The 142,512-nt window shown below is 42.7% G+C and overlaps 5 protein-coding genes and 2 long non-coding RNA genes across 16 annotated transcripts; 3 read left to right on the forward strand and 4 right to left on the reverse strand.

Annotated features, from left to right (window-relative positions):
• Positions 1-273: 273 nt before the first annotated feature.
• Positions 274-1,652, reverse strand: MRPL50 (mitochondrial ribosomal protein L50). Its single transcript, XM_008923697.2, has 2 exons — positions 1,552-1,652; positions 274-764 (listed from the first exon to the last, which is right to left on the reverse strand). Exons 1-2 carry the CDS (start codon positions 1,638-1,640, stop codon positions 368-370), a joined length of 486 nt encoding a protein of 161 aa, XP_008921945.1. The 5' UTR covers positions 1,641-1,652; the 3' UTR covers positions 274-367.
• Positions 1,653-3,190: 1,538 nt separating this feature from the next.
• On the reverse strand, positions 3,191-13,082 carry ALDOB (aldolase, fructose-bisphosphate B). Of its 2 annotated transcripts, XM_018072860.1 has the most exons (10): positions 12,955-13,066; positions 6,980-6,988; positions 6,632-6,753; positions 6,137-6,348; positions 5,568-5,622; positions 5,225-5,385; positions 4,942-5,025; positions 4,298-4,472; positions 3,960-4,159; positions 3,191-3,705 (listed from the first exon to the last, which is right to left on the reverse strand). In XM_018072860.1, exons 3-10 carry the CDS (start codon positions 6,741-6,743, stop codon positions 3,610-3,612), a joined length of 1,095 nt encoding a protein of 364 aa, XP_017928349.1. In that variant the 5' UTR covers positions 6,744-6,753; positions 6,980-6,988; positions 12,955-13,066; the 3' UTR covers positions 3,191-3,609. The 2 variants fall into 2 exon arrangements, with proteins under 2 accessions (XP_017928349.1, XP_017928348.1); XM_018072859.1 differs by lacking the exon at positions 6,980-6,988 and having other exon boundaries at positions 12,955-13,082.
• A 1,116-nt stretch (positions 13,083-14,198) lies between these two features.
• Positions 14,199-18,937, forward strand: LOC108639723. The gene is made up of 4 exons (XR_001920695.2): positions 14,199-14,818; positions 15,315-15,499; positions 16,238-16,341; positions 17,950-18,937. It is a non-coding gene; the product is annotated as an uncharacterized LOC108639723 (long non-coding RNA).
• Positions 18,938-18,953: 16 nt separating this feature from the next.
• LOC115307490 lies at positions 18,954-30,267 on the forward strand. The gene is made up of 3 exons (XR_003915808.1): positions 18,954-19,377; positions 20,824-20,945; positions 29,423-30,267. It is a non-coding gene; the product is annotated as an uncharacterized LOC115307490 (long non-coding RNA).
• TMEM246 (transmembrane protein 246) lies at positions 21,692-33,573 on the reverse strand. Of its 8 annotated transcripts, none has more exons than XM_018072905.1 (3): positions 31,980-32,011; positions 26,173-26,317; positions 21,692-23,144 (listed from the first exon to the last, which is right to left on the reverse strand). In XM_018072905.1, the coding sequence occupies exon 3, from the start codon at positions 23,013-23,015 to the stop codon at positions 21,828-21,830; it is 1,188 nt and encodes a 395-aa protein (XP_017928394.1). In that variant the 5' UTR covers positions 23,016-23,144; positions 26,173-26,317; positions 31,980-32,011; the 3' UTR covers positions 21,692-21,827. The 8 variants fall into 8 exon arrangements, with proteins under 8 accessions (XP_017928394.1, XP_017928395.1, XP_017928393.1 ...); XM_018072906.2 differs by lacking the exon at positions 31,980-32,011 and adding an exon at positions 29,995-30,043; XM_018072904.2 differs by lacking the exons at positions 26,173-26,317; positions 31,980-32,011 and adding an exon at positions 33,515-33,573.
• Positions 33,574-44,826: 11,253 nt separating this feature from the next.
• RNF20 (ring finger protein 20) lies at positions 44,827-62,475 on the forward strand. 2 transcript variants are annotated; one of them, XM_029959940.1, is made up of 20 exons: positions 44,827-44,960; positions 45,478-45,648; positions 45,751-45,918; positions 46,018-46,165; positions 46,334-46,516; positions 47,519-47,637; positions 48,450-48,596; positions 48,788-48,865; positions 49,188-49,307; positions 50,566-50,745; positions 50,905-51,040; positions 51,672-51,793; positions 52,118-52,515; positions 53,106-53,223; positions 55,193-55,342; positions 56,308-56,520; positions 58,379-58,504; positions 59,545-59,685; positions 60,002-60,103; positions 60,314-60,490. In XM_029959940.1, exons 2-20 carry the CDS (start codon positions 45,520-45,522, stop codon positions 60,488-60,490), a joined length of 2,955 nt encoding a protein of 984 aa, XP_029815800.1. In that variant the 5' UTR covers positions 44,827-44,960; positions 45,478-45,519. The 2 variants fall into 2 exon arrangements, with proteins under 2 accessions (XP_029815800.1, XP_017928364.1); XM_018072875.1 differs by lacking the exon at positions 44,827-44,960 and having other exon boundaries at positions 45,485-45,648; positions 60,314-62,475.
• Positions 62,476-63,931: 1,456 nt separating this feature from the next.
• On the reverse strand, positions 63,932-103,288 carry GRIN3A (glutamate ionotropic receptor NMDA type subunit 3A). The gene is made up of 8 exons (XM_025895117.1): positions 102,696-103,288; positions 96,050-97,097; positions 81,742-81,887; positions 80,462-80,577; positions 78,717-78,868; positions 69,405-69,569; positions 68,541-68,614; positions 63,932-65,357 (listed from the first exon to the last, which is right to left on the reverse strand). Exons 1-8 carry the CDS (start codon positions 103,280-103,282, stop codon positions 65,021-65,023), a joined length of 2,625 nt encoding a protein of 874 aa, XP_025750902.1. The 5' UTR covers positions 103,283-103,288; the 3' UTR covers positions 63,932-65,020.
• Positions 103,289-142,512: the final 39,224 nt, after the last annotated feature.

Below are 142,512 nucleotides of genomic sequence, written 5' to 3' on the forward strand. Positions count from 1 at the left end.
CCCAGCCTCTTCCCCAGTGTGGAAAACAAAACATCTCTATATTATCAACCCTGTGTTCTGCATCAGGATGAATCCAAAACACAGCCCCACACCAGCCACTGGGAAGAAAGTTACCTCTACCCCAGCCAAGACCAGGTGCAGGGCAGGAACTGGGAGTTGGTCCCCCCTGTTTATCCCCATTGGAGCCAGAGATGCAAGGGAGCAGCTGTCAGTGCCCACACTCCTGGTCTGCAGGGAAAAAAGGGCAGAACAGACAACAGTGAAAAACCCGAGCACGACTCAGAGAACTTTTATTAGTGAAATTCACACGTTTCACTGCGAGGAGGTGGCTCTGCCGCTGCTCTGCAGGAAAGGTCCATGGTGGGACTCACTGCTTCCAGATGATCTTCAGGTTCGGCGGCAGCTCTGCGGCCGCGAGTTCATCGAACTTGGTTGCATCCTTCATGGGGGTGCGGTAAAAACTCAGCACATCCCGGGCGCAGCGCATCAGGTGGAGCTGGGAGTTGGGCACAGCGTGTCCCAGCTCCACCGCCAGCCGTGCCAGCAGCCGGAACTTCAGCCTGTTGTCCTGCAGGGGCGTCTGCTCCCAGTCTTGGGGGAGGGAGGACCCAAAAACCTCCCTTACGTGGGACTCAAGGCGGCCCTGGAGGTCCTGCGGGGGGAGGTAACTCCGGCTGCGCGCCGGGGGGCACAGCAGGCTGGGCTTGCTCCTCTCCTCCTTCTCAGAGAGCCCCGCTTCCACTTCCACTTCTTTCTCCTCCTTCCTGTTGGCACCAGAAAAGAAGCATTTTCAACCTCTGGGCTGGCTCAGAGTGCTATTCTGTTCAAGGTGTTTTAAAGCAGGCTCAAGCCAGACAGTGTCCTTATCCACGAGGGACAAAACCAGACAGGGTTTGGCGGTTTTCCCCAAAGGCTGCTCACCACACAGGCTCCCTCTGCAGAGCCACCACCCGCCCACTCGCCTTATCTCACTGGGCTGTGTGGAAACACTTTAATCAGAGTAATTACTTGTCTTCCCAGTTACCACTGCGTTTTCTAATCTGATGTGAATAAAAAAAATTAATTAAACAAAAGGGATAACAGAAAATAACCACTACTACAGAAAAAAAAAAAATCAGTGCCCAGGTACCAAAAAAAAAAAAAAAATTTTAAAAAAAATTCATCACTAGTTTTAACTACAAAACTTGACTTGCTCATATGCCACACTCTAGTCAACAATCCACGCATGGTCTCACCTAAAACGCTGCACAGGAACTACCATTTTACATTCCCGTGAAATCCCTCCTTTCCCACCCCTAACAAAAAGCAGGTGACAGCACTAGACTCCAACCCTGCACCACCACCATCACGTCCGCCCGCCAGCAGTGCGCCTCGATGGGCGCTTAATTCCCATAGAACCTGCTGGATCTCCTTCCCCAAAAACATCCAGGAGCTGCCTGGACACAACCCCGAGGGACGCGCTCGGTGGGGGGGAGTGTAAGACCGAGGCCCCTCCAGCACCTCCACGGCCCGCGAGAGGTTGCGATGCCACCCCCTGGTGCCCTGCGGTACCTGCGGACACCCCAGAAGGCTCTGAGCCCCGCGGGGCCCAGCCCGGGCCGCCCCGGCCCCGCTGCCCTCAGCGCCCGCACCGCCGCCATGCTCCTTCTCGCCGCCGCAGTGACGACCAGCCGCCGCGCCCCGCAAAGCCTCACGGGAAATGTAGTCCCATGGCCGCCCCCTCAGCGCGGGGGTGTCTCGGAGGTCTCGACTCCCACCGGGAGAAAGCTCCGGGGAGACCTTTCTGCGGCCTCCCAGTGCTTCATATGGGCTTGTAACAGAGAGGGAGAGGGGATTTTTACACTAGCAGATCGTGACAGAAAAAGTGGGGACAGCTTTAAATTAAAAGAGGGGAGATTAGGAAGGAATTCTTCCCTGTGAGAGTGGTGAGCCGCTGGCACAGGATGCCCAGAGGAGCTGTGGATGCCCCACCACTGGAAGTGTCCACGGACTAGTTGGAGCAACCTGGACTAGTGAAAGATGTCCCTGCCCACAGCAGAGGGGTTTTATCTGTATCTGGTTGGAAAAATAGAATCTTTAAGGTCATTTCCAGTGCAAACCGTTCCGTGGTTGATCCCGTGATGCACGGATCAAAGGATCAGCAGGATGCTGCTTGTGGGGAGCAGAGGTTTCACTGAGCTTGTGTGTGTGAAGGCACAACCACAGCCAAGTCAGGAAAGGGGTGTCATTCCTGATGCTGGTGTTGGCCTTCGGGGAGTTTTTTTGGCAAGTTTTGCTCTTCATTCACCATCAGGACAGTCTAAATCAAGCATTAATTACTCAGTGGTTGGATCCACGTGAAGGAGTTTGGCTGCTTATTGCCCCTGTGACAGGTTACTGACACAGAGGACAGCAGGAAGTGTTTACAGGACAGTGATTTTTACATGTTTTCCCAGTTGTAGGCAGGAACAGGGAGTGCCTGTGGCCAGGAGGAGCAGCCAGCAGAGTGGGATGACCCTAGAGGGTCAGGAGCTCCTCTGGGAAGCCTGGCCCTGGATGTTTGGGGGGCTGCTCCAAGGCCTCAGTGTTGATTGGTGTAGTGTGCATCCAGGAGAATGCTCTTCTATAACCTTGGTCTGCTGTTTTTGCCACTTATGCCCTTTTTTTTTTCTTTTTTTTTTTTTTTCATGACAATCATCTAACTGTACTTTAGTTCACAAATCTTGTATCTTTAACAGGGACATAGCAACAGGCCTAGGGTCAAACAGTGAGCCTGCAACATCAGCCTGATTATCCAAGCTACACCAACAGAGCAGGCCAAGATGCCTTCCTGCATGTTTGATGTTAATTATTGTGACAAATGCCACTGGAAAAACAGTCTTTTTACAGCCTTGACCCAACCTGTGCAACCCTGGTGCAGCCTCATCCCAACAACCATGACTCTCCAGGGACACGAGAAGCTTCTGAAGGAAGAGTTGTTTGTCTGTGACCAGAGTCCCTTGTACACCTCTCAAGTTTTTTTGTGCCTTTGTTCAGCGGGATTAACCTCTGCAGCTGTGTCACTATTGGATTATTCCCCTTTGATATCCTCTGGGTTTCCCAAACTCACCAGCTGTAACACTTTTTTTTTAATCTTTGCAAAGACACAATATGCGTGACAAACACTATAAAGTTTATTTAAAAAAAAAAAAAGAGAATTGTGAGGTAGAGATTAGTTTTCCAATTACTGTTTTATTGCCATGATTGAATACAGAGTCAGGTTTTATAATTCAAGATTTTGGCTGCAAAATGTGGTAATAGGCAAGGGCGTGTGTTTGAATTGCCAGGGAACTACTTAATCTGCCTATTATTCCAGGGATTGAGTGTCAGACTGGGGAGGAGAGTGGGTTCATGACTCATTGGCAGCTGTTGTTTGCTGTTTGGAAAGAATTCTCTTTCCTTGAAATGTGCAAACGAAACAAGAATATCCCCTTGGTAAATTGTGGGAGTGAAGGGTGGAGAGAAATCTTATCCATTTTATCTCCAGCTTGATGTAGGGTAAAGGGAAATTAGATTTCTACGTTTTTCTTTCATTTCTGAACACCTTCCACCTTGTGAGAAGGGACAGGAGGAAGGAAGGCTCCTGCACTTTCAGTAGGTGTAGCCGGCAGTGAAAAGTGACTGCGTGGCAGCTGTGTCAGTCTTCCCAGACAGGACATACTGTCCCCTGCAAGCCAAACTGTTAATCTGAAAAAGAAAGCAAAAGGAGGGAGAAAACAGTCAGTGTGGCATAAGAACAGCAGGTATGCAAAGAGTAACCAGTGGGAGCAACCAAGTAAGAAATAATCAAGCAATTAACCAAGGCAGAAACAATAGAGTAACACCCCTGGTGAATGTGAAGCACCAGGAGGAGAGGGATCAAAGTAGCCTTTGGAAGGTGACAGCAGGTCTCCCTTCATGGGGAGCAGCTCTTCCCGCTACCGGAGGGGGGAGCCTTATACCTGCGCCCGCTTGCGGAAGGCCTCCTGGGCTGCCTTCTTGTTCTCGGTTTTGCCTAGCCATGCAGCCAGGGCAGAGGCCTGCAGGGCCCTCCCGTAGGAAAAGGTCAGTTTCCAAGGCTTAGGCAGAGAGGACTGGTTCATGGCGTTCAGGTTGACAGAAGCCTCCTCTTCGCTCTGGCCTCCAGACAGGAAGCAGATCCCTGCAAGAAGGAGGTTTGGAGGCTTAGAAATGGACTGCTCCAGCCATCTCAACCCCTGAGCTTTGCACACCAGAGGTAGGAGCAGGGCCGGCAAGAGTGACAGTGGGAATGGAAACATAGGAATGAGTCAGGAATCACCGGGAACAGCGGCAGGAACAGTACGGAGGAGGGTAGTGACAGTTGCCATGGCAATATCCTGAGGGGTGTACTTCTTGGAGCAGGAATGCCCAGCCATGACCATGTTGGGTTTCAGCAGAGTCCCTTCCAGGTACACGTGGTGATCATTCAGGGCCTTGTAGACAGCAGCCAGAACCTGGAAAACAGGGGGATTGCATACAGACCTCTGCTCAAACCTTTACCTCAGCCAGCTGCAGGACAGTTTATTCTTTGGGAATGTAACAAAATCAAATGGGATTCTGCTTTCTGATGTGTAATTTATCTCAGGGGTTGCAGTTGTGGAGATACCACTGCTTTTGAGATGACCAGGATACCACTCTTCATATTTACTAGATTTGTCCCTGCAAACTGAGGTACTGAAAGTGCAGTACTTGGTTTTGCTCCTGATCCATCTTTTTTGAGGTTGAGGATGCTTATATCATCAGTCCAGTGGAAGTCCAAAAGCATGGATTATACTCTTGCATGTGCTATTAACTCATTAGTTGTCTGTAAGCAGCTCATATTTGTGGTGCAGCTATGAAGTCCCTTTTTGGTCCAATCTCTTTCAGCTCTGTGAGCACAAACTGCACAAAGTTTATCTTTGTGAGGGGGAAGGAATCCCTTACCTTTTCTGTGACATACTGGCAGCGCTGGAGATCATGGTCTCCATCAGGCAAGATTTCTGGCTCCACGATGGGCACCAAGCCATGCTAAGAAAAGGAACACAGGGAAATCTTTAGGGCTATGGAAGAAAAACTGTTCTTGTTGTCTGGTGCTATTTCTTCCTCCCGTGCTGTCCTTTCTCCTCATCCTTCCCCAAACCCTCACAGAGATCCTCCTTTCTAGTGTGTCATCACAGAGAACAGTGAGAAGGGGCAGCAGCATCTCAGGTTGCTGGAGGGCAGGTACCTGCTGGCAGATGCTGGCATAGCGTGCCAAGGTGTTAGCATTCTCCTGGATGGCAAGCTGGGAGGGTGTTGTGCTGGTGATCTTGAGCACTGCACGCCACTTGGCAAAGTCAGCGCCGTCCTTCTTGTACTGAGCACAGCGCTCAGCCAGCCCATCCAGCCCTGCAGGGGGGAACAGAGCTCCTCTGAGAGCTGTTCTTCAGCTCAGAGCTCCTCTGAGAGCTGTTCTTCAGCTCAGAGCTCTGACTAGTGCCTTGACACCAGCCAAGGCTGCGCCTCAGTGGAGTCACCCCATGGCTTTTGCTGCACAGGTTGTAGCTTAGGCTCCTTAGATCTCTCCTTACCTTGGATGGTGGTTTCTCCATTTGTTCCTGCTAGAGGTGCTGTGCCTTTATCCAGCTGTGGAGATCAGAAAAAGAGGAAGGGTTACAGAGAAGTGGGAATAAGTCTCCTCCTTATCTTCTTACCCATGGCTAGTTTGCCTTTGCAGGCTGACTGTGAGTAAAGTGTGGGGCTGAACATCCTCAGGATGCAAAGGAGGGAAATGCTGGAGCAAAGGTGAAGAAAAGGAGTGAGCTGGATCAGAGGAAGGGGCAGTGTGTAGATGGCAGAAGACAATAGCTTGAAAGCTCTGTTAGATGCAGAAAGAACTGGATTTGGGTTACTGCATGGAGGGACTTATTTGTAGTGAATGGTGAGTAAATGGGAGCTGGTGCATGAAAAGTTCCTGTGTCTAATGCAAATGTGCACAAAAGCAATGCAGAGAATGGTGGTCGAGATCTTCTAGTCATTTTAAAACAAACTACACACCAAAAAAAAGTGTTTTTCAGGAGAAAGTGCAGATCCATATATAAATTTTCTCTTCAAACAGGGTTTGGGTTATGATGCCAGTCAGGCCAATACAGGTACTCACCTTTATTCCCACCACAATGCCTTTTTCCTTGATGAGTGCTGGGAATGGCTTTCCACTGCTGTCTTTCTGGTAGAAAGTCTCGTGGAAGAGGATGACTCCCCCAATGCTCTGGTTGATGGAAGTGTCTGAAGAGAAGAGGATCTCTCTAAAAGCTCGGCGGTTCTCCTCTGTGTTCTCCACATTGATCCTCTGCAGCCTGTTCCCCATGGTACCTAGTGAGGTGGACAATGGCCAGACCAAGAGGATTCAGGCTTGGCTGGCCTCCTCTTGGTCCCAGTGTGTAGTAAGGAACTGCATCTTGATTTAGAGCTTCCCTTCCCAACCCACAGTTTGTAAGCTTTTGTTGTCACAGCTGCAGCCCAGACTGGCTATTTCTGCTCAGACAACTGCTCAGTTTTTAAGGGTCTTTCATTTACTTCACTGGTTTCAAACATGCAGCAAAATTAAAAGAAAAAATTCTTGGATGCTGCTAACTGATTGATAAGCAGAACTAACCCACTGATTCATCTGCAGCTAGGATCCCCTTTCCTGAAGCCACAATCCGCTGAGCAATGTCTGAAAGAGCTTTCTTCTGCTCTGGAGTCAGCGCTGGGAACTGGTGGGTCATGTTGACTTATCTGTGGAAGAGAATTACTGTTACCAGCTGGGGGAGACTGTGAATCAGAGACCCCACTGGAGGGCTCTTGGTGCTTGTCTGGTCCATGTTATCTTAAGCATATGCCCAGAAATCCATTTCAGTTCTTCTTGGCTTGGTGTGTCTGGCAAAACCAGAAGAGAGGAGTGTGGGAGCCACATCCTGCCACATCCTTCCATAGCCAAAGTGGGAAAGACTCTGTGTTTTACCTGGATTTGCTGAGAGAATAAAGGAAGGTCAGTCTGTAATAAAAACATGCACCAAGTAACAAGTATGCAAACTGCTGACTCTGGACACTTCTTGGTTCCCATAAGTAGAATGCCAATTATTCCATTGCTTACTTTACACATTTCCTAACATTGTCCCTCTCCCATTTTCTGTCCTGTGTTGTCAGTAGTTGATTTTCCATCATCACCCTCCTGCTTTGCTCTGTGTTTCTCCTCCCCACGGCTGCTTTCAGAATTGCAGTTAATTGCTTCCTCTATAGAAGATCTAGGGGCTTAGAAGGATTCACTCCTCTTTTCTATCTTTTCAGCTGTGGCAGAGGCTTACCAGCTGCAGATACCCAGCATATGAAATCCCAGATTCTGTCTTGATATGACAAAATTCTTGGCCTTATTAAAGTTTTGATTATATGCCATTAAATTACAGTTTCTAGTATCATCTAAATTGTCCAAGTTACTTTTCTGTGTGTATAAGCCTGTGAGCTCAAACCAGAAAGACTCTCTTCCTTCAATTTATTAGATGTGATAGCTAAAGCAACACTCATGTTTTTGTCAGTGGGTGCTAAATCCACAAGGTGAATAATTAAAAACAAAAAGATCCCCAATAGTACAAAAGATCACCAATATCAAGTTTTCCTCCAAAAGGGCTGGGCTCTGGACACTGTCTGCATTTTCTACTCCCAAAGTCAGACGAGAGATGAGTGAGAACATGCCATTTCCCATTTCAACAGAGATGGCCAGCACATATTTCTCCCTATATAAGCATTAGGCAGCCAAGTCCTGCTTCCTCTTTCCCTGCACACAGATGCTATGTCACCAGGGAATCCTTGCCTTGTTCTTCCTGCTGAAAGGCAGAATGGGGAGAAACGATAAACAATCTGTCTGCTACTCATGATAGGGTACAGAGTTCTGTACAGCATGTCAAATGGTGCCAACATTTTCTGGCAACCATGCCATCACAAGTCAGGTGGCAGCTACAAATCCATGTCTCTGATTCATAGCTGAAGATACTTTGGAAATGTAATCATGCAAGATTCAAATGGCATTGTCTGCCAGTACAGACCAGCCAGATGCAGTGTACAGATGTCTTTACCTTTTTGTGAGCTGAGACCAGAATTTTTCCTATGCAGATTATCAAAGGTGAGTCATTCCAGGTTTAGAGGGGAGTTGAAGGAGGGCGTGATGAAGACTGAGTCAAATGAGGGAAAGTTCTCTCCCTCCCCAAGGGCTGAAATGCCTTCTTGCTGTGTTCCTGCAGAAGGAAGCTCATCTGAGCCTCTCTCTTTGTGTATCTGGCTGTGCCCAGAGCTCTGGGAAACATCCTTCTACTGTGCTGACCGCTGCTCCATCACTCCCAGCTCTCAGCCTGTTCAGCCCCCTCAGAAGAACTTGAAAAGTTATGGTTTATGCTGCATAGCTACTTCAGTTCACCTATAACCCTCCTTATCATTCACCTGCTGTCTGTGTCAGATATATCTCAAAGAGGAAATTGGCTTGTTGTTATGATTACTGTAATAGTTGGGTGGTGAGCACTTCAGGTAAAACCACTGTACTGTTAAATAAGTGGTTTTGCAAAATGATGAGGAATCACTCCAGTGGTTCACAGTATCTGTGGAAAAGACTGGAAAAATGTGACCTGGCAAAAGTATGATCTTGTCCAAGGTCAAAGTTAATGAATCTCTAAAGAAGGGGTGGGATTTTAGAGTTGCAGTTTGGAGCTGTGCTGCAGCACCAGGGGGTGTATCCAGGTAATCTTTAATCCCTGTACCTGAACTGGAAGACCACCAGTTGCTCTAGTCATGTTATTATGGGCACATTTTCTTTCCAGCAATGCAATAAACAGTGAGACTAATGTCTGCTCTTTCTTACTTATTTCCAGTGTTTCCCTAAAGATAACAAAGAGACAGTTATCACTCGAAGCCAGCCTGCAAAGCACAGAAGCACAGAAATACAAGCTTTCAGCAAATAATGCTGCTCCAAGTGAGTACTCTGAGAAGCTGAAACCATACAGTGTAGTTCCACAAGGATGAATTGGAAGACAGCAGATTAGTTCCAGTTTCTATGCGAGGATCTCATTGAGTGTGAAGGAGTAGGTGGAATTTTGCCAAAAGTCTCCCCAAAATTATCTTTAAGGCTTTGGTGAGTGGTTTCCAGCTACCCTGCTGAGCTACAAGGATGAATAAAAGGCACAATGTTTCTAGCTGAAATGATGGAGAAATGAGAGCAAAAGAGCAATTGTAAACCTAATAATAGCTCAAAGGTGCAGAATGTTCAAGTCTCCTTGATTTAGGATTTTGTTTTGCTGTGATTCTTTCATGAGGAGCATAATTTCTGAGGATCTTCATGGTTGGATTCAAAAAGGGTGTCTCTGCTGTAAGGTCCTGCTCTGAGCATTTAAAGGGGAGTGGAGAAGCCTTACACTTCAGTAATGTTTCATACAGCTACCCTGTAAAGAGCAAGCTCCTAGCACATCCACAGAAACATTAACGTCTCCCCTTAAAGAGCTGGATATGTCACCTCACAGGTCCTGAGGAAAAACAGTTGTGCTCAGGCTGCCAGAGCTGCACAGCTCATTTCAGTCTTCTAAGAACAAATTTGTCTGTTTGCCTTATTTATCTGTTTAATTTGTCAACTTTTCCAGGAAGAAAAATGCTCAAATGAGCTGTGATATCAGTAACAATACATGGGAGTTGTCCCACCACTAAAGTTTTTCAAGAATTTTTGTTTTTATTTACCCATTTTAGGCTGTGGGCTAAGTGTCAGAAGCTCAAGTGATTTCATGTTGATTTTACATTGCATTAATACAATGCTTTCTCTTTGTAGTAACTGCTTACATAGCTTTTTCTAAAATTAGAAGAAAAAAACCCACAAAACAGTAAAACTACGCAGAATGCAAAACAAAACCAAACCACAAAACCAAATAAAAAACAAACCAGTTTTGTGGCTATCTGGAGTGTTTGTCAGGTTCCAGCAGCTCATTAAGCAATCAAAGTTTTGTTCAGTCCCCAGCTGGTGGCCAGCAGGAGGTGAGGGTAGGGGAAAGGGGATAGAACAGTTGTAAAAGTAAATATTTACTCATGAAATCTCATGCTTTAATCAGCTACCATAAAGGAGGAGGGGAAGTATCTTCATGGATATCAGCACAAGCACTGTATCCTGATAATATTGAGACCCAAAGAGCAGTCAAGACAAAAAGCAGAAGGAACAATGTTACATTTTACCTCCTGGTCATCTTAGAAACATTAATACTCCATTGGTGTCTTTTCTTTCCAAACAGTTCAAGTGACATCTTCTAATCTTACAAAAAACCTCACCTGAGTCCTGGTTTGCAGATGGGAAAGGTTGGATCAGAATCTGTAAATTTTTTTCTTGGGTCTCTTCATTGCCATCTCTTATAAAATTGGTTCCAAAAGTGCAGGACCAAACTCTCAAACTACAGTTTGTATCTCATGCATGTAGCTTTTCCTGATCAATTACTAATAAAGAGAGAGGCTGTGGTGTCTCCATCTCTGACAGTCAGCAATACAAACTCTGCACACAAAAGACTCTGCTTCCAAGGAGCAGGGTTTGAAGAAGCAGATGTGGAACATATAAATGGATAAATACAGTTGATAGGGAGAATGAAGAGTATTCAAAAGTTTAGCCTGTTTCATGTAGGCTCAGTGTTGACCTGACTGGATTTACTCCTCTTTTACACTTGTATGCTTGGGAGAGACAGACATGTAATGGGTTAGGCACCTTGTATTCTCACTGCAGTGGATAAATCAAGTTACTGGCCTCACTTCTCTGTGGACCTCCATTAAAGAGCTGTTCCTCAGTAAGTCTGGTTACTCGGGCACTGTGAAAACAGGTGGGTATGAGTTGCTGGGCAAGCCTGACCCCGTCCTGCTGAGAGAGCGCATCCTTATCCAACCTGCCGATGACACCAAGCTGGCAGGACTCATGGATACACTTGTTTGATGGGTAGCCATCCAGAGGAACCTGGATGGGGGAAGGAAGAGGCCAACAGGAGCTTCATGAAGTCCAGTCAGGACAAATGCCCAGTCACTGCCTGGGGCACAGAGCCCTGGCAGCAATCCCTCCAGGACTAGTGGGATGGGGGAACAGCTCTTTGGGGATGGCCCAGGGCCGTGTCAGTCACTGAGCTGAACAGGAGGCCAGCAATAAGGGCCCAAGCATCCTGTGTGAGCAGGAGTCCAGCCTAGAGGAGGACAGGGGTTATTCCCCTTGACTCAGCACTCTTTAGATTACACTTGGGTACTGCCTCCAGTGTTGGGTCCCTGCAGCACAGGAAAGACATGACAAACTGAAGCAAGTCAGTTCTACACGTGCTACCAAGAGGGTTGGGGGCTGCAGCACTTGCTCTGTGAGGAGAAGTCTGCAGAGATGGGTCCAGTTCAGCCTCAGACAGCGATGGCTTTGGGGGGACCTCTCAGCAGTCCCCAGCACCTACAGAGTGATGATTGCACAGGCAGAGACAGGCTCTTCACAGTGGCATGTGCAGGGACAGTGAGAGACAACAGGCGTAAGCTGAAACTAGAGAGATTTGGACTGGATATGAAGAAAAAATTTTCACTGTTAGGACAGCAATGGAGCAGATTGAAAAGGAGGCTGTGGTGTCTCCATCCTTGAAGGTTGCCAAGGCAATCTGAATAAAGCCCTGAACACCTTGGTCTCATCTCATGTCTAACCCTACTTTGGGCAGGAGGTGGTGGGATTGCAGACCTTCTGATGTCCCTTTCATCCTGAATTACCCTGTGACTCTCTGTGAGTATCTGCTTCAGGAGTCGAAGTAGAAGCAGTGCCTCCTGTTTGTAGGAAGGAGCTCTGAGGAAAGAACAGGATGTTTCCCCCATCATCTTTGCATTGACAGTGATGGTTTTAGTATAGCAAAATTTCATTTCTGGGTTCTAAAAAGTTTCAAGAGTAAGGGATGAAAAGAGATACTTAGAATTCTGTCACCTAGAAAAAGGGACAAATGTTTTTGATTGACATACTTATTTCACCATCTCGATAGGTCCTTTAGGGCATATTTGATGGTAAACTGCCTGGTTGTTTTTCACTCTCTTCAGTGAATTCTTTTTTACTATCTTCAAGTTCTGTCTAGGGACCTTGGTTCAACATCCTATCTCCTGTCCTGACTCCCATGTTAGCCTCAGAGCCACACTCAAGTTCTGAGCAAATGTACCCCCATTTCAGGGCTGGGCTGTTCTCAGAGAAGGTAATAAAATGATGTCAGACTTGCATGAGAACTGCAGTCTTGGCTGGGGAAGTGGTGAGGGTCTCAAGTGGGCTAAAAATAGTTTTGGGTTCTAGGAACATGTTGAGAATGTGATGGAGGATCACAGACTCAGTGAGGATTTTTATTGGTTGAGCAATTTCCTGAAGCTGTCTCTTCACAGCTGGAGAGGTTACAGCCTAATGCAAAAGCAGGTTTTGTTTTCCTGCACTGCAGACCATCCTACACCCCCCTGCCAAACGATCTTATCCACACTACTGCACTAATGCTTCAGAAGAAGCTGAAAAATGAACACAACATAATTACAGTTCTGTCAGCACTGGTGCCTGTCAGGACCAGCTGCCTTCTGCAGTCATTCTCTATTCTCCTTGCAAAACATAAATTTGGGTACGCCACAAGCATTAACCAAATACAAAACAAAGCAACAGAAAGCAATGAAGGTATAATATTGCTCTAGTCCCCTTAGACTAAGGATTCACTTATTCCAGGAGTTCTGAGTGACTAAGCTAAGTCAGAAAGCCAGTGTTAGCAACAAATAGGTCACTTTGGAAGACCACTGCAGAATGGCTGAGTGCTAAATTCTTACAAGCTGTTCCTGGAACAAAAAAATAAAAACACCATCAGAACAACTTTCCAAGCCCAGTGTAGATAAACATGCCAGGTCTCAGCTGCTGATATACATACCACCTTTACAGTTTAGAAACTAAATTATTATACTTACTTTTTTGTAGGCAGTGCCTCTGCTGCTACAAGCTTCTGGTGAGGTGTTTGCAGGCAAAGATACCCAGTCCTTCTAATCACTAACTTTTATAAAATTCTTGACAGCTTCCCACCCCCTCTCCTTCATTGTCCCTCCTCCCTCCCCAGGCCGACTGTCTGTCGTTGGCTATCAGACCACCACCGCACACCTCCAATGGGACCGGGTCATTCTCCTGCTGTTCCTTCCCTTTTCCCTCCCCTGTGTATATATAAGGCCATTTACCATGCACTGAAATGGAGGTGTTTTCCAGTTATTTCAAATTATTCCTCCTCCTCCTAAAACAGACCGAAAAGAAGTGCAAGAGGAACTGTGGAAATTGTTAACAGGGATCTTGGGCATAGCTTTGTGTTTAGGTTTAGATCTTTTGAAAGCTTATACTTAGGAAACTACTCAGTGCAGGGAGGAAGAGTAGAAAACAAAATACAGAAACAATGCAACAGATCTTTAATTGGCATGAGCTGGTATCATTTCTGTGGCTTCATAAGTGTTACACTGCTCTTCCTCACTGGAAAATTTAGCATGGAAACATATTTTCCCTTTCCAGTTAGTATGTGGAAAGGCAAAATGTGATGCTACAGCATCAGGGTTAATAAAACAGCAAGCTCTGATGTTCTGTAACCCAGTGTATGCGTGAGAATGATGGTCATCACACAAAATATGCCCACATTGAGGTGCACAACTGCAAGCCAAATTTTCCACCAAAATCCCATTGAAACATCCACCCACATGGCAATGACATACAAACTTCTCAGTTGCTTAGCAAAATTTTTCTGTGAAAAATACTGATGCTGTATAAATAGTGTATTAGCACTCCAGTTTACATGAAACCATGCTCCAGCTATTCCCCAGACCCAGGGAGGTTGATTATTTGTTTTATTCTCTCCCCCCATATTCCATATTGCAGGTCAGTTTTCCTGGAGGGAAGAGCAGCGCAGGGACTGTTAGGCAAACATCATACCCTCAGCAACAACACAGCAACCTTGGACATTGGCACATTTTTACCACAAAGACCCAGTGTTTGCCTGGGGAATGACGTAGTTTCTCAGTTTGTTTGGCTCATGCAGTGACACCTTTAGCCTTTACTGGACTTGTAGGCAATCTCAGCAACTTGCATGCTGCCAGCAGTAGCACTTTATGACAGTCAGCATAAAGTGAAAAAGCTGAGAATGCAGTCCAGCTGAAGGCCTTGTGCTTGCGTTCCTTTGTTTTCTTTAATGTTGTCCTTCCTGATCCATACTTTTTTGCTGAAGAATGCTGTGCCACATAACATGCACATAAAGCCTTCCCTGCTTTACAGTGTTCACTTTACATTCCATTTCTCCCATCCTAGCAGAAAGACAAACCCCATGATGTACTAAAGCTTCTCCACCACAACAGAGGCATCCAATATAGATTAAAATATTTTTAATTAAATACAGTATCTAAGACCCTCTTGAGACCACGAAGGTGTCATACTGGGCCACAGAAAAAAAATCAGAATTTCAGTCCTGTCGCTCCTGGTTTGGTAGAAACTGTCACAGGACGAAAGTACTTGGAAGTGTTTCTTTCCCAGTGTCATCTGTGATATGGTCTGATAGCCTATTAGAGAAAATCTGTGGGAGTCTTCTTGAAAAAAAAATCAAGTGTCTGACATTTAGAAACCACTTTAGATAATCTTCTGCAGCCCACTTTGCATTCTTATTTCTTTCAGAAGTATATATATCTTTTTTCCAGGCGGATAATTACTGATATGTGCCTTTCTAGACCTTCTGAGCCAACACTTAGCACTCCAAGCACTAGGATTACAGGTCCTAGCAGAGATTTTGAGGAGTGAGGAGATAAAAAGGTGAGTGGACATGATGGTTAACTTTTCCACTTAGTTTAGGAATGGGAGCCTTTTCAGGCAAGAACATGGAATGAGGAATTATGCTGGATGATGTCACTGTAAGGTTTGGTCCTGTTAGCATGCAGACTCATGACAGTGACCAGAAATTGCAGTGATATTAAAATGGAAAAGAGTACATACTTTCATCATAAGTAATCATACAATATTTGTAGCTCTAAAAATTAGGTTATAGTGGTATTGTGTATCCTTAAATGATAAGAGGAATAAGCTTGCGTCGTGAGGGGAATGCAGCGTACTTGCATTTAACCAAACAACTAACCTGGTCCATAAAAAGTACAAATCATTGCCTGCAATAATCATTCTGTGAAAAAAATTGGTGTATTATCCAAGGCGCAAGCCTGTGTCATGGAGTTCATGATTAATCTCAGTATTGCCAGTTCACTCACCTTTCCAGTGACTCAACGGATTTTTTTAATGGCTTCTTTTTCTGCTTAAGCCTTTTTCAGACTAAGGTGGTGCAGCCCTAGGGCTGTAGCTGGACAGAGGCTGTCTGCTGGTGTGAGTAGAGGGGGCTATACCCAGACATTATGGGAACAGAGACTGGATTTGTGGCCATGAACACCAAGAAAACAAGAGGCAAAGAGAGGCAGATGCCATGCAGACAAATGTTGAGGGGTCCAGGTAACCACTTTGTGACAAAGTGGCTCCTTAATAGTGTGAAACAAACACATTTTGTAGCATTCATTGCTGTTTATGTTGCCACCCATTGTGGTGGTACCTTGGGTTTGTCTTTTGCAGTTTGCAGGGTTGCCAGTGGGAGTTCAGTTTCAGAGGAAGGACCACGTCTTCTATGCATCCCTGGGGTTCCTCATCCCCAAATACACGTACCTAACCAAATACGGCGATTGAGGAGTTTCTGCACAGATTATAGCTTTTTTATGTGTTCATGAGAAAGCTGATATAAACTGTCTTGCAATATAAAAAACCTTACAGCTTGTTCAAATCCGTGTTTGAAACATCACTGCAAACAAGATGCATAACTAGTAAGAGCTTAAATGTTCATTGCTGTGCCTTTTATAGCATGAAACAGAAAATAGTAGTTAGGTATAAAAGAGACTGCTAAAGTTAAAACACAAATGTCTGGCATTTTCTCTCACAACTATGGCACAACATAAGTGTATTTTCTGTTTGAATGGCTTGGAAATTTTGCTGGTGTTGACTTTTCCATATGAAATCACCATACGAAAGTTGACAGAAGTATGCATTTAAAATGTTAAAGAATACCAAAAACTGTATTCACAGATGGCTTGGGTTGTTACTTAGGTCTTAATTTGTTGGTTTGCTTTCTGGAGTTTGACAGTGCAAGTACCAGGTTTTCATAGTAGAAGTTAATTTAATTGCCGTCCTTTTTACATCCAGCCTTGCTGTCAAAGGATCTGCCAGTTCTGCACTGAAATTTTGAGTGAAGTCTTGCTGGATAAAGTACATTAAAATCAATGGAAAGTCTGGTTTAAAGGCAACAGGTAAAAAGTTTTGAATTGCTTATATTCTTCCAGGTTGGAGATTGTGTTTTTTTCTGTCTGGTTCTACCAGAATAGTTCTGATACTGTTTTTGCGTTTAATTACTCAAACTAACTAGCATTTTAAAAACAAATAATAGGCAAATGTGAAGAGAGGCAAACTGTAGTACATCTGAGAAAGAACAATGAAAGAAATGGATGAAGCAATTTCAGAGATGACACGGTCACCAAGAGAAAAATTAAAAGCTTAAAGCTTCCCTCTGTAAATGAAATACTGTTTAACCTTATCAACACTTTTGGACGTGGTCAGACCTGTACAGGGTATTGAAACGGAATGGAAAAAAACAGTGGGAGTTGGAAGCATGTCCAAGAATCATATGCATCCACATGAAAAACACCTGGCTCTGTGGCCCTGAGAGGCTGCTGCCTGCGTGATGGGGTTAAAGTCTAATCCAAGCTGAGTCTGTCTCCTGCCCACCTCTCCACACTGTGCTGGATGTTTCCTGTTTTCTGTACTCTGCAGTCTTGCTCAACTATCTCAAAGTCCAGCTTGTTCATCCCTATCTAATCAGAGGTATTGTTTATTAAGTAGTTTGTTTTCCCCACTCGCCTACAGCCTTCACCCCCAATGTGGAGAGCCTGGCTTAACCCCTCCGAAAGAAATTCCCCTGTATTTTTGGCTCCACAGACACGAACATCATGGGCAAATGGGGTTGTTGGGCAGAACAGAATCATGCCCACAGAGCCCACCAAGGGGATTGAACAAGGGAGGGTTTGCTTTGCTCTTCGTTCTGTGCGACTTAAAGCTGGGCTGCAATGAACACCATGACTTGGAATGAAAAATAGGCAAGCACACAACATCACTGTTATCAGAACCCAAATCTTTGTAATAATTTCAATAGTGAGCATAGCAAACCATGATACGACTTTAAATTGGGCTGCCTGAGGCAACATTTCAGGGCTCTGCAAACCACCTGTAACAGGACATGAAGGTAAGTGCTGTGATGACACTGGTCTCTGTGCTTTTCTGTTGACTTTTGTTTCTGAAAAAGTAAGTAGGCAAACAACTAGCTTCTGTAGAAGGAGACACTTAACTGTTTATTACCTGTTTCTCTAGTCAGCACACAGTCCCCCCAAAAAAGCACAATCAGGTGCTGCATGTTAATATTCGCATACAGTTTGTAAAACACAAACCCCAACAGATGTCTGGAATGAATCAGCCTGCTGAAAAGACCATGGTAGGTGTGGTTTCTGCACCACTACAGGAACACTGGATACCATGGCAGAAATTCAAAGAGAAGGTAGGCACACCTGTCCAGAGGTTTATGTAACAGGGCAATAAAATATGTCTTATTTTTCATCATCAACATTTAAAAATCACTGTTGTTATACAGCTGCGAAAGTGGCATTCATAGCTTGCCATGAAGAACAAAGTTGTGGAAAGGCACATTGATGTTGCTTGGCCTGTAAGTGCATGGATAAAGTGGCTGATGGCGTGGATTCTCCTAGAGGACAGATACTCTGAGAGAATGAAGTTTCTTCAGCACAGAAACACATGTAGTGAGAAAGCACAGACCACAGAGTACCTAATTCTCTCTACATTTTTCACAGATGTGTTTTACTGAAGATTATTCAGAACCACAGGTTGGGCCCTGCCATCTGCTGAATTTGGATACGATGTCTGCAAAGCTGGTGTGGAAATAACATAAAACAAAACTCTGCCTTTGGGAGAGAAACTGCCAATGCCTTTGTAGCTACAACTGTCTCCCACAGAAAATTACCTTTCTTATTTTGTGAAATATGTACCCTCTCCATACAAATGTAAGCTAAGGTTAAATTCCAGCTCTCAGAGCTTGATTTTATCTCAAGTCCCTGCTAAAATGCCTCAGTACTTGATTGGAGAAGAGCAAGAGGACTCTGCTCTAATGAGACCTGCTTTGAGTGTGGAATTGGACCATGGACCTTCATAGGTCCTTTTCAACCTGTGTGGCTGTAGAATCAAAATTATTACATCTGTGCAGACGCATGAACATGGAATTATCTTTTTTTATCAAATTCGGTAAGGAAAGATGGATCTGTCAGTCAGGAATACAAACAGAAAGACCAGACAACAGAGTTTTACTAGAAAGGTTGTTTATTTTCTTGAAAGTTTGCTTGTAAATAACTATTAAAAAAAAAAAAAAAGAAAAAAAATTAGCCTGCATCCAGACAAATTGCTGTTGAAATACCCAATCTAGTGATTCACAGCTCCTCACCTCTGGAAGGAAGGCTTTTCCCTTCTCTTTTCAAATGCAGTGTCTTCTCACTAAGACATTGATTCTCAATGCAGCTAGAAAATCCTCTTGAGCTTCAAATCTAATAACCTGTTATTTTATGTCCTGTGTTCTGCCAGAATCATGCTTATGTTGGACATGTCTTGGAAACAAATGCAGTTTTGGTCTAATTTAATAACTTGTCTTGGACAATAAAGCCTTGAGTCCTGCTGCTGGCCCATTAAGAAAGAATCCTCCTGTGCAAGCAGTAGTAGTTGTGTTCAGAAATAGTCTCCAAACTATTGGGAATAAACCAACACCCAAGAAAAATGACAGTTTGTTTAAAAAACAGTCACTAAGTCTGTTTTAAAGTGAATGAAACCAAAATCTTAGGGCCACATTTCAAAAAGCTAATGCTATGCCTTGAACTTATATAGCCTGTGATACTGCAACTCAGCTCCACTCTCCCCTGGTAGAAAAGAGAGGGAAAAGGCTTTTGTGTGTTTGAAACTGCATTTTTTGCCTGAACTGCAGAACAAAATCCAACAGGAATTAAGAATTCACAGTAACCTCCCATTTTCTGTTCTGAGGGTGATGTACACTTCTCTGACTTGAGGCACAGAAAAGAGGAACAAAAATCACTGTACCTGTGATGGGTCAAAGGCAGCAGCACCAGATGGAGCCCTTGCCTGAGATGCCCCACTGGCAGGGTGGGCACTGCCCAAGTACCAGTAACTCAGAAACAGCTCCCAGCAGGCTCAGTAAAAGCAGCGCCTCTGTTGTGAAGGTGAGTTGTGCACTTAAGAAAATCATTCCAGAAGGCTATAAAGAATTAACCTGCTTCTTGCGCAAAGGAGTTTGTTCTCAACTGGTTTATCTGAAACTCTCACACTTGCAAGTTCAAGCCCCAGGCCCTCTGCATATTGTTTGGTCTCCCAGTCAACTTCTCTCATCTCTTATGACCTGAAAATTGTCTTCTTGTTTAGAAGGGATGCCTCAAATTCGTGTTCTCAATTTTCAGCTCTGAGGCTCAGTGAAATTATTGACCTCCCCTGGACTTTTGGGCTGACAAAGTACTACCGGACAAACAAGGAAAATAACTTTTGAGACAAATGGATAAATAATTTCTCCATATGACAACATTTAGTAACGGTATATAGTTAATTGGTTTCTTTTCCCTCCTCCTTTTTTCATTCCCTGACCCATTTTTTGTACATTACTGTGAGATCTTTGCAAGAATGAATATGAATGGGCCCTCATGAAAAAAACAGGGCACTGTCCTGGATTTGTATAGCACAAAGATATAAAAGAGTGAAGAGAAAAAGAGTGTCAGCAGTGAAACATTCAAAGCTGAAGATGCAGAAACAAGTTGCATATGCAGGCACTTAGTGAAATAAATACATGACAACACTCAAATCCTGTCATCCTGACCCTGTGTAAAGCCTAAGGTTTGCCCATCTGCCTTGGTATCCTCCGGGTTTTCAGCAGATGGGAATTTTGCCTGTGCCATTTTTCCAGCGTCCTCTGGCAGGAGAGGTGTTTTGCCTTTGGAATGACATGAAATCCACCAGCAGTTTTTACTTACCTCTGATTTCCAAACCTGTCCCAAAAGTATTCCATCTGATTATTGGGAGAGCAAAGCACTGCTCTGATGCCATTTCTGTGCTAACCTGCAGTATGTGTTTGTGTTGTGTAACTGGTACCCACAGTGTCCTGATAGATATTTTCTTTGGTTTCATTTCTCAGGAGTTTTAAGTCTTTCACACCTATAAGCAGACCTGTTAAGGCATAAATCACCTAGGAGAGACCTGCGGGAAGAAAATTCAAAGCAGAGCTCTTCCATAACCAAAATAAAAAAACCCAAACAACTAAACTCAACAAAAATATTGTCTGTGGTTCACTCTAAAGCTAGGAATGAGGTTTTAAAAGCAGTTCAACCAAATTCCACATATAAGTGGAATTTGATTCAAATCCCACTATAGCCAAGGTGGGCTTTTCATTAGATATACACAGTTTTTGCCTGTTTTCAATCTGTATGAGATCTTTTGTCACTTACATGGTTTTATATTTAACCGTACCCACCTCCCTGGTACAAAGTACCTATCCAAATGCCTAACAACCAGGGCACACAAAGTTAATGGGTCACTATTAGAGTGGCCTCTTGATGTACTGTGCTATTGGTGCCTGTCTTTGTGAAGAGATAACAGATAACAGGTGTTTTGCTTCCTGCCAGGAGCAGTGAATGCACCACTCAGGTCGAGATGGGAATTACAGCTCCAAAATGAACAAGGATCCTGCACAACAGCAGCACCTGATCTAATCTTTCCTTTGCCTCTGTGCTGGTAGGAAGGCAAGGTAAATTAATCTTGAATACCTAAGTTCAATTGGTGACTGATAAGACCTCCTTTAATGAGCTAGATTCACTACAACTAGTGATGAAACCAACCAGCACAGGAATCAATCCTGTGATGTGTATTAACATCTGTCGCGTATCAACGAAAATGTGCATTTGTGACCCGTCTGTGCAACACCAATGGATGTGATTCTGTTTTCCTATTCCTACCCTCAGAGTTCACAATTAATGGAGCAGCAGAAGCTTTATTTTTAAGAGCCTCTGGTCTGAACAAAAAGAATGGGAAGGGTGGAGGTGCAGATAGGATCTGCAGGGGGAAACAGTAACTAATAGAGGCTTCATAAAATTTTAAGCATCCAGACAGAATTTGCGGGGAAGTTCCCGTAAACCACCTCTGCTTTTGAAGGGTCTGCTCAAAACCACAGCTTTGAAACAGACAGAGGTCAGAGATCAGACCTTAGTAAGGATGAGGAAATAAGGCCTGCCCTTCCTCATTAGCTTAAATTTAAAACATTCATTTTGTCCCACATTTCTGTTGCCCTAAGGCAAATTTTGTAATCAGTGTACAGAAGAGTAGGCAGGATAGCTGTGCATGTTGGTGTGAGAGCTTTTCTTTAAGAACAGTGGGCAACCCACACCTTCTGCTGGGATCATCCACTCCCCTCCCAGGTGATGCATGGTAAATATTAAATAGGGTCTATATGTATATAAGTTGATTTTCTTAAGGACCTTTGTGTTTTGGTTTTTTTTAAAGAGAGTTATTCTTTGTCCATTTGGAGGCACAGGAAGCCCGGTGCAAGCAGCACAATATCCCAGTTTGCACACTTCCCCTTCCGCCCGGTGGCAAGTTCCCTGGCTTTTGTGTCTGGAAAGGCATGCACAGATCACAGTAGCTTCGGGCTGCTGTTCAGCCGGAGGCTGGAATACATTCCCACATGCCGGACCAGATTGGGTTCCACCACATAGGCGTTCTCCCCCTTGGCCCACAGCAGGGAGTAGAGGGCAGTGTCCTTAGCAAATCCCTGCCGGCAGTGCAGCCCCTGCAGGTAACCTAAGGCACGCCGGGCAGAGGGAGCCGGGAAGAGCATAGCTGGGGTGCAGCACTCGGTGACTGGCACCACGTTGTAGAGCGCGGGGTGCAGGCGGCGCAGCTCCAGCAGGTAGTGCCGCCCCACCAGCTCCGACAGGGCCATGCTGTACAGAGCAAAGAACAGCACGAGCAGCCAGCTGGGGCTGGGCCGCCCCAGTGCCCATGAGTACACACAGCTCAGCACCGGCCCCAGCAACATGCCCAGGCCCAACCACTCCAGGATCCTCATGGGCTCCGGGTTGAAGTAGTGCTGGAGCCGCTCAGGATGGTAGAGCTTGAAATAAAGAGCATCTCTGAGATATGGTTTGGAGAACCGGGCCAAGAAGAGGTGCTGCAGGACAGAGAATATCTCCTTCTCTGGCACAGCATCATCTTCCACTACAAGGATGTACTGTGGGTTGTATGATAACAGGGACTGCTCAAGGCAGAAGACATAGTCCTGCTTCTCCTTCTCAAACTGGTTCACTCTGGGGTCAGGGTTCTCTCCAGTTCTGTCACGACTGACCATAGGAAAGAAGCTGCTCAGCAATCTGACATCCTGATGGCTACTGGGGTCTGACTCCACGTTGCAGAGGAGCACGCGGTGGCTCCGGCAGCGTGCACCACATTCCTGGAGGAGGCGGTGGAAGCGGGAGGCCACTTGCAGGACATAGTGGAAATCATACCGCCTCTGCACAGTGATAATGGTGATCAGCAGCAAGGGCTGGAAGGCATCACTGCCAGAGGCCTCAGAGGCATTTGGTATCTGCATCTTCTCAAAGTAATGGAGGGCATCCTGTCCCTCCTGCTGGTTGTGCTCCAGGAACTCGTGGCTCATGGGGTTCAGGTGCCAGCGCCGCAAATAGAAATAGGAGTGGAGGAGCCGGTGGCAAATCAAAGGGGCAACCACCCCGAACGTCATCACAGTCAGCATGATAAGATGGACAACAGAGCTGGACCAGCGGCACCACCTCCCACAGAGCTGCCAGGCTTGGTGTAACATAACTGCTGCAGAAGGAGGGCACTCCTGTGCTGTTCATCCCTCAGTCCTTCAGTTCCAGTGCATGCTCCTCCCTGGATAGCAAGATATCACTGGGGCAGTGGCTTCCAAACCTGCACAAGTTGTCCAAGCCTAGAAAGGAAGAAAAATGATGGTTACTGAAATAGGAACTGACAGAGAAAACGGAAAGCAGGGGGTTAGTCACTGAGTAAGCCAAAATACATAGCCCTTTAGGAGTCCCTTGTGGTGGGGGCATCACAGAATAGTCCTGGAAGGTTTAGGACAGATGAGCCAAACTCAGTTTCCAGCAAAGTGCCCCTAAGCCCTTTTTATCATGTAGGAGCTCTGATCCAACTTAGCTCGATAGGACTTCGTTGTGTTTGTTACTGTGCTTCAAACACGTAACAACAGACAATGTGAATGGAGGATGTGTGGAAATCCTTTCCTGTTAAAGACAGAGAACTTAGATACCACTTTCTGGTCACAGTGACACAGTAAGATTTGTGTTACAGCCAAGAACCACAGCCAAACCCCTTGTGTCTTAGCCTAGCATGTATTTGAGAGACAAACTTTTACATCTCTGGAATGACACATGCTTCCCTTCTGTTGCTCACACACTTACAAGCGCCTGCTTTTTCACTTTCCTCCCTGGAGCGTGAAGCCAGATAACAAAGAGACCAATTTACTTCACCAAGGGCCCATGTACATGCTAAGTGTAATGTGTGTGCCTGTGTGCCTGTCTGTCTCTTTCAGATGTCTCCTCCTTGCTACACCCTGTGAAATACACAGGCACAGCAAAATGTTGCAACTGAGCCACTGACTCATATTTCTTATTTAAAAGTTTTCTATTTAAAAGTATATGCCTCTTATTTAAAACTGAAACATTCATATAAATATATAAATTTTTTGTACAGATACACACTTAAATAAACATCCACCTTTGCAAAAGTTAGAGTTTGCCACATTTGGCTTTTCTGTTCTACTTCTCTGGCTGCCATGAACACCTCACGGCCTGGCTGTCAGAAGCTTACACAAAATCAGGGTAATTAAGCTGTTCAGATAAATTCTGTTGTGCCACTAATCTCCCTTTTTAATCTGCTGTTTCATTCTCCCTTTAATTTCCTATTCCCTCTCCTTCTGAACTGAGTTATCCATACCCCCCACTGAGCTGACGGGTCTTCAGTGGAGAGCTTCTCTGACTTTTACCTTCTGCCTTCAGCAAGTTCTGATCATCAAGTGGTGCTCCTAGACCAAAATGTTACTCTTTGTTCTCCTCTGCACTGTCATCTGAAGGAGCTTAAGCAATGTTGGGTGGGTAGAAAGAAATGATGGCTTTTCTCTTCTGTCTCAGAAAAACGGATCTTGTACAAGAAATGACCTGGAGGAGACAGATCAGGATCTGACTGGGGGAACTTCAAAACCGCCTTCATTACTGTAGTCACAGATTTGCTGGTTTTATGATTCAGAGAACCTTTTTCTATTGCCATATGGGAAGGTGACAACATTCTATGAAAGGCCTTTTAACAAGATTAATGGAAAATATTTGATAGAGAACAGGCATCCTTAAATAGACTGTGGTGTCAGTGTTGTGCTCTCTTATGATTCAAGAAAAGATTTAGAGTAATTAAATAGGAATAACAAATTTATATGTTGATGCATGAGAATCTGCACCCATATAGCTTTTTTTTTCTTTTTGAAACAATTGTGAAATGATCCTGTTTCACAGACACTGCATTGCATTGTACCAGTGGACCTCGTAAAGGCCTTAAAGGTGATGGCTGCCTTTCAGCTGTGAAATCCAAGTCATGAGGATTCAGGACATGAAGACCTTTGCATCTATCAGATGTAAAGACCTGGCATTTAAATCCATTTATTCATCCAAAGTCCTGGGCTTTCCAGCTAACCTGTCACAAGCATTAAGGAAACACACAAATGCAGAATCATATTCTACAACTCACACTGGCGTACTGCTAAGTCTCCTCTTGATATGAGCATCACTGTGGGCACTGTATCTGAGACAGACTCCAAATGTGAAAGTGAGGACCACAGTGGGAAAAGGAGATGAAGAAAAGATAGAAGGCAGTTTAGTTCTCGGAAGTAAAGAAGTTTACTTTCCACCTGCCAGCTATGCCAAATATCTGAGATAAAAAAACTGTGAGACAGCAGTGAGCTCTTGGGATATACACTGAATATATGAATATACATTAATAATTCTTTGAGCATGTTTTAATTAATAATTCTCCAAGCAACCTGGTCTAGTGAGTGGCATCCCTCACTGGAGGGCTTAGAACTAGCTGGTCTTTAAGGTTCCTTCTAAGTGAAATCACTCAAGGAGGCCTCCTTCCCTCATACCATCTTCTACTGAAGAAGGGGTGTCCTGTCTTCCCTGGTGGCCAGCAGAACTGGAGGAGTTGAGATGAGATGAATCAAACAGATTCATCTCATGAGATGAACCAAACAGATTTTCACCTGAGGTCCTGCTCTTCTGCAGCCCGTGTTTTTTAAGGGTGAGGCTCACCTGAAGGTGAGTCCCAGGCCCCCGCAGGGGGACTCACACAGAGTCTGAAGTCCAACAGTCCCTTCTCCACCCACCCTTCCTGTTGGGAAAGTGGTGCTGGGACTCCATCTGCTGGTGTCCCAGCTCCTGGCTCAGGACAGGGTGGGTGAGGTGGTGTGAAGCAGGTATCTCCTGCTTCACACAAGGAAGTAGCTGCCCCTGGAAAAGGGGACTGGAAGCCAGCCACAGTCACAAGAATTTATGATTTAACCCTGGCTTCACCTCATCAGTAACTGAACTCAGGATCTCAGAACTCTTATCCTAGTTCTGCAACTCAGAGAGCCTCAAGGAAAAGAACAAACACACACACACACACACACTTCTGGAACTCTTTCAGTCTTCCTCTGCTGCCTGGGCTGTTTGCAGTCACACTGCCACACTCTTAGTGTATTTGTAGAGGAAAAGGCTGTTTTCCCTGGGCAGTGAAATAACCACAGAGGTTAAAAATGGTCAGGAGCATATTAAATCCGGTCAAATTTTTGCAATTCATGCAAAAACCAAGCTGAAGGATCTCGAAAAGAGGGAAGACACTGACCTCCTTCCCACGTTCTGTCTGCGAGACTGGGAACTTGAGAATTCCCATATAGATAAAAAATGTCTTACTTCTGCAGAGGTGAAGTTTGATCTTATCCACAGGATTTGAATCAGAGTTCAGGCTGTTTTCTATCCTTTAGGATGGTTCTGACTTCACAGAAGCCACTCTGTTTTCAGAAACTGTTGGTACAGTCATTTTCATCTTCTTCCCTTTCTAGGGGGAAAAAAAAATCTTATTTTTCTTTAAGGCATTTCAGACAGAAAAAAAATGAAGTTTGAGGGAAAAATCAAGAATCAGAATTGGATTTTATAGTGCTTTAAGAAATCCCACTATGTTAAACCTGAGTAGCAATTACTTTGCAAACATATAAATACTTGCAGTGGAGATCAGCTTTATACACGTTCTGTGTAGAGCTGAGCCATTGCTTAAACATATCTAGAAGTTGTGGTGATATAAAGCTACAGAAGTTGCCTGTTCCTTTTCTTAGATCCTGATGATGAAGATTCCTTCCACAAACACCTGATTCCAAATCTATGTTCCTAGCTTCACTAGTCCCTTAAATCCTTGGCTGAATTACACTGTTCAGGAACAAGTCACTTCTGTACAAACGAGGGAGAGTAGAAAAATGAGTAATATCCTCTTTGGGGTGCAGAACACCGTCTGCTGTGTTTGTGCTTTGAGAGAACGCTGATTTTCTGTCTGGTCCAAATTCCTCTCCACAGAGGTATTCCCACAGGCAGGAAAAAAGTTTCCTACATGTTTCAAAGCATCAAAAATTTTAGGTTCCTGATTAGCTAATGTAAGAGAGGGCATCTGCCTTCTACTCCCTGCTCCATGAGACAAGGACACAACTATTCCTTTACAATTACAATATTAAATGATTCCTTTTTGCCTATCTACACTTCTCAGTGTCAATGGGAAAAGATGTTCCTTTCCTACCACAGAAACAGCTGAATGAAGTTGTGGGGTCAGAAGCTACGGGGTTGTCTCTGTGAGAAACAAAGGCATGGAAAATATAACAGAAAGTTTGGCAGTCGCAGTCCCCACCTGAGCCACAGCAGTGGCAGAAGTAAAGGTGTTCATACGAGTTGTAGTTTTCAATTGTGTATTGATCCTATAGCAGCATCTCAAGTTGAAACCTTTGTGTGGAAAACACTTCTGTGCCCCAGCCTAAGATCACACGGACCAGCTGCAAGCTCAGGACCCAGATCTCTACTCATTAACTCCCTCTGGCAGAGACAGGGCCTTTGTCTTGCTGTGACAATCTTGCTTGAATCTGAGGAAACTGATGCAGTCTTCACAAAGAGCCCCACAGACCTCCTCCTGTTCCCTATATGCATGCTGACAGCTGAATGTGGTGCACAGATATCCTCGAATTCTGAAACCTGAAGTCCCTACCATGAGCTGATCCCTATTATTTGGCCAGATGGCCAGCTTTTCTCATCTGCAATTCCCCTTGTTTTCTGACAGCTTTTAGTAGGTCAGGTGCCAGACAATATTTCTGCAATGTGTCAGGCCTGCCTTGACGACAGCAGTGTCCAGTAGAAGCCAAGCACCTACAGATCTGACCATTACATTCAGATGCCAAACTGGGAGTTGGGCTCCCTAGAAAACAAAGGAGCTGTGCTTTAAAAACAATCAGCAGGACCTTAGTGGTAAGAGATCAGTTGTTGTTTTTTGATTCTATTTTACTGGCTACTGAACTAAGAAACGAGGATGTGGCAGCTGGATGATACTTTCTCCATTTCATTTGAACTAACAGGATAAAACTATGCCACCAGTGAAAGAGGCTATGAACTGGATATATATTAATTACAATTATTTCCCCAATTTCCATCGCGCTTCTCATGTATATTAATTTTCCTCTGCCATATAAACCTTAAGGGAGCCCATTCTCAACAGCTGCTGACTTTTACCTGGCAGCCTGCCTGCAGTGCAATGTTCTTCTGTGTTGCTACCAGTCAGTAAAGCAGATCAGATCAAGTGGGAATGGAAAGCAGCCTGGTGAAGAGAGTTCTGCAAGATAATAGCTAAACAGATAGACTTAAGGTTTGTGAGGAGCTGTCTTTTAGAAGATGACGCAAAGGTTTATGTGGTTTTAAAATTAATTACGCAATCCATATCTGTCTGGAGTTATATTTTTCTTTTGTGCCAGAGGTAAAAAAAAGGGTATGTTAGGGAATTTGATAAAAGATGTCTAAAAACTGCTGTGTTTTTTCATGAAGGTCTACAAAATTTTAAATGTTTGCTGTAGTATAAAATGTAAGACTCTATTAAAAAAACAAAAACAAAACAAAAATTATCTTAAACAATATTGCTGCTAATAATGGTATCAGCTTTCTACCTTTTGCTGTCTGCTCTTAGAATCTCAGAGCTAAATGTGCATTGACTCATCAGAGATGATATAGGTAATTTGCATTTAACTCCTTGTGTCATAGCCTTTTGCTAGAATAAAACTAGGGCCCCTGCATGCTGCAGGGCATACTGCAGGGCATACTGCACACAAACACAAGAGGCAATTGCTGCCTTAGTGGATCCTCAGCTGAAGAATATAAAAGATAGGAGGGAATCTGTTTTTCTCATGTAGCATATCAGCCTGGTTTTCCTGTCATGAAAAATTGGCATTCTATAGTCTACAGAGGGCCTTGTCCACTCCGTCTTCCTGGTAGGGTGGCCTGGAACAGAACCTAATAAATTCACCCGTCCCTGCTCTCCCCTTATTTCTAATTCATCACCTTTGGTCAGCTCCTCATCCATCCCCAGGCACAGCTGGTCATTGACACAGGGCATGACCCCCCACTCCTCATTTTCCCACCTCCCCTTCCTAAAGAGCCTGTGTCCTTCCATTCCAACACTGCAGTGTCACGAGCCATCCCGCCACTTTGCCAGTAAGATCACAGCCCTGCAGGTGAGTGAAAGTCTCTAACTCCCCTTGTCCGTTGCCCATATCTTTGCACAGAGGCACTTGAGTTGGGCTCTGATGAAGGCCAAGGATTGGCTGGAGTGCCTGGAATTCCTTTGTGCTGCCACTCAGGGGCTTTCCTGCTTACCTGTGATCCCATTCTGGGCATCTCTTGCAAGCTTGGCTTTAAACTGATAGGATTGGGATGGGTTGAGGTTCTCCTCCCCCAGCAACTTTAAATTAAAGCCCTCACCAACTTGGCAAGCCTGTTGCCAAAGATGCTCTTCCCCTCCCTGCTGGAGACCCCAGCAGACCTCAGCAGACTGGGTTTCTCAAAGCGAGTCCTACAGTCGAAGCTGAACCCCTGGCTGTGGCACCAGTCCTGTAACCATTTAATGATTTTCCAAATTCAACAGGTTGGCGTTTTCAAACCCCCTTCCCGTTGACTGGAAAGACTAGTGAAAAAACTACCTGTGCTCCAGAAGATGATTGAGAGACTGGAGCATTTCTCTTATGAGGAAAGGCTGAGGGAGCTGGGCCTGCTCACTGTTGAGAAGAGATGGCTGAGAGGGGACCTCATCAATGTCTGTCAGTGTCTGCAGGGAGGGGTCAGAGGATGGACCAGGCTCTGCTCCGGGGTGCCCAGCAAGGGGACAAGAGGCAACAGGTAGAAACTGATGCCCAGAAGATCCATCAAAATCTAAGGAAGAACTTCTTGTAAGTGACAGTGCACTGGAACAGGTTTCCCGGAGAGACTGGAGAGTCTCCCTCACTGGAGATATTTCAGAACTGTCTGGACACAATCCTGTGCAATGTTCTCTGGGATGACCCTGCAACAGTGAGTTTGGACTGGATGACCCACTGTGGGCCCTTCCAAAGTTACTTGCTCTGTGACTGTGCTAGGCCCTGTTCTCTCAGGAATTCATGTCTTATCAAGAGCAAACAGTACCAGCCTGAGTAGGGACTAGACAAAACTAAAACTGCTTACAGCTGCACTCCTGCATGAACACCAAACTGGGGTGACTGCAAGTCAGTCGCTGCAGGCTGTAGATACCTGTAGCCACTGTGAGTCCAGGGAGCTCTCCTGTATGGCATGGTGGTGATCTCCCTGTGAGCAGGGACATAGCTCAAGGTTACTTCCTGAAGACCAGAGACCCCCTTACCTGGCATCTGATATCTATAATGGGGTAAGAACATTTTGCATTAAGCCTAAAAGTGTATTGTATGTTAGTGACATTTATATGTCCGGTTATAGCTTTAGAAGTGGAATACGTAGCAAAGTATAATCATTATTTAAATAATTGTTGAAATCATCAACTACATGGCTCTAATTAGAGGTTTTTATTATTGTTAAATCATTGTTAAACTGTGATTAAATTATCATTCAATTACTGCTTAATCATTTATCATTTCATTATCATTAAATAATTGATTAATTACCATTTGACTATCATCTAATCATTAATAAAACCCTTTTATTATCCCCATAAGGATGACTTCCCTTAAAAATTCACCTACAACAGTAGAGCTGTGAGTGTATAAATGGGGGAAAGGGGAAGACGAAATAGATGTGGTGATGGCTGCTAACACAAAAGATGTGGCACCTTTACTGTTGTTCATTTATGACTGTAAAGAACACAGCACAGTAATAAGGAAATGCTTTGTGAGCAAAGGCCTTTGATAATAAGGCTGTAAGTTTCCACTTGGGACAGGTCCCTGTAACAATCAAAATGCAAAACTGTACCAGGCAACAACCAGAATATTGACTCTAACCTTTGTCTGAAAGAAAAAATGTTTAGTCATATTGACAAAAAACATTCCTCTTTTAAGAGACACTCTCCGCTAAATGTTAATCTACCGACTTTTCCTCTGTATTCACCACCTATGCCTGATGAATACACAGTCTTCCTCCCCTCCCCCTGCAATGTATACATAAGGCTTGGTAAATGGGATACCCTGGTTCTCTGGGATACTGGTGATCTGCTTGAGTCCCAAGGGGGGAAGATGTGATAAATGCAGTAGCTGATAAATAATCTGTGGTATAATTAGTGTTGCCCTTGTTGGACAGACAAGCAAGCAGCAGATTTCCCATGTACAGGAGGGTGTTTATCCTGGCTTTTGTGCTTGCAATTGCTTGCTAAACCTGATGTACCTCTATGAAATGATTTTCTCAGTGACTGTATGAGAGCAAGCCAGCCTATGAATCTGCAGTGTACATGGGGATAGTTTCATGTCTTGCTACACTATCAGCACTTGCAAATTTCCTAAACAGCCTTTGATTTTAAATGTCAGTGACTTCCACCATCAGGTTTCTTAGGTGCTCCTCATTTCCATCGGGAGAGCTGCCAGGTAGCACAAGGTGACCCTTAAAGCACTGGGATTAATAGCAGTTACCTCAGTGGTGATGGTCAAAGAGGAGAGGGCGGTAGATAAGAAAAGCTGATCCCACCTCCACTCTCTGCCCTCCTTGCCAGGCAGGACACGCACATGGCACTTCAGTGTGCCCGTCTTCAGCCCCCTTGCCCAGGCTTTTGACCAGGGAAATTCTGGCCACGCTTCTATCTCGGCTGAGGGTTTGAGTGGCACCAAGCAGGGGGCAGGAGCCGGCTGGGTTTATTCCTCTTTCCTTAAGAGTTCTACCAACCTTCCCTAACGGAAGGGCCGTTTATTTAGGCCCAGCCAGGCTCTGACCACCAGCCCTCCTGCTCATCACCATATACAGTCACATCCCCGGAGCAATCACAAACAGATCTCGATCACTGGACACTTTTCCCTGCCCTGCTGGCTCCGGTGCCGCAGGCACTGCAGCCCAGCCCCGCCGGTTCCCGCAGATCACGCCCTTCCCCACTGCTCGTAAGCCGGCAACTTCGTGCCCCCCCCCCTTTCCCTGCTCCCCCCAGCCTCGGTGCGGCCGCCCCTTTACCCCTGAAAGCCAAACCCCCAGGACAGCCCGATCCTGCCGGGGAGATTTACCCGATCCGCAGGGCAGCCCCGCATCGCCACTCCCGCCGCTATCTTGGCACTGGGCTTGTGGCTCACTGCTTTTCCGCGAATTTCTCTCCTCCCTCTCGCGCCGTGAGGGTGGGATTAAAGGCATCAAAGACCAAACATGTGACTCCGCCGGCACAGGGACGCTTAAAGGAGGGGAAGGGGAGATGGCCGCAGGGGGTTACCGAAAACCGGGGACGGGACTGGCCCAGTGAATGCAGGTTCAGGAGCAAAAGGCGAGTTGCCCGAGCCCCGGGAGGATGCCCGGGGTGGAGACGGCAGCGCAGCCGGAGCTGCTCATTCCTGCTCGGGGGTCCCCGAATGCTCCATCGCCATCGGCGGGACTCCCGCATGGGCAGCGCAGCTCCCGCAGCCCGTCCCCAACCAGGAGTAATCTCTGCCAGGTGTCAACCTCTGTCCCCTCTGCCGAGTGTCCCCGCCGGCACCCGCATCGCCCTCCCCAGCCGGGACCTGGTAGACGCTCTGGACCTCCTGCCTCACTCTGGGGCGGGGTAGATCACCGGGACCCCACAAGCTCGAGTGGAAAGTCAATGTTATGAGTCACCGGCTGGTTCTTTATGTGCGTGTCAAGCGTCACAGGTGGAAACACGAAACTTTTACTGTCTCAGTCCGTAACTTCCTCATAGATCAAGCGAAGAGGCTCGTTAGCTACACCAAAATTTGTGTCAGGTTGTTCAGGATTCAAACATTTTACCAAACTGATCCAAAACTGCCACTGACGTGCTTATTCCCCTCCCCACCCTCTCCTCCTCCTCTCCATGTTCCACTTCCCTCTTCTACACACACTTTTGAGCCCTGTGACCGTAATACCTAATTAACTACAGTCACCTGAAATATGCCTCACATAAAGTTTTCTGTCTTTCATTATAAAAACTCCGTAGTTTTGTGCCTGCAGCTCCAGAAAACAAAAGTCTATGTATTTGGGCTCTGACCTCTTGTAGGTCTAAGAAAAATCTGTGGGGAAAAGAAAAAAAAAAAAAAAAAACAAACCAACCACCAAGAAAAAAGATCCCTTAGGTTGTTTCAGTAAAACACAGTTCTAGCACAGCTAGAATTTTGCTACTGCCCAGTTCTGTAATCAGAAGTTTCCAGCATGAGGTATGTTTTTAATTTTAGCATAGCAATTTCTATCATCCTTTCTAATAAGCATGATGAACAAAGGAACTCAGATGTCCATGACTGTGATCCTTATTTTTAGTACTGGCAAAAGCCATCTCACATCTAAGACTTCTTGCAGAAACAATGTGGAAGAACAGGGGGGAAAACAGAGGAACAGTAATGCTCATAATAAACAACGCAATCGAGCATCACAGTTGGGTTCCTATAGTGACTTCCTAGGAAAAGGTCCCCCAGTTTACTTAGATGGATGTTGTTCTCTGAAAATAATGAGGCAAGACAGTAGAAGAAATCACAGTTTCTCAGGTGATTTGCTTTCCAAAATCCTTCTTTGCTACCTCTGCCTCTTTTTCTGTTTTTAATGACAGTGATTCATACTTTACCTTCCACTTAAATACTCTCATGCCTTCAAAAGTTGATGCATTGGAAAAACAACAAATCTTGAAACGGAACAGAGAAAGAAGGGTGTATGAAAGTACTAGGGGTGAGACAGAGAGCATACATTCCTAAGAGGTCCATTACTATGTTCTTCCTAGGATTAGAGTTGCAGAATGTGTGAGGAAAAAAAATATTTTTTCCACTTCTGTGTCAGTGAGCAAATGGGAAAGTGACTATTAAGCAACATCAGCAGAAACATGTCCCATTGCACCCAGTACTACATTTCAGATGGTGTTTCAGCCAGCAGAACAATTTGGGATAATAAATGAAAAAGAATGGGCCAGAGTGCCTCTTCTTTGGGAATAAACTGTTAAGTAATTGAAATTTTGTGTAATTTTTTGTGTGATTTCTGTACAGGCTTCCCTGCTCTCACTTTAGTCACTTGCACACTCTTCAGGGAACACTTGACTTTCATCCTTAAACATTAGTTCTTTAAAACAGCTTCTGTTGGACCCAAAAGACTGAGTGGGAAGAGCCTTAAGTGATCTGAGGGCTGTGGCACAGAACAACAGTGGAAGCCTGTCATTCCTGACTACTCCATTCTTATCATGGTGCTGTCTCCTGCTGTGCATGAGCATAAGGGAGACAGATCTGGCTGAAAAAACAATCTTATTGTGGATTATTTCTTGGCCAAGTCACTTTATCTCATCAGCTCCCCATACCATATGACTATGTCAGCATAGCAGAGAGGGAAATCAGAGATTAACATGTGGGGACAAGACTGCTTGTGCAGTAACCCAACTGCAACCTGAAATGCTCAGAAAAATAGTAACTTATGAAATTATTCAGCCTGTACAATAATAGGATAGGACTTAAAAACTATAACCAGAAAAAAATCTTGTGAGGATTTATCCAAGTAGTGAAGGTTCAGCCCAGCTGTTCAGATTTGAGTATTTTCTGTTGCCAAAGCACCTTTCCCCTTTGCTATCCACTCTGACAGCCTTGATGGCACTGAGCATTTGTGCAAGGGAATGGGGATAATATTTTGTTGTGCTTTGCCTGAGATCAAGTACAGCTCCTGCTTTTCATAAACAGGAGTGTGAGAGGCAGGACCAGCTAGGCAGGTGATATTTAGATACTTGCACAATGTGCAGGCACAGCAGAAATTCATGGTCTTGGGGGCTGCTAAACTGAGAAGCCTTGTTTCTTATGGAGTTGCAATATTTGTGCCCTGTGCATGACTGTCAAAATATCCTTACTCCTGTCTCATGTTCCTTGCCCGCTCCTGATTCCTTAGCTTTCCTCCCACACAGTAGTTCTACTGCTTCATGTTTTCACCACGAGGCCAGGGCATGAGGGTGTGCACACTCCAGCTGACTTTGAGCTGCATGTTCTGATTATCCAGCCAGCAAATCAAACAAAAGCTTCCTGTTCGGAGTGAGCTGAAGGCTTACACCCAGAAGGATGGAGATGTTCATCTCTCTGCTCTGCAAGAGGCTGCATGAAGGACATGGCAGCAAACTTGTTTGAGACTTGCTTCCTTCAGCCAGTTGCAATGAAATTTGAGAAGTGTGTTCAACATTTATTAGGGGCAGGAAGGAATCTGTCAAAAGACAGAAAGAAGGAAAAAAAGAAGAGAAGTAGAAAAAAACAAAACGTTTTGCAAGCCTGATCTCCTTAGGTAAAAATCCAAAGTGACTGCATTCTAGCAGGAGGAAGGAATAATGTGTTTAGCATAACTTGTTGTACCAGTATGCACATAACCTGTAAAGGCTGCGCCTCCTCCACAAACACTCTAAGAAGTTCTCTAGTGACAGTACTATTCCTTTATGTACAGATACCAGATGATAAAAATTACTTGGTTATTCCTGTACTGTCAGCTACACAATAGATATGTTGTTCTTGTAGACATCTGCTGTTCATTTCAAAAGCTTAATTTTAAAATACTTTTCTTTCCTTACTAAGGTTTTATAGGAGGAAACCTCTCCCCTCCCAGTAAATCAATAAATATTTCCTGCTTCTATTCTGTTTCTTTAAGAAGCAGCAGACATTTCTAATGTGTGTTTTGAATAGAAATACAATACTGATGATAAATTACATAAAGTGGCTTTATCTTTTTTTCTTTCAGACTCAGTATTGGTCACTGGGAACAAAAAGTGTTCGAAGTCCTTTGCTGTTCACTGGAGACCTTATATGTCAAGGCTATTGTGTTTAACTTTAGACAACAGTAGTTAAAGGAAACACAGCTCCAGTGGGGATGGACTCATGCTGGTTTAGCTGTCTAGGGTAAGTTAATGTTCCCTAAAAAGGCTAAAATATTATGATCTCCTTTTCATCCTGGTCTGTGCATTTGGTTATTTCTTCAGGACTAAGCACTGTTCATGTGTTTCCCAGGCCTTCCCTCTACAGAGTCTCCTATATACAACTGCATCCAAGACTTTTCAGGTGTATTCTAATAACTAATTCATCTTGCAGATAAATTATTACTATTCCTGTAACCTTTTCTACCCACACTGCACACATCTGAAGATGACAGAAACACTTACTGTAGTCTCATTCACTTTAGAGAGTACTGGGTACACACACAAAGCTTTTCTATGCTTCCTTTGCTTCTCTGATCAAATCATTAGGTAGGGCTAAAAAAATACTAGTGTGAGCCAACATGGTGATGCGTTAAATGATGATGGAATTTCAGAAAGACTTAACTGTGATGACAGAGAAATGGATGTATCTTGGTCAGTGTAGTTGCATATGCTCTGGGGATCCAACTTCCTTCCCGTCTTGCTCCAACATTCTGACTCTTGCAGACTGCAGAGTATTTCAAAGACAGGGACAAACATTGTCATTTAGACTCAGAGTCCAGTGGCTCTTCAAAATATCTCTTAAAATACACTGGCTCTCAGTTACTTGCTCTGTTCTCCAACATAGAAGACTGGTCTGGAACAGACTTTTTGCTAAAAAAAAGATACTGCTGCAAAAAAAGAAAATGGGGTGAAGAGGCAAACCAGAAAATTTCCAAGCTGAGAGTCAGAAGGAATTGACCCCCAGAGACTGCAGGAATGCTTTTAGTTTTCCCTTTCAGAATGTAGTAAAATTATTTTGTGTGGTCACTGGGCACATTTCACAAACAAATTCTCTGCCTGTGTGAGAGGCACAGAGAGTTAGTAATTTCTCTGCTCTCTTTCACTGCAAATTTTAGGTGAGCACTTCTGGAACTAAAGGTCTGATAACTGCATGAGAGAAATGGCCTGTCTAGCTGGAAAGTCTGAGTACCACTCATATAAGGTTATAACTACACAAAGACTCTCAGGAAAATTGTATCAAATTATGATTATTTTAAAACTACTTCAAATCCCTAAAGGGCAGCGTTATTTGAAATTTAAGAGGTTTTAATTCAGTTTAGCTAGTGTTTTATTAACCTTTTCTCATTCCACATAATGGTAGAACAGAGACTAAAATAGTTCACTCTTAGTTAATAGTTTTAATTCCTCCAGGTTACATTTTTTTGGAATGTCTACATTTAGACAAGTCCTGGGAGGCCAACTAGGGGCACTGGCCTTACCTGAAGAAAGACATAAAAGTGTGTGACTAGTCCATGATCTAGAAGGATAACCTGCTATAATTACAAGAGCTACGCTGGCTAGTATAAAGATGCAAGTGATTTCTCTAGAATTTATTTTGCAAATTCTGTAATTTTCACTGCTGATGAGTAATTAATATTTTTAGACAAAGCTCATTTTCTTTCTCTGGTCTCGTAATGCAACAGTAAAGAGCTTACCAGTGTACCAAGAAATTTCTGAAGATTATCTCTATAAAATTTAAGTGGATCTACTGCAATTAAATAACTACGGATAGCAGACATGGGCTCATTTTCAGGAAACTCCTCATAGCACTGTTTCTAGGACCAGTTGCACACAGAAATCCTCTGTGCACAGACAGTAAATTAGGATGGTATGGTGCTCAGAAAAGAAAAAAAAAAAAAACCCAGAAAGAAAGAAAGAAAACAGTAGAGCCTGGGCTCCATTTCCTGGATTTTTTATCTCTCACGATCATTATGGCAACTGGGTGGTGAGGCAGCAAGGCAGTCAGTCGCTCGTAATACTGTTGAGACTTCTCAGTCTGGGTTTCTCAGTGACTATATTTAATTCCTTCTTTTTTTTGGATTGCCTGCCAGGATGTTCTGGATGTCAAGAGAGAGCACTTCCTTCCCCTCTTTCTCTCCTCTCCTCTCCTTCTTGTGTTTTAACTGAACTGCTTCCAGTACTGCTTTGTGCCTCCAGGCTGTCTGGTTCTTCAGCACTTCCATTGTGTGTGGGGCAGCAAACAGCCTTAGGCTTTTTACAGGAGATCGTATTTGTGACTTACTGACCTTACTTAAGGTACTGCTTTAACTTTATAGTTAGATCATGAGCAAAGCTCGTATTTGGAAAAAGTATAGGAGTGCCATCCCATTAACAAATGGGAAGGGGCAGTAGGTAAGGTTTGTTTTACAGACTTCATTTTTTCCATAAAATAAACCCACTTAGTCATCTTTTCAATTCATACCTATATTCTCCATTTAGCTTAAAGCATTAAGTATTTCTCTACAGGAGGAAGACAACTAGTGAAATAACATGACGAAAAAGTAAGTGAGAATTTCTGTGCAGAATATATAGGCAATTTAAACATGTCTGTCCAAAACAGTTCTGGTCAGGGGACAATGGAATTTCTTTCCTGCACCTGGGCAAAATATGATCTGCGTCTCTCTTCCTAGATGTGTGTCATAAGCATCCTAGTATGGTACAGTAGGATGAACTGGTAAGCAATAATTAACTAATTTTAATTAAAAAAAAAAAAGGAGTGCAATTTCTTTCTACAGTAAAGGAAGAACTCAGCTAAAGTGCATTGGCTACAGTTTTATGTGTGCTCATTTTCTTTAGTCAGCTTGTCTCTCAAGAAAATTGTAACATCCTGAAATGATATAAACAGCAATTGTTGGCTAAATCAAGGATGTTGTAGAGTGACACATTTCTGCGTGACCTGATGTACCCATTGCATTGGGTGGATATGATTAAATAAAGTACTCTGATGTTATTAAATACAGTTCCACTGTTGTCCCTAATAAATATGTACCTAGCACAGCACCCCCCGCCTTTCATTCCACAGGTCCTTGAGTCCGTTTGTCCAACCTCTTTCCTTGTGTGTGCAACCTGCAATCTCCTTCTTAATCTGCCGCTGACAGCATCTGGAGCCAATGGGCCAAAGCTCTTCTGGTCCCATCTTTAGCAGGAATTTGTGTTCTGGTAGTTCCTCAGCAGACTTCAGGCACATAAACCTTCTGGCAAAAGAGAGGATTTCTCTCTACCCACAGGGCACAGCCTTCTGCTAGCCACAATCTCGGGTTCACCAACAGACTTTAGTGAGATCAGCTATCCACACTATCTCCCATGTGGCCTTTCCTCTTGGAAGCAGCACAGTTCTGCTGGATGAAAGATCACTTCAGGTACCCTCCTGGGTGTGCCAGACTTCTAAATTTAACTGCATACCTGCAGGCACATCTGGGTAATATGCAAATATGCAAACAGTTCACAGCACTGTGTCTCAACATCCTGCTTTACTGAAGAGGGTGCATCTCATGCCAGTGTTGGGCTTTCATAACAAACTTTAGCATATTCTACTAGTCTGATAATGTGAGGAAGAGACAATATTTGAGTTTTTGAATGTCCTTTTGATTTGGAACAGAGATTTGGAATAGGTAATGAGTGATGCTTAGTACAACCCTGGTCAAAAGGCTGTGCAAGTCTTGTTTACACAAGGAGAATCAATGTGAGTGTACTTCTGTGGTCATAGCCTGAGCACACTAACACTACAAGCTCAAAATTGTCTCATTTGTAGGCTGTTCCCTACACAATTTTATTTACTCAGTTCATCTCTGGGTCTTTGGTGTTTTCCTCTGATTATGCTAAAAACAAGCACACTTTCATTCCAGGAAATACTCTGCTTCCATCATTTGAATTCATAACTAGCTGTAATTTTGAATGACTGCTTAACTCTCTCTTATAGCAATTGCAAGTGAAGGACTCTGGTTGAACCTGCTAGTTTCAGGAAAAAAAGCAACCCTGTCATATTCCTAGGATACTCCAAGTAATTGCAAATTGTTGCAGTTCCTCTTCACTGACATTAGATTGCTTTGCTCTCCTAGTTGCTCCACAAAAGTATCTCGAGTATTAATACAAGTATCATTAATCCCTCTCCTTCTCTCCTTGGCATTCATATTTTGCTTTGCTTATATTTTTTCCCTCGTCTGCTGATTTGTCTCTGCATAACAATTCACAAGGAAGTGACTGTTAATCTACAAACAGCACTAAGGGAAACAGCACATTCCTTGTACTGGAGGGGAACAAGGGTCTCAGTCTCGAGTTTGCAGGCTGTGTGGGAAACTACATGGGCACTCTGAAGCACAGCCATTTCTTTTATAGCGCTATGATCCAGCTGCTGCTAAAACTTTCCCTGTTGTCAGAGACTGAAATAGTTAATGATTTATGCATTCTAGGAGACTTTTGCAGGCTTTTGACTTGCATGATACCTCTGATGAGCAGTCGGGCCCCTCCCTCCCTCCAATGCTGAAGGTGTGAAGTCCTGAAAAGGCGGGAAGAGCCGAGCTTGCAGGCTTTTGGCTGTTACACTGTACCTCTGATAGCCCATGAGAGCCCATCTCCCCCGCCAGTCGGGAAAAGGGCGGGAACCAGGGCAGACACAGCAGCTCTTGCGCAGGGCCCAGGGAGAGGTTGGAGGCTCCAGGCATGGCCCGTGACACTGATCATGGATATGATAATTCATAACTTCTTGGAGTGTGGGGGCTTCCCTCCTTCACCCCCAGCAGATCAAGGCCACCACTTCAAGTGACTGACATGGAAGCTGCAACTATCAAGTTTCATCGCTGGACCCCGTGGGTGGTGACTATGGACATCTGTCCACTCTCAGCTTTTCTTTCCCTTACTCTCCCTTGCTCTTATCCTGCCTTTCTCTCCCCTATGCATTTTTCTCCTCCCCAGAAAGGTTATGACAGCACCCAAAAATGTTAACTTACCTATTGATTCAAAATTGTTAAAATAAATCTTATCAATATATGTTTTCATACACCGATTATTTAGTGTCGTTTCGCTTTAATCCACCCCAAAGGAATTTTTGATAAAACCTGGGTTACCCCCTCTCCCCTCTTTTCCTGGGGCGGGTCGTAACACCTGTTAAGTCCCATTTTAGGGCAGTCTCAAACACTAAGGTATGTAATATGCAGTGTATAGAAGGGCAACTCAAAGATTAGTTTGAATGCTTATCTAAAGCTTGGTGGGTGGTTAAGACAGATATGGGACAGAATGTACAAGAGTAAGTGCGCTTTGCAGGAAATGGGTTTTCTTTCCCTGTGGAGGAAATGCCAAGGTGCACAGAGATAAAAGACACAGGCATGAAATGAAATAAAAGGTTGTGGTTGTTACAGCTTTGCTGAGAGGACTAAATTTTCATGGGATCCACATCTGAGAGAAAAATACATAGAGGGGAGAAAAAACAAGTATAAAGCAAGGGAAGGGAAAACACAAGAACTGAAGGCTATGCTGACTCTAAGACTTCATTTGGAGTACATTTGATGCAACATAAAAGCTCTTTTGGTTTCTAACACTGTGGTGAAGAACTGGCTGAACTGAGAATCTATCACTTACCAACTACTTCTTACTCAGTCAAGGGCTCTCCAGCTGCAAGGAAATGCTGTTGGTGGGAAATGCATTAGCAAATGTTTTGTTGTTTGTTGTGGTTTTTATTTTTTAACTAGGGGAGGACTGAATTCAATCTCTTAAGAAATCCCCGAGGTACTCACCTTTCCAGTGCTGTTATGTCAGGTTTTTTTTAATGACACAAGTTCTCTGCAAATACAGATTTCAACCAAGCTGGTCAACTTTCCTGTCCCAGCTGCTCTCACACTTGCTCACAAAGCTGCAGCAGCTCACTGGCTCACCAGGCTCACCTTGACAGCTGCACGGGGGAAAACAAATTCACAAGGAAAGCTGTATTTTTCCTTCATGAACTCAAATGTTTACTCGGCCTGAAGTCTTGTAGTGTAGTACTGGGCTAGTCTATGGCTCTTGGGCATGGCAGCCCATTATGTTGTGATTTGCAGTAGGGGGACTGTACTTTTATTTTGGCATTTTCAGTGGAGACAGCTGCTATGGAGCTGAACGAAAGCAAACCCTGCACTTAAACAAAAAACTTGTGCTGCTTTGAAGATACAAACCTACTTTCAACCAATAAATAAATCATCAAATCACAGAATGGTTTGGGCTGCAAGGGACCTTAAAGCTTTTCTAGTTCCAAACCCCTGCCACGGACAGCTCCCACTAGCCCAGGTTGCTCCAAGCTGTGTCCAACCTGGCCTTGGACACTTCCAGGGATGGGGCATCCTCAGCTTCTTTGAGCAATGCAAATAAAGCCAGAGCCCTGTCAGCCTGATGCTGTTTGCAGGTGTTTTCCTGGTTTTCTACAAAGATGTGCAGAGATGAAGATACTAAACCTAAACCATTAAAATTTCACTTTAGACTTACATTATCTACTAGCTCAATCTTAGCTGGAGCTGGGCCTGCATGGTGCATGGCTACACCCTCCCTTCAAGGAGTTGTAGGGAGTAAGGTCTCCCCTGAGCCTCCTTTTCTCCAGGCTGAGCCCCCGCAGCTCCCTCAGCTGCTCCTCACCAGACTTGTGCTCCAGACCCTTCTCCAGCTCTCTTTCCCTTCGCTAGACACGCTCCAGCACCTCAGTGTCCTTCCTGAATTGAGGAGACCAGAACTGGACGCAGCACTTGAACTGCGGCCTGGCCGGTGACCACTACAGAGGGGAGAATCGCTTTCCTAGTTCCGCTGGCTACGGTACTGCTGACACAGAATGCTTCGCCAACATTCAGAAATTCACATAATACGCTTTTAACGCACCTCGGGGAACACGGGCTGTCAGCAGGGCACACCCACGCGAGGGGCGGGTATGGGAGGCGGCCCTTCACAAGAGCGGGGCGGCACCACCCGCTCCCGCCATCTTAGGTGCGGGTACGGGCATGGGCGTCGGGCGCCATGGCAACGGCGGCCATGTCGGGCGAGGGCGAAGCGGCGCCTCCATGACGCGTGGGGGGCGAAATGGCGGCCGGAAGGGGTGGTCGGCGGCGGCCATTGCCGGCGGGATGGCTTGAGGAAGTGGTGGCGGCGGTGCTGCGGCGGGTCTGTAGGGCGGGCCGGGATCCGGGCCGGGGTCCGAGGAGAGCCGGGAGGTGGCAGTGCGGGGGAAAGGGGCAGTGGCTCGATGGTGGAGGCGCCACACGCCCATGGAGGGGGACGGACTGGGGTGTGCGTCTGGCGGGGTGAGGATTCCGGGGCAGCGGCAGGACCGCGGGGGTCGCCACGGACTGGAGGAGGGCGGCGGGGGTGTAGGAGCGGCTTGGACGTGTGGGAACTCGAATAATGAAATTTTTAGGGTTGGAAGGGACTTCTGGAGATCATCCAGTTCAACCCCCCTGCCAAGGCAAGATCACCTGGAGCAGGTGACACAGGAATACGTCCAGGTGGGTTTGGGATATCTCCAGAGAGGGAGAGTCCATGCCCTCCCAGGGCAGCCCATTCTATGCTCTGCTACCGTCAATGGAAGGAAGTTCTTCCTCATGTTGAGTGGAACTTCCTGTGTTTTAGTTTATGACCATTGCTCCTCATCCTGTCGCTAGGCATCATCGAAAAGAGTCTGGCACCATCCTCTTGACACTAGAGAGATCCCCTCTCAGTCTTCCCCTCTCTAGACTAAACAGCCCCAGCTCTCGCATCTCTCTTCCACAACAGGCCGGTGGTAGGGGAGGGGAATGCCAGGAGGACAGTCAGTGTGTAATAAATCAGTGCGGTCTGTCTGGGGAGGGAATAATGTGGATAGCCTGTGACTGAGAGAAAAGGTTGAGTTCCCAAAGAACGGAAATTTAAAATAGGTGTTATTTTAAGGAGCTCTAGATTTGATCTTGCAATGGAGTTGGCTGTTTTTCCCCTTTCTCCTTCCATGCTTAAGATATTCCTACTGAGCCGGACCTGGAGGCTATGGACAAGTCCCCTTTAGGCTTGTGGACAGAACATTGCTTAACTGGAGTTCCTGCTGGGGAGTATAAACTCAAATGGCAGCTTTTACATGTGCCCAGTGCTTTTAGTTCTGTGATTCTGTGTCTGTACATCAGGTTTTATATGTATGCGATAGAGTTTCTGTACTATAGCAGCAAGAGCTGGTGGTAGCAGAAGTAATAAAACCTTGAGGTTTTCAGATTTAATGTAAAATGGTAGTATGTGAGAAGAGAAAATCTAATTTGAGTTTCAATTTGTAGGGCTTGTCATCAGAAACCTTTTTTTTTTAAAGTAAGTACAATGTAAGAATCAAAATAAAGCTTATTTTGTCAGTTAGTTTGCAGAGCAGAACAGCTCTTCTGTATCAAAAAGGAAATAAATGTGACATTTAAAAAAAGGTACATCCCTCCTTAGAGTTCTTTACCTCTTCTGTGTGTGTGAGCAGCAGAAGGGCTTGTTAAGCATTGGAATGGGCTGCTCGGGGAGGTGGTGAAGTCACCATCCCTGGAGGTATTCATGGAAAGACTGGATGTGGCACTTAGTGCAATGGTGTAGCTGAAAAAGTGATGATCAGTCAAGGTTGGACTTGTTGATCTCAGAGATCTTTTCCAATCTAAAGGATTCCGTGAGAGAGAGGGTCTGTGCCAATAAAAAGTCAGTGGGTTGGATTGTGGTGTACAGTGTGTGAGGAAGTGGGGAGAGGGGGAACTGGAGCTTTGAGGGATGGTGTCAGGAGGCAACGGAAGGGATACTTTGTGGACAAAAAATAGGAAAAGCACTGGTCACTAGTGGCTTGCTGGACTGACTGGTAGTAGATGAGATGTTTTTATTGACTGCTGTTACCCCACCCTCTCCAGTGCCCTTGTAATTCTGCTAGGATAGGCTGCCCAGAGACATTGCTGAGTTTCTGTGCCTGGAGATACTCAGGCCGCCTGGACAAGGCCCTTGGCAACCTGCTTTGACCTTACTTCCTTCAGGAGCACTGGGCAGGTGACCTCCAGACATCCCTCCCAGCCTCAGCTGTTCTGGGATTCTCTAACTAGTCCAGAGCTTTTCAAAGTGTGTTAATTTAGGGATAGATTCTCTTCAAATGTGTCTGCATCTCCCGATAGACAGGAAAGCTCTTGAAATGGGTCTTTACAAACCTTGACTGAGAGATGTTTTTCAGTTCTGTAGGATTTATAAGTACAGGGCTTATCTCCAAGGTGAGAACTTGGTGAACTTGGTGCCACATATACACAGTCTCAGCAGTTTGTTAAAATCTAACCCTGATACTTTTTGTTAATACAGAAAAGCAGCAACTGAACCTACGTGAAGATTTTTTTCCAAAGACAGTGATAAGGTACAGTGCTTCCATTTAACATTACAGAACAGTGAATTTTTTTCCCCTTGAACTTGCTGTTTGTAGTGCTGATTCTAGTGGTGTCTTTCACCATTTAATGTTTGGTCAGAATGTGCAAGTCAACACAGGCAGGCAAAAACTCACAGCAAGAACACAAAGAGTAAATTTATTTCCATTACCTTGATAACCTTGGGATCTGCAAAGCAAGACCTGGACACACGATACCCTCACCTGGACGTGGCACTGTTAAACTCGGTCCATGCCAGAGGATCACCACCCTGTCAAGGCTTATTCCTGGCTACAGGGTCTCTTGAGTGATCTACAGTCCTCCTCACCTGTCGTCCACTTTTAACCCATTCCTTTCCTAAAGTATTTTCCAAAACCATTAGAGTTATGTGATCTGTTCTGTGTTGCACATCTTGTTACCGTAATGGATTGGTCTGTTAAAAATCCCAAATCGAGTTGATTGGATGTGTGTGTGTTTGGGATTTTTTCAATAGTGTTCTTTCATATTCAGGAAGAATTTGGAGAAGGTGGGAACCTGTTTGCTTCAGCTACCATGTCTGGAATTGGCAATAAACGGGCAGCTGCAGAGCCTGGCCCTTCTGCCCCTCAGGAGAAGAAGGCGAGGGTTGAAGATTCAGGGACCACGGTGGAGACCATCAAGCTTGGTGGTGTTTCCTCAACAGTATGTCCTTCTTGCACACCCCCACTCAATCTCTTGCTCTTTTTCATCTGGATACAAAAACGTGTCTGTGATCTGTCTTGTGTGCCACGTTTCCCTGCACAGGAGGACCTGGACATCCGGACTCTGCAAACCAAGAACCGGAAGCTCGCAGAGATGCTGGACCAGCGTCAGGCCATCGAGGATGAGCTGCGGGAGCACATAGAGAAGCTGGAGCGCCGGCAGGCCACTGATGATGCATCTCTGCTGATCATCAACCGATACTGGAATCAGGTTGGTTTGCTGCTTTTTATACACTGTTCTTTTCTGTACCATTGCACTGCTTTTATTCACATCCATTCTCTGTCTTACCTTGCCTGTCCCATCATTCAGTTTGATGAAAATATCCGCATCATCCTTAAACGCTTCGATCTGGACCAAGGTCTTGGAGACCTTTTGTCTGAAAGAAAAGCACTGGTGGTACCAGAACCTGAACCAGACTCTGACAGTAACCAGGAGCGCAAAGATGAGAGGGAACGAGGTGAGACACCTGTCTGGAGACAGTGGGAAAGATGGATTTCAGCTGTGGACAATGCTGATGTCCCTTTCTAAAGGGTGACAGAGGCTCTCTTTTGTGATTGTGGAGATTATGTGTTATATGTTATTTGCTAGATAACATTTACCTTCTAGTGCCTCCTTCTGTTCCCAGGGGAAGGACTGGAACCGGCATTCTCCTTCCTGGCTACTCTGGCCAGCAGCACCAGCGAGGAGATAGAATCCCAGCTGCAGGAGCGCGTAGAGTCTTCTCGCCGTGCTGTTGCCCAGATTGTGACAATGTATGACAAGCTACAGGAGAAAGTAGATGTTCTGTCTCACAAGCTGAACAGTGGAGGTATGACCAAGGTTACAGGTTTTCAAGAACACTCATCTAACCCCCACCTTAGAGCTGATACTACATTGTGCACATTAAGGCCTAGTCTGTTTCATGCTTGTTTATTTTCCAAAATAAATTGACCTGGCATTCTGAACTCATTATAAAAAGCTCTAATAAAGGACTATATGCTAGAAGTGTATTGTAACTACCTGTGAATTTGAATGCTGAGAGCTCTGCCCAGTGTGTCGGGCTAAGAAAAAGCTTGTTTCTACCAGTATAGTGTTAGTTCTGCCAGGTGTTCATGCACCTGGGAAGTTACAGATTGCAGTTGAACCTTATCACCCTGCTGTCCTCAGCCATCATGTAACAGGCTTCATGCTTACAAGTGAAGAAGTGAAATCATCATTGCAGACTGCTGTTGGACTCCTTCTCACTGGGAGTTTAGTAAAAGGTATAGTTTTATATATATATATTTTATATATATATAAAATATATATATATAAAACTACTCAGTTTCCACTGAGTTTTGAGCAAAATGGTACCCATCTAATGTCTTGGTGTAGCTGTCAGTTTTAAACACAAAGTAGAGTTCTGCAGAAAAAAGCCAAATGACTAGACTCTAAAAATCAATGTAATAGATTCACTTTACACTCAGATGGTTGTCTAAAAAACATTAGCTTAAGGGTAGAATTTTAAGCTTTTGAGTGAAAACTTGGGTGGAATATCAGCTCATCCATGGTTTGCCTTCTGTCCAGAGTATTCTTTGTGCTCTGATAAAGGAGTTCTGACAAGTCTGGCGTTGTTGCAGGGTAGTGCTACTGTCCTTAGCTGTAAACTGTCAAAGCTCTCTGATGGAGATCAGGCCCTTGGGAACCCTCTGTGGGAGAGATAAAAACAAAAGAGTAAACACAAACCCAGAAATTTCCTTTTCTGTTTTCTTCTTTCTCTCTTTGCTATTTAAGAATTAAAACCAATCTTCCTTGATTTGCATTAATTTACTTTTCGTTGTCTATCTTTCAGATATTTCATTGATGGAAGAAGCAGTACTGGAGCTTAACACCTACCTGTCACATGAAAATGGACGGCTGCAGGAACTGGCTGATGTTCTTCAGGAGAAGCACCGGATCATGTCTCAGGAGGTATAAAAAAGACAAATCTACTTTGGGGTCCTGCTTATCATAATTTGTGGTCACTATAGTCTGGAAAGCAGGTTACTTCCTTGGAGAGGGACAGGAGCAGCACAGTTGGAAAGTTATGAAAAGGGTTATTGTAGTGGAGAACTGTACATAGATTTTCTGTATCATTCAGATCGATTTGCTTGTTACATGACCATAGGGAAGAGTATAACCAAATCAATGAGTTGAATGGATTCAATATTAGAAGAGAGCAGAGCAGAGCAAATGGAAAGGTGATGCGAAGGGGTTGTGTAAACACCTAAGACACTTGACGTGACATCTCCGTGATTCTAAATTCCTTAGTTCCTCTGCATTGTGTATGAAAGTGTAATGAAATCAATGACAAGATGATCCCAGTGACTAAGGGATTCAAATTATTGGCACTATTTGTTTTGGAGGCTTCAGTTCCTTTAAAAATTGTGTTACCACTGATCTTGGTCAGTGTTAGACCACTGAGCATTTATATGGTCTGTAGGGTAAATGAACATATGGATTGAAAAGATTGAAAACAAAGCCTTTGAACAAGCTGAGATGGCTGCCTCTGTGTTTTGCCAGATATTACCAGTTTCTTGCTCTTTCTTCATTTTCAGTTTTGTCTTATTTTTGTTACTGTCTTGGGATTCAGGCAGAGTAAAATTCAGGAGCGTTCATGGAGTCTGTCACCACAGCAAAAAATGGAAAGGACATGATGAATTAAGAGAAAAACTATTAGTGAGCAGCCTCAGGAAAAGTTGATTTTATTCAGTCTGCTGACTGAAACACCCTTCTGATTACAGTTCTCCAAGCTGCAAGAGAGAATGGAGACAGCAGAATCCCGGGTGTCTGTTCTGGAGACGATGATTGATGACCTTCAGTGGGACATTGACAAGATACGCAAGAGGGAGCAGAGGCTCAACCGCCACTTAGCAGATGTTCTGGAACGAGTAAGTACTGCCCTCTTTGCCAGGAAACCAGAGAAATGGGTGCAGTTTTGGGATGTGTGACATCACCTCATGGTACTTCACTGTGAGAACTGAGAATCTGCAGTATACCATCTTTGGTCTTGGATTTGCTGTATCGGCAGTCTTGCTAATACTTAACTGGGTCTTGATGAAATCTACGGCTTTTTTTGCAGGTAAATTCCAAAGGCTACAAGGTGTATGGAGCTGGGAGCAGCCTCTATGGGGGCACAATCACCATTAATGCCCGCAAGGTAATGTCAGGGGCTTGGTTGCAGGCAAGGGGAAGAATAAAGGAGAGCTTGTGCGTGGGGCCATAGATTGGAACAGAATTTACATACTTATTTTAGATAATTTTAGATCCTTTGCCACAGATGTGGGTTACTCTGGGCAAACCATTTTGTCTGTATGCAAGTTTCCTGCTTAAGAAACAGACCGGGTGGAAGTAGACTTTGACTTGGTAATGTTACCTGACTGTTTAGTCTGTAATTTCTGTTACTGCATAAACAGTTACTTCATTAGTACCTTCAGGAGAGACATTAACAGTAGGATTTAAAAGCAATTTATCTCCAACAGTTTGAGGAGATGAATGCAGAGCTGGAAGAGAATAAAGAGCTTGCTGGGAATCGCCTCAATGAATTGGAGGAACTACGCCAGGATCTTGAGGAAGTAACAACACAGAATGAAAAACTCAAGGTGAGATATCTGTAACTGTTTGAAGGTGTTTTGTGTGTTGGCCTCTCCTTTGTTTTGCTGGGCTGTGTCCAGAAAACCTCGCTAGCACTGTTCTGTTCTGTGCTTGCTCTGTCAGTGATGTTAAACTTCGTACAAGGTACAATTAGCAAGTTTGGGACTTAACCCTTGCAATTCATTGTGTTAGTGACACCATGTGGTCATTGTTGGAAATTAGAATGTTTTCCATCCTGTGTTCCATTCTGGACATTTTAATGATGTCTAGTTAGAACTGCTTTCACCTCATTACAAGTATTGACTCCTCTTCCACCTTCCCCATACCCTGTACAAGAGGAGCCAGACAAATGAAAAAATCGAGGAACCTTGTGTAGGAGAAAGAGGCTCTTGAAAGAGTCGATGAATTTTTGTCTTTCGGATTGTGGGAGAATGGAAAACAGCATATGAGTTTCTGGTGTTTTAATGGTGGTAACACAAAAAGCTGTGACTCTGTAGTAGATAAGTATATGATGGAGAGAATAATCCAGATGTCATCTTAGTGGTCAGTAGATCTGTTAGCCTGTTACAAAAAATGTCTGACCTGATAACCTAAGTTTAAGACATCTGGTTCCAAGGACTATCTTGAGGCATCTCTAAATACTGTTTATCCACATGAGTTTGTTTTGAGAGAACTACTCTTCAGTTTACAACTTCTTTTTTTCTCTTCAGTAGTATTAAGGTGTATGCATCTATATATGTGTCTGTTTTACTGCTGGCAGTCACAATCATTCACTAACTTTTTTTTGTAAGGAAAATTCAGATTCTGTACCTGTTTTTTTTCTCATTTCTCTTCCTTTCAGTCACCATGTCTTACTTGGTAACAGGCTAACATAATGCCTACTGGCACATAGGTTTTCTCTAGTCTGTCATACTTTTCTGTGTGTCCATCGTTATTGATATAGGTGATTATGGTTTACAGTAAATCACTTGAAAATGTGTATTATGTTTTCCAAGTTCATGTCTTTGAAAGAAACTATTTCAGAATCCAAGGGTGAAAAATTTTGTCATGTGACTGTGCAAGAGAAATAGCGTGGTGGACACAGAAAGCATAGACTTTTAAAATTGATACTGAAGCATATTACTTGCACCTACTGCACAGCAATGCTGTTGAAGTTCTGCGTTAGTCTTTTCTTGTGGCAGCTTGATTCACTGTTCTCCTATCTTGTTAAATAAAAACCAAAGGCAAGGGGATAATTTTTGTGGCATTTTCCTGTGTCCCTGCTAGGTTGAGCTGCGACGTGCAGTAGAAGAGGCTGTGAAGGAGACCCCGGAGTACCGCTGCATGCAATCCCAGTTTTCTGTTCTGTATAACGAGAGTCTCCAGCTGAAGGCACATCTGGATGAGGCCCGCACGCTGCTCCATGGCACCCGTGCCACACACCAGCGCCAGGTGGAGCTCATTGAGGTAACACGTCTGCTCCACCAGACCAGGGAGCACTGCTGGCTCTGAGTGGCTTTGGGAAAGCTCAGGAAATTTACTTTTCCGGCAATAATTCAGTCTTTTCTGGTACTTCATGTTCAAAGCAGGTTCAAAGCATTAATCTGTTCCCTTTTCACTCCTCAGAGGGATGAGGTCGGCCTGCACAAGAAGCTGCGCACGGAGGTGATTCAGCTGGAGGACACCTTGGCACAAGTCCGCAAAGAATACGAGATGTTGAGGATAGAATTTGAGCAGACCCTTGCTGCCAATGAGCAAGCAGGTACGGTGTTGTTCTGCTGTGCCTAAAAACAAATACCACCTGCCCCCCAATGCCCGCTAGAGGCTACACTGCAATAAAACACCTGGGTTGATTCTTTGTTATTGTCAAATACTTGTTCTGACATGTCTCTTTATCTTGAAAAACAAAGCTCTTCCTGTGTTTTATTGGGAGGCCAGTTCCATGTTATCTGACTTCCATTTACATGCTCAATAATACATATATTTTGCTAATAACTTGGTTTATGACAGGGTATTATTAAAAATTACTTGAAAGGGGGAGGATTCGTTTACAAGTGTGGAATGACAACCTAGATAGGAAAGCAGTAATTTTCAAATATCACCAGAGGAAGTAAAGAAGTTATTTCTAAAATAGCATTTAAATCATAGAGATTTTTTGTAGCATGACATGTTTCCCTTAGGATCATGGGGAAAAAAGTAATGTTAATGGGAAATTAGGACTGTACATGACTTTTTTCTGCAAATGTGTCGTGTTGCTCCGTTGTGTGGCAGAATGCTAAGTCTTATTTTGGTTCTTTGTCACTGACACTTAACTTGTTTTCCATGTCCATGAAAGTCCTTGCAGGGGGTTGACCAAAGTGTGGTTTGTTACAGTTTTGTTTCTGTTTTTGTAGGTCCAATTAACCGAGAGATGCGTCATCTCATCAGCAGCCTCCAAAATCACAACCACCAGCTGAAGGGAGAGGTGTTGAGATACAAGCGCAAGCTGAGGGAGGCGCAGTCTGATTTGAGCAAGGTATCACAGCAGGGAATGTCAGAAAAGAAGAGGAAGTGCTTGGGAGGAGGAGGAATGCTGTCACCCTTGCCTGCAATATCAGCCTTTCTGATCAGGCATGCAGGATGCAGTGTGATTTTCAGTGGAGCCCTACACTCTTCTACCTCCTTTTATCAGATGAATGGTATTCCTTTGTAGCTGTGTAGTGCTCCTTGAAAAGCAGTAGCAGGTACAAAGGGGGCATGGAATCATGGATCTGGGGAGACAAGGGAAAAGGTAGATTTCTGGCTAAGAACTTAATGGTTTTTGTTCTTCTGTGTCATCTTTCTTGCTGTTCCACAATAGATCCGCTCTCGCAGTGGCAGTGCTCTCTTACAGGCCCAGTCCAGCACTGAAGACACAAAGGAGGAACCTCCAGAGATTAAGCAGGAACCTGAGGATCCTTCTGCCCAAGTGTCTGTCCCCAAGGCTGCTGCTGAAGATGTAAATGAAATGAAGGCCCGGCGAGATGAAGAGGAACGGGAGCGAGAGAGACGGGAGAGGGAGAGGGAACGAGAGAAGGAAAAGGAGAAAGAGAGAGAGCGAGAAAAAGAGAAAGAAAAGGAAAAGGAACGAGAGCGGGAAAAGCAGAAGCAGAAGGAATCTGAGAAGGAGAGAGAATCCAAAGAGAAGGAGAAGGGGAAGCATGAAGATGGAAGAAAGAAGGAGGCTGAAGTGATCAAGCAGCTGAAGGCTGAGCTCAAGTAAGAGTTGTTGTCCCTTCCTTTCCTGCTTGAGCAGTGCCCAAACAGGGGTGTTTGTGTGAGACACGTGGCTTGCTCTTACGAGATTAGTGTCACTGAAACGGAGGAGGAGTTTCCTAGCACCCTCCATATCTGATTGTGATCTGGTCAATGTAGTTACATTTCTTTTACAACAGCCTACAACATGAGTTACCAAAACCGACTTCGTGATATGGATGAAGTAATATTTATTTGTTGCTGTCATAACAGTAGTGTAAAACTTTACAGCAGCAGGTTATTAATAAAGAACACAGCAGCCTTCCCTCTCCTGGATCCTTACCAGAGCAGAGGTGGATAGTTTTGTAGCTCACTATTAGGGTACATATTTCCTCTCCACCCCACTTTTCTTGGCTTTTCAGCCCATGTGCCTGAACATGTTTCTTTTCGAGCCTGTACTCCTTGGCCGTTTTATGTTACCGCAATAAGATGAGCCAAGGAGGACTCCGTATCCACATGGGGGATGGAGAGAATATTGCTCAGACTCTCCTGCTGGCTATGTAACAGGGTGGGGTTCCTGCCATGTTCTCACAGTCTTGTCTCCCTGTCTCCAGGAAGGCCCAGGAGAGCCAGAAGGAGATGAAGCTGTTGCTCGACATGTACCGCTCTGCCCCCAAAGAGCAGAGAGACAAAGTGCAGCTGATGGCAGCTGAGAAGAAGGCAAAAGCTGAGGTAAATCTAATTTCTCTTCCCTTTTGCTCTTTAGAGCAAACTCCCTTATAGAAGGGAGTTTGGAATGGTCTGGATACGAACAGAGAGATTTTGGGACATTCTCCTCTGGGAAAGGATGATCCCTTTGCTCTGGCTGAAACAAATGGTTCCACTTTCTCAGTTGCAGATTCAGCTGGTAGCGGAGATGAGCACACATCCCAGAAATACACAGCCAGTCAGACTGTCACAGACCAGATGCTTTCTTCAGCAGCATGTGCATATAGGACTCATGAAACGAAAGCATAGACCAGTCCCTTCCTATTCAGCTGGTACATGCAGAATGTCACAAGTGCAGGCACATGCACTCACCAATCTCCAGGTTCACAGGCACATACAAGTACCAGCACACTCCTCTGTGTGTTTGGTACCCCTGTGGTTCCAGGCCCCTTTTACCTTCACAAACAGGTCTCACCTATAGCTAGCACTTACTCTGTGCAGCACACATGTACATGAGGTAAAGAGATAGATTACACAAAGATAGTTAAGAAAATATCTAATATAAAGATACAAGAAGATAAGACAGGACAGGCTGCAGTGGTCATGGGCAGGGCTTAGCCAGACAGGTGTGCACTGACTGCCCACATTTTACATGCGATTGGCTCCTTTTATACCCTTCTCTGTCTAATCCCACTTTGTTCATCCTTGCTCTTCCTTTCCTGGCACATCAACTTCTGGGTTTGCACAACTCTGTCAGTTCCCACAGCCCTCACAATTCAGGATCCACTCCTGGTTTATAGTTTTACCAGTTGCAAAGTCCAGGTTGATCTTCCTGGAAGTGCTGCCTGTATTTGCTTGGAAGCTTATTAAGTGTTGTGACTGGGGAAGTTTCCTTCATCTGTTTGTGTCCATGTTTGTTTTTCATGTCTGTCTCTCTACAAATTTTGTTTTTAGTTTCCTCATTCTCCCACAGTCACATAACTTTGTTGGAATAAACATTCTCACAGTCTCAATGCCCTCATCACTTGGTGTGACTGTCCAGGTTATCACTGTGCCGCCTTAAAATTGGGAGCAGAATAAAACTCACAAGTGTAGATACGATGGAGAATAGCTCTTTAATGAAGGCCTTTTGGTGCAAGGAGTTCCACAATTTTATAGTATTATCCATCCAATCCTGGATGGATATTATCCATCCAATCCAACCCCCTCAGATCCTCCCCAAATCTGCCCCCTGGCACGCCTCTCCGAAATTGAGTCGAGGAGTCCTAAGACCCCTTTCTTCCTAATCTTCCTCTTCTTTACAGCACGTACTGTCTTTGGAGATTCTCCAAGGTTCCAGGCTTGAAGATTGCTTTGACTGTGATGGTATCTTGTTGTTCAGGCCTGGGGTGCCAATGTTCATAAACAGAATGTGTTTACTATAGTCATGCCTTGAAAAGGAGCCTAAACAAACCTAAAGAATTTAGAAAACTCGATATGAAATAGGGGAGTAGGGTTTGATTAGTGTTAACTACTAAAGTGTGATAGACTATACAGCTACATTAAAATCTACAAAAGGCTAAAAATCCTAGGGCATCAACTGCCTCCTTTACCATTTGTCTTCCAGTTTTGTGTCTCTATGTTTTGTTTTACTTCCTTGTTATTATCTCTTTCTATATTGAAGCAGGTCCTTGACTGGATGCCCTTAAAGGAGCAAATGCTCTCTATCCATATACTCTTACATATAAAACTGCAAGAGACTGATGTTCCTACTGTGATAAAAGATTCTACGGAATTTTCAAAGGTTTTGAAATCAAGATCTTAGGCTTACAGCCTGTCTCAGTGGTCCATCTGCCAGTAACACTCTGTCCTGTCAAAATAGAATGGGCTTTCTTTTCCCATACTTTTAAGGTAGTTTCTTCAGTGTTTCAGAGAATTTGTGGGGAAAACAGGCACTTAACAATGTTCAGGCCGCATCCTCATGTTAAGAGTCATTTGTGGTTTGTCCTTGTAGCTGGAAGAACTAAGGCAGAGGGTGAAAGAATTGGAAGACAAGGAGAAAAAGGAGAGCAAAAAGATGGCTGATGAGGATGCCCTCCGCAAGATCCGAGCAGTGGAAGAACAAATTGAGTATTTACAGAAGAAACTAGCCATGGCTAAGCAGGTGAGAAGTTCCTGATGAGTTCTGTTCTGGATGGAACACCTGTGAAGGAACTGCCTTCGGGTTGCAGCCAGGAAGATTATCTGAGAGGTATCTGTATGGGCCAGAGATGTGAGTTTGGTCCTTGTTTATCGAAGGGAAAAAAATGAACATGCAAAAACCCCACCAACAGCTATCAAAAACCCCACAACTGGAGAGTGTCACAAACCTCATGGCAGGTGATGGGGGGGAATGTTTGATAACAATTAAACCTGTGGCCTTGGTGAAGACCACAGAGGAGAAATGGCTGAATCAGCCACTAGGGGAGGAGGTTTAAATTTCTTTGTGAAAGTTATTATCTGTACAAGTTCATATAGTGAGTATGTTTGCATGGTACTGGTACATACCCTCTTCTACAAAAAAGGGCTTAATCCAGTGAGAGAGCAGGACCACCTCATTAGCAGAGAGGCAAGCCAATGACTTGACATGTACTTTTTTAGAATTCAAATTCTTTTAACTATAGAACAGAACTGCTCTGTCTTGTCACTTACTCCTTTAATGTTGAAGAGGTCGAAGTGAGTCGAAGGGGCTTGGCAGTGTGTTAGCTGGATGCTGCCGAGCTGTCCACGTGTAGAATCCCTGGCCTGGTGTAACTGACAGCTGTCCAGGTAGCTGCTGGAAGCTGAGAGTTGGTTTCTGCCCAGCTCTGGTAATGACTGTGGCACAGCTGATTCTGCCAGCAGACAAGCCACAGTCTCTGAATGCTTGTACAGCTGACCATCACTTTTTTACACCTTCAAAATCAGAGTATCTCCACTGTGGTGCGGATTTCTAGGGAGCACTTTCTTTTGGTTGCTGGGAAGATACTGTTCTTTGATACTGAGACATCTTCCTTCATCTGTGCTAGGTTTGGTGTCTGAGTAAAATGTTCAGGGTCACAACAGAGGGTACAGGAGACAGTATTGCCAGAGCCTGTGATTGTTTTGTAGGAGGAGGAGGCCTTGCTGTCAGAAATGGATGTCACAGGCCAAGCCTTTGAAGACATGCAAGAGCAGAACATCCGCCTGATGCAACAGCTGCGGGAGAAGGATGATGCCAACTTCAAGCTGATGTCAGAACGCATCAAGTCCAACCAGATCCACAAGCTCCTGAAAGAGGAGAAGGAGGAGCTGGCAGACCAAGTTTTGACACTGAAGACACAGGTAACCTTGGAAAAGAGAGAGGACAACAGGACTGGTGGGGAAAGGTGGAGGTGTTGGTTATCTCTGGTAGCCAGCTCCAGACTGGGTCAGGGGAGAGAATCAGAAAGGCAAAAGTGAGAAAATGAGTGAGTTGAGATAAATGCAGTTCAGCAATTACAGGAAATGTGCACACAAGCAAAGCACAAGTGAATTAATTCAGCACTTCCCATGGCAGGCAGGAGTTTAGCCATCTCCGGGAGAGCAAGGCTCCATCATACATAATTGTTACTTAATAAATGCTGCAACTCTCAACACCCTCCCGCTTCTTCCTTTCCACCAGCTTTTGTTGCTGAGCACAGTATCATGTGGTATGGAATACCCCTTGGGTCAGGTGGATCAGCTGTCCTGGCTAAGTGGTATCCCAGCTGCTTGTGCACCCTCAGCCTACTTGCTTGTGGGTGGCATGAGACATACAAGGACTTGATGTTGTGTAAGTACTGCTTAGCAAGAGCTAAAAGAGTAGTTATTGACACTGTTTTTCTCCCAAATGCAAAATACAGCAGCATGTGAGCTGCTGTTAAGAGAATTAACTGTATCCTCACCAAAATCAGTACAGGAGGGAATACTCCCCTAATTAACTTAGGAATGGTGTGTCAGACATCAAAGAGACCTGTCCCAGTAAGAAACTGAGACTGCTGTATGGAGCATGAAATGTCCTAGAGGTTCATTGCTATGGAGAACAGATGGGAGAAGGAAAGTGGGAAGTCATTTCCATGTTGTAATGATACTTTTGCCTGTATCTTCTACATATACCCGTATATATTGGTAACAAGCAGGAGAAGCTGGAAACTATGGTTCAGTGAGAACTATCTCAGGCATGAGTACAAGTACAGTCTGGGAAAGAAGTCATTGAGAGCAGCCCTTCGGAGAAGGACTTGGAGGTTCTGGTGGATGAAAAGCTGGACATGGGCTGGCAGTGTGTGCTGGCAGCCCAGAAAGCCAAACATATCCTGGGCTGCATCAAAAGCAGCGTGGGCAACAGATCAAGGGAGGGGATTCTGTCCCTCTACTCTGCCCTCGTGAGACCCCACCTGCAGTGCTGCTTCCAGCTCCGGTGTCCTCAGCACAGGAAGGACATGGACCTGTTGGAACAAGTCCAGAGGAGGCCACAAATATGATCAGAGGGGATGAGCACCTCTGCTACGAGGACAGGCTTGGAGAGGGTCTAAGGAGACCTCATTGTGGCCTTCCAGTACTTGAAGGTGGCTTAGAAAAAGAGGGAAAGCAACTTTTTTTATGAGCAGATGGTGACAGGACAAGGGACAATGGTTTTAAACTGAAAGCAGGTTTAGATTAGATATTAGGAAGAAATTCTTTACACAAAGGGTGGTGAGGCCCTGGTACAGGTTTCCCAGAAAGGTTGTAGGTGCTCCATCCCTGGAAGTGCTCAAGGCCAGGTTGGATGAGGCTTTGAGCAACCTGGTCTAGTGGAAGGTGTCCCTACCCGTGGCAGGGGGTTTGGAACTGGATGATCTTTAAGGTTCCTTCCGATCCAAGCCATTCTATGATTCTGTATTCTGCCATCCTTGGAACCAAAGTGGAGCTATGCACTACCTTGCAACAATTCTTTAAGCCACTGTTTGAAAATTAAAACATCTTCATTGCAAATATTTGACTGCTAAGTTTTAAAGTGCTCACCAGAGAGATCTGGATACAGCTCTTGGACTGCTGGGTTGCTGTTCAGTGAGAAAAAGGCAAGCTGATGCTCCTTTGTGCTGGGGATGCAGAGATAGTTTTAACATGCAGCTTTAATGGCAGCTCTGAAGACCCACAGAGTGTGCATTTCATTCCTTCTGCACCTTCTCTCCTGCTTTCCAAGGTGGATGCCCAGCTGCAGGTTGTACGTAAGCTGGAGGAAAAGGAACACTTACTACAGAGCAGTATTGGCACAGGAGAGAAGGAGCTGGGTCTGCGAACGCAAGCCTTGGAAATGAACAAACGCAAGGTGAGTGAGTGATTCCGTCTTGGATTGTAAGATGGAGCTGTTGCCTTGCAGAAGGCATAGCAGGCTCTCAGCTCTCGCTGTTGTTACAGAACCTGATATTCCCTGGTTTTGGACAGAAGGCTTAGGAGTCTTGAAGAGAACACTGATTAAAGTACTGTAGACTGATGTTTCCTTTGATAAAGAGGAGCAGGTCATGTATGTTTCTGTGAAAGGCTGATCAGGGTGCTGAAGTAAGATGCCTTTATAGGAAACCTATCATGAAAGAAGAGGCAGCAGCCAGATAAAGCTAACTGGGGTCAAAGCTTTTATAAAAAAGATGGGATAAATAAAGGGGGAATATGACTGGGGAGTGCTAAGACTTTAAGCGAATATCTAAGATCAATAAAGTAGATCTGTTACCAGTAAAATAAGACAAAGTCTCATGGTTGATGCTGCCTTTGCTTTTATAGTTTTAGTAGAAATGCAGGAATGACATTAAAACAGGCAGAAAGGAAAGCAGAAATATCACTATGAAGAGGAACTGGGGAGAATTCAGCACAGTCACTTGTGCTTAACATGACAATCTTTGGTATTGAGGGAACTTGGTTAGAAGATTAAAGGAGAACTGGTGAAGAGAAAATGCTTCAAAACACTTATCTTGCTTGAATTTCCATCTACTTCACCTATACAACTGCCTCTAAACAATAGAGAAAATGTGGAGGCTGGAAGGCTAAAAATACATGAAGAAGAGAATTGTGTGGTCATTAGTGCTTTTCTAAGAGACATGCTTTGCATTGTGATAGGGTTTGGCTCTGCTGAAGAGGGATCTTGAAGCTAAATGATTTGAACTTGTTAATAATAAAGTATTTTGCCACTGAAGTGATGCTTAGGGAATAATTCTAGTTATTTCACTTTGAAGTACTAGAAAGAGATGCAAAACCAGATCTCCATCAGTATGAGTAGTATTCCGTGAGCAGTCTTGAATTGCCAGGCAGAGGGACTAGAAATCACTAGAGTTATTTTTCCATGTTTGGTACTTCTGTACAGGTTTTCTTTTTCAGGCCATGGATGCAGCCCAGCTTGCAGATGATCTGAAAGCCCAGCTAGAGCTGGCTCAGAAGAAGTTACATGACTTCCAGGAGGAGATTGTGGAAAACAGAGTAACTAGAGAAAAAGAGATGTTTAACTTCAAAAGGGCTGAGGTATATACCCTGTGCACAATCCTTTAGTATCTGTCTGCTTTAGTGTCCATCTTCTTGGACATCGAGCTTGGAGTGGGTTTCAACTACACTATTTTGGTGTCCAGTTTCACTTTGACTTCAGCTTCATCAGGTCTTGGCTCTTTCAGGTTTTTCCACTGATAACTGACAATACTTGTGGCATCAGATAATGTTGGGGGATGAAAGTATGGGTGGCACAACTTAGCCAGGTGCACTGTTGACATGTTCTCTTTTGTCTCTGAAGAAGCTGTGACAGAGAATATGCTGCTCATTCACTTAGTCTCTTGTTTTTATACAGGAAGACATTTCTAGGTTGCGCAGGAAGCTGGAGACCACAAAGAAGCCTGACATGGTTCCCAACTGTGATGAGATACTAATGGAAGAAATCAAGGATTACAAGGTGAGTAGTTGTGTCTATTAACTTCCCTCTTTACTTCAGTCAAAAAGCTCTGTAGGTACGCTTTGAATATTTCGCATCTCTTGTCCATTATCTGGGGTTGAAGAAACCATATTCTCCTTGTGAGGAATGGAGGGACCTTCATCTCCAGACATCTTTCAACACCTCTGATCGACCACAGTGGGCCCTCACAGTAACATTTATGTGTTGCAGGCCCGTCTGACCTGCCCGTGCTGCAACATGCGCAAGAAGGACGCTGTGCTCACCAAGTGCTTCCATGTCTTCTGCTTTGAGTGTGTGAAGACGCGCTACGACACCCGACAGCGCAAATGCCCCAAGTGCAACGCGGCCTTTGGGGCCAACGACTTCCACAGGATCTACATTGGCTGATCCTGGGAAGCTGCTGCTCACGCTGACCACCCAGCCTCCCCTCACCTTCTGTGGCCACCACTCACAGGGCAGTCATGGCTTCTGTCAGCTGATCTGCAGTGTCTTCTGGGAAGTGTGTTTAGGGTATGGAAAGAAACAGATTCCAGATCTTGGTTCCTTTCTTGCCCCCTTTCCTTTTGTTCTTGCTCTTGGTTTTTTGGATATTTTGTACCTGAGAGGAAATTTTCCATCCGTCACTATCACACTGCTAAGCTGGGAACCTCTGACTGAAGTCCTGCCTTGATGTGATGAAAGCTGTCTGTGGTGCAGCAGAGATTAGTGAGACCTATATTATTACGAGGAGTTTGCTTTGGATATTATTAAATCCCATCAAGGTATGGTAGTGCTTCTGAGAGTGAATAGTTTCCCAATTAACAGGCCAGATAACCAAATCTTTAGACTTCAGTGGAGTCACTCCTTAGGCATGTATCTTCCTGAGTCAGGGCAAGAACCTCTTAGGGATGGTGCATTAGTAAAGATCCTTCCTAGCCCCAGAAGCACACACACATCTTAGTATCCAGAGGAGGAGAAAGGTAAGACGTCAGAGAATCTTAGAAAATAGCATTCCACTGATGAACCCTGGTTGATACAGGCACCTTCCCTTAGGCTGAGGCATCACTGTCATTGTCCTTATAAAATAAGGATTTTTAGGGGTTCCTTTGTTTCAGCTTTGCCAGAAAGATGAATCTCTTTATGCACAAAATCTAATTAAAGCTTTTGTTGGTTTTTTTGCGTTTTTTTCTGGTTTTCTTGCCTCTGGTAGTATTTGCCTGGTCTCCTGTTCTTTGTTCAGTTACTGGAAACATTTTTCACAAGTTTTAAGCTTCTCAAGTAGAGAGATTAACTTCTTCCTCCGCCTTTACGTTATGCATGACTAAAACAAGTTTTGTCCTTTTGGATGTAACTCCAGTATCTTATTTCTGACACAAGAGAAGGACCAAGATGCTGGACTGTTTCTGCAGCCGTTTTGACATGGCTGCTGGGAATTTTGAGAAAGGATGTGGCATGAGTTATAGTCTCTATGCTCCCTCTAGTTGCAGCTGTATTTTAAGTCTGCTCCTAAAAGCAAAATGTGAAGTAATTTATTTGCAACATTCCTTCACAGGGTGTAGTGTTTCTCCTGTAAACTTAATTTTCTTGGAAGGTGCACCTCTCAAGAGGTTTGTCTCGTGTGTGTCTCTTCCCTGAACCATGAAAACTGTGCTACCTTCCTGTGTTCACTATAGGAAATAATAGAAACAGTAGTAATAAAAATAGTAGTAATAGAAACAGTAGTAAAATTAATTAATCACAGACTGTCTTACAGTGTGCATTATTATCTTTTTGAAAACATTCAGAATATATGAATTAAACCTTGTAAATTATTATGAACGCTGAAAAGAGTGAAGGAACAGGTGGCCCTACCTTTCCAAGGGGAAGCTGGGATGCTGAGAACTTCTGGTGTGGTGTAAGTGCTGTTAGAAGAAAAGACAGTAGAACTCTCTCCTCTTTCACTGGAAGTTGCTCCCTAGATTACAGTTTGTGGCATCAAGTTGGAGAAAGAGCCATATGTTAATGCTTGTTGTAGATTGTGAGGTGCGAATGTTTGTTCATCAAAATCAGGACCTGGTTCAACAACCAACTGCATCTTCAAACAGCTTTGCTACAACAGCAGACTTCCTTTTACAGCTGTGAACAACCATCTGAACTAAACAGCCCCTGAACAAAGCCCATTGCTCCTTTCCCAGTCACAAAGTTGCATCACCTTTCTACTGAAATAAAGCTTGAAACTTTTGTGTGTATGCTGGCCATGTTGGGATCACTCTGGTCATGGTAGGAAACAGATACTTGAAACAATCTGGATTAATTTCACAGAGGAGATTTGGAAACTTCTGTTTTCTCTTGCCTTACCAAGAAAAATGTTAGTGGTTTGGTTTGTAATAAAATAATAGTTTATTTCAAGATCATTTTGGAAATCACTGAATTTCTCTCTGTGCTTGTAATTTAAACATTGAGAAACTGAAAATTTTAGATGGTCTGTTTGCCAGAATGAGTGGAAATAATTAAAATAATTAAAAGCTTACCAGAACTAGAAGTGTGAGGGTTAAAGAAGTAAAGGGGTGACAAGTATTATCAAAAGTCCCTCTAAATTCAGTGTCTCAGGTGACAAAGAAAACGCCTCACCTCCAGTCTCCAGTGCACCCTCTGTCACAGCAAATCCTCCCCCGTAACATGTCACTGACATCCATGGAAAGTTACAACAATCTTTTCTGTCTTCTGGGGAATCAGGCTGGTGCAATAACTGAAGAAAATAACACGCCAAAATACATCTCTGTTGGGCAACAATAATTAGATCTTCTCCTAAAAGGTTCTAGTAGATGGCTGCGGTAATTTGGAGCAATCCCTATTCTGTATTTGACATGGGAGCAGCCCCTCAGGCACCCAGCAGAAAAGATATTTGCAGAACATTAATTATTAGGTGGTGAACGTTCTTACACTTACATTTTTGGTTTTAAATGAAGGCTCAGTTTTTGCAGGATTGGGTGTTTAGGTTGGAACTTTGAAGCAAAACACATATTTTTGTTTAAGATACTAACATTTTCAGTTAATTTTTTTTTTTTTTAAATCTATTTCTGGGCTCATTCTGTGGAGATAAAGACATTAAAAACTTGATAAGAATACTTGTAAGATTATACTGAAATCCTTTTTTCCTAGTGTTTTAACTAGGAGAAGAGGGCAGTGTTCATCTCTTCTAGGCAAGTGCTGTTGGAGGTTGTGAGGTACCAAATGCTACACAAATCAAAAGCTCTTCCTAATAAAGCTGTATATCTAAAAGAGGGGAAGGGAAGGCAACAAAAGCAACCTCGGTGGCTTGCCCATCTGGCTTGTCAGGAGCAAGGAGAGCAGGGGTATCCCAGGTCTCTTAGATGTGCAAGGCTGTGGATCCCACTTTCCTGTTTTACGTTCTGATTTCTCTTTCCTGTGTTACTGACTATTAGAAGGAGTAGATGCATCTGCTGCCCAAAAGCAGAGGCTAAGGATTGAGCAGGGAATAAAATATGAACTCTTGATGAGGCAGATTAGTCATTAGCTTTTAGTGGTCCGTGCAGAGCTTTTCATTTGCAAGGGGTTTTTCAAAAGTTAGAGGTGCAAAAAGGTAAAATGTCTTTTTCAGACCCCAAAATACAGTTTTAGATCCGCCTGTGGCATTTAAACTATGCCTGACAAGAACACTCCGGGCAACATTCATGCAGGTGGTTGGAGACAAAGGGAGGGTAAAAGGTATCTCGGAGACCAGAGTTAATTCAGACAGTGTTACGAAACATTCTTTTTCTCTGTAATATAGGATGGGTTGGGAAGCAGTGTTTAAGAATTGATAGAAATCCTACTCAAAAGACAGAATCAGCTGGTTTGATGAAGTATTTATTCAGATGTTCAACAGCTTACCCTTCCTTCCCCTCTACCCATCATCCAGGTAGGTGAGGGCTCTGCCCGGTACATTGCCTTCAAAACCACAACTCTCATTCTCCTTCATCTGTAGGGAGGCTTTGGTGCCTCCCTTTCACTTTGATGAAATGAATAATGGACAAGATCCCCTTTATGTCACCTCGTCTGTGAGAAAGAACCCTACTGGCAGCTGAAGATAGTGAATATTAAGGGAGTAGTTTCACAATGGCAAAACACTTCACATTTTGAGGTAAACACTGATTTACAGTACTGCCACCCCTCTCTTCCCCGTATCCTTGCTGTGTGCCACTGTGAATCCATCCCTTCACACTGCTGGTGCAGCTGTTTGCATGGCTGCTCCTTGGGTGCAGTGGAAGCCAAGCCTGGGCTCGGAAGCAGACGGAGGTGGTGGTTTGGTTTTTGCCAAGTTATTTTTTAAGCTGGGTGAGTTCCTTCACCACAGTCTCAGAGCAGCCACATCTGCATTTGTGCTGACAGAGCTGAGGGAATGGTGTGTACTGGGTTTGCCACCAAGAATTTTGTCTTGAGATTCTGTGCCAGGAGGGGAGGGACTGCCAACACAGAACTAGCACCTGGCATAATGAGGCATCCGTGAGGAGCCTTCGCATGAACAGAGACTAAACCCACAGATAACACAACAAAAATGTACCAACAAGGGGCATGCTTCCAATGAGCAGTTTACATTTTCTCCTTTTTTTTTTCTTTTGTCTTTTTTTGAATTAATGCACAGAAAGGGCTGAAAAGGTGGGAACCTCACTGTACTGTCAAGTGGAGGAATGAGGAACTCTTGCTGTTCGGATGCTCCTTTTTTCTCCAGTCCCTTGGGAATGGCTGGTGTTTTGCAGGAGAATGAGAAACTTCCTGTGAAAGGAGGACTCAGGAGGGTGGCAGTGGCTGTGGGCTGCTGCAATCCTGCTCCTATGAAGAGCACGTTGCCTGCTTTATTTTCGCACCCCTTTCTGGCATTACAAAAGTGTGTTACAAATTTCACACAGGAATAGGGGAGAAGAGGAAGAAAAGGTGGAAGGGCCCAGGTGTCCTGGCCTAGGGCTCTGCAGTCCTGTTTGTCCTCTGATACTCCTCCAGCTCTGATTTCCTGTCCATGGCGAGCTGCAGCTCCTGCTTGATGATTTCGATCTGCTTCTCCAGCTCAGTGAGCTCCTGCGTCACTGAGGTCCTTGCAATGTTGAGGGACTCTGCTTTCCCATTGGTAGTTAAGGAAGCCGAGGCCTCCCTCCTCACCTGTGGCAAGGGGATGTCCTGGTGCTGGCGGATTGTCACTTCATTCTGCCCTTGGTCCGTACAGATGTATTTTTTCTGGTGGCAGTTGCGCAGATTGGCGGTGTTCCACACGGTGTGCTGGCTGTTCCCTATGTGGGACCTGAACAGAGAGATGGGGATTAATACCATATCAGAGTCAGGTCTTGTGTGTGTGCAGCCCTGCCCTGTGAGCCATCCTACTGCAAAAATATGAGGCTGCTGTTACGTATTACATGGAAATATTATCCCTTTATCTCTGGAATTGACTTTTCTTGTGAAGCACAAATCATGAGAGTAAATTACCAAATTTTTGTGATTAAACTACAGCAGAGACTAGAACAGAACCCTAAATCTTCCCCAAAATTGTTTGTTAGTTATGAAATTATAGTCCTCTCAGCTCCAGCTCAGGAAAATGCAAGTCCTTCAAGGCTTTGTGAAAGATTTTGTGGTTGCAATGCCCACGTTTATTACACTGTTAGTCCTTTGCATGTTAGTGCTCTGTGCTGGCTTGGGCATTTGCTTGCATGGAGGAAGAAAGAGACTGCCTTGAGTTGGAGAGGTGAAGGAGAAGGGGTGCCCTTCGGATTTGAAGTCTTGTAGAGCTACTTGCACTTTTAAGGATGGACACAATGACATGCTGTACCCAAACTTTGCAGGTACGTTCATGAACTTCCTGACAGAACAAGAGACTTTGGCGTTGTCATGTTGGGGGAGAAATTTCAATTTGGGAACTTTTGCAGGTGTTTCGATTTTTTTATCTGAAGAAATATTTCTGTAATATGATTCCAGAGAATTTTTTCCCTTTTATTTTGGGGGAACTTTGCCATCCTCCCAAATCAGTGCATTTCCCAGGGTTCTTTCCCAAACAAAGGAGCACCCTGTGGCCTCCACTCTCCAACTGGAACATACGGAAGCACAGAGTTTGCTGTTGTGGGAGAGGAACCTTAGCTTTCCTACCTGCTTTACCTTTGGGATAGACCTGTGTGCATTCATTTTATAACTGAGATTAAAACTCTGAAGTTTAAAAGTGCTCCATCATAGGGGTCTTCTGTGGGTATCCTGGGACAAAACACCTATTAGTGTGAGCTACTGATCAGTAGGTTAAGGAAGGAGGTTAACATTTCAGGACTGGGGCTGCTGAAAACAACTGGTTTCAGGAGGAGTCTGGAGCTGGGAGTAACTACTTTTCTCACTTGCTTCCAGAAAAGGAAGTTGGAAACGTTTTCAAAGAGATGAAATGGCAGAGAAGGAGGAGGGGGGGTTTCAGGCAGGAGCAGCAGCCCCATCCTGGGTCATGGCTCCAGAAGACTCAAGTCTTGTGCTAAACTTGGATGTGTGTTTTGTGGTGCAAATTAATCTCCCAAAGACATGAAGCAAACAAGTGCCTCTTAAGCAAGTTTCAGACAGGGAACAGGATTAGCCTGGCAAGTAGAAACTGGCAAAGTATCTTCAAGGCAAAGAGTAGAATTGCATTCCCACGCAGGCAGTGGTCTAGGCAAGGCCACCAGTGACAAGCGGCTGAGGTGCCCAAAACTGCCTCCGGCTGTGCAGCTTTGCAGAGCCCAAGATCCCAGGGGTCCTGGACTCCAACTTGCTTTGGAGAACTACCACCTGTCTCAGAGAAGCTGCAGCCCTTTGTTTTGTAAGTATTTCTCAAGAGTCTTACCATTAATCCATGGTGTCTGAACGTTTTTCACTAATCTTTTAATCAAAACAGCTTTTTGATAAGGTGTTAGTAACCAACATATCTTCTGCGAGTGGTGGTGCTTTTGTCTGGGGGTCTTGGCAGGTGATTTGAACAAAAGCCAGAGTCCACAGTTAATACTCAAGTTTCACCAAGTAAATAAAACCGTTTACAATTTGGCCACTGATGCTGAGCAGGTCCTCTAGTTTTTGGAAACTTAGACCTAAAAAAACCCAGTGGATTTTCTTCTGTGAGGATAACAGCAGTAGCAGAATGCAAATTCTTTCTACTTCATTTCTACATCTTGGTGCTTTTAATAGCTACCCAGTCCCCACCAGGAATAAAAAGGAAGTGTGATAATGTAATTGATGTGAGACCTCTGGGTTGAGCCTTGCCACATCAGTGTTCATGACCAGCTGGACATCACGTTACTGTGTGTGTTGAATTAAATTCACCATAATTCTGTGCAACCAGCAGCTCAGACCATGAGAAGAGCCAGGACAGGGGGTGTGTGTGTGTATGTGTGTTTGTGCATGCACACACATGGGCTGAATGTTGTATGGATAGAAGTTTTTGGACAGCAGCGCATCTTCACTCTCCATGTTGAAACAATATTTGCATAGATCTTTTTCCAGAGCCATTCTCTGTGGGGCTTATGGGCTGTCTCCTTGTGTTACAAACTTTCTGCACTGCCCAGCATCTGGCAGATAATTCAGCTAGTGCTTTTTGAACCCTGTCTATAAACAGAGGAAATGAACTGCATGCATATATATATTCATATACCTGTGTATATAAAGGCAGTCTAGGGGCTTACAGATGCTTACTTACTTTTGCTGCCATTAGTGCAGGAATGACAAATAAGCACAACATATGTTTACATCTGTGGGTTTCAATCATGCCAAACATCCATCAAGAGCCTGGAAGACTTCTAATAGTCTATGGTTGAACTTATCTGTAGAAAAGCAACACTGCTGCCTGTGTCCTTAAAAAGTGCACTAATAGTTCTGAGTTACTGAGCAAATGCACAATTTTAATACAATGCCTTATGTTCCTCGTAGCTGTACACAAGATTATCTTCTCTTCAGAAGACATAGGCTATAAAAACAAGGCAAGTTGTTACCTACTTTTTTTTCCAACAAGAGTTGTTCAACACAAAGGTTTCTGAAAGGACTCCATTTTCCACTTCTCAACTTTCTTATTTCTCATTCTAAAAAATAAGAAAGCTGGAAGAGTTTCTAACATACTAGTGCCCGATCCCTCATTCGCTGTGAAGCTCTCAGGGCTCTAGTTACTTGCCAGTGCTTCAGTATGTGAGTAATTAATTACCTAAACAGAAGGACAGTGGGCTTAGACTGCAAAGACTGTCTTTGGAATGGGAGTGCTTTTATCAGCTGTATGCACAGTCATGAGAAAACCCAAAATTTCTGGGTTCATTACTCTTTATTGGAAAAAATGAATTTATTTCTGCCTCCCTCCCTTGTCACTTCTATCTTATTTCCTTTTTTTAGATTCTATTATCTTTGGGGTGCATTAGATCCATAACTAGATATCCAGACATAATATATATAAGTTCAATTTAATTTTTATAGTTTGTGCTTTAAGCCATGGAAAACTTCCCACCTCTTTTCAACTCGTTTTTTCTTAGGCTGATGTTTTTCCTCAATAAATGAACTGTTTAGAGCACGATGTAATCTCTAGAGGGAAGAGAGGAAATTAAATTAGTAAAAGCAAGATTAAGAATAGCTCCACAAATAGGTAAACAATTTGGGCTTTGTGTGATGGATTTAAACATAAATTATTTTCCAAGTGAAGGATACAAGCTTTGTCTGTCCTTTGTCATTACAACAGGTATGTTTTCCTATAGTTTCCCAAGGAAGGGCAATCTGAAAGGTTGATGAATAGTTTGCAAACAATCCTTGGTGTTAAAATTTCTCATTAAAAAAAAAAAAAGTGTGTCTTGGCAAACTTCATTATGTTCTAAAAGATTCCTTCCACTGTGCAGCTTCAAAGCAACAGAAGCTCATCCCTTTTGTGCCTTTTGCTGCAAAGTAATTTCTTTCTTTAGATCAAATTCTATAGCAATTTTGTCCCATTAGTTTCTCTAGAATAATGAAGGAGGTTACCCAGCACTTCTTGCATGGATCAAAAGTTTGGGAACCTGTAACAGTGAGATAAAATGTTCTGGTTAGCCAGTTCAGGATAACAACACTGTTGCTGCTGTCATTCAAAAGGGCTGTGAGGTTACAAGTGCAAATGGAAAAGTGCCTCTGTAAGCTTTGCAACTGTGAATATTTGAACTGTTTTCTCTGTGCTTTCCATTCCATCATTAGGTAAGCTTTTTCAAGTTCCAGAAGCTGCTGCCACACTTTAAATGTCAATCATCAGTGCTCTTGCAACCTTTTATACCTTGTTCTTGTGCAGGCTTTCTTAATCAGCCACAGGATTACAGGATCTTCTTTCACAGAGTCACTTCTGAATACATACCTGACTTGTATGGAGCCAGTACTTCATCTTGGATTTCTTCTTGATTCGTGGCAGGACCAGTCTGTACACGATGTGTTCCCCAATGGTGGTGAGAATGGACAAACCAAACCCAATGCACAACATCACAAAGAGCCCTGAAAAATGCTTGATGCCCATTTGCAGTGTCTGTGAATAAAATGAAAAGGGGAGGTTAATGCAACAGGCTGTCAGCGTACTGTCACAGATGCTTTGTTTTCTCATGTGGAACTGTGGTCTGACTGAATACACAGTGATGTAATAAAACAGAATAGTCTGGACACAGTCCACAACAGAACCTTTCTGTGCTGCAGAGAGGTCGTTGTTCAGTCAGAGCAAAGGACCTATTATAGGAAGAGAATCAGCCAAAGACCAGGGAATTTGTGCCATTTCCCTAAAGAAATGATGTGTTCAACACAAACAAGAATCCAGTATTTGTGGTGTCTTTGCATTTGTAAAAGTAAATACTGCTTGACAGAATACAGTCAATGAACTGTAGAGCAAGTCCTTCATCAGCAGAGAGCCAAGACCAACTGTTCACTGTCCGTGTTTTCTGGGAATTGATCATTAACTTCCTCTTTTTGTGCTTTACCCTTAAAGGAGGTTCATGGAGAAAAATATTAGGAAACAAATGGCACAAACATGGCACCTCTTCACTCCCTAAATTAACAGGACTATAGTCGTGTTTGTTGGGAACCCCAACTGCAACTATGAAAAACGGGAACACTCCCACCCTTTTCTGCTGACCCACCTTTTTCATGTAGGGTAGGAAGCCTTTAATTAACTTGACTGTCTTATTGACATCATTCATGTTTGACCACCAAGAAACCCTGTACAGCAGCAATCTGTACCACAAACACCTGCACTGCAATGGGTGGGTCAGGTTTGTGTGTTACATATAATCTTAGTATGTTTATGCTCATGCATCTGTAACTAAGGTGTGAGTTTATCAATAAATAAAATCTCTTGCTAATAATTACTGCCCACACACTGCTATGGAAATATTTCCAAGAATACAAATTCTACTTGCATCTTCCTCTTATACAATGTTATTCTCTAAACAATAAGAAAAAAGAAGCAGAAAACTGCGTGTAGAGCTGTGTATCAGAAGATGGCACCTGCAATGCTATTACTCTGGACAACAGACATGTTGTGTTCCTTGTGTTCATTTGGTAGGTGGGTAGTGTTGGGCACTGTGCTTTATTATGACTATCTGTGTAATCCAGAAAAAGAAACTGGATTTATCACAGAATCTTTGTCAAGTCTGACTGTGAGGAGGTAATGGTTTAAACCACTCAAAAATTGAAGTGTTTGACTGGAAGTCTGTGTCACCTGTTTCTGGCAGCGAAGCCCAGCTTTTAGCCCAGGTAGCATAAAATCAGAATGAGGTCCCATGTCTGAGCTTTCTCTCAAAGGTCTCAGAGCTGAGACCTCAGTATAGTCCCAAAGGCAGGGGAGATCTGCTAATGTATGGTATGGAGCACTTACATTGCTCTGAGAATAGGAACTCACTTTAATGTATTATCATAAAACTCCAGCCATTCAAAATAATTATAAAAATCCCTACTGCTCTGGGGATTCCTGCATTCTGAGGTGTCTCCTCCAGCCTGAGATCAGTGTTTGATGCCACTCCAGGACTGCTGCAGAGAGAAAACTTGGCCAGCTCCTTACATGAAAAATAATTCCCTTGTCTTCAACAAAGCCTCTCTAATTTATGCTGATGAGGGTCTGGATCTCTGTCCTGTCAGCTCTGCAGAATTGTTTTCTACTTTCCCTGGAAACAGGTGAAAGAAATTCCAGCACTGCTATCTCAGGTGCGTTTTTCACTTGTAATGGATAGCTTTTGAAATTGTCCCAAGCAAGACATCTTTTCCAAGGAAAGGAAATGCCAAAACAAAGCATCAATAATATTTCATCTAGCAATAAAGAAGATAATGCATTGAAAGAGCTGCCTGACAAAGATTGCATAGTAGAGAGAAATTTTTGAGACTAAATTAAGTGGGAAAACAGGTAGGGGAGAAATAATTAGCACAACATGTTTTATGGTGTATAACAATATCAACACATTTACATACTACTGTAAAATGGCTGGTTATCAGCTGTTTATAATTACTGTAGATACACATGTTAAATCATAAATGAAACCATCTAATAGAGGCACCTCTAATTGTTACTGCCTCAAGCAGATTTGAGCAGCAAGACCTATTACTTATTTAGTAGTTTATGTATGTATTTTTAGGTTCATATATAGAATATATGTGGAAAGAGCAGAAATAAACTAGATTCTCTGCATCACTGTTTTCCTCTCTGCTGAAGTTGAAGGGGCCAGGGGAATGGATGTGTGTGTGTTGGGGGTATGTACTGACAACAGAAAACAAACTGATGAATTTCTCTACTGCAATATCTTACTTTATTTTCTTTTTTAAGGAATGAAAGCCTATAATGTGATGTGTTCTGTACTAAGCAAGGATTGAAATACATCCTTGCACCAACTTTGTAATGATAAATTCATGAGGTAGCTCCCTGTCTTTTAGGACAAGGAACTCAATTGCACCCATATGGTAGTTCTGGAGCAATAAGCAACCCTAGTCAATCCTGTGATGATTACAGCTAATGGGTGCTAAGCACTGCAGTGGCAACAGACTGTAAGCTGATTCCCACTTGCAAATTGGGAAATTGGCAGTTTCAGGAAAGCGGCAAATACAAGGGCAGAACTGGAGGTATCTTCTTTTTTTATATATCCCCAGAGAGACTTTTCCAATTTATCAACCCGTATCTGCAGTTGCTACCTAAACATTTCCTGCTGTCTCCACTGTAGTTTTATGCCTTTTTCTTTTTTTTTTTTTTTTTGAGCCCTGAAGAGAAGCAAGGGGATAGAGAGAAAGAGATTCTGATATTTGTGCTTGCTTTGGGGCAGGGAGCAGAGATGAAAAACAGCACTCGGTGATTTCAGCATTTGTTTTCATGAGAAAAGCTCCTGTTTTACTCTCCATTACAAGAGACTATAAATGCTTTACTGTCACTGGTTGTACTGAATAAGCCAGCTCTGACTCATCAGAAGCTTGTAAAATTTTTGTGGATATTCTGAAGGTTGGTGGCACAGCACAGATATAGGTGCTACATGCTCCTGAACCCAAACACTAAATAGTGGTATTGTGTGTGTGTTAGCTGTAATAATAAGTTATATTTTTTTGATTGCATTTCCCCAGTAAGGATTTTAAAAAGCTTTGCTGATATCAGGAAGGTAAATTTTGCAGCACCTGTGCGAAGAAGGAATTATCAGGGATAAACAGGTATGAAGGGCAGAATTTTAAACTCATTTACACATCTCAGTAGGATTGCAATATCCTACCAATGCTAATGCTTCTGTTTAGTTAACTAACTGGTATTAAAACATGTCTCTCTCTCTCCATATTGTGGCATTTCTTGTAGCTGGGGAGTATTTTTTTACTTAATTTTTATTCTTATGGCTTTCTGTGCTCTCAATGAAGTGGCAGCATTGAAATAATATATATTTAATCTCTTTAGGGAGTCTGTCTTTAGCAAAGACTAGTGACCATGATTTTAGGGTTTCAAGTGCCAAATTTCATGATTCACTCTAAATCATTGTCTCACATTAGCAAGAAAAGCTCCTTTCCCCTCTTGTTTGAAGACTTTTGTACAGAACTGGAAAACTACTCCATTTTGTAATAAATGTGTTTCTTTCAATTCATCCATTTTCCAAGCCCTGCTAGTATCTCCTCAGATAGTAAATTTTTTTTTGTTGTGTTTTTGTTTGGTTTTTGTTTGTTTGTTTTCAGTTTCAACAGATGAATCTAAATATGCTGTCTTCCCCAGACAGCCTATGTGCAGGCTGAGGAAATTTTCTTGGCTTCAGGATTTTTTCCTATTATTTGTGTTTGTTTTTCACACTCTGGTAACAAGGTACTTTGAAAGGTGACTGATGGATAGCTGCTGTTTATGAGCACAGGGCAGTTTTTTTCTGGAAGTGCCTGCACCTGCAGAGCACCAGGGACAAACTTAAACCAGAGCTTCAAGGTAAGGGCTAGAAAAGTCACTGTGGAGTTGTCAGGTGATAGGTGTTAACAAACAGAAGGAACTCATGGTTAAACTTAAAGGGGACAAGGCAAAATACAGATCAGAAAGGCAAATTTGCTGGGTGACAACTGGATAAAATCGTGGCAGGATGAACGAGGCACTGCCTGGTTGTGCCTCTCATGTGATCTTGAGGCCAAAGACCACCGATTCAGGCAGAAGCTATGGTGAGTTTAAGCAAGTTCCTTCAAAGACTTCAGAGAAGAGCCATCGATGGATCCCACCATTAATGAGAGATGAAAAGAGGATTAGTCACCAACCCTGGAGGGAGTTAAAAGACAGAAATGAGACACCAAGGGACATGGTTTAGTGGTGGGTTTGGCAGTGTTGGGTTGGACTGCATGATCTTAGAGATCGTTTCCAACCTCAATGAAAAACACTGTGTACGCAGTTAGCTTTTCCCAAAGTAGGGACGTCTTTAACTAGACCAGGTTCCTCAGAGCCCCACCCAACCTGGCCTTGAACAATTCCAGGGATGGGGCATTCACTACCTCTCTAGGCAACCTGTGCCACTGTTTTTCCACTCACACTGTAAAAACCTTCCTGCAGCTTCTCCTGAGCCTGGGTGGAGTTAATGGGATGGAGGGAAAAGTCCCAGGAGCCTGGCTCCTTCTGAAGAGGCATTAGTTAGAATAACAGTAGGGTAGATGAAGGGCTAAGTGTACTGTATGAAAAGTGAAAAACAATTACTTGATCATGTCCAGATGTAACGTGCAAATACAACTCTGCCAATCCCTCTTCCCTCCTGGACCATGCTCTGCCCTAAGTGGGGACCTACCAATTTTACCACAAAGGAATTCCTTTGAAACTGAAGTATGACGATTTAAAATCGAGAGTACTCAAGCAATACTGTTAGTGACTAGCACTCAACATGAACAACCACTGCTATCCACAATTACCTGCGATGGAGAGGGTAAGATGGAATCACTGCAGCAATTCATTCCAAGTCTGAGTTAGCTGCATTCCCCAGGAATGATCCAATGGGTGCCTTGGGTAAGTGGTTTTGCTGAAGAGGTTCATACAAAACATCAGAGTCAAGCACTTCTGACCTCTGTACTTTCCAACTCATCTTTATTGGCTTCTCAGCTTGAGGAATCATCTCAGATCTTCCAGCCCCAGGCTGAATCATACCTTTTCACAACAACTTTGTTTTGAAGTGCAATTTATGCTGAACGAGGTGCTCGTTCAGTGCCAGAGAGAGAGATGGAAAGAGCTGGCAGTGAGTTCTGCCACAGGAAATATGATTTCCCAGTGTAAGGTTAGTAAAAAAATTATGAGTAAGAAAATTAATCTCAAAATAAAGAAAAGAAAAATTAACCTCTGTGGGCAGGAGTGGCAGGCGGATAAGAATCAAGTACAGTGTAAAGAGGTAATGACAAAAATGGACAATGGATATTTCCCCCCATTTAAAGGCTATACTGCTCAGTATTTCACCTACATATATTCCCATTTTTGGGTCATTACTCTTGGTCAATAGGTGCAGTGTGTCACAGACCAAATTTATCAAAGAGACATAGAAAAATACTGAGCCTTACTCTAACTATCAAAAGGCAATTGCTGGGTCTTACTTTGGTATATAACCCATGTGAATGACTACCCACTGAGAAGCTGAGACTTTTTCAAAAATTAATTATCTGCTTCTGTGTTGAACATCGTCTACACTGACGATGAATCTGTTAAATGGTACTGTGACTGACAGCAGAGAGTTAAATAAGAGAGATTTCTGGGCTGTACAGAAGTAAATGATACAAACCAACACAAAGATAAGTCCCAGAATGATTCCCATGCTTCTTGGTGTAACAGTGGGGAAGATAAGCTTTAGAGTGTCCGCTGCTTGGCTGTTTAGTAAATCTGCCCCAGCTATGAAATAGCACATCCTAAAATCTGCAAGTTCTTGGCCAGGAGGGAGTGGATGAAAAGGAAGGTATGCACATGGGAGTTGTGTCAGAAGTAGGATAATTTCGGCAAATGAAGATCTGGACTTAGCAGAGCTTACCTCACAAAGGCACAGACTTACAAGTGGTGTTATGTTTCTGCTCACTCTTTCTGATTGCGAAAGGACCTTTCGGTATGTGAGGAATTGTTCAAGGTCTTTGAGTGACTTTTTAAATTCACAGAATACTAGAATAGTTTGGTTTTGAAGAGACTTTAAAGACCTTATAGTTCCAAATCCCCTGCCATAGGCAGGGGGGCTACCCACCAGAACAGGTTGTTCAAAACCCCATCCAACCTGGCCTTAGACATTTCCAGGGATGGGGCATCCACAGCTTCTCTGAGCAACCTGTGCCAGGGTGTCACCACCTAAACCAGTTATTATATCTCATCTAAATCTACCTCTTTCACCTTAAGGCCATTTGCCCTTGTTTTATCACTTCCATGCCCTGTGCTTGGGGTTGCTCCAACCCAGGTGCAGAAACTTACGCTTGGCCTTGCTGTACTTCATGAACTGAGCCCTTCAATTCAGTCACCTGAACCAGCCTGTTGGACCTTATTTTCTGAACCAAATCTCAGTTTTACATGTTGGGTTAGTGCAGTCGTATGTCAAATAAGGACTATGGTCTGATAACCAGTCCTGGAGCAGCCACACCTGCCCTTCTTTCTGGCCATCACATGGAAGTTACACTTGAAAAAGTGAACTACTTTAAAGCATAACATGTCTTCCAGCTGTGACCCCTTGCCTAAAGCCTCTCTTTAAATACTGTCCTTAAAACCTACTCAACACTGAGAAAAAAAGAATGCCATGGGATTATTCATGGGACAAAATCTGAATTTTCAGCCTGGAGCAGCTTTTTTCCCTTCCTCTCCCTTTGTTGGTGGGCCTTGAGGAACCTTTGAGTACCTAAACCATGTCATGGTTTTTCCAGGCCATGAACATGGGGTAGTTTAAGGCTGACCTAGAAAACAGCGACACCCAGTATTACATTACTGAACATTAAGGAGTTTGTGATAATGTAAGAAAGTGAAAGAACTGGGTTTGCCTCAGAGATCATGTACTAACCATACCCGTGCAGGAAAATGGAATGGTCTTGCCTTCTATTTTTAAATTGCAAAGGTCTTTCAGAAGAGTAGCTGCAGAAATTACATACCACCTATTAGATATTTTTTCTCTCCAGTTTGAATGCAAGGTTTATTCTCTCGTTGCTCGTGTTTGCTTTTCTCCATAAAAACACAAATTCAATTGTTTTTACAATATGGCTTCTCCAGTTGGCCCAGCCAGGGCTGATTTTTCTGTATTGTTATATTTGCTATGGCAGGAAAAAGTTTCTCTTTCTGGACACAGTCATGAGAACTCAAGGCTGAGAGCAGTAGTCTTCAAATTGTTTTTGATCACACACCTCTGTTGGTAACTTTTTAAGCATGGACCCCCCATATTTATACCTATTTATGATTTCATACATATACATATATATATATATATATATATATATATATATATATATATATATAAAACTCAATTTCTAATATTTTATTCCTGTAGCCCAGGGAATCATCTCATGCCCTCCACCAGGGGCTGTATCCAACCAACTCTACAGACCACTAGCTTGAAGGAGTAAAACATATGTTCTGGGAGAAAAACAGTACCAATTAAAACTGTATTTTTAAATAGAATTGATTCTGTATCTTAGCTATTTCCACAGGAATACAGAGCATACAGCCATCGATACATCTTCTGGGGTAAGACTCTCATGATCAGAGGAAACTCCTTATGTCTCATCTTTAGGGAGTTGCTAGGGAGGTAAGTTTTCTCTGCTGTAAGAGTTTTGAGTTTTAAGACAGTTGAGGTAATTAATACCATCTGGTAATTTTCCTGAGATTTAATTCAAAAGATCATGTTAAAATGTAGAGTAACAAGAGGTCATTGAATGAAGTACTTGTCATGAACAGATATATCATCTATTATAAAAAGATAATTCCCTTGTTAGATAATAATATAATCTTCAGAATAAGCTACATTGTAAATAGCAGTGAATATCCACTTTTGTTTAAATGTGCTTTCTTGTCTTGAATTAATCACAAAAAAAGAAAGAAAAAATTGAATAAAATGAATAAAAATAAATTGAATTTTCTTCTATGAATGTCTGCTGTAATATAATTTGTTTCATATTGACAGAATTGTAATGAAAAAGTAAAAAATGTAGTAAGACATGCAGAAATACTCCAACAATCTATGTATTAAAAACACCAAAAACAGATTTCCATTGTCGTATCTCTAAAAAATGCTGGCTTTCAAGTGATTTAGTCAGCAGCCAGAGATTTGCAGACAAGATGCTCAGGTGACCATTGAAAAGTCAGTGTCAGAGCCCCAGGAAACTGGGATTCTCTTTTATGGGAGAATGGCCATGCCACCACCTCCTCAGAGAACACACAGCGTTTTTTGGCGTTTGGCTGAAGGCTCTGAGAAGGAGAGAACAGAGCTTTCACTATGTTTTTTGTACTAGTGAGAATATATAACCTACCTCTTTTGGCAGACCTTGAGCTAAAGGTCTATGCTTTAAGCTTCAGACATTGCTGGAGCTTTTGATTCTTCAGTACTTCATCTTTTTTTAGTTGATAGTCCAGGAACTTAACAAAAACCTGCTATTCTGATAAGAGTCTTCTTTTTCTCACAAATAATGGCCTATATCTTCAGCTGCCATGAGCTGGCACAACTCCTCTGTTTTGAAATCAGGACATAAATCCATAGAGATTTACTTTCATTTCCTCTAGATCTAGATAGAATTGAGACCTACTTCCCCTCTGTGCTTAGCATGCTACCTTAGCAGATCATTTCTAGGCTGAAATCCTCTCTTTAGTACAAGTAGCTGCCATGTTAGGAGGTGGTCAGGGTGTATTAGAAATTTGGGATGTACTGAATTCCCTGTCTCTCTGTGGATGGTGATACACACACACCTGAGTGGAATCAGAGAGGTTTGCTATGCAGTGTGCCACATTATGTTTTTTAATGCCCTTGTTTGTCTCCAGAAGAGCTCTCTGACACATGCTCTGCACACCCAACTTAGCAGCACAGTCTCACTGATGTTTTCTCATGCTCTGATCTTACTTCTGCTGGGATTAGCAGCTCTTTCTTTTCAAGTCTCACACTTCCCTTCAGCTGCCACCCATCTCTGTCACATGGGCATATCCACTGCACATTATGAATAAGGGGAAATAGTTGCCAGCTTGAACAAATCCTCACATAGGTGACTCAAGTTCATTGTTTACCTCCGTGACAGCAAAGCTTCTTTTCCCGCATGGAACAACCTTGTACCACTTGTCATGCAGAACATCCATGAAACCGTGGGATTTGTACTGGCTGATCAGTTCAGAGATGTTTGAGGTGAGCGGAGAGTTTGGGGGAAGGCCAATGCCATATCCTAGAAGGAAAAACAGTACAGTCATTTCTCTCTTTCTTGTTTGCTTTTTGGTAAGTGATGTTGATTTCAGTACGAAAGATCAAGCTGGCATTCTGTTTCAGCCAGTCAGTTCAAACCTGGATACTGGCTTACTATGGACCGAGAATGCTGATACAAGGCCTTTTGCTGTGCAAAACTAAAGTCACTCAATATAAGCAGGATATACAAATTCAAAATTATTAAGGCCACAAAAGTAATATGGAAATCTGCAGGTTCAAAAATTTAAAATGGAGGTACAGCTGGAAAAATAGATCTATCTTGTCTCTAGGAAAACAGACTTTTGCATGCTTTTGCCATGGGTTCTTTTTTTTTGTCTTGTTTTAGAAATGCTAAAGGGCCTCAATGTCACATAAACCATTCTGTGATGCTTTTATATTGTCAGAGCAGTGGATGTGACTGTGGTGTCAGATGTGACATTTTCTTCCTACGCATTTTCTGATGAGGAGCCATATGCATGTAAATGTATATGTGAGCAGTCTGCATTGTTATCACACAGCAATTTAAAGCCTGGGAGCTATGCTTTCAGTTCATGCCCTTCTGCTCTGGCAGTGACAGGGACCTTCAGATACTAATAAATACAGTTTTTAGCCACTGTCTTTCACCATGTTGAAGTGGTGGTAAGGGACTCCATGTAAGTGAAAATGGATTCAGTAACTCTGAATATGGTATTTCTATTTGCAGAATCTGGGGTTCGACTTTAGAAATTCTGAACAAATACAATTATGCCTAGAAGACATGCAGTTGCATGCAGAGATGTGCTGCCAACTGCCTGGAGAGATTCCTTTCTAGTCCACTGCGGATTTTTGTTTTTCAGTTCAGAATTCAGAATTTCAGACTGTCTCATTAAAAAAACCCACAACAACACAGCAAGAAAGAAAACACCCCTGCAAGTACACAAGTGCTGAATTTGCCATGACAGTGGCTTGCTTTTCAATGAGAGATACACTGATATGTTTATCTACAATGCAATAAGCTCCCTTGCTGCTGAGTTTTTTGAATTGTGCCTGAATATATTAGCTAACATTGAAGGATTTCCTTCAGAGAAGGCATAGCTAGAATGAATATCACATTTTCTGCATACTTCTTTTGTAATTGTATGATGTGAAGTCTAGTCATGCAAAATCATACAATTTGGGGGTTATTTTTGTGAGTTTTTTTTTCTATATTGAAATATGATTTACTTGATTCAAAGTTGTGGAAGCTTTTGGTTTCCTTCAGTAGAGCTGACCTTTCTGAAAGGGAAGATTTGTCAGGTTGCAGGTGCATGATGAAACATGCAGCTGCTCACATACAAATCCTTCCATGGGCAGGAACCCCTTCTACTAGACCAGGCTGCTCAAAACTCCATCCAACCTGGCTTTAAAACAAATGGTATAAGAGATCTAAAAGCTCAACAACCATAAAAAAAGGACTGAAGCTTTCATTCTGCTTATTCACTGAGGGTTTTACCATAATACTCTCACAGTTTCCCCCACATACTTTCACTGAGAATACCACATCACAAAACAGCAAATGCGACGTGAGAAACAGAACAGTATGTTATAAAACTATTACCTTCAATGGCAAAGGGTTTTCCCACTGTTAGAAGCTTGCAGTCAGCATCTATTGATACTTCATAATCTAGGAGTGCTTTATCCATGATGAAGGCATCGAGTTTCTCTGGATCATGCCTATATTCAATGTTAAAAGTCAGAACCATCTCACAGTCTAAGATTCAGTGATGCTCACTGAACATTTATCTATGCAATTCTCTGCAAGATCCCTGTATGAAAACAGAGACCAGGGCAGTCTTTTGCACATCTGGACTTAAAATGAAAACTAATTTATATTTCGAAGAAGGGAAGGGAATTGTGCGTGAAATGCAATCTTTGTGCATTTAAAGCAGTACAGACAGTTTAGGACTTACTTTACTCCCCAAAAATACTACTGCGAAAGATGGAAAACATTACAACCTGTTGCACTTCAACTCAGTTGAAAGGTAGCACAAAGCTTTTTTGGAAAAGATCAGAAATTGCTAAAATACTACTTCTGTCTTGATTTGTATTGTTAAAGCTACAGGTATTACACCAAAAATGCAAAAGGATAACTTACTCCAAGGTATTCCTGCCCCTTTCTCCTTGAATATGAGGTAAATTATTTCCTTCACCTGATTCAGCTTTTCTCTATGTTCAGTCTCCATGAACACGGAGGATTGAATTTTACTAATATAATCACTTCTGAACAGCATGCTTGCATAAAATTATGATACAGAAGAACAGTTGCAGTGCCTATTCTCATCTGATCCAAGGACTGCACCCTTGATTCCTGTCCCCTTAAAAATCTGGGTGTTCTCCCGATGTGATTACTTCATTGATTTCAATGGATTGATTCCAGCGTAACTCAGAGAACTGCCATATATCTTAATTATCATTAAGATAGGTCTGGGAAACAACTTCTGATGGAAAATTCTCAGGCTATCTTTTAGGCAACTTCTATGAATAAGATAAATCAATTATTTCAGGCTAATTATCAGCTATTCCATTTCCTGGATAAGTTGTGTGACCCCAGACTGTCAAGCACAAATGTCTCATGATTCCCTAAACCAAGAAGACTTTGTGTTTATTAGTTTTTAGCAGCCTAATGCTTCTTTTATTCATCTTAATGACAAATTAGGATTCCTCTCTGAGAACCTTCTTTCCTCCCACCATGCTGAGGAACCTCATTGGCAGCTTTTGCTTGGGCTGTGATGTTTTGTGGGATAAGTGACACGGCAAGCAGGAAACCCATCACCATCTCACTGCCGTGCCACCTCACTGGCCAAGAGGCCAGATGTGCTGCTGCATGCAGAAGCTCACTTCAGGTAAGCCACTCCGTCCGTGGTGGCAGGGACGTTGTAGCGCCGCATGTACTCGTGCATCTCTGGGAAGCTCTGCCTCACATAATCCTCTGCGCTGCTCTCCCGCACAGTCCCGAACCGAAACCCTTGGGATGGGTGGTGGAGCTGAGGAGAGGAAGTCAGAAGAGATTAGCAGGGATACTTGCCTTCGTCACATCTGGAGTCTTGGTCTTATACATGTTTATCAGAAATTTTCAGCATTCACAGGCCTGCCTTTGGTCCTCTTTCCAAACCCCAGAAAAACTTGAAAAAGACTCACCAGGTGACTAAACTCTCAGGATCTTCTTCAAATGTTAAAAACATCTCCCATGACATGCCCTGAACACCCAAACCAACACTGGGATTATTGTCTCTAAAACTGGTGACGTTTCAGGAAGTGTTATGAGAAGCCTCCAGGTTGGATACAATCCACTTTCTGGGGCTCTTTGTAGGCAGCGAAAGACACACAGTCTGAATTTATTTCAGCAAAATGCCTTTTACTGACTCCTTAAGGAAGAAATTTTGCCGTCTGCAGAAGGGTAGCACCCTCAGTTCATTTCTAGAAGCCTATATACCTTATCACAGTTTTTGCTGCCATTCTTCACAGACAAACTAAGGGCTGAATGTTGTGTACACCAAAAAGTTGCCCCTGCCAGTGAGGAGGAGGAAGAATTCTCCTCTACACAGCCTAACCTGGAGCAGGCTATAAACATACAGACAGTTTTTGCAGTTTTGTGTCCTGTCCTTTTCACAACTGGCTCCACCCTTTGTATTTAAGGCCTAAATAGTCTAGTTCAGGTTTCACAGACCTATCTTTCTGAAGTGCCCTGTTTGTCTTTGGAGAGTTCAGGGACTCCTGGGGAAATTTTCAAGCTGCAGTGGAGGAGTCAGGCGGTTCCCTCCACTATACCAATCACTTCCTTGAGCTGGCCAAGTGCTGCCAAGACACATTAATTGGAAAGCCTTCAGCAATGTACCAGCCTCTAAGAGGTCAAACTTTCAGAGCACAGGAAGCCAAATAAGGCTAAGGAAAGGCTGAAATAGTCATGCTCTATTTGCTTCCCAGGAAGCTTGTGGTCTTCACAGCAGCTTGCAAAGATGATCTCACCATGGCCATGCTCTGCTTTGCAAAGACCAAGCAAAGAGGTCTTTTCTGGCAGTCCATCTTGTTTCTGCACTATCATCTTTGTAGAACAGTGTAGGGGAACACACAAAGCCATAAAAAGACCATCCCCACTCTTCTCTTCAATGACCCCATGGATAAATGAGTGTTCCTAGCTTTTTTAAGGATAACACAGGTAGGATGTAAACTCACAATCACCTAGTTTAGTCTGAAGAGGAACAGAGAAAGGTCTTTTGGATGGCATTTTGATGTCCTGGAAGCTATGGACATACTGTATTTCTGGTATTACCTGGAAAGTGGGCAGGTGTTCTCCACATTGTGCTCAGCTGATCTGGTCCTTGTGCTGCGACCTGGGAATGAGATCTGCGGCTAAATGCAAGTCTGTGGGCATTTGAGTTGTTCCAGACTACATGACTATGGACAAGCGAGGCAGGGTGTGTCTCTATCCAGAGCTGGCCATAGGGATGCTGTGCCAGAAGGACTGTGGGTGCAGAGGTAAATGTTCTTGCTTGAGAGTGTGGGAGCAGCATTCAAGTGCCAGGAGACATAAATAACAGAAGTTGGGCTGTGACAATACATCATGGAGACTTCCAGCACAATGCTGTCAACACAAACCTTCATACAGTGAAGATGACCTACTTAAAGAATGAGCTTGGAGTGGGCTAATGCACTCTATGTCCCAAGAAGCTCATTACCATAGTCAGTACTAATTTTTTTAGGTTTTATTTCTTGTCAGTTTCAGTGAAGAGAGTGAAAACCTCATCAAGACTCAACACTGAACCATCGTTGTGATGTTTGTGGCCCACACATAGTGATGCCAATTGCAGTGCAACATCTGAGCTACAGATAAAGTCTGACTTCACTGGAAAGCATCTCACTCAGACTGTCACCAGCATCTAACATCTAGCTAAGTATTTAAAACTCTGTGGGGAAGGCTAGTACAAAGACAGTGAACTGCACCTCCATGCAATTTTCTGTCCCAAATCCTGTACTGGGAACTGCCCACAGTTTGCTTTGTGTTGTGCTCATTGTCAAATTTCACCACAAACAAGGATAAAACTGGAATGTGGATTAGATCAAAAGTCCATCTGGTTTAATATCTTGTCTCTAGCAACACCATATGTCTGGTGGGAAGTCTTGGAAAGTCTGTGTAAGGGGGTCATGCAGTGATCCCTTGCATCCAATGCCCGACCTGCTTCTGGTACTCTCCACTTTTTCTAAAGCATCATTATGTGTCTGCAACTTTATATTTGACGAACCTTGACTCCTTTTACAAGGGATAAATGTTAATAGTGTTTTAATCCTCTAAGTCTTTCAGGACTGTTTTCTACTTGTTGCCGCTTATACACACAAGGAAAAGGTTTGCTTGCAGCTAAGTGATAACAGTGGATTGACAATGCAAAATGCTGCCAAAAGCACTTACTGCTGATCTGCTAAGAATGCTAAAGGTTACTTGCTTCAAGATGAAATCTTCAGGATGGAAATAAGATTAATCGGTTGTCACTGCTGCTTTCTTGCTTTCTGTAGTTTTCTCCAGAGAAGATTATGTGAAAAGCAGGAAACCACAAATATCTGTGTTTCGACAAGTTAGGTAAATGTCAGTATTCCTGTGAGTCTTGCCTTATTAATTATATCTTTTTTTTTAATCTTTTCTGTTTCTCATGCTCTGTTTCTTTCGTGTTTCTTATATTTTAAAAGTCCTATATGAAAGAGTCTTTCTGTTTTCTATAAACCAATAATGGAATCCTCATGCCTAGGGCTACAGAGAAATCATGAACTCTGAAAAATCAGCAGTTGAAGAATCAAAATTTGAAGAATCGAGAATGGATTCTATAATTTTTTTTTTAAACTGGCTGTTCAAGGGAGACAATTACTGTATTTTTTTATCAGTAATAGCAAGTATAAAGGCTATCTTATTGAGGAAAAAATAGCTGTTGAAATTATAGGCATTTCTACTATATGGAGACTATAATTCTGTATATATACTGTTTTTTCATTCAAAGCTCAGTCAGTCTCAAAGCTAAATAAACATCACAAAGCAGGTAAAGGGCACTAGAAACTGTTGACACTTTTTTTATCCATAGAGTACCTGGAGATTTGCTGGTGATTAAAGTACAGTTAAAAATAAATGAATGTAATAACTGCACATCCATTTCCTGACATGAGTTTTCTTGACACTCAGCTTAGACAGCTTTACAAAGTCCCTCCAAAATCACACATCTATGGCTGCAAGAAATGGCAAGAACAAGGTTTGTTTCAACCTGAGGAGAGGCTTTGAGGCAACAGTACAGTCCTGGCTTGACAATTCATTGAACAAGATGTGAAGAAACTTATAAGTACAGATATTGCAAAAAAGTAATAGCCTAAATAAAGGTATTTAAGTTTTTTTAACAGACAGATCATTGAATCACAGAATCATTTTGGTTGAAAAAAGACCCTTAAGATCATTGAGCCCAAGTGCTAACCCAGCACTGCTGAATCCATCACTGAACTGTGTCACAGTGTCACAACTACATATCTCTTAAATCCCTTCAGGGATGGTGACTCTACCACTTTCCTGGGCAGCCTTTTCCAGTGCCTGGCAATCTTTATGGTGAGGAGATTTTTCCTATATCTCCTTTTTGAAGATCCATTAGTGTTTAGCAAGTAAGCAGCCCTTTGAATGTTATCCAGCAAGGCCACCACAGCATCACAGGCAACTGCAAACTATGCTGGCTGAGCTACCAAGAGGGCTGAGCATAGGAATGCCAATGATCTGGGCAGTGTAACAGCAAATACATGAATGTATTAATGAAGTAGTTAGAAAACAATGTTAAAAGCTATTAGCTATTAATAGATTTTGATATTTTATCTATTAAAAGTTAAAAGGGGTTAAAAGGCTATTTAGTGTTCCTGGTTAGTGGTCCTCCTAAAGAAGATGAGAGCTCCAGCAGCTAACAGTATCATTTTTGCATCTCAAATACTGGAGATCATGGCTGTCATATGAGAGAACTGAGTTTTATACTGAGTGTATACCATGAATGGCCATACTACTTAGGTACCTCCCAAATTTTTAAAACTATCTAAAGCCATTCATGCGATATACATGATGACCTCCATTTAGATCTGAGTTAAATGGTCATGACAGCCCTCACAGCAGTGGTAATGCGATTCCTGCCAAACACTGAGGAAATGAAATGGTTGTTGGGTCACTTGAGCACTGAAACAGGGATGCTTAAACACATGTAGTGTTTAAACAAACTCAAGAGCTTTACAGTGCATCCAGCTTCTCTGACAGTGCCAGGAAAAGCTCTGGGACTTCTCAAAGTCTTCTGTACCTTGTATACAATGGTGTGACCAGACTAATGATGTCTGTGCTGCTTACTGCTGAAAGCAAACACTGCAGCTACCAGTTCCCTTGGCTTGGCCCCTTACTTCTAGATTTTCTTGGTTTCTGTCTCCTGTTAAAACATCTGCTGAGTGGGAAGTAGAGAACTTGTTTTATTTGGAAAGATGTTGAGAAGAACTGGGCATCTGCATACATTTATGGCTTGGGGTGCCAATTATGCATGAAAATACCAATCTGATAAACATCAGTGTGATAAAACCACAGGAGCAGAAAGAAGAAAATACAATCCTGAATGACAGGGAGTTTGCATTACTTGACATGTTCCATTTTTTGTAATACAGTGCCACTTCATTGAGCACCACCAGCTAGGCTGAGAACACCTAGACTCCAACTTGAAAGGAAACAGGCCTAGAAATATCCTATGCAAGTTGGGATTTAAAACAGAAAATGTATGAGATGCTGCCAGCACTTAACCTTGACACATTCAAAGCTGTTGGGCTGTGGGGTTTTGAGGGCTTTCTAGCAGGTTCTGGCTTCTGTATGACTTTTCAGTTCTGCAAAGCTAGAAGATTTGCCTCAAAGACCTTTCCCCATCTTGATGCCCTTGTCATTATTTTTACTAACATTCTGAGGTTTACATCACACTTGGTTGTCATTGATTTTTCAGTGTGTAAGAACTCCAGGTGTTCAGAATATAAATACATAGTCTCAGCTCCAGACAAGTAGGCAATACAATATTGCCTTCTGATCTTATGGAGTTTGAGTTTGCTGGGAGCTGTGAGGAGACAAGGAAGATCTAAACAGAACAACTGTTGGGAAGGGAAATTATGTCTATTTTCTATAAATGATGATGTAATTGAAATGTAGGAAATGCTTTCCCAGCACTCGATTGATGGGGTGCACTGAATCAGAACTATTCTGTGCATTTCAGTATACGACTGGAGGAAACATGCTTTAGGAACACCATTTCTAATTGTTATCTCAAATCATTAGAAGTATTTCATCACTCATTCAGTAAGCCTCTCCCAAATTCAATTCCATGAACTATTTTTTGAGGGAAATGAGGAAAAGGCAATCCAGTATGCAGCTGGGTGTGGTGCCTGTGACTGTACCCTGCAGCGACAGATGCAGCTATTGTGAATTCAGCTTTTACCACCACCTACTACCTATTGCTCTCCAATTTTAATCGGGTATAGAAAGAAGGAACATGGCTAAAAACACTTTCCTAACTTTTACAACAAATTCTGAGGAAAAATTGTTGTGCAAAAGGTTTCAGTAACCCACCACCATGACAGTGCTGGTTACCTGGTGTGACACCACGTGCAGTGTTCACTGGACACCTGGTATATCAGCACAATTGATGTTCATGCCAGCACAATCTCTGCCAGGGAATGGCTGCACAATCTTGAAAATCTGCTCAGTTTCAATTGCTAATCACTGGAAAAGGGTAGCATTAAGTGAAGAACTGACATGCTTTTAGAGACACTGCTGTTTTACACTGAGACTTCTGTTTTTGGCTTCATTTTACTTTGCCTTATGTAACCTATACGTTGAGGTGGTCTTCCAGCTGCTAGTAGACTTCTCATGGTCCACTGATAAAATAAATGCAATTGGTAGTGCTAAGCAAGGTTTCAGGGGAAAATGAATAAAACAAATAAAGCACCTCCCCCCAACAACAGAATTATGTAAAACTCTGTTCATGGGCTTTCCCTACTTATCTGCAAGAGTTATTGAAAACTAACTAGTGAATATTTATGGGGTGCAGAGGGAGATGAAAGAAAAAAAATTATTCACAGTGAAGAACATGAATTTCAGATTTTAGCAGAGGAAAATCACAGCTCAACTTCTGGAAGTTGAGGTTTTTCATCAAAAAACGTCCCACGTGTTCAAGCTTTGGAAGCAGAGATGTTCCCAGGGCCTCCAGGAGAGGGTGTTTGCAGAGTACATTTGAAAGAGCACTTCTGCTTCTCTGCTGCAAAAGGTGTCAGTGGAGCTGATTCTTGACTTGCCAGGATAATGTGAGATTTTCTTAAAATTCTATAACTTTGAATCCAAATTAGCCAGGTTCATTAGCTGATATAAATCCTGACCGCTGCACTGAAGTTAATGAGCAGTTTTAATCTGGAAAACACTGCACAGTCCAGTGCTGACAGTTTATTCTCCTCATTGCAAGAGGAGACTACATGAGAAGAAACTGTGACTTAAGTCTCTGTTTAAAAGTATAAAGCCTTTATATTGATGGTCCCTGTGTGAGTGCTAATAATTAATTGCAAGATCTGTTCTGCTCCTCTGTGTGCTGCAAAAGCTCAGGAATGAGACCGGGCACTCAGATCTGTGGGTAATTTCTGAGGGTTGCCCTGATGATTGAGTTGCTGGGCAGTTCAAGAAGCTCCATAAAACAGCACTCTGGTGAATATGAACTTGCAGGTGTGTTTATCTCTGTTTCTTAATAGCATTTTAAGGGTTTTCTGGACAGAGAAAGCTGTGATTTTTTCCAGGAGAGCTGAGAACTGTAAGATAGTAAGAGTAAATTATTGTAGAAAAAATGGGTAGACTGAGGGAAAAAAATGGATGTAATTCCCAAAAGGCAATAGATCACTGTTTCCAAATCTACTTCACCAGCACAAAGCAGCTGTAAAAGTGTTCCAAATAGAATCACTTCTTTGAACAAATTCTTCCGCTTGCTACCCATAAAAGAGGGCTAATGCTGCTTTCAGGTAAGTGAAATCCTTTTCAAATTAGAAACAAGAGAAGGAGAGCTGCTTGGCTGAAAAATATTTTCAAGCTACTACAGAGATATGGGATATTTCTGGATAAAGAATCCCTCTTGTCCCTCTGTCCTAAGTCTTGAGTCTGTGGACGAAAAGGTACCACGGATCTCTACAAGCCACTGAGGGCTGGAGGGGGAAACCTAATGCGGCAGCAGCTTGAACTGTAGGTAGTCTCTTCACCTTAAAACCGATCATCTTTAAAATCCATTTTCTCTCAAATTTCTTCTGCTCCAGCTGTTGCTGGTTTAAGGTCAGTTCTCCTACCCCCTGGCCATATGGCAGTTGTCCCCTGTATACCAGGGCTGAAAACAATCCTCTGCCTAAACAGGTGATGCAAGACTAGTGCCCTGTGGTTTCCAGTAAAGGAACAAAGAATGGGTTTGTGTTATAAATTAGTTACTAGGATGAAGAAGTTTCCCACTGTAGATGGTGGAACTGTCCATCTGTGCAGACCTGATTTCTTGAATATGTTACTTGTTATTGCCTTTTGGTTCAAGAGCATCAAATGAAGGTAAATCAGAAAGAGTCCTTTGTTACTGACAGATCCAACATTGGAACAAAAAGGGTTTTTTTCTTCTTGGAATCAGTTTGGAACAGTGAGAAATGTGTTAAGCATAAAGTGTAAAAGAAAAATCATGGACACATTTGGATGCCTTGACCTCTTGCACAGTGAAATACAGACATCAGTATTTGACTTTACCTGATGTTCTGTCAAATCTTAATGCACTCAATGAAAACAATTATTTTTTTTTCTACAGGGCTTGGACTCTTGTCAGCCCTGAAACCCAAGGGATTAGGGTGGGAGCTGACTGAGGACTTCAGTCTCTAGGAAGGTGAGCCAGAATAGTATTCTGGTCTCTGTAGATCACAATGTTTGTGACTTTTGTGAACAATAATAAATATCCTCAGTGCTGCTAAGTCAGCTGTATGATGATCTTCCACCTGCCAGGTGGTAAGATCAGCCTTATGCATCTTTACCATTCTCCTCTCCTCTTTGCCAGTTACTTCAGTAACTTCTCATATTTCTCCACTTTTTATTATTTCTAGCATGGGTATGAACACCACTTATGTAACAGTAACTATTTCTGGTGGTGGGATCACTTTCCTTCTTTAAAAAAATTTCCTTTTTTAAAAAAAATACCTATATGACATATAGGTATATGCAGGTTGAGAGTAAGAAATTGACATCAATACAAATGCAAAAATGCTGAGCCACAATAACTCCTGTGCTGAGGAACAACTTTTACAACCTGCATCACATGGAGTGAAGACAGCGGGACTTCTTCTCTTCCACACCTGCCCCTAAACTCTTTGGGTCAAACAGAATGGTGAGCTGAGAAGTGGCCAAGGCACTCGGTGACAGTACAAGGCATGTGCAAGTGAAGACCTGGAGCAGCAGAGGTTAATATGCAAAGATACTAAGAAGATAATTGTTGGCAAGAAGACATAAAATGGGAATGGAAATTTGATCTGTAGAACACTGCAGTGCATTGTCTGATAAACTAGGTATCTGAATGATACAAATCTGAACTGGACAGATTCTGAGAATCCAAAGCTGTATCTTTACAAGAAATCTTTAATGAGGTGATGGGGAAGTTAACAAGTCCAATGTTCCCAATAAATTGCATGGGGAAGCCAATGAAGTAATGATTTCACCTTCATAAACTGTAGATGCCTTTCATTCCTGTATGAGATGGCTCTACAATTCTTTGTTCTGACTGGAGTTTGATGCTTGATTTCACCTTTATCTGAGACTTTTTCACTTTGGTCTCTGTGACACTTAAGTCCTCAAGTTCAAATCCTTCACTGACTCATTAATACTCAGAAAAGTACCATGTCTTAATTAGCAGGGTGTGATGTTGTGAATCATGACCTTCCTGTGCCCAGGGACTTCCTGCACAGAAATACATGCTCTATAGATTCTTCTTTTAACTGTAAAAAGAAAAGAACCCTGCAGTCCTCTGCAAATAATAAACCGCATGGCAGCAATAAGATTTCTGTGAACTTCACTGAGTTTGTTGCTTGTTTTTTTGCTATACAATTTAATGCATTTACTGCATATTTAAATAAATGGTATTTCATTATCTATTTAATACATAGTAGTGCAAGTGGGGCCCCTTATAATGATTCATCTTAGGTTTTTGCAGTGAGACCATGGCAGTAATTTCCTTTAGTGTAGTTCTTACAAGAATTCCTTTTCTGAGGAAGAAATTTTATCAATAAACACACAACAGTTATGGCCTCACTCTCAAGCTTGATGAACTTGAGGGAAAATATCATTAAAAGCAGGAATATTTGAATTGTACCTCTAATGATGAAAAAGGCATATATAGTGAATGGATCTTTCTCTTTCTGTGGTTTGATGTTGCTAAAGCTCATCTGCAGCTACTTGTCAGTTGTATTTATGGACAGTTCTCATACAAGTAACACAAAGTATTCAACTGATACAATAATTGGCCACAAGGCCTCTAAATTAACTGAGATTTTAATAAATAAGAAATAAGAGCTTGCACCCTCATGTTTTGTGTTTTGTATCTAGAATCAAAAATCTGTGTGATCATACATAATCCCTGAGTAACAAAATGTCGGAAGTACCTTGCCTGGATCATTCAAAGTGCTTGGTTTTGTAATAAAAAGATGGACGGCTCATAAGAGCAAGTGTTGAGACACTGGACTGGGAGAAGAGCAGTGATTTCTGAGGACTAATCCCAAAGCACACCAGGGCTGTTGAAAGAACTTGCTGGATGGGATTTGTCAGTGTGACTGTAGGTGTCTGCATTGTATTCTTTGAGGCACATACATTTTTTGTGTGACATCAGTGCTGGCCATGCTGGCACACCATCATGCATGTCAGAGAGAAGTAGGCAACTCCAGGGAACGGTTTAGGTGATCTTCTTACCCTGAAGGAAGTCTCTTAACAGCAGCTCCAAGTGCCCACCAGTGCCATCTAACTGTGAAAGCACAGTAGACTGAGTAAATCATAGATAATGTCTTCACTGCAGGCACATGAAGTTGGGAGGGATATTGCAGTGAAATTACTGATGATGGGATCCACATGAGTAGCCCTTCTTTTGTCAAATTAGTCTCAATAGGTTTGATATTTTTATCTCAAAATACAATGTGGAAAAGAACTTTGCCATTGTCAAGGAGTGTTTTGAAGGTAAAGTGATCAAGAGAAGTAAAAATATAACTGCAGTAAATTAACAGGTAGGCTACTCAAGTGTATACTGCAGATGGGAAAGAAAAGCGACACTGTCACAAAAGTCAAAATGCTTGGATAGCACCTGAAAAAGTCACTAAATTGTTGAAAGAATAACAGTTTTAACAGAAAGAAAGGCCAGGCACTGGACCACTTATGGAAAATCTGTCCAGCTCCTCATCTTCTGCTGTTTTCATGTTGGTATGTTTGAAATGTTTATTCTGTTCTCTGGACTCCCACAACTGTTTTGCCTCAGATAATGTGAGTGCCTCAATGTGCTCAGGACTCCTCAGTGCATCTCCAGGATGTGCTCTTGTATGAAAAACCTGAAAGCGAAGTCCCTGTTTCAAGCCCTCTTGCCACTGAAAAAAAACGCTCCCTGGGGAGATCCTGCAGTATCACTTTTCATGAGTTGTTTGGCAGAGTAAGTAGTTTTATTTCTACAGACTTACCTGGTCTAGTGGAAGGTGTCTGTGTTTATGGAAGGGGGGATGAACAAGATGATCCTTAAGGTCCCCCTTCCAACTCAAACCATTCTGTGATTCTATCATAAGACCAGCCCTAAGGCAGGATGCTGATCATGCCTGTAGGCTGAATGTCTGACCTTGTAAAGAATCAACTCATACAACAATGTACCTGGTCTGCCAGGCACTCTGACAAAGGCAAATATTGTAATTTTTTCTGTGCATTTAAAGATGTGACATTAGAAGAAAAATTGAAATAAACCTCTGCGATTCAGATGCAAGAAGGGATAAAAGCAACTGTAGTGATCCAAACACAATGTTTTTTCTCTATCTCCTCTATGTGCAGAAGAGCTTTTAAACTTCTTTGCCACGTACTGCAGGGAGCTTATTAAGAGAGAATCAGGACATGGATGCAACTTCCATCTGGGTAGCCAGCATGTTCATCCTGTAACTATCCTCTTGCCCTCAAAGCAGGCTGAACATGTTCCAGTGAACACAAAAGTTGTGTCTGCCAGTTTCCACTGGCAAGAGATGATGTTTAAAACATCTACAGTTAGAAAATGGGGGTGGGGTGGTGGGGAAGGGGACAAAAAATTGCCCACTCTCTTAAAAGAATTAGATTTTAATGTGGCAGGACATTGCTTCAATATCTCTGCAATTCATTGGCTCTTACTGTAAAAGGTCACCTGAAATGTGACCCAATAAAGGGGGCAGCCAGCTTTGATGGATTCTGCAGGCATTTGGCTTTAGTGACGTACCCTTGTTAAGATCCTTACACAGAAAATACATACCAAGTTCCCCAAATTCAAGACACATTCCAGGAACTTAATTCTCTTTCTTCTCACTGCTTGCCATCTGCTCTGGTTTGTCTGGCCTCACTGGCTGCTCCTCCTTTCAGGAGCTCGATGATAGTTCTATATTCTCTTCTGCATCATTAGTGCATTTAAAGGTCCAACTGAGCTCTAATTCTGTCCTTCCTGACTATTTCCTACCTCAGATGAGATTTGCCATTTATGGCTGACAGCCTGAAGAAATTACATGTCTTATATCACCTCAAGAAGGTTGCTCCTCTATTTTGGGTTTTGTTTTTCAAGTACATTTCAAAAGCACAGTACAAAGGGCACATGCACACTGAGAGCAGCAGAAGAAGGTTTAGAAGTAAATGTTTGGAAGTATATTTAAATTAAAAAGATTATTTCTGCCTCCTGTTGCCTTCTTTTTGAAATGAGTCTCCTAAAAAGAGGTAAGCAGATTTGGGAAGAAAATCCCAAACATAAAATCTTTTAATCACATATGAAATGCTTTAAGTAACTAAAATGTGGTGCCTGTACATCTGTGACTGTTGTGCCCCAAACATTTCCCAAACCTAAGCTTTAACTCTCAGAACTCTGAATAGGCACAGGTCAGGTTTTGTGCAAGCAAAGGTTACACCAGTGCATTTTCTATTATAACTACTCTTTTGGACTAAGACTGTGGAGGCAAATGCATGAATGAAATATATGAAACTATTTTGTAGCTCATATAATGGCAGGCAATCTTTTTCTTCCTTAAAATATTTTGTCTTATTCCAACAATGGGAATTGGTAACGGCTCAGAAGCTTAGATCTGGTCCATGAAGCAGAGGAGAGCTTGTCTAGGAAAGGCCAGTAATCCCACCGATTTATTGGAATCACTGACATTACTAACCATGAGTTGTTGGTGTTCTTATTCTGGACCAAGACTTGTATTTGCAGCCGCTGACATACTTCAACACTCTGTGTTCAATTTTGTAACTCAACAGCCAAGTTTTGCAGCACAGCTTTAGAATAATTGGATTTTCATGCAGTCGCAGAAATTTCCCAATATCTGCTTTACAAACTCCACATGTGATCACAATAATAATGCAGAAAAATTGGATGCAATCTGATGCAGTTTGATTTGATGGATGAGGAGATGGTCATGCAAATAGTAGAGGACTAACCTCGTTTTCAAGCTAACATTATGGTTCACACAACAGTGCAACAGATGATGGGGAAATTCAGCTGAAAAGTCTCATTTGCTTGTTCAGAATGCTTTGAATAAAACATGTACATTGATTCCTGGACTTTTGTGCCTTACATTGATAAAGATATTCATGTAATATTCATGGTATTTTGTTCTGGGAGGGGAAGGGCAGATTAATAGAAGCAATTTGCTTTTAGACATAAATCAATTTTAGACTGCGTCAGGCCAACCACAAAAACTATTGTTCTTGGTTTAAAATGTTTTTGATAGAAACAATCTAGTTAACATTAAAGGAAGTGAGTCAGACAAAGTCAAAACTGTAGGATCATTAGTCTGAATGTAAAGTTTTAATAATGTAACAGATGGAGCTTGGCCTTTGCTGCCTGAAGGGACATATGTAACATTTATTTACACAGTTTACAAAATCAAAATATATGTCCAGTTCTTGAGTTATGAAAATTGCTTTTTACAATGGCACAGCATTGTATTGATTCAGTCACCATGGTGAATGTTTTCTGTACCAGTAGTCAGGTCATGAGTATAAAACTGTGGAAAATTCAATCCCACCTTCACTGCAGAAGGTGCCAGACGAAGAAGGGAAATTTCCTGTTGCCACCCTGTCTCTTAGAGTGATTGTCAGCTGAAGAGGATGCTCTTATGTCACCTGCAGCCATCTATTCTCTCTGCAAACCATTCTGCCACATCTTTTCGTGATCACTACTTAGTGCCAAATTAAATAAGAATAGTCTTATAAAATGACTGGACTTAAAGACCAACTGAAGACCCCTTGGAAAGGGGGAGAGAGCAGGTGGAGGCAGTACTAGGAAGTCTGAGCACTTTGCAGAGGGGTTGTCTACAACATTATTCATCTCCTCCCATGACTGCTCTCCAGCAGAAACAACACTGCAAATCAAATTCCTGACTACTTGTAAAGTGGATTCCACTGTTTTGATGCATAAGGCAGGATTTTTCAAAATATTTCAGTTCTGTTACATTTCTCATTTAGCATTCATGGGGAGTTTTGCCAGTAATGCCTTTGCCAGCAGCATCATGACCAGCGAAATACTTGCAAAATCCTACCTAGAGAACATCATTGGTTTTGTCTTTGAGCTGTGCAGTTGTTTTGTTTGATTAACTGTCATGATGAACTGAATTATCCAACTGATCAAAACAACTACTGTCAAAGAGTCTTGGATCTGAACTCAAACCCCTAATCTGCATGTCAAAGCCACTTTTCTTCTCTGCAGTGGGCAACATCAAAATATTTCACCTTCCCCCTCACCTTCAATCTTTGAAATCCTTCCCCTCCACTTTTGTAGGTGTTTAAAAGCCCTCTCTTGCTGAAACCATAAATTATGGAGCAATGAATTTTGAGTGGAAAGAAGAAAAGGCTGAGTTAATAGCAATGGACATGCTTTACCTTTGGGTCATGTATTCCAGAAAGCTCTTCATAGATCTTCTCTCCTACCATGACAGCAGCCAGGTTGGCTGTGTATGTGGACAAACAAAAAAGGCAGAAAATAGCCCAGAGATTCATTAAAAACCTTCCAGTCCAGCACTTCGGGGGTTTGATGGCAGCTGTTCTTCCAAACAGGATCGAGTAGCAGACATTCAAGGCAGAGGAGAAGGAGAAGACTTTGTTCCTATTCCTTCCCCTAGGGGTCATTCCAAAAGGGCTTTTCCATTCGTATAAGGTGAGGAATACAGCTGTGATGTGAAGAGCAACAAATATACCCAGCCACATAGTCCAGTGCAGTGGCCACATAAAGGCTCCAATAGGAGCTGCCGTGTCCTTGGTCCTCACCAGGATGCCCAAGCTGGTTGAAAAGAAAGGGCTGGTGAAGTCAATCACTTGGCTGCGGGCAGTGTTGATGCTAAATGATGTCACTGCCATGTGAGCTGTGCCAGCCAGAAGGTCTCCCACCAGCCCCGTCCAGTGGCCATTCTTCCAAGCTCCATATTTTCCATCCCCAACAATGTACAAGTCAAAATCGAAATTCATATCCTCAGCCAGCTTCTCCAGCAGGTCAATGCAGTAGCCATAGCAGCACTTCTTCAGCTCAATGGGAATGGTGTCATTCCCCCCTTGGAGGGTTTCAAACAGGTTATCCAGCACACCTGAGTTGTTGGTCAAGGGGTCCAGGCACAGCTGTCCTGCTGGGCAAAGACCTTCATCATCGACATCCCTTGTGAAGACAAATGGGTGCTCAATCAGAGTCACCACTCTGAGGTGTAGCCGGGTGGGGTGCTGCATGTGACTTTTATGTCTCTGTGTCTGTTCTGGCCATATTCCATAGTCCATGATTATCTTTCCCTCTTGCCAGCTCCCCAGACGTGTCCACATTGGGTTCCCGACAGGGTCGTGCTGCAGATTCCAGATGAAGAAGTTGTTTTCTGAGCTGACAACGGAGGAGCCCTTCACCTTAATGCGGCCACTGAGACCATCGAAAGTTGTGTTGGCTAAAAACCTGTTGGAGGGAGAAGGTAGAGTAATCAGAAGCAGACAGCTGAACCATGAATTCATGTTCCAGAGAATAGCTGGATATGTTGCTGAACACCTGGATCATTACTAGCCTTCCTATGGCACAATGAATCAGTTACATAATTTACAACTAAACTACATGGGGATGCTCCCCTACATATCTAATGTAAATGAAAACTTCTCAGGACAGATATCTTCTTTATTTACTGGAAAAAATGAGAATGAGGACAATAATTTTTTCAGTTACCATTGCCTCATAAATTGATGAAGCATGGGTTAGTTCTAAGCTGAACTCATCAGATCTGTTGTCAGTTTCCTAGATAAAAATATATACGAAAATGGAAGAGTGGAAATTATGTATGAAATGTCCTTCCAAAAAAATGGTATAATCTCAGTAAGATCTAGCTTGCATAAGAGGGGCTACTGAAGTGCTGTCAACAGCTTTCAAGCACTCTCAAGTGAACCAATGGGGATTCAAAAATGCAAACCTGGCATTGGTAAATCACTGTTAGCCACTTCAGAATAAATAAGGGAAGAAAATGAAAGATGGTTGCTCTAGGACAGTCAGTTTTAATTATTATGAAAAAAAAATAGAAAAAGTAGTTTTGTAAAAAAGTGCAAAAGTAATGTTATTAAAAGTGCCATGCTGTCACGTTAACAGACTTCATGAAGTGCATCAGTTTTTCACTGCATTGAGAATGCTGAGCTGCTACTATTCCAGATATTCACAATAAAGTTTAATATTTGTATTGGAAGCCAACGTTTGCTAGTAGTTGTCTTCCCTGTTGAGTTCAGCTTCTCATAAGTCATTATCAAAGAGGCTAAAATGACATGGATAAAGGAGCAGGGAACCCATCAGTAATTAGGTGTTAGAAGTGGAAAATCCTTTTTAGTGCAAGCACCATGACCAGTTGAACTGTGTGCTCTTAATAGGAAAGCTGCTACACATTTTGCAGGGGCTGTGTAAGTCAGTACGGTGATTCCATTAAAAACAACTGAGTTTGATTGCTGTTTATATGGTGTAAGGTAAGATGTGCATTTATTTTTCAGTAAAAGGCATTCAGAAGACAGACTATTTAACTGTTGCAGCAGAATATAACACCTCACATTAGTCCTGAGAATTGGGTGAGAGTAAATGTTGAAAGAAGTATAAAGGCTATAGCTGTCATTACAGCCTCAATAAGAAAGGTATTAACTTTTAATTAGTGTTAATTGTTTATCAATAATTACAGAGGATAAAAAATAACCTTAAATTTATTTGAAAAGGATAAATCGATTGCAATTGTGTGTGCACGCATCCTTCTGCCCAGGCTCTACCTTTTGTTTTAATGACTTTTCATGATTTTTGATGGGGTTTCAGCAGTTAAAACTCTCAAGGTCATATAAATGTCTGCCCTCTGCAAAGGGAAATTTATGAAAGTAAGTATTTTAGTTTTGAGTGTGACTGTGTGTGTGACAGTCTTCTCTGAGACAGTTCACTGTTCTTATGCAGTCTCTTTAGAGTAGGGGGAGTTTGGAGAAAGAGGATAGAGACGCTAATCTCAAAAGTAATTGATCTGTACATGTGTTAGTCTGGGCCTGGAAATTATGCCTAAAACTATTTATATATATAAATATAAATATTTATAAATTATAAATGTCGTTCTCATATTTTAAACCTTTACTCTTTAGTGTAGTGTCAGCTAAACGATACTATAACTTCATTCATCAGTGGTGTCTGTCCCTGTTTCCCCAGCCCTTTCCTCTTATCTTTCCTTTCTGTCTGATGGTGTACTTTCATGTTTGCATATGTAAGCACTATCAAGACAAAGTTTATAGGAGAAGGCAGTCTCAAGCACTAAAGAAAGGTTTATGTGCCCATAAACTTGTTTGGGTTTTAACTCTCTTATTTTTATCTCTCCCAGTCTCTAAAAATTGTGCAACTTCTTCACAAGCCTTGCTGGGGGTATATGCTGAAGCCATCACTCTGACAATAACAGTAAAACCATTCTGTGTGTGTAGATGAGCCTGTATGAAACTTTTTTTCTGAGAATTGTGTGTAAATACTGTTAGCAGTTCACAAAATGCCAAAACTGCAGGAGGCAATTCCTCACGTGGAATATGCTTGCGAAGTTCTGATGAAATTTGGCCCCATGTTGCTAATACTGCACACCCTGGATATTAGTGGTGTGCAGACCAGGTGCTTTGGGAGTAATTGAAGCTATGGAATAATGCATTGGATTAATTTTCTGATGGTAGAATGAGAACAGTGGAATTCATGCACTGTGTTCTCTGACTTTCATGGTAGAAATAAGTGTGCCTGGGAGGGCAAAACAAGCCCTCTGTACCTGTCCTGGGGTCATGTTAGGAGCAGGTATCTGAGAGATTTAGTAGCATTTAAATGTGTGACTTCACTAGTGGCTTACTTTTGCAGCTGACTTGCATGTTTTATATTTTCCATAGTGTCAGGACATGGATCAAAATAAGTGATGGTAACCACATGAGAGAAACATTTTAACAACACTTTGTTTTAAACGCAAGCAGCTGTGGCTGCTGAGCATTTGCATGCACTGTGTGGAGCACCAGTGAAATCCATGCCAGGGAAGCCATGTAAAAACTCCCTTCCTCATTAACTTTAGGAAACAGATAAGAGGATCTGACTACGCCACTTAAGCTAGAAATCTCTAATGTGAATCTCTGGGAATTACAAGTGCTGGGTATTGCACAGACACTGGGAATATCTGAGAAGTCCTGTTTCAGTAGGGCTACTGACAAGTTTGTATGGAAATACAGCCTGTACAAATTTCAGAAGGTGAAGGGCCAGGTCCTTGAGTCTGCATGCTGAATGAGTTTCCTTGATGCTGTGTCGATATATGTAAGCTGACAGTCTGTGATAACTGCATCAAAGCTTAACTAGAGTCAATTCAGTTTGAACAATGAGACCGAAGTGTCTCATTTGCTCATTTTAGCCTTACTTGTTTCTCATGTGCTTTGTTGTAAGAACTGCTCCTTAGATCTTTGGCAATACTACTACTGTTCAGCAGCAGTATCTCTGTTCTACATGTAAGAATGATTTATTGAAATGATTGTATTTTCTTTCAAGCTTGGTGGCTCAGTTGTTCAACATCTTTCTTGGGAAGCTTACTTGAGACAAGAACTAGGATTGGCAAGTGAAAAAAAAGGTTCTGGGGAGACCTTGTAGTACTCTTCCAGTACCTAGAAGGGCTCAAGAGAGCTGAAAGTGGACTTTTTACAAGGCCAAGAAGTGATAGGACAAGGGGGAATGGCTTCAGACTGACAGAGGGCAGGGTTAGATGGTAATTAGGAAGAAATTCTTGGCTCTGAGGGTGGTGAGGCACTGGCCCAGAGAAGCTGTGATACCCCACCCCTGGCAGTGTTCAAGGCCAGGTTATACGGGGCTTTGAACAGGCTGATCACTATAGTAGGTGTTCCTGTCCATGGCAGGGTGGGTAGAGTGAGGTGATGTTTAAGGTCCCTTCCAACCCAAACCATTCCAGGATTTTGTGGATATGTGAAATAGCAGGTTGATGAAATTACCCAAGAAACAGGGTTAAAGCTGTAAGACTAATGAAAGCTGTAAGACAACATAAGGTTTTGAAATTTTAATGCCTTGTTCCACCAACAAGGATGCTCCATGAGCAGGCAAAAATGGATCAGGGGATTAATCTCATTGTAAGAGGAATGATGAATGGTGACTTTCAACAGTATAATCTTCAGGGGGTTGTACATCTACATCCATATCCACACAGATACAAGCACACCTTGCCATGTACTGGATCATTATTCTGCTCCTGGGTGCATTTAAATGTCTGCACAGCCAAAGTATGAGATCAGTGTTGGCAGCAAGAGCTCGGGCTGTGCCAGAGTGTGGGACTGCTGTTCATCCACGCTCTGCAGGGAGGGGAGGTGAAGGTCTGTGCACGGTGCCTTCTCCATCCCCCTTCTCCATCCCCCTTCTCCATCCCCACCCACCACAGCTCCAAGGCTAAATATCAAGACAGAGGGGTTCATCTAGACACGAAAACACCCACTTTGATGAACACTCAGTTAAGCACCAGACAGAAGTTTCACTTTTGGAGACACAAACCACCTGCCTAAAAGTTCTGGTGCAATGGATAGGGCTGGTGACAGTGAAGCTACTTATCAGTGTGTCACACCTGGGAATTTAATGGTACCACTCAGAGTTAATAGTTGTGCTGCTGACACAAATACATCAGTTCTGGCCATCAGGTGTCTATCTCATTCGTATGCCATAAAAACAGCTGCGGTGTTTTATCTAACCTGTTATTTTGCCTTTAATAGGGTTCAAAAGCAAATGTCTAGGGAAAAAAAAGGGTATGATTCTTTCTTTCATTTCCACAGTACCCTTACCAATATGAAGGGACAAAAAATTTCACAGATGTGAAATTGCATATTGTCTCCCAAAATATGCCAAAAGGTACAGCAGTCACTGTTCATGAAAGAGTTAATAGTTCTCTGTACACAGCAATGATGATGGAATATTTTTCATTTATAAAGTGTTTTAATTTTGCTTTCCTTTTTCGTTATCCCTTCCTTAACTCTCAAAAAGCTATTCAAAAAACTGCTGTCCTCTTCTTACTTTAAGAAGCCTCTTTCTGAGTTTTACTTTTCAGGTGTAATCTAGTTAAAATATCCAGAATAATGAGACAAAACTCATATCACAAGTCACCTGGAATATTGCAAGTCAGTCCAATGTTTACTCCTAAGCCTTTTTTCACTCTTGGGAAGCAGGAAGCTTTTGACCCCTAAGTTATGGATGAGTGGTGACTAAAGAACTGTTGAGGTCTCAAATGGCTGTGTTTTGAGCAGTGCTGTTAATGCATTATTGTACAGACATACCTGATAAAAAGTTAAGTTTTTCAAAAAAAAGCCGCATAAAAAAAGCCTCAAGAATTTTTACCCTAACTCCAACAAAACCTATTGGTTGAAAATCATGTTTTGGGGGGAAAACATGCAACACCAACACTCGCTGGATGTAAATTACGTGATGAATTCAAACAGTTAGCCAAGACCTTTTTGTTTGTTTTCAGAAAGACTCATTCATGTTTTCCTCTCAAAAACCCAGAATATTTCAAGACATGAACCCCAAAACAGTCTTGGGAATAGCTTCAATATATTGACATGCAGCAGAGAGAGCACTTTATAGTATTAAGTGCTCTTGCCAGAAGCAGCAGCTGCTGGGGTGATCAAGGTTCATCTTTTTTATCTCTTTTCCATGGAAGCATACCAACAAGGGCTACACATCTTTATACTGTCTGATTGCTTCATAGTGCAAATATTCTGTCTTTTGTGTACTTTCAGGAACCTCAGAATGTCAGAGGATTTGACACTAGCCTGGAGTTTTCCCTCTTATGTGCACAAAAATAAATACAAGTTTCAGAGCACAGTCTGTAACCTAGCCTATGTTTACCACATGATTTCCACTTCCGTGGAACAGTGTCTTCTTCTACAACTGGTTTACTCTCCCAATGTGGCTCAGTTTAAGTTTCACTACCTGAATAGAAGTAAAGAAGCAGGAGGAAACACTGAAACAAAAAAAAAAAAAAAAGAAGGAAAAACTTACTTTGACAGATACTGTCCTGAAGTGATATTCCTCTCATCTGTGTCCATGCAATTCATTGTACTTGGAATAAGAGCTAGTTCAGGCTGGATCATGGTGGCTGCTGCTACAGCTCTGGCTACCAGCTCCATTGCGTCCTGCACGTAGTGCTCGAAGACTGACTGTGTTGTCTTGCCGTGGGCGATGAGACCGAGGGGCAAACCTTCTGTCCTCAGCTCTTCCACGTTCTGTGAATCCCCAATAATCCAATGAAGCTCTGGAGGCATCACGCCAAACTGTGTGGTTATTTCAAAAATCCTCCGTGTTTTCTCCATATCGCATCCAAACATCACCATGGTGGATGTCGTGTCCTTGATGCTCTCCAGATAAAGCTGCAAGTAGTTCAGAAGGTCGCTGGTTGAAGTGAGGTTTGCTGTGATGTTTATAATGGATCCCAGGTGGAACTTGGAGCTCTGTTGTGTGAGGAAGAGAAAATCTGTGACGTTCCGCTCCTCCTGGCACAGCATCAGGCTGAAGTTATACCAGTTGTTCATCGCAAGGATCGAGAAAGTGACGTCAGCATCAGAACTCAGTGAGCTTTCTAAACTCATCTGAAGGTGAAGGGGATTCTATGGTTAAAAATATGAAAGACAACTGATTAGAAATATACTGGACAAAAGTTAATGGGTTTGCTTAATTTTTATTCACTCCTTTAGTTCAAGGTAACCACCTGTCAAACAAGAGTACTGTGTGAGAAACAGGAAACTGTGTACCCACTGAGTTTAATTGGATTGCAATTCATGGGCTTCCTCAGCTAGAGTTTAACTCAACTTCAGTAGTCACTAACGAGCCTGTTTCCGAGAATTTGTATTTCTTTCTATCTGTTTGTCTTTTTGGATTTCTTAGCATTCTCAAATAAAGATTTCCCTGCTCTCCTAGCAGGAGTATGAGAAGGTGTTTCCTTACTGCTTAGGTTCAGCACTAGTTTGTGCCAAACCATTTACAAGTGTATGCTGAAAAGTTCTTTGGTAAACAATAATAAAAAGAAAGAAACCCCTTCAGTTCTTTTTGTTACATGTTTTTGGGTGGGTTTTTTTAGGTAGTTGGGAGCTTTTTTACACAGACATATGAGTAACCTAACAAAATGGATCACGGTCTGTGATCAAGGCACATCATGTATTGCCAACAAAACAGGACATGATGGATTCTTAGGTGAAGGACAAGTTACCAAATGTACCAGAGGTGAATATTTCTTCCTTTCTTATGATTTAATTCATTATTTTTCCTTAATCTCATTCACCTCCCTTCCCTGGTCCCAAAAATAAAGTTAAATTTTATCTACCATTTTAGTAACGAAGAAAAATGTTAAAGGATCCAAGCAATTTCTGGAATTTTGCTAGGAAATAATTCTCTGCCCGCCCAAAATCTTTCTATGAGGATTTCACCTAGCACATTATATACTGTTTCAACTTTTGGTTTTAGTTGAGAACTTGACAGTCTTCACTGTAGCTTTCCTAAAAAACTTATATTACTTTACACTGACATTTGATTCCAGCCATGAGACTGTTCAAAAAATGTGATGCCTGTTCCAGTACATTTTTTGGTTTGTGAGATCTTTGTTGTGACTCCTCAAATTATATCTTATCCTACACAGGTACCTGGATTTTACCTTTCTGTCCATTATATTACTAAACACTTAAGGTCTGTTCATCCTTCTCTTACATGTCCAGTAGTTAGCATGTATTATACATGGGAACAAGCCTTTTTAAAGCTGATATAAAGTGCTGTTATTTTGGTTTTAATAGTATTTTTCTGTTCATTATAGGCTTCAGTTGGTATGGATTTCAGAAATGTCATTCTGAATGGAATAATATGGTAATTGGTCAATTACATCAGTTTTACTAAATAAAACCCTGGGCTCTCCAATACAGAAATGGGGTGAAATGACAAAAAACCCCTCAAACCCCATTTAGAAACAGCAAGATTCCATTGTATTAATTTGTAGTTACACAAACTCATCATCTGTTTTACAGGCAGACAGTTTAAATTCAGAGCTTGATAAAGAGAATATTTTAATTGAAGACATTCTCAGCTCTTTTTGTTATCTCTTGGGTTTGGTACCTGTGGTCCTTTTTTTAACACAGACACATGAAAAAGCTAATTAAATGGATTGCTGTCCACGATTGATGCATATTATGTACTGCCAATAAGACACAAAAGGACTGACTCTTTGATTAAGGACAAGTTACTGAACACACAAGAAGCTAACCTGTGCAGAATGTTAACCTGTGCATACCTCTGAGTTGTATGCTGCAAAACTTTGCCTACTAATTAAACACATTATTAGTTCAGGGGGAAAAAACCAGCACTGTGCGTAACATATGGGTTTGACAAGCTGGTTTGAATGAACTAGTCTCTGCAAACTGAACCACAGCAAACTTTTTTTCTTTATGAGATGGTTATGAGATAGTGGGGTAAATTAACTCTAGTTTGTCTCTCACTGCAAATAGATGGGAGTAAAAAGGATTTTCCTTGTTCCCTTTCTGTTCAAGTAGAAGTATGAAAATTTTTTTAATGTATTGATCTGCCTCCAATCAGCAAAACTTTGCAAGCCTTAGTTAATTTGAGTGTTAGAGAAGAAATGATTTATTCAGTATACACAGAACATACACTGTACATATATAAATGATAGCACACAACCTGACCATACCCATACAAGGAGGAGCAAACATCTTCAGTATATTCATGAGCATAACACTCAGCTCCCAAGCACACCACTAGAGATATTATGCTATAGGCTCAGGGATTAACAAAAAAAAATCTACTGGATGCAGAAAAACAACCACATGCTGATGAGTCAACAGAAGTTTGCAGTAACAGGAAACAAAATCCAAGCCTGAACGTTTTCACTGTTTAGGTTGTCTTGGGTCTGATTTTGGCACATGCCAACAAGCTCATACCCTGAACTGGCAGTTTGGGTCCTAGCACATTTCAAGGAGCAGGAGTATCCAGGAGCATCCCGTATGGATAAGGTTGAGTGAACACTGCCTCTTCATCTCATCCAGTGGGTTTAAATCTTTGGAGATCTCTAAGTCTTCATGCTAAATCCAGTGCATATGTGCAGTTTCACACAGGCAAGGCTGCTTCTGCTCCTCTACAGCATAGTTCTTCTTGTATTAAAACACTTTGAACTGATGAAAATCCACTTCTGAGGATCACTGAACATTATCCTGGGTCCAGAGTCTGATGTAGCACCAAGTACACATCGTCCAGAGAGGTGAAACTGTTCCTCAGGGTCAGAAAAATGGGCTCAATTTTACTCAGCAGTGCAGGGGAAGCCAGTTTCCATCTCTCTTGGGAGTTCTCAGTTGCAAAGCTGGACTTCCCTATAGAACCACAACTACAGGATTAATCCTCAGGAGCTCCAGCGTTGGTCCCTATCTTAAGTGCAAACCACTTGAATGTGTCAGTGTGGTCCAACAGACTGTTCTTGTACAGAGACAGTGCCCCTCACTGAAGAGAGTGAGTATTTGGGATAAGAGAGGTGTATTTGTGATAACCTGGTTTGGACTGAGCCTGCAATTAAAAGTGCTTCTCAGTGAGACCATCTGTGCTTCAGGCATCACTTTCAGAAGCCCACAGATGTGCTGACACAACCACTTATCATCACTGTAATTTATTAGCTGCTGAATTCCCTGCTAAGGTACTTGAAAGGTAAACATTCAGACCTGAAAAAAGCAGAAAACACAGTCTCTTTTCTCTACTAAGTAATTGGGACTGCAATTCTGTCTTTGGGATTTTTCTGATACAGTAATATACATAAAATTCAGTCACTAGATGTTACTTTTGCTCAACTTTCGATTAATTCTCAGCACACCATGAAAACATCCCTATAGACACAGGGAGGAACAGTAATCAATGTTTCCATTGTACTGCGACCCAGGGAAGGGATGCTTGTTTGGGGATGTTTGGATTTAATATTTTCTTAATTATATCTTGAAAGATTTATTTGCCCTTTGTAGGCTGCAGTTAAAAAAAATGCGCAGAAGTCACATTTCCGTATACAGCCTTTGATATTACAGTGTCTTAACGCTTTTATAAATTTTTTGTTTTGTCTTTCTTTAAAATAAATAATTACTGCTTTTTAATGAGGAACTTCCACAAATTATTTATTCAAACATTCAGTAGTTAGTAATAATTGCTGATACAGTCTAATTTCATAACAAAGGTCTCTGACAACTTAAATGATAGTTTAGATCATTATAACTTTGTACTTATCATGGAACAGAGATTTGTGAGAGAGTATCTATGTATTGCACTGTGCCTATCCATCCTTATTAAAGTTCTTGGGCAAACTGCTTCTTTACCTCACTCTGGAAATTAGTGAAGTTTTACTATTTCAGTCAAATTGTTAAGTAAAGCTCATGTGGAAATTCAGTTGCTGTGTTTAAGGTTGACTTTAAGCTGCCAATAAAGACGACATGACCTGCACCAGTTTTCATTCAAATTACAGAAACAACTAAACCTCATTTGAATAATGTTAATTGTGATCTGTTTTTAATAATATGTTTGCATTTACACTGTGTCACCAGGAAAAACGTTTTCTATATGCATGAGAACTTGATTATTTATTGGACATCATTAGCTCCTGTTTTATAAACCAGTCATGATCACCTGACTTCAGTGTTCACTTGGTAAAGAACAGGCCTTGAATCCTTAATTTCTGACTAATCGCCTTTGGATCAGACACTGACAGTCTTTCCACTGACTTCCAGTGGGCTTTGGACCAAGCCATTCATGGAATATTAAGCTTTATGTGGTCTGATGTGTTTCTACTCCTGTCGATCAGCAGAGGCTGTAACAACCTATTTGGTTTTTGTACCCCAGCCAGAGCAGTTTTACAGTTTTTTCCATTGCCTGAGACACCTGAGGAAGCAGGTTCATTTAACAACTGAAACATGGTTTGCATTTCATTAATGCAATATTTTCCAAGCCTCCATTTTCAGCAGTCTGCAAACCCATCCTTTTAGCCCTTGTAAATCTTGTAAGCACAAGTGCCTGGAGCTGGGCTGACTTACACCCTGAAGGACCTGGCCATTTATCTCTTCAACCAAATTTGTAATGCTAATTAGGCATGGTCATGGTGACATTTTATTTGACATTATAATAGCTTCATTAGGAGAGTTAAAGGCATATATGTGAATATTATTTTGTTAACTTTGTAAAAGTAAATAATACACAGAAAATATTATGCCCCTCTGACTCAAGGGGGAAAAGGCAGTGCTCATATATGTATTTGTGGTAAGAAACATGAAAGAGAAAACAGGCTATATAATTATATCAGACAGAGTTCCACTGGAGCAAAAAATCATTCTGGCTTGCATTGTCACTGTGGGGAGTCACAGCTTTACAAACAGAGCTCAATGGCAAGTGTGAGCAAGTGAATGCCACAGACTCAAAAACTGGGATGCCTGCTTTTCCATGACTGAAATTACAAAATTTAGGCTTAAAACCGAGTTCCTTAAAGTCTACATGCACACTCTACTGCTTCTTCCTCTCATACCATGAAAAAGGTGCTAAAAATGTTATCTTGTTTTTTTTAATATTTGTCTCTTTTCCTTGTCTTGTGCACTTGTCTCCTCAATCACCCTTATTCGGCCAAGATCATAATTTGGAACAGTTAGGGACCCCACACTAAGACTATTTTTTGCAGATGGTTTAAAAGCTTCTCGCAGAGAAAAGCCATCTTAGACTAGCCAGAGCTCCCCTGACTCCTACAGCAAAAGAAGCCTGGCATCCATCCAGGCAATTCTTATATGTAAGTCCTAAAAATGCACTGACTGTTCATTTTAAAAATCACAAAGCCACAAGAGTTGGATTAATTTAAGTCCTGACTTAGTTTGACTTGAAAATTTTTTTCTCTTTAGACCACACAGACATGATTTGAGGTTGCTTAGCATCTCTAATGTTACATACAAATAGTCCAAACTAATCTGAATATGTACAGCTCTTTACAAGGTCAAAGAGGCAATGTGACACATGAATATTCAGCTATTCTTGGAAAGTAAGACCCATTATTTATCTCCAGAGCCACTTATAAATTATCCTAAGTAATACTATCTCAAAAACTTCAAGGTATTCTTTGCTCTAGTAGAGTTAAAAAAAAACCCTAACATTTAAAGTTTGATAAAGAACATTTCATACAGATACAAGCGCAAGAATAGTTTTCCCTTCATTAAAATTTTCCTTTATAATTAAAAAAAGGGTGGATGGTTGCTAATACAAATAGATCAGGGGGAGCTGCACTAATTCTCCATGACATGTTTTCCTCCATTTCCACCACTTCCACCATTAAACCGGCAGTGGAAAACTCCAAGAATGCCCTCTACTTCATGGAACAATTTGAATAGGAGAAAGTGGTCTATATAAATTCCAGTGGTCTATATAAAGTTGTCTATCTATTATATAAAGTGGTCTATATAAATTGTCACAGACAATTCCATGTCTGTGACACTCACTCTCAAGTGCTACCGGGTTGTAATCAGAGCCTGAAAAGCCCTTGCAAACATTTGGGCAAAAGATGCCAGGAGATACTGAGTGCGGTCATGAGCCAGAACTGACAGTTTGTTACTGCATGGTATTGTTTCCTAGAAGCTTAATACTGTCATGAAATCAGGTGGTTAGAAGCGAGGGAGCACTTGCCAGCAGGAGCAAGGAGATCCTATATCTATCCCAGGCCTTCTTTCTACTGCCACCTCCCAGTAACACTTTTCCTTAGGACTGGTCTCAAAAAGGCTTCTGTGTATGACCAAGACTTCTCATTTGGGGTTCCTGCTGCAGTTGCCTCATGACAAGTCTTCCCACACTTGCAAAGAATGCAAAATACAATGGCTGTTCCACCAACTGTATCTTTTGGGGTTTCTTCTGAATGCCACTATAAGTCTGGATGGTTGGAAAATAGTGTTTAGCAGAATTTAACTCTTCCCCTAAGGAGAAACAGCATTCAGCTAAATCAAAGATCTTCACTTAGCCTGTCTAGGGGCATCTGAGTGCTTTTTTTGTCAAGAAGCACCTCACAAACATTGGTGCTTTGCACATTCTGGCCGTCAGTCCAAAGGGATCTGTTTTAAATAAGCTCCCAAGCATGCAGTCTGAGTTTTCCCACAGGGGAATGCACAGGGGAATGGCTTCTTTGCCCCCAGTTTTGGTTCAAGCAACTTTTCACAGCAGCAGACCCAAAACAGCAGCAGAGCCTTGGTGCAGACAGTACATGCAGTCTGGGCTTGCTGAGATTTCTCTCCTTGCTCCTTACATCTGAAGTGTAATGCAGGAAGACTCTGTTGTAAAGAAATTCTGATAACGCACCAGTGAGTGCTGGTTTAACTTGAAGAATATTATTTAAGCAGCTAACAGAGCACTCTGTGTGTGTGTGTGTATCTGCTAATAAAGGAACTCTCATTAGTCTTTTGGAGTAATTATTAACAACCCTAGATCAAGGATATAGGTGTGACCAGTAATAAAATGTGAGTTGGCTTATCAAGAAATAGTAGTTCAAAGGCTGATGAAAACAAAACCAAAACTGGGTTGTATCGAGGATCCTCACAAGTGCTTTCAAAAGGTAAGAGCAGAAACCCTAACACTGCCAGCACAGAATGGCACCAGGGGTGCCAGGGCTAAAAATCACAACTCACCAATTGTCAGCTACTGGTCACTGGGAGACTACAACCCTGGGAGCTGAGTAAAACTGGATTTACACAGGGCAAACAACATTAACAAACATATAAAAGTGACCATACGTGGGAGAAACTCCCACCATCAACATAATGATTCTGTCTTTAGAAACCTTGGAACACTTGCTGCTACCAACCCCCAGCCCCTGAAAACACACACACACACACACACACACGCACACGCTGTTAATAAGTGTGCTGGCTTAAAGGTAAACCATCAGGGGAAAATGAACTCAACCCAAAAGAGAGATTATAAGTCAGAATAACAATTTAATAAAATAATACAATAAGTACGATTATACAGACAAACAAGTCGTTTTAACCCACAAAACACAAATGTATAACCCAGCACCCTGGAGCATGAACAGAGTGGTGTTCGTTGGGCCCCCTGAGTCCAAAGTAAAAGGGGAGGGGAAAACCTGCTGGTGAGAGTGCTGTTGCAGTCTGGTCAAAAGTGGTGATTGCAGTCTGGTCGAGGGTGGTGGTTGCAGTCCAGTCGAGAGTGGTGGTCTGTAGTCTGGTTGAGAGCAATGATCTGCAGTCTTCCGCTGGATCCCACGAGTGGTTAAAAAAGTCCCAAGACTCCAAGATTATATATCCTCCAGTTCAGGCAGGAATGCCCAGCACCTCCCTCAGGGCAGGGGGTTCCTCAATGGGTGTGAGGACAAAAACACCCTCCTGTCTCGCAGGCCTCTTAACACCCAGTTTATAGCCTGAGGAGTCAGGCTGCTCTGGGCAGATGGTGTAAATAGTCTATTGACAACAGTTTCTGGGAAATGGCATGGAAGGCTATAGAATACACAGTTCTGAGTTGCACCCATCCAGTGATGAACTGATTCCAGCTGTTCTAACTAGGACACTGAGAACAAGTTGTAGTACTTGCATAATTTGCCTGTGTGAGTTAGCATCATTGGGGCCAGTAATACCACTTCAGTAAAACTGTTGGCTAACAATGAATTCTTGGTTTTGCTTATAGAAAGGGTTTCTAAAACTCACATTAACTGCATGCAACATTTCCTCCAATGCCTTGTTCTTGAGGACTATGGCTAACACAGCACAAAAGTTGACAGAGAATTTGGCAACCAAGGCTATAATTATGATGCACATTGCCAAGCACCGCTCCACACCAGGCTCCCTGGTCCATCACCCCTGCCAGGCTCCTCAGAATAAAGGCCTCTTGAAACAGCATTCCCACCTTCACCCTGTTACAGTAGCTTTCACCTTTCCATCAGCAAGATGGACATGGTGCAGCATATTGCTGGAAAATAGTACTTTTCCAGAGGCATGACAGGCTATGAGTACACTTTCTGTATGGTTTAACTTTATAGGCATGAGCAAAACAGTGGTCAAACAAGAAGAAATTAATTCTGGAACGAAATGTAGAACAAAAGCAGAGGAGGTATGGAGAAGACTGATCCATGTTATGTTGATAAAAGGAGTCTGATCCCATTTTACAAAAGCAGCTATTGCCCTTTCTGAAACATGCCTGGTGCATGCACACAGGATTTAATCCAATTAGATTTCACCACTAAAATCTGCAGCAATAAAATCTGATGCAGCATTGTTTTCACTCACCAGTCCAATTCCAGCATGGCTGGAAAGTGCTTTTAACCCTTCTTGAGCATTTGCATTCCTCATATCTCAGCACCCGTGCCCTGAGAAGAAGTTACGTTTTTGTCTCTAATGGTCCCTGCCTGACAGAGAAATTCTCAAGGACTGTGCTGGACATAATAGTGTATGGAGCATCACTGAAATGATAGGCTGTGTATGGCAATATACAGAAGGGGGAATTAGTGCTGACCCATGTCCCATTCCTCAGAAAGCCAGCATCAGCTCATCATCGGATCCTCTTCCGCTGGGCCTTGCTCCAGGCATGTTTCATAGGATTAATTTTAGCTACAAGTGCATTTTGTTCTATATTGATTTTTTGTATGAAAGAAAGCTGAGAATTAAGCTTGCAAAGCCTGATCTCTTAACTCTATTAAATGAGGCCAGGGTAGATTAAGTTAGTAGTTCATCTTTCTGAGGCTAGGCATTAAAAACATGACTCTAAGGTGAATTCTTGTATGTATGTGGCTTGGCTTAAAATCAGGAACAGAATTCAAATAGCTCCACTTAAGGTTTCTTATTTAATATATCAAGGATTTAATTAGAAAGATGGGAAATTAGAAAGAAGAGTTAAAATTGGCTCCCAGGGCATGGGATGAGAAGGAAAAAAAAAATCAAACATCCCTTTTAAAAACAAATACACTCTGCATGTAATGGGGCAGTGAGCTGACAGAAGGGATGGGACAATGGGATATGGCGTCCTGAGTGGATGTGAAATGCCTCTTGCTGCCCACTTGAAGCTCACAGTGCTGCCCTAGCATCTGGTCTCATCTTGAACAAGCATCCTCGCCTCTCTTTCACTAATCAGACAGTGGTGCCACTTTCCTCAGAAGGAGGTAAAACCAAAAAAAAATATGTGTTATGTTAGTTAGGTCCTTGGCTGCAGATTTTCTGCCTTCTAACGGAAGACAAGAGTCTGACTTTTGAAAATGCAGCAAAGCCTTGTGGCTTCTATTCACTGCAAATGTTTTAATCACTGTTCCCCACCTTTCCTTCCCAATACTGAATTAATACACTGTCATTAACAAACAAACAAAAATCTGAAAGACAAGCATACCATGGAGAGGTTTTGTGGCTGTGTTTGGAAGTTGCTTTTCTGAGTGCAAAAACACAAAATCAGGCACGATCCTGTAATCAGGAGGCGCCCACCCCCCACCCCCAAAGGCAGAAGCATTTGAGTTCCCAATAAAGCGTTTAGCAACGACCCAAAAAAGTGTGTGACTATGCAGAGCCTGTTACCAAGGCACACAGGCAACGAGAAGGAGAAGGAGGAGGAGGAGAAGGAAGGGGCATTGGCTGGTATAGAAACTGAGCAATCCATTTTGAAATCCCTGCCTCATCCTGTGCTAGCTTTTAGAACAAAACCTACTCTGTAAAATGAGGATAAATCCCTCCACAGTGCCCCAGGAGGTAAAGATCGACACCACGGCAGGGACAGGCTTCTCACCCATCTTAAGGCTTACAGCAAGATAAATACTTCACAGCCTTTTACAGAGGTAGAAATCAGAGGGGGAAAAGGAAAAAAAAGGGGGTTAGGTCACACATCTTGGAGAATATACCATGTTTGCCAGAAGCAGAATCTAAGGCTCAAATCTCCTGCTCCTTGCTGTGCTAGACATAGCTGATAGACAATGAATAGATAAAATAACGTGGAAAGTAACAGCCATTTATTTTATGCATTATTGTTAAATAATTTGGGCCTTTGCACTATTACACTACTCACAGGGTACTGGTGCGTCCTTCCAATATCCCACTGACATATCTTCAGGACCCCATCTCGGTGAGCATGTGGATACAGGATGAGAGCAGATACTGTGATTTCCTCATTAGTTTTGAGAGGACAAGCAACTTTCTAACAATCCACTGCACTTCAAAAGAGTCCTGGGTACATTCCCAAAACAAGACCTTGCTGTAGGAGACACCTCACAGAGCACAAAATGGTTTACAGCCAGTATTGTGGGCATGTTTGGGAGAATGTGTCAAAAATAACCACACATCCATCTCATTGTTTGATTTAAAATGTGCAAGACATGAAGTGAGCACTTACAGCTCCTACTTGTGACTCAGTCTTCTATTCTCACCTAAATGGCTGACAGAAAATACACAGAATCTTCATCTCTCTACTACACAAAAATGCTTGCACCAATTACTGCTGTCAGGTTTGTTTAACTCTGCACTTATCATGGTCATTGAGAGCAACAATGAAGAGACTGCACAGAATTTGTAAATCACTATAAAATATGAATCATGCGTATTAATCCCTCTTTTTACCAAGTTTGGACTCAGTGGAGCAGGCTTTAAGCAATATGTCCATCCATAAATAGCTCAGCATACTGCTCTTACTAGGCAAAGCCTTGGTGGCAGGGAAGTTCAATATACATTTTAACCTTAAACTAAAAAGGAAGTAAGAAGTAGGTGGACAAACTGTTGAGATGGAATTATATACCAAATTCACTTCTTTGCAAATAAAGTTCTTCATCTATTTATGCTAAATTTACGTGTACTGATACCTTATATTGTTTGAGGGGGAAAGGGGAAAAAACTATTGGGGCAGGTTAACAGGGGTTGGCTTAATTTATGAGAAAGTAATGAAAGTAACAACAGCAATTTAATAGGCTGGGTATTACTGATGGGAAGAATGCTTTTCAGCATGGAAATGATGGGAAAAGCCTTTACAAATCTAATTTTCAATAGTGGCACTACCTTCTCTGTTGCAATTTCTTTGAATTTCCACTGCCTCCATATCCTCCAATTATAAAGTAATATCTTATAATCCCCCCTTATAAAATATCTCCTCTCTAGAATTATGTAGGTGTGCTGGTTTAAAGGTAAACCAGCAGGAAAAATGAACCCAATTCAATAGAGATTATAAGTCAGAATTACAATTTAATAAAAATAATGCTATAAATACAATTATACAGACAAACAATTGCATTTAGCCCACAAAACCCGAGATGTATAACTCGGCACCCTGGGGCATGAACAGAGTGGTGTTCGTTGGCCTCTGTGCTGAGCCCCACGTGGTCCCCTCAGTCCAAAAGTAAAAGGTGAGGAAAAAAAAACCTGTTGGTGCGAGTGATGGTCGCAGTCCGGTCGAGAGTGGTGGTCTCAGTCTGGTTGAGAGTGGTGGTCGCAGTCTAGTTGAGAGTGGTGGTCGCAGTCTGGTCGAGGTTCTGGTCCTCCTTTGGATCTCACGAGTGGTACCAGAAGTCCCAAGATCCCAAGATCCCAAGATTATATACCCTCAGGTTCAGGCAGGAATGCCCAGTACCTCCCCCAGGGCAGGGAGTTCCACAGTGGGTGATTGTGAGTTGTGCGCGTGAGGACAGGAACATCCTCCTATCTCACAGGCCTCTTAACACCCAGCTTATAGCCTGTGGGGCCAGGAGTGCTCTGGGCAGCTGCTGCAAATGGTCTATTGTAAACAGTTCCTGGGCAATGACATGGAGGGTGTAGAATACACAGTTTGGGTTATACGCACACAGTGATGAACTGGTCCCAGCTGTTCTAACTAGGACAGTAGGGTTTGCCAAACTCTGTGACAACTGAAACACCAGTAGACTCATTGTAGAGCACCAATTAACCAAGTATATTGGGTATTTAATTTATTTTTTAAGAGCTTTGAGCTTTGGGATCTGCTAGGGCTGCACATTTCTGTGAGTCAAAAGGCTCCCAAATGCTCTGAACCGAATGAATCAATAAACTCTTGTCTGAGTATGAGCTTCCCACGGACATACAACATGCTTTCTTCCTCACAGCTCAGCTCTCCCCACCCTCATCCACAGGATGATGTCTATGGATGCAATGCTCTCTGTAAGTCAACTCTTTGACCCTGAAGATGGCTAATGAACTTTTGCAGATGACAAAAAGGCCCTCAGCTCCCAGTAACGAACCCCGTGAGCTGGGGCAGCCAGACCAATCTCTGGTCAGGTCTGTGGGTCATCTGGATGTAGCTGGGGCAAATGGCATCCTTATCTGTGTAGCTGCAAATCTGAAAGTATCAGATGTATTAATGGATCTGTCTGCATAGTCTGCCCTCCTCGGCACTTACAAAGTTAACTTATAAGTCACTTACAAACCCTAAAAGCACAGGACCTGTAACTCCTCTTGAACAGCATCTCAGTCACTGGAGCCACCATCCCTCCGACAGTCTTTGCCTGTCCAGCTTTACAAGACTAATATCACAGTCAAGTCTAGCACAACCAGTCCTAGGGACTAGGAAGAAGTAATGACATTCATGAATTTAACAAACAAGACAGAAGTTATGAACTTAATGATCTAAGAGCCAGTCCTGAGTTATGCAAAATACACTGAGTTAGGTATTCACAAAATTGCTTCAGCATAATTGTCTGCACATGGATTGTTTGCAAACAGCTTGCACAAACTACTTAGTGTTAATCATCTGTTCCGTGACATAGTTAGTCATGCACTATTTCTGCTCCTTGAGTGGGTGATTGTATCCTCTTAAAGGAGAGGGTAAGAACCAGTGAAAATGAAGCATGCCCTGGGAGTTTAACATGGATGGATAAGCGCTTTCAGCAAAATACAGGTACGTCATGTCTCACTGATCTCAGCAGGATGTTTGCATCTATCCATCTCCATGCAAATAATCCGCAATGACTCTGCAGAGTCTGGTGAACCAAGGCTGGGGACAAGGAACCCACATCAACTTTTTTCAGCACCGTGATTCTTTTTAACGCTCTGAACAAGGGGAAGTGTTGCAGAGGAGTATCTAATTCCCCCAGACAACCTGGAAGGAAGGGAAGACAGATCACCACTCCTGTGAGTTTGGCAAGAACATATGATCAAAACTGCTGTCTCTGCAGGAAATGGTACTGCTGCAGGGAGAGAGAACCTCTGATAAAAATAATCATAAAAAATGTGTATTCCCTGAAGACATAGGAATGTTGGGGTTTTTTTCTTTCCATGTTTCAGTTTTGTTTATATGATTCTAGCACTTGAATGCAGGTCTTGGTCAGTTCTCCAAAAGATATAGAAATCTAGAATCCTAGAATGATTTGGGTTGGAAGGAACTCTAAGGTCCCCTTCCATGGGCAGGGATACCTTCTACCAGACCAGGTTGCTCAAAGTCCCATCCAACCTGGCCTTAGAGACTTCCAAGGATGGAGAATATATTACAGTTATTGTGGTAATGTGTAGAATTATACTTCTACACAATTCAGTGACCTGGGATAAAACTAAAGAAGCTTAAAATCATAAGCTCTGAATTGTGTTGTAAAATTTTCTTTGATACACCAGGAGTATTCTATGTGGTACCTGGTAAATTGGAGTGAAAGAATCAGCCAGCACTGAGAATAAAAGCAACAGAGGAAGACTCACAGAAACTAAGATCTTCTGTTAAAAGTTTCCTTGTCTTTTCTGAAAGGTAAGCAACATTTGGAGAGTGCTCTTGAGATAACTGAAGGTTTTATACACGCTTGAGCATACTGACTGACATACATGTGGACTGTGAAACCAAGAGTGGGTGGCCAGGCAAAGAAGTGTGAAGACTCTCAAAAAAAGGATGAATGCTGCAGCACCACACAATAGTTTCAGTGGCAACCACATCATTGTCACGTCGGACAATCATCATTTACAGACAGACAATGGGTCATGGATGATTTTGAAAACCCTTGGCAACTTTTAACCTTCCACATGAAACTTCTGACAAAGCAGAGAAATACATCTGGACTTCTACATGCCAGGGCTGGTAGACCAGTAACTATTCCAATCCTCAGCCCAGTGTTTTTTCCCATATGGTTTTAACTGTACTAAATATGACTGAATTTCCCATTTGAGTCCCTTGTTCAGTGGTCAGACTGCAGAGTCATTCTTCCCTTCTTACTGAAGAATAAATTACAGTAATAAATTATTTTGTTGCTTATTATTCTCCAATAAGATTGTAAAAATTTTGTATAACTCTCGGAAGACATGCATTTGCTCTCATAGTGCTGGCATAGTATGGATCCACAAAAAGATGAATTATCTGAATTATTCTTGATAACAGTTAGTGAATGGCTTTCTATAGATTTTTAAGTGAAAGGAAAACTTTGGTGAAAGTAAGGCAAATTCAGGTAAAACTAAAGGTTAGAGTTGATAGAAGGCTTAAGTTTGCTTATGAAAATAGTTTTAGTATTGTAGCAACAAGCCACAAATTCTGTTGGACTAGATCCTCATTCAAAGCAAAACTATACCACATGTAAATGAAGTCTGAATATATGGGTTTGGGTTTTTTTAATGATGGCAATTGTAACAGAAGCAACATGCAGACACTCACATGACTGAAATTATTTGCTTTCTCACTCTTGTTCTCCTCAACGTTTCATGAACATTCCAGTAATCAAATTACACTAGGACAAATGCTTATAGAAAATGAACAGCAAAACCAAACAATTGCAGTTTTTGCAAGTTCTAGATTCCACGTTCATCTGCAATTCCTGCACTGATTAGACTGAAAAAAACCAAAAAAATCATGTGGCTCAGCCAGAAAATCAAAACTGTATCTTGAGCTGGTGTGTATTCAAAGCCAGTGAAGTAAAAGGAAGCACTCTCAGTGATGTTTTGGAAGGCTCTGGGATGCTGTCATTCATAATGCTTATGTTGTTCATGTTTGTTCAAGAAGTTTCAGGTGGTTTTCAGGCAGAAAAAAAGTCTGTGATTATCAGATGTATTATTCACTGTGAATTCTCACTTCATTTCCCTCTTAAAGTACACTTCTGAGGAGGAATACAAGGGTAATATGATCTGGGCAACAAGCCCCCATTTTCTATCAAACAAAGCATCTTTCTGCTGCTAATCATGTGGTTTGCTGCATCCCACTGTAGGTCTAAATTTGCCTCTTATTCTTGCCCTGTAAACCTGCAAGGGTTGTGAACACCCATGGAGGACATTATGGCACAGCCAACTTCCACATAACTACATGTTACATATTTATATGCACTGTCAAAATGGTGGGAAGATATGAAACTGAGTTTCACTGGAATCTAGCAGGCTGAGCTATTTATAAATAAGTGTCTTATTTTTGGTGCTCTTCAGAGAATGTAATGAACAGTGAGTGATGAGCAATTTATGTTGCTGATCATTTGTATCACAATAGCGCCTTGCAGTCTTTTTCTGCAGTTTAGACTCTAAGTTCAGAATTTGTATTATACTACAGTGGAAGATGAGACCTCAGAACAAACACAAATGGGCAAGATCAAGAAAGGATGAAATGGGAATGCCACACTGAAAGTGGAAGAGTAGGTAGGTAGTGTATCTGAAAAAAATTTGAGGATTCCTGGGGATTCTGGGCATCAATATTCAAAACAGACCAATCACCCATCTCTCTTTCTTAAAAGAAACTCTCAGTGTGAAGGAATCCTTTCCCACAAGTATTCCACACTGAGGGATTTTCCATTTATACAATGAAAGATAATGTTAAACAAAATATGACAGAAGGAACATGAAAGAAAACTAGTTAGAAGGATTACATGCTCTGAAGAAATTTTAGAGTGTAACTGAAGTTAAAAAACAGGTTTCAATTAGCAAGCTTGTAATCACCCTGTACTATGTAAATAATTCATATGTATAAAAAGATGATCATAGGGCTGACTGAATAATCATAATTTTGGCTTCCTTGTGTTGCTTGCTGATGCAAGATTCCTAATCAGAGGCCACAGGAGTATTGTTAACCATACCAGCCTATCCAGCCTATTTCTATACTGATATATTTTAATAGTAACTTTTAAAGAGGTGATTAATAGATTTTTTTTTTCTCCCTGAATCTCTAAGGAACAAACACTGATGTCATGTTTTGCCATTTCCCTACCATTAGCTCTGCAGCAGACAATTCTATGCATCATAAAATCATAGAATGGTTTGGGTTGGAAGGCACCTCAAAGACCATCTCATTTCAATCTTCCTGCCAGAGGTAGGGACACCTTCCACCACACTAGGTTGCTCAGAGCTCCTTCCAACCTGGTCTTCAACACTTTCAGGGATGGAAGATGCAGTGACACCTGAACTTTTCATGTCTCAATGCTTAAACAAAAAAGAGCAATGCTTTCTGCTTAAACTATTCACCTATGTTAGCCTCAAGGGTATTATTGGGTATGTATTTGTCCACTCAGAGCTCTATAGTTTATCACCTATCATATATAATTTAAACAGAGGAAACTGAGGCACATAGCCCCTTCACCTTGTTGCCCTTCCAATGTAGGGGTAAAATCAGCTTCATGCTATTAGTGTAGTAAGAAAATGTAAATCACAGCTAAAAGACGTTCACTCCACTCTCCAAAGAGGGCAGGCATCAGCTCCAAGTAAAGGTTTTATCCATTTTTCATGCTCGAGTACAGAAAATTCTTAAAAACAACTGCTGTCCTACAGAAAGCTGTTATATATATGAGTGAGCCTTACAGGCTGAGAAAGTGATAAATAATTTTGCTTTCACCTAAAATAGCACTGGAAAATTAACAAACTGTGAACTCAATAATACCGACTTTTCATCTGATTTGCAAAAAAAGAAAAAAGATCTTTTTAAGCCAGTTTGAGTGAGTACGCTATCAAGATGAGTATAACGCAACTGCTTTATCAATAGCATCATCGAGAGAGCCTAATGCACAAATCAGCTGCACTTTCTGGTTATTATTTGCTATGTCTAATAGTTCTTTCCTTGCTAGAAATGCAAAACTTCATTTTTAAAATCTCAGTTGATGCTTGAAGATCTATCTTGTCTTTTAACTCTGTCTTAAGTTAGAAAGCCTTGCAAAATGTCTTATGAACAGCATGGGCAATCATTTCCTTCACAGTCTTAAAAAAAGCTGGAAGTGGAATATCATGCCTTTAGGGAAATACTAAGAGTTTAAAATATGCCTGTGCAGCATATTCATAGATTTTTATAATGCCTTTCAAATACTTTCTACATTTTAAAACAGGCTTCGGAAACAGATGAAAGCTGGTAACAAAAAAGTAATAAAAATACCGTAAAAAGAAAAGGGAAAAATGATGCCTGCTTTTGAATCCCCTAACATTTGATTTTTCCTATACAATAATAAGAATCAAATGATCGCAGTAATTTCCCTGTTTACTGTGCTTCTCTGTCAGCTGAGGGTGCACCTGTGCTCACCTTCACTCCTCCACCCCTCCATCTGTACCCTGATGCCACACAGACTCCAGCAAGTGAAACATTTTGGATAGAAGTTAATTAGCTAGCACACTGCACACCAGACCTTCTCAAACTGGTGCCACCTGGAAACCTTCCTGTCAGCTTCTGAGGGCTTTTCCAGCTCACCCTTCCTGCAGCAGGGCATATCCAAGAGGTTCAGCACCATATCCCAGCCCTCTGACAGACAGCAGGGACAGAGATGGTTGCCTGGTGTGGGGGTGGAACACACTCCTGCTTGTACTAACAGGGTGTTTTGTGCTCCAGGGATGCAAGATGCTCATCAAGGGCTGTATGGAACTACAGAGAGCTCAGGACTGAGTGGTGAACATCAAGCCTGCTTTGAAACCCTGTCTACAGCCAAATCTAAGTCCCAAGGCCAGCTGCACACAAATGTTTGGTTGCAATGCCCCACAAAAGTGGCACGTAACAATTGCTGTGGTATGCCTTCTCAGTTCTTCATGGAACTGTCCATAATTGCCAGAAACAATATTATTAGCTTGCTGTGACAGCTATGAAGCACTTGGGGCCAGATTGTTAACTTCTGAGTCACACTGACGAGGAGTCCCTTGCACAAACAGCTCTGTTTGAGTGTGACTCCCTTAATAAATGAATCATCTATCAGAGCTGCCTACTCAAGCTTAAATCTTTCTCCCAGTTCTGCTGCTACTTCCACCATCTGCACATCCTCTACCCATGGTGGTGAGAACAAATTTGGCTGATTGACAGAGTTCTGGGGAAAATGAGGAGATCCTCAGGGCCAGACCAGAAGTAAAGAGCAGTTGCTGATGTCCAAAACTCAAATCCTAAAGCCACTGTGCCTGAACCTGCCCCCATTCATTAGGAAATCCCTTCTTGGTACCTATTGGAATGACGCTGTGTGTATCCCAGTGACCTTGGTCTGACTCCTGGCACTCTGAAATCCTAACCAGAAGATGTCTGACCCTGGGTCTTGAAGCATCAGGAGGGGCTATGTCCAGAGATGCCCTGCTGCATCTCTCTTCCCATAATCTCAGCACCAAGTTTGAAAAAAGGCTTCCACAAATCACACTCGCTGACACCAAGGCCTCACACCCTTCCCAAGAAGTCCCTCCAGCAGCAATAAACTGCTACCTACCTTTGACCTAATCCCTGTTCCCTTTACTGCTTTTTAGATGTTGGCTTCAGCAGTTTCCTGAGAAGTCTGCAACAAAGATGGTGCACTTTTGAGGGGCAAAATACTTCTTTGGGCAAGTATTACTCACTGGAAGTAACCATCCTTATCCAGGGATGAAGACAGCCCTGTTAATTCAACCCTGATTTGGGCAAGTAGTTTCACTCTGTGCTTGGTGATCCCAGCTCTACGTCCGGTGCTTTCCTAAAAAATACAGTTCTCTTGCTTTTATGCATCTGGAATCACAAACATTAAAGAGACAGGGAGGGGCATCTCTTCTTTGTCTTCTCAATTCAGCTTATTTTTTCCTTCTGTCTCCCTGCATCACTGACTTCTATATTTCTAGTTTTCTTGCTTCCTCTTCTTGTTTTCTTCCTTCTCTTTTCTCTGGATTCTTTCAGCTGTTCAGAACAAACACTGAAATGCACAGCTATTTGTATTGCAGTGAAATTTGGTGCACTCTCTCTGGTTCAACCAAGCTGAGAAGACAACCTTTCTCCTCTTTAAAAGCCCTTCAGTAGGATCTACAGAAACATAGATTTACAGTCTGATTCTTTCTTGGAAGGTAAATCTAGATTTTTAAAAGAAACTGCTTTTTTTCCTCAGTTTTATGCTGGTTACAATAACATGTAAATTCTAGTCAAGTTATGACTGCTTTTCTTTCACATTTAAAAATTATGTGGGAATCCACAGAGGAAAACAATAGAACATGGGATAAACTGTAACTAGATCCAACATAGCCTAAAGTTCTAAAACTGTGTGTTTTCAATATTTCATGGGCTTAAATAGTGAATAACTCATTAAATAAACCCTAAGTGAGAACATTTGTAAGTAGTCTTTGAATTTAATCATGAACATTGTAATGAATAACATAACGCATTAGAAGATTCTTTGTTGTTTTCTTGTTTCCATAGCTCTGTTTCCATTTTTGTGGAAAGACAGGGTGTTTTCTCTGCCTTTCAGGGACAAATTCTTGTGGGAAATTATATTGAATACCCCAACTTACTTTTGTTTGTTAATCATCTGTTCTGTACAGTTACTCGTGTATTTGCATAGTCTCTGATAGAAAGTTGTCTTTAAATTTGCCTACTTTAGGCCAAATTTTAATTTTTACTTAGTGGATTATGCTAAGTAGTCTTTGATGTTTCTTCTGATAGTGCCTGTTGTTCAGTAAAGAAACAATCAATTATGTCATATTTTAATTATTAATTATTGACAGGAGTTTGTGCAGTGTGTTATGAAAGACCTCCTCCAGCACAGCAGTGAGGAAAACATTGCTTTGTGAGCACCTAGAACAGGAAAAAAAAGAAAAAAACCACAGAAGAAAATACCACATATGGTATTAAATTTGATGTTAACTCAGCTTTTTCTGCATCAGAAAATCAGCATGGGATGAGGAATGAGAAAATCTTGTTTCTGGACAACTCTGAAAGAGTGGTATCCTAGTGGAGTTCTGGCCATTTCTGTCTCAACAGGACTTCAAAATTAAGTATCCAGAGGAGAGAACCAAAGTAAAAATATTCTCACCACTTACTGCATTTTGAAAATAAATCTCTTGCAGCTGTGACTAACTGAATTCTCCTTAAACATTGTAACTTCAATAAAGAGACTAGTTCCTTTTTTATCTTTCATTGTCCTATGCTTCTGAGCATGCAAAGCCTGTTGACAGTGGAACTATCCTTAAAGAAGTTCCCCCTCGATATGCAGGCTGCCATGCTCTGGTCTGCAGGACTGGGTGTCTTTAGTGGTGTTTTAAGCAGCATTTATGATGACTCTGACAGTTTATGGTATAAGGGTAACCTGTGGTATCATCAAGAGTACAACACGCAGAAGGAACAGACCCTGAGCATTAAACAAAGAGAAAATATACAAAATACGTAAGGTACCAATACAACTTGCAAATGCTATGCCAAATCACTTCCACAAGACTTGAGGGCTTTCCGACAACAGATAAGAATATAAACAAGTAGTTTCCCTTCAACACACATGTTTACGAACTTAAAGGCAACAGAGAGTTTGGCTTCAGCTGACAACACAAACGAACCCTGAAAACCGCAATACTCTCACAGCTGACAACAGTCAACACAACACAAGAGCATAAGTAAAACCATTTTCAAAGTGACAACTCGAGGACAACGTACAGTGTTGGGGAAAAGCCTGTGAGAGGTAGGAGGCTGAATCTGTTAGTAAATGCTGAGCAAATGCTTTTTCAAAGAGGACTTAGGATGAGGAGACCTCTGGTGTGATGCTAGGACCACAAGGCTGCTAGCAAAATGCAGCAGTGTTCAAAATTTTGTGTTCAAAAGAATTAACAGCTCTACAGGATACCTAGCTATGGAGCAAAACTGTTAGTTGCACCAAGCTTTTTTTACATGAGCTGGAAATGTAAAAGGGCTCTGACTTTATAGCAGATCAGTGGCCTAAATTATCCAAGTTTCAAAAGCTCACCACGAGCAAAATTGCACTGAGACCTCTGGCTGAAATAGAAGCAACTGGATATTTGTTTGCACGTCCTCTCAATTTCTATCCTTGTTTCCTCTCAAGGCACCACTCATAAACCCTCTCGAAGTGCACAAAAGGTATGTGCCTCACTGTTTACTCAGTGCTAGGTGGGGAGGGTTGGTAATCATAGGGAAAGACAGAACACATATTCCTAATCTACACAGTAACTAGTATAAGCTTCCAACATCTGGATTAAAACAGATCAGCAATGATCATTTGGATTACTGAAGCCTGCAGCCAAGCATGTGTTGCATTTTTTTGCTGGAAAATGAAATTATTAAAACTTTTTTTCCCATCTAACTGCAATTCTGGCTTGAAGGAGGAAAGAAAGAAATGTCTTTGGGCATTTAGTTAGACAGAAGCCTTTTTTCCACATCTCCATCCCCCTGGTGTAATTTCTGCCTGCCCTCACTGGTACACTACATAGCCAGTGTCTTGCAGATTAGTGTGACTTCTGAGGGCATTGTACTCACAGTGGTATTCTTGTCTATTTCCAAAAGGGAATGATCTATAATTCCCTACCATGGGTTGTTTGATATACATAAACTAGAAAGCTGTTAAAAACAAAACAAAACAAACAATTACTTCAAAAACAAACAAACAAAATTTAAAAGTTTATGGTCAATTTCTTTCTACAGCATCTGTTCTGAGGCTGAGCTTGCTACTTCCCCAGGAAAGTCATAGTTTAACCTAAAACTCTAACCTGATTTATTTATTCTTTTGACCCCCTCTGAAGTCATAGCAGTAATCAGCAGTGCTGCAGTTCAGTTCCTTGGGAAGCCAGATAAAGCACAGACTGACTAGGCAGGGACTGATGATTTGCAACTACTTTATTCTGTTGCACTGCTGTGAAAAGATTCCTTTTCATGTTAGTGGACATCAGAGGTGCTGATTTATGTGAAACCCACTGAAAATATTCCCTTAACTTCAGAGAACACTGCTGCAAACATGATGTCCCTTGTGTTTGTGATGCTATCACCCACAAAATAGATATTATGGGCTGTCTCTTGGCTCTGAAATGTAGCAATATCACTGTATTTATTTATGGTTCACGTTCCCTGGATCTTTTCTCCTGTTCCATTCTTGGGAATATTATTAATGACATGGGCAATCTTGGAATGAAAAAATAAAATGCCTCCCTTCATATAAAGATACATAAGGGTCACAAACTTGCCTGAATGGCATCACTGCTTGTGAGCTGCTGTCTCCAAAATAATGAGCTGTCAAAGCTTCACGCAGTTTGCAATCATGTAGGAGTAAAGAAATCCAGTGGTTTTTTTGTTTGCTGAATGACAGTGCTAAATTGTTACTTTTGCTTACTGAATGTGAAAATTTACCAGAGTGACAGTAAACTGGGAAAAGTAAACAGCTTTTTTTCCAGGTCACAACTGTGTCTGGATTTCCTGTTAGTCTATGTTCGTAATCAAATCACAAATAAAAATAAAAAAGGGTGTCCCATTTTACTCTTTGTATCCTCCCTTGAAGCCATATGTGTGTTCTGCCATACACAATCCTGAACCTCCAGAATAAGCTGTTACTTGTGAGGAACAAGTTCAGTATCACACCTTGTGACGGTTGTTTTCTTTTGATTATTTTTTTTTAATGATAAATGAATTTTTAAAGATGCTCAAACAACCACAAAACTTTTGAAAACACAGTCTCTAGGTATCTTAGATGACTGTAGTTGCCCATCTGTGACACTGTATTTCCTCTTGTTGTTACATGTTTGCAGTATTACTGTCATCAGATATCACAGAGACAATGGGCAGTATTATTGAAGTGTTTTAGTTCTGGATCCTTATCTTCCTTTTCATTTTAAGTATTGCTTTTTGCCATGCTAAGGAAGATTTGCTCAAAGATCAACGTGCTTTTCAAGTACAACAAACAGCTGCCTATTATAGCCTTCTGCATGAAGGAATAATGTTAACATTCAGCAGAAGTACAAAACATTGCATATGTACATTCCTGTCCTGGCATAATGTGGAAAATGAGACCTTGCTAGATGTTACTATATTAAAACCATCTCCCAGAAATATTTGACTGCTGAGGAGAAGCAGTATGAGAACACTGGGTTTGTTAGCATGTTTGCAATGCAGACAATGGGAAATGCTCTTCAAGGGTAAAAAGGTTTTGGGTTTGCTTCTGTCCCTACCCGGAAGAAAATTAACTGCAGGCAGCCCCCTGGGGTGTGCTGCAGTGGTTTTGTGGGAGGGAGAACGCTCTGCCCAAGAGTCAGTGGGCATGGTGACCCCAGGGGTGCCAATTCAGAAGCAGGGTTGGGTATCAGTCTTCTCTTCCTGTCTGGGCCTATCAGTCAAAGCTGTCTCATCTACAACGATGTCTTTTACATTTGCCTCCTCTAAAATCACCATGCAGTAGAAGCGGCCAATCTGCAGCGCCAGGGCTGTGGAGTTGGGAAGATGAGAGGTCCATGGCATGTTAATTTCATGCCAGCGTAGGACTGTGAGTGACACAGAATCCCTGCCTACAGCAGAGGCTGCTGAGGCCAGCATCTCCAGGCTCTCCTGTGTCCAGTATGCTGTTGGAAAGCCTGTAATTCTAGGAAGTATGCGAGGTAAGGCTGTTAGAGCACTGCCTCCAGAGTTAACCTTAAAATGGTATTTATTAAGAGAAAATAAGAAAAAGAGTGTTCAGAGAGATGTCAGCTTTCCCAGGCCAATCTTGAGAGACCAACAGACTTGTATTACCTGGTGGCCTTTGAGTAAAACTGATTTTTTTTTTTTAAATCCACAGAGCTTTGAAAAGTAATTTTTTTAGCTCAGCTGGGAAAAAAAACGGACTCTGTTCAGCATAGGTTCAATGTCAGGCATTGGTTTCACTGTCACTGAAGAAAATGCCTCGTAAGAAATGCTTAAGAACAAAGCCTAGACTTGGATATACTGATCCTCTTGGCTCCCTGCTGAGAACAATTTGAAAATTTAGTAGGAGTTTTGAAGGCTGTGGAAAGCAGCAGTGAATCTAACCTGTGCTGCATGTGTTTAACACATCTTGGATGAAGATGCTTTGGATGAACTTAGATACATATCTAAGATGGAAGAGAAAATAATTCTAAGAGACAGAGCAAGGAAATGCTGAATTCAGGATCTGAACTTCAGGAAGCTTTGGCTACTGTATCCAGTACCACTACGAGTGCAGTTGCAGAGCTGGTAGATGTAACTGAGCAAATTTGGATACAATTGGTACCGAAAGTGCATTTGGTAGCACTGATCACCCTGAGTTTCTGAGAGACCTGCGTTACACTGGTTTTACTAAGGTGGAGAAAACGAGCTAAGTAGCTAAAGGGGCTACAAGAGAGTTGGAGAGGGGATTTTTACAAGGGGATGTGGTGACAGGACAAGGGGCAATGACTTAAAATTGACAGAGGGCAAGGTTAGATTAGGGTTGGTGCCACACTGATACAGGTTACCCAAAGAAGCTGTGGATGCCCCAACCCTGGAAGTGTTCAAGTCCAGGTAGGATGGAGCTCTGAACAACCCAGTCTTGTGGAAAGTGTCCCCATCCATGGTAGGAGCTGGAACAAGATGGTCATTGGGGTCGCTTCCAACAGAAACCATTCTGTGATTCAGGCCAGCACACAGCAGTCACATCTTCAGTTACAGACTAGGAGCTCTCTTTTCTGTCACAATCTAACATGCAAAAAAGTCCCACAGAAATCTAACAGAGATCCAGGCTGAGATTTGCATTTGTTTTTGCAAAGAAAATTCAGCTGGTAATATTTTTTTCTGGTTAGATTTTGAGACCAGTATTAAGCTACCCCTTTTTATATAAAACAACTGCTTCTCTTGGCTATTGAAAAGGCAGCTTCAACCACTTTATTTAGGACTTCCCTTGCACAGGCCACACAGAATAGAGCATCTTTTTTCAACTATTTTACCTGAAATGACTCGTGGCATCAGAGACACAGTTACAAAATACCAAACTATCACCTTTTTTTCTAGGGTATGTAACACTAAGTTGCCATTTCTGTGCAGTAGAAAGTTTAGCTCCTCTTGGATTCTACTACTACTTGTACCTTGTCAAACACAGTGAATTCAGTTTCTACTATTTTAGTTACACAACCAAACAAACAGTCAGCCCAGCCTGTAGTTTCTACTACTTTAGCTGGGCAACCAGCAAAAATCTGATCTAGCAGCGATGTATGAACTATGAGTACAGAAAACCCCGACGCTTTAGGCAGCTCAGTGCAAAGTCAAGTTGCAGTGCACAACTTCCCTGAGAAGCGTCATCTGACAAACCACCTACAATGCCCATACACAGACAGACCACTGCATTTAGACCAGTAACAAACACTCCGAAAGGTGGTTTAAGCCTTTTTTTTTTTTCCTAACAATCTTTGCTCTGCAAAACGTGCCCTGGACCCTCTCTCTGCTCTGTGCTTTACAACTTAACGTGGCGTATGACTTCGGGCTCACAACTTCGCTTGTGCCACCGAGCTCTGTCTGTCTCTCAACACAGAGGATTCCTCTCCCGCGCCACCCCTGGCCTGAGAGCCCGGGATAACGCGGGAGGGGGAGACAGAGGACGGACGGACCCAAAAACGATGCCGGGGGTCCGAGCACTTCTCCCCGGCCACAGCTCGGTCTGAGTCCTCCCACCGCGACCCCTGCCCGGCTCCCCCAGTCAGACCCCAATCTTCCATCGCAGGGTACCGGGGGGGCACGGCACTGCCCCTGTCGTCCCCCCCCATCCTTACCAGGCTCCGCCGGGGGAATTCGCCCAGCACGATGCTGACCACGGGGATGCGCAGCGCCGCCGAAATGAAGTCCAGCTCCAGCAACTCCTCGCGGCTCTGCGGGAAGGCAAGGATGGCCGAGACCCCTTGCACCACCACGGTGTGGCAGAGGCTCTGCAGGAAGGAGACAGGGTCGTTGCTCCACGAGGCGCTGGGCGAAGAGAAGGGGAAGAGAGGCAGGGCGCCCACCCCGCCTCGATCAGCCACCACCACCCCAGGGAGAGGTTTGTAGGGCACAGCCCAGGAGCCGTTAAGGTTGGACACGGCGAGCAGGCAGCGCTTTCCCGCGGAAGGGGCCGGTCCGCCGCTCCCCCCCCGGCCGCCCCCCGCCCGCCGCCCCGTGGCCCCCGAAGGCGCCCACCCCCGGCACCTCCCCGGGCCCAGGCAGCGCGGCGGAGGGGGCGCGCGGGGCTGCAGTGGGTGGCCCCACCCGCACCGTGTGCCCGAGCGCCGCAGGATCTGGCAGGGCTGCGGGTGGGACGTCGACCGCCGGGCACGACGGGCACCGGCCCAACGAGCAGGCGCAGCAGCAGCGAGGCAACGCCCGACCCGAGGACCCCCGCGCACCCCCGGCCGAACACATGGCCGGGAGCCCCCACGCCGACCCGCCGGCCGCAAGCTGCCACTCCCCTGGCCCCGCCACCCGCATCAGCCGCCCCCGCGGGCAGGCGGCAGCGGCATCAGCGGCGGGCCGGCAAGCCCCCCGCAAGCCGCCCCCGCACGCCGCCCATCTGGGGTCGCCTGCCGCGCCCCCGCGCCCCGCCCGGCCGCGGGAGGGTTCACCCCCGGACCGCCCACCCTCAATCCGCGCGGCAACCCGCACCTGCGACCCTCGGCGCTCGGCCCCACCGGGCGCTCGCTTCAGCCCGCTGTCCGCTCGGCAGCGGGGAATGCCTGCCCCCTTCCTGTCCCCCTGCCCTATTCCCGGCCTCCCCCCTCGCTTCTCCCCCGACAAGTCGCTCCACGGCCCCGAGCCACGCTCCGAGCCACCGGCCTCGACCCCGTAGGCTCACGCCGCGCCGCCGTCCGACCACCGCCTCCATGCGTCCGCCGCAGCGGGCCACCCTCCTGCCAACCCCTCAGCCCACGCACCTGCCCGCTCCCCGCAGCTCGCGGAGCCGCTCTGGGCCGGCAAGTTGCGGCTGCAGGCCCGGCCCGATCGCTGGCTGCGCTGCACTCCCGCCGGGAGGGACCCGAGTGGCAGCCCCGCTGAGCTCCTCCCCGGGCCCCCGGGACTCGCCCCCCTGGGCCGCCCAGGGGAGGAAGGGTTTTGGGGAGGCCGTCCGCTTGGAACCCCGGGGAGCGTCCCGGGACTGCCCCGGCACAGCCCCTTGCCCGAGGATGCCGCGGGGTCCCCCCGCACCGCGTCGGAGGAGCGGAGCAGTTTTCCGTGCCCCAGGGCACGCGAATGGAAGGTGAGGCTCCAGTCCCACTCCGGCTGGAACCGAGGGGGCCGCCTTATCGGGGAAGCCGGCGGTGGTTGCGTCCGGTGCCTTCTCCTACGCTGCCGCTTCAGAGTCGTTTTCCGGCATGTGGTACCCGAGATCCCGCATCCTCAAGTCTTGGACACTGTCTAACATGGCTTTTATGACAGAACACCCTTTTCCTTAGGGAAAACAGGGCAAAGCAGAGATGGGAGTTTGTGTAAGTGTCTGAAAAGGTCTGGGGAAAGCCCCGTCCTTATCGTGGTTGTGATTCAATCCTGGGCTGCCAAAGCCGTACTGGCCCCGGGACTGAGACTAATACTGTGACTGGGGCACTGACACGCTCCGCATTGCCTCTCTGCTCCGTGGTGGGTCTCCAGGATCTCAGAGGAAGAGCTCTCGCAGCTATGCTGCCCATCATCTCACCGCGCTCCCCGGCAGTGAGGTGGAGGCTGCCTGCTTGAGTACACTTGAATGTATTTTATGCCCGTAGGACTTCTCTCATCTTTCCCTGTTTGATTCAGCCCTGTCTAAGCGCAATGTGGTTTCCTGCTGTCCCAGGAAAGGGAAGGAAGGATGGTTTGATACCTTCAGTCCTGGAGTGTTTACAAATCTTCTGAGAATTCCTTCACTAGCAGTTTACCCTGGTGTAGTGCTTTTAACTTAAAGAGCTTCTCTCTAAATGTTAACCTTCTTTCCCCTTTCTTTGAGATCTATCTTCAGAGCTATTTATAAAGAAAAAGCAAATCATAGAATCACAGAATGGGTGGTAAATGATGGTGGGGGTGGTAAATGACCTTTAAAGGCCATGTCCTCCAACACTCTTGCCATAACTGGGACATCAAGTAGATCAGGTTGCTCAGAGACTGACCTTGACTGTTTCCAGGGACAGTTCAGTCACTACCTCTCTCCACAATTTCTGACAGTGTTTTGCCACTCTCATTGAAAAAACATCCTTATGCTCCCTTTCTTTTTCCTCAGTCGGTATGCACAAAATCTGCAGAGAAGTAAACACTGTCCACCACACTGCAAAAAAGAGATGGTACTGCCTGCCAACAGGTCTGAACTGTGTGTTTTCTGATTTAAATTCATCTTTCTTTATCTAGGGTTCACTAGAGGTGTACACAGTATTTAAAGTGAGGTTTCACCAAAGTCTTAGGCAGCTGTGCTGATGGTTCTTTGTCTCTTATGTCATTATCCCCAACATGTTAGCACCTCATCATACCTGCTTGCTGTTTGCATCTTCGTAATGATCTGCAAAGCTAGTGTTTCTCTCATACTGCTCTCTCTAAATTGGTATGTGGTTGCAAAATTGGTCTCTAGGTGGAAAACTAGTAATGGTAGACTGGTAGTCTGTAGGCCGGGTCTGATTGTACCAGTTCTGCACGTAAAGGTGAGCTAATACTATGTTTAAGAGTTAATAACAATTTCCAATTCCCCCTTCTTCCTTTTTCTTCTAGTCTTATAATCACATTTTTATTTCTTGATATCTTGCCTGGTCAGCCTGGGTTTACTCCTTTCGCTTCTCTTTTTTTTTTTTGAGGAATGGATCATATTAACACAAGTGTTCCAAGTCTCCTCCGTTAGCAATAAGGAATTGTTGTCAGGGAGAATTGGCTTTGAATATGGTAAATCTCACACAGTGCTGAGAAAACTGATTTTTTTTTTCTCTCCAAACCACAGGAGTTGGTTTTTTGGTTGTGAGAATGAGCTCACTTGAGATCTGTACAACTCCAGAGGTGTTGTCTTTATCTGCATCCTATTTGACAAGTTTGGAAAAAACTTGGTAAGCATGTAACTTTTCTGCTTTGCAGCAAGGTAATTGCTGGTTTGCATGAGGGAATTATTATGATAAGAAATGGTTACTCTTCCGTGTCTTAACAAACAGCCCTAAACTGTCATTCATTTGAAGCTTCATTATAGGAGCAGATCTTTCTCAGGCTTTAGGGAACAGAAGGCATTATTTTAAAACAGTAAGTGTTTCAGAAAATTTAATCAACCTTATTATGGAAACAGCTCTAAAAATTACACAAGAAATCAGTTAATAAAATGAAATCATTCAATACCTCCATCTTTTGTCTTCTGTTTGTTTTTGATTTTTCTGTGTTTTGTTTTGTTTTGGGGGGGGGGTTGTTTATTTGTTTCTTATTTGTGGATAATCTATGACCAGATTGTGATGTACATTTTTTGGTCATTGTGCAGTGCTACTCTTGGGATTACTGCTGTAAAAAATTCCTGCTCTGGAGCTCATTTTCGAGCAAGTCATAGCAAGTGGTCACAGTTAGAAACCTGAAGTGTATGGAGTGGTCAAACTCCCATGACAATGCAATAATTTTGACTCAAATGACTCTAGCTCTTGAAGCTTTCTTTTCAGCTTGATTATTTATAACAATGAATTATGAATATATCTCCTTTTCCATTTGCATTTATTTTTACTCTTTGTCTAAATATTCCTGTTAATAAAATTCTCTGCAATACCCCCAGTATAACAAAGTGCTTAAACACAGTTTTGGTTTGTTTTTTTTTTGAAGGAGAAGAAGATATTTTGCTCCTTAAGTGCTGTGCTGTAAGAGGTTGGACTATTTCCAGAAAGTGCTCTGAAAAAGGATATAAACCCCATCAAAATGTATTTATTTAAGTTGTGCCATTAATTTTTCTGCTTTATTTGCATAAATATGTGGAAAAGAGCACCATTAGTTTTAGCCTAATAAAGTGATTGGAGACTGCTATGTGTCGGTTGCACCCTGCTTTTTAGGAATTCTGCAGTCTCTCTTTCAAGGCTGCTGGCACAATAAGCTTTTTGACAGATCTATTGACCTTTTTCACGTCCGCACGAAGACTGGCTGCCTTCAACTCTCCCCCTTTTTCCCTTTCTCGTGGTGGTTGCTGCCATAGGAATGTCCATTCTGCTCTTCTCCTATGTTAGCTGTTCCAGGCAAGTGGATGGACTTACTCCGAGATGGTTGTCACTTTGTGTACATATGAGGAGAGTAGTGCTGGTGGCATTGATTGCTGGGGAATGCTGGCCACAGAATATATCCAACTTTGATCAGTGTCTGAGCATTACAGTTGAAGCTGGTGAAAACCCTCCAGCAACGGAAAATGCAGTAGGGAAATGTGATTAAGATCACTGCTTGTATTTCTCTTGCTGCTCTTTCTGCTTGCTTGGCTCATTGTCATTTCTTTGAAGCAGGGTTGGTTTCTTTGCTTTCTGGGCTGCAGAACATTCGTCCCGTGTATATCACAGTGACCTTCTGCAAAGCTTGTTCCCTCTGAGCAACTTGGCTAATTTGGAAGTAGGTTATCACAGTCCTCCCATTCATCTCTGTGTCGCTCTGCTCCCATCGCTCTGAGGGAAAAGCTCCAAGGGCTTGCCAGTGTGATAGTCAGATTCCTTAAACTCATGTTCATCTGCCCCTCCTGTAGCTGCTCACATTTTCCAAAATGCCCAAGTCACTATCTGAGATGGAGGATACCTCACATTGTTTCTTTAGCTTTAGAGTGGGTGAGAGATTTATTTTGGGTCAGCCTGGAAGGATTTTTTTCCCCCTTCACAACTATAATTAGACAATGAAAATTAGGGAAAAATAAACAGTTTGGGTAAAATTAATTCTTTCATTCACTAGGAATGAACTATTTTGTTTCTATTTAGAACCCCCAATTTATATAAATGCAATTTCAAGCATTTCAAAATGCTGTGTTTTTCATTTTCACTGCCATTTCCAGGAAAAAAAATAGTCATCCTACTTTCTGTCCTTCATACTCTTTCACCAGCCAGAATAAATTTGCAAATACTTTCAGATATCTAAAACTGCATTAAGAATGTTAAATAGAGTATCATGTTTGAAAAACTTCATGTCACTTTAGTGGATCAAGACTTCACTGGCTGTTCCAGACTTCCTGTGGGATAATGATCCCTGAAGGAGTCAGGTAAGGCCTAAGGCCTCTTATCTGCAGCACACATTGTGTACATTCTATGTTATCTTTGCAGATAGAAATCTACATAGCTGACATCAAGAAAGGCTTTGCTGGCTGAAGGAGGAGGTCCTGTGGAGATAGGATGTGAAGAGTGAAACAAAGGTGTATGACTAAAATTTTGAAGGACACCATAGCCGAAAAGTAACTTTTTCTTGATTAAGGCTAATTTAAAATTCACATGTCTGCATATGCTAATAAGCTTAATGAAGTAGTGCTATGATGTGTATGACTATATGACTCAACTCTCCACCTTCGTCCTGCTATATGTAAGAAGAATAATAATATTGGGCTGCATATCAGGAGGGTAAAAATTTCATCTGTTTAGGAGGAAGACCCAAAAAGACTTTGGAGACAGATGATTGGCTATTCTCCCCTCCCTTCTCCCAGGTGAGGACACCTTCTTGGTAAGCTTCTGCATACCATTCCTATTACACAGGTTAACACAATATTATTGTTTTTATTAGATCTTTATCATAGCTGGTGCATTTATCCATGGCAATTTTGAATCTGTTCCTTCAATAAACTGCACTATTTATGAATCTCTGACTGTGAAAATTCCCACCGAACATGACCAGGCTGATGGTGCAGTTTTGCTTCTAATCAGAAATGAAGTCCAGCCCCTCTGCTCTGAGGACCAGCTGGAATTTATTATAAATGCCCCAGCAAGGAGATTTATTTTCTGCCAAATTTCATACCCTTGACACAATGCTTCATGCCTGCAAATATCCTCCTGTGGGCAGGCCTGGTGTCAAATTCAAACAATGGCTTGGAGGTCAAATGGGTTTTCACCATGAGGGCTCCATGCTAATTTACTGCCCCACAAGAGAGGCTGAGACAGCTCTTCCTCCCTGAACAAAATTCCCACTTGCTTCTGTTGGCAATATAAATCCAGGCAGACTGAGCTGTCAGGGAATGCTCAAGGAGTGAGTGAGAAAAACATACAACGAACCTCTTTGTACTTGTGGTCCCATTTGAATAGAAGAGCAGCAGGAGACCTTGTAACATTACCAGGCAGTGGCACAAAGCCCACCAAACCCTCTGGCTTTGATAGTCTCCTCTCAAAAACCTGCAACCACAGGAAGATTTTAAGATATTCCAAGTGCCTATAAATGAAATTAAAAAAAGAAAAAAGTCACTAATATTCAGTCACAGCTTCTTTCTACCGCTGGGACTGATTAAAGGTGCCAAAAGTAGGCACAAATATACTCTCATTGTAAGACCCTTATCCATTGCCAGGATGAGGAAGGAAATGTCCAGCTGCACGTGACAGCACCATTCTCTTTGTCAGTGTGAGCAACCCAATTGATTGTTTTTATCACTCCCTGTCTGAGATGGCAGTGTATATCTTTCTAAACAAGAAGCTGTGAAACCTTAATAAGATCCCCATTTGCCACATATTTTGTTCCTGCCATTTTGAGTTTGACACTTAGTCATGTTTTCCTCATTGCCAGTCCTTTTATAACACTCCCTGTTATTCTCATCTTGGAGATACATTAATCCTGGGCAGAGCTACAAGTAGTAGAGAAACACTGTAATGGCTCAGTTGATTACTAAGCATCTGGATTAGTACCTTGATCCTCTGCCTGAAGTTTCTGCCACTGCCTGTAGCTGCTTTCATTTTTAAGTTTATTCCACTCAGTTTTCTTATCTTCTATGTTTTTTATTCATAGTTATTATGATGGTGATGGGAACAACTCCAGTAAATAGGATGGTCCCAGCACTGTTTGCAGCATCATCAGGTGACAGAGAGAGCCTTTAGAAGATTCTGGGTTTAGGCAGATGATTATCTGAGAATCCAGAGGTTGGTTGGATTTAAAGTCTCCCTCTGGAGTCTTGGATTCAAATTGTTGTGGAGCCAACTGTACAGGAAAGAGCTGTCTGGCTACTTGAGACCTGAAAGTACAGAGATATCTGACCAGGGGCCTGCCAAAGAAGTACCAGATTTATGCCAGAAAGGTGTTATCCTAGTATCCACAGTGATTTGGTGAAGAAGAAAAGTCGACCCCAGTGCAGACCAGCTTCACTGAGCTGGCACGCCCTAAGCAGAGCATGAAACTGGTTCCTGAGATGGTGTGTGCCTGTATTTGTATGTCACTGCTGTGAGTGCATCAATTTTTTCCTGACTTCTTGTCAGCAGCCAGGCAGCTACTCACTTCCCTAGTTTTTGTTGCAATAGAAGATCCTCTATCATGGCCCTGCTCAGGACATCCCCCATGAAAACAGGACACCATTCCATGGACTTTCGTAGGATCAGATTGGATTTAATGCAACTTTCCCTGTATGTATTTGCTTCTTTATTCCAGGATGACAATTTGAGTGATTGTGAAGATTTTGGGAGGTGGGAAGAGAAAAAAGAGAAAAAATCTCTTTGAAGCCAGTGTCAAAATCGTTACCAACATCAATATCATTTCAGTAGTGAGATCAGACAAACACCTTCTCACAGAACAAATACAGTTTTGAAAAAAAATCAATATTGCTTTGCCGGCATGGTGGTGCCCTTGGTTTTATTTCCTCCCTCCCCAGTTCTGTGGCAAATACAAAATTATTAACGGCTGTGTGCAACCCTTGCATTGCTTTTGTTGGCTTCAAAAGGCCACTCGTTGTAAATGCTCAATAAAAATGAATAAAGATTGTTTAACTTTCAGGGAAAGGCTTCAATTTTCACAAGGTTAGGAGGGCACCCCAACACTGCATCACTCTGTCAGGATCACAGACTTCTTATTGTTCGTTCCCTCTTGCTCCCTCTGATTTAGAGATGGAAGTAAAAGGGGAAGGGGGGAAGAGTAAGAAATTACAGGTGCTTATCAAAGTTAAATTATAAGGATGGTGAAAAAAAAAAAGTCAGGAAAAGACTCAACAAGCAAACTAAGGGAAAGGCCACAACAGCATCTATGTAAGAAATAATTCACCCAATTTGTCCAGCTAAACAATTCTGTCAAGTTTACCAAGGCTGCAAAATTGGGAAACTACCTCATCTCCGCTGAGCAGTGCAGAGGTGTCATGGGCTTAACCCTTCTGTTTGCTGTTTTAAAAACTGATTTTGTGAATGCTTCCTCAAATCAGATGGGGTGACCTTACTCAAATTACTGGTTTTAATAAGGATTTCTGGTACAACCAAAATGGAGTTGGGCAGGAGTCAGCTGTGTTTCTGACAGTCTGTAGGCTTGCTCCTGCCTTTGGGCACCATCTGAAAGTGCACAGCAGATGATACAGCTTGTCAGGGAGGTGCCTGAGAGTTGCCACTCTAAAAGAGATGTGAGTCCCTCTGAGGATCCAGACCACATGGAGAGCTCCCTCCCTGCCTTCTATTAGAAAGAAATACCTCCTCAAACCTGGTATGTCCTTTTTAGCCCCCAGTCACACCTGCTGATTGAATCCCACATGGCTGTGATATTGAGGAGCAGGCTGCTGATCTCTCCAACAGCTTGCTTTTTCTGCACAGTATTAGCTCACTGATGCATGTGTGTGGTGTGCACAGGTAACAGATAATGGATGCCTTCAAAGATACTTCTTGTTGAAATGTCCCCTAAAATGTGCCATACTGACAAGAAACCCACAATAAACCAAAGCCCACCCTATTGTCCCAAGGCATAGGGTTGAGTTAATGACTTGGCAAAGCCTTGGGACAGATCACACACCTCTCTCACCCTTTTTTTCAGTACCAGATGCCCCAGGTGTCAGCTGTGCTATCCAATCTATCTTTCTGAGAAAACACCCCAATAAGGGCATGAGCATAGATGGAAATAAAATTCTTCTGTACCAAGGAGCTGTTTAGCAATTTGTTCCTGTTCATCTAAGCTTAAGAACATGCTACCCAGCAAGGGTATAAGCTGCAAAGTGGTGTAAATTCCAAGTGAATCCCCTTTAAAAAGATATCAGAAAAGAATACATGACACAAGAAAATGTCTTAGAAGGCTAAACAATGCTGAATTTTGGCAGGATTGGGCTCACACAGGAGATTATGCTGGCAAAAGGAAAATGTCTGTGAAATGCTGACACATGAGATAAAGTACAAGTGAGAGTGGCTGTGGAAGTCAATAAAGCTAAGACAATCCCAGGGTAGGCAGAAAACTGGAATAGTTTATTGGACCTACGGCTTCATATTTAAAGGATTTATGGTTTACATATTCAACAGGGTGTTTACATATTCATTTTATTACAACTGGAGGGTTTTGCAAGGATAAGGTAAAGGAGAAACCCAGGTTGACAATCTTGGGGTCTTAGGAATTACCTCATGGGAAAAACCCATTTTATCTTAGGGGATTTTACAGGGGGGATTAGGTGTTCGGTCTGCAGGATGCAAGGGATACAGAGAATACATGTGCAAAGGGGGGAACTTAATGGGTTTTATGCAGAGGTCTGCTGAGATCAGGATGTGGATTTTTCTGGCTCAGGCAGGGCAGGGGATAACATCACCAAGGAATCTCTTTACATCCTGCTGAAGAAGGCAGGAAGAGTCCACAGAGATGAGGTAAACGAAGAGGGGGTTTTCCAGCTTCTGTACCCCATGGCTTTCTGTAAAGACCACTCAAATTTCTTTCTACAGACATCATATTCTGGAACCCAACAAGTGGCATTCACCCAAGGTTTTAGGAGGAAATAGATGAACTGGGTATGTGACTTCTGTTCCAGGGAGCCTTTAAATAATGTGATGCTGGATGCCCTCCTGGTAAGGTAGCACAGAAGAAGCAATAGTCCAATCAGACAAATGATTTTCATCATGCTCCACACACAACCTAAGAACTGCAGAATTTATACAAACTGCCCAATGAAAATTGAGCCTCATCTTTATAAAGTCTGTTTTAAAAAACAGAAATACCGTTTAAAAACACACTCACACAACTCCTAAGAAAAAATGCCAGTGTCAAATTATTTCTGTTGTACAAGTGGGATCTCTTGGAGCAAGCTCACATATTTTTCACATGGTACTGGATAGCAGTGGATAGGTACATCCTATGGAAAAAAAGAGAGTAAAGGTATCTCAGGATTTCTGATGTAATTATGGACTTTGAAATTGTGCTGTGCTTTCCAGCTGTTATACACTCCGTGACTCCTTACTGAGTTTCCATTTCTTGGTATCCAACACAGGGAGACAAATGGATATTACTGGGAAAGAAACACCTTTGAGAAAACAGAACACTACTTTTGCACTACCAGAGAATCTTGAAGCATCTTTTTGGCAAGTTGCTTTAAGTACCTAAGAGTTCAGTAATGAAGGGGATGAAAGTCAAGGTTTTTCTCTCTTGTTTGCAAACCTGGAGAAGAACTAAATGTCAGCTGTAACTCTTACAGATGGAGTGGCTAACCACTGTTGTGTGAGTCTTCAGGAAAAATCCCCAAATGTCAAAAATGGAGGTATATTCATAACAGGACTTAGGAATTTCTTTTGTGTGTATCTGAAGCCTTGTGTATTCCTATCCCTTGACAAAGACCTATGGAAAAAATTGCATTTTTCCTTCTCATTAGTAGTTCTGAAAAGGAAGACAAAGCAGTCCTTGCTTACTGCAGGGGAGGTGGACCACATGACCTTTAAAAGTCCTTTCGAAGACAAACTGTTCTGTGATTCTGTAATTATCAAACAAAAATAGCTGAAGAGCCTTGCCTTCTGTATTTTAAAAGGATTTTTATGTGAGAAATTGGTTGGGTTGATAAGACTATGGCAGTTTAGATGAAAAAGCAGTTGTCCTGCTTATTTCTGCAGTGGAGCAGCTCCTGTAAGTGAGCTGGTGGAGAGAGAGTGGGAACTTGCTACTGACAATACATGGCTGTAGGAATAAAGAAACTGCAGAGTGTACTGGTACCTGAGCTTAGTTGCTTCTCTTACTTGCTTCTAGAGAAGCAAAATTATACTCTGTCCTTGCTGTGGTTTAATCCCTGCTGGCAACTAAGGGCCACAGAGCTGCTGGCTCACTTGCTGCTCTATAGGATGGGGTGTCAGGGAAGGGAAAAAAACCCGGAAACCTCGGGTTGAGATAAGGACAGTGTAATCATTGAAACAAACTACAATATAATAATATTCATAGTAATGATAATAAAATATACTACTGCTACTAATTATAACAATAATAATTGTAATTAAAAAAAATAAAACCTATTAAACCCCCCAACAAATTATGTACAACACATTCACGTGCTGACTGGTACCCATCCCATCCTCAGCGGTGGTTGGTCCCTCCTGGTCAATTCTTCCCCATTTACGAACTGTGTAGAACATTCTATGGTGTGGAATATCCCTGTGGCCAGTTCAGGTCAGCCCTCCTGGCCATGCTCCCTCCCACCTTGTGCACCCACTCACTGGCAAAACCTGGGAAACTGGACTTGACTTAAGGTGAACAGAACTTAGCAACAACTGAAACATCAGCATCACTCTCATACTGAATCCAAAACACATCACTGTACCAGACAATTGGAAGAAAATGAGCTCTGTCCCAGACAAAACCAGGACAGTATCCAAAACTTATCTGCCATTTATGTCGTGCCAGGCTCCACACTTCCCAACGCACCACTAGCTTTCCGATCTCTTAATGGATTTTCACACAGCTGTAATTCCCTTAGTCTATGGACCATCCCTATAAAAGTCCTTTGAATTCATTTAGCCCATGACCTTGGGTTTCATCTGTCATAACAACCTTCCAGGGCAGGAAAGATGGTGTGTGCTGTTGGATTGTTGCATGTTGAAGTCCTAATTCCATCACTGCAACACTTATCCAGTTTCATCCAAGCTCATTACCCATTAGTGTGGTGATTAGAGGGGAGTTGGGTTCATATCCCAAATATGGAATAGCAGAGACGGGCACTGCAAGGGGTCCAGTGTGATGACGGGTGTACAACCACTGTAGAAACCAACTCTCACCCAGAGTTAAATCCCATTGAGCCACACACCAGACTTCCTCAACCTCCCTAATTACCCACCAAATGCAGCCAGGTCCTTGTGCAAAAGCAATCCCAAGGATGGGTTTGCTTTTGCCTAAGGCAGGAATAATCCAGACTGCTTTCCCCAGCCTATTTTTAATGTGTACTGCATGAACTTTATCCCTTTCTACACTACATAAAAGTTTTGTTTGAGCAGGAAACCAGAACAGTCCTTTACTCAGTTTTCATACAGAGATTCAGACTCACATTGAAGGCCAAGTGCAGCTGAGTTTGTGCTCTGCTTGCCCCTGGCAAATTGACCTCAGTGGGAGCACTGGTGTAGTGAGGAACCATGCAAATGGAGCAAGCAGGCTGTCAGTGATATTAACAGCTGGCCATCTGGGCATTGGCTGCTTCTAAATTTAATGGCAGAAACATTTTTACTGGCTGACAAAGGCTAAAGAGAAATGAAAATTCTGGATGCTGTTTGGAATGCGGATCAGACTTTTTCTGCAGGCAACACGAAACTCATTAGAAATGTCACTTGGGAAGACAATATTTTAGCTGATGAGTTTCACTATAAATGGGAAAGATTTTATATATTCTGAGCCATTTTTGCCATGCAGGAGTCATCTTCAATCACAAACTGAATTGTTTTCCACATGCACACAAATTGTTCAAGAACTAAAACTGAATAAATAT

This window comes from Manacus vitellinus, unplaced genomic scaffold (assembly GCF_001715985.3).
Source record: "Manacus vitellinus isolate BGI_N305 unplaced genomic scaffold, ASM171598v3 scaffold_23_pilon, whole genome shotgun sequence".
Taxonomy (NCBI): domain Eukaryota; kingdom Metazoa; phylum Chordata; class Aves; order Passeriformes; family Pipridae; genus Manacus; species Manacus vitellinus.

Bases quoted from the DNA above. Each gene is read 5' to 3' on its own strand.
- MRPL50 (XM_008923697.2), bottom strand. From the start codon at position 1,640: ATGGCGGCGGTGCGGGCGCTGAGGGCAGCGGGGCCGGGGCGGCCCGGG. The intron at 765-1,551 runs GTACCGCAGGGC...TGGTGCCAACAG, and splicing joins GCCTTCTGGGGTGTCCGCAG to GAAGGAGGAGAAAGAAGTGG.
- ALDOB (XM_018072859.1), bottom strand. From the start codon at position 6,743: ATGACCCACCAGTTCCCAGCGCTGACTCCAGAGCAGAAGAAAGCTCTT. The intron at 5,623-6,136 runs GTGAGTACCTGT...TGATCTCCACAG, and splicing joins GCATTGTGGTGGGAATAAAG to CTGGATAAAGGCACAGCACC. The intron at 4,160-4,297 runs GTGATTCCTGAC...TCCTTCTTGCAG, and splicing joins TGTTCCTGCCGCTGTTCCCG to GGATCTGCTTCCTGTCTGGA.
- TMEM246 (XM_018072904.2), bottom strand. From the start codon at position 23,015: ATGTTACACCAAGCCTGGCAGCTCTGTGGGAGGTGGTGCCGCTGGTCC.
- RNF20 (XM_029959940.1), top strand. From the start codon at position 45,520: ATGTCTGGAATTGGCAATAAACGGGCAGCTGCAGAGCCTGGCCCTTCT. The intron at 47,638-48,449 runs GTATAAAAAAGA...TTCTGATTACAG, and splicing joins ACCGGATCATGTCTCAGGAG to TTCTCCAAGCTGCAAGAGAG. The intron at 53,224-55,192 runs GTAAATCTAATT...TTGTCCTTGTAG, and splicing joins AGAAGAAGGCAAAAGCTGAG to CTGGAAGAACTAAGGCAGAG.
- GRIN3A (XM_025895117.1), bottom strand. From the start codon at position 103,282: ATGAGTTTAGAAAGCTCACTGAGTTCTGATGCTGACGTCACTTTCTCG. The intron at 81,888-96,049 runs GTAAAGCATGTC...TCCTCTCCTCAG, and splicing joins CTGGAATACATGACCCAAAG to CTCCACCACCCATCCCAAGG. The intron at 68,615-69,404 runs GTATGTATTCAG...TCTTCCCTCTAG, and splicing joins ACTGGCTCCATACAAGTCAG to AGATTACATCGTGCTCTAAA.